The 136,544-nt window shown below is 56.2% G+C and overlaps 6 protein-coding genes across 12 annotated transcripts in view; 3 read left to right on the top strand and 3 right to left on the bottom strand.

Moving 5' to 3' along the window:
• The window catches only part of B3GAT1 (beta-1,3-glucuronyltransferase 1), a 61,117-nt gene extending 21,303 nt beyond the window's left edge, over nucleotides 1-39,814 (top strand). Inside the window, exons 2-7 of one of the 4 annotated variants that reach the window (XM_054176097.1) lie at nucleotides 19,739-19,857; nucleotides 20,029-20,175; nucleotides 25,481-25,953; nucleotides 29,624-29,920; nucleotides 38,086-38,203; nucleotides 39,782-39,814. In XM_054176097.1, the coding sequence (XP_054032072.1) occupies nucleotides 19,854-19,857; nucleotides 20,029-20,175; nucleotides 25,481-25,953; nucleotides 29,624-29,920; nucleotides 38,086-38,172 (1,008 nt within the window). In that variant the 5' untranslated portion in view covers nucleotides 19,739-19,853 and the 3' untranslated portion in view covers nucleotides 38,173-38,203; nucleotides 39,782-39,814. The other 3 variants (XM_054176096.1, XM_054176098.1, XM_054176099.1) reach the window with 3 other exon arrangements.
• A 5,936-nt stretch (nucleotides 39,815-45,750) lies between these two features.
• Nucleotides 45,751-89,575, bottom strand: LOC104304038 (beta-galactosidase-1-like protein 2). Of its 3 annotated transcripts, XM_054176161.1 has the most exons (20): nucleotides 89,481-89,575; nucleotides 84,486-84,545; nucleotides 82,178-82,375; nucleotides 81,342-81,410; nucleotides 80,503-80,598; nucleotides 78,877-78,985; nucleotides 77,942-78,034; nucleotides 71,320-71,401; nucleotides 66,420-66,484; nucleotides 62,638-62,722; nucleotides 60,760-60,897; nucleotides 59,353-59,433; nucleotides 59,021-59,127; nucleotides 57,221-57,367; nucleotides 55,823-55,894; nucleotides 54,682-54,760; nucleotides 53,074-53,161; nucleotides 49,076-49,190; nucleotides 47,335-47,451; nucleotides 45,751-46,005 (listed from the first exon to the last, which is right to left on the bottom strand). In XM_054176161.1, the coding sequence occupies exons 1-20, from the start codon at nucleotides 89,561-89,563 to the stop codon at nucleotides 45,919-45,921; spliced, it is 1,971 nt and encodes a 656-aa protein (XP_054032136.1). In that variant the 5' UTR covers nucleotides 89,564-89,575; the 3' UTR covers nucleotides 45,751-45,918. The 3 variants fall into 3 exon arrangements, with proteins under 3 accessions (XP_054032136.1, XP_054032137.1, XP_054032138.1); XM_054176162.1 differs by lacking the exon at nucleotides 84,486-84,545; XM_054176163.1 differs by lacking the exon at nucleotides 49,076-49,190 and having other exon boundaries at nucleotides 45,902-46,005.
• A 1,515-nt stretch (nucleotides 89,576-91,090) lies between these two features.
• On the bottom strand, nucleotides 91,091-102,471 carry ACAD8 (acyl-CoA dehydrogenase family member 8). The gene is made up of 11 exons (XM_054176140.1): nucleotides 102,365-102,471; nucleotides 101,504-101,604; nucleotides 100,857-101,026; nucleotides 98,685-98,794; nucleotides 98,365-98,441; nucleotides 97,964-98,101; nucleotides 95,786-95,921; nucleotides 95,599-95,696; nucleotides 95,328-95,480; nucleotides 92,660-92,762; nucleotides 91,091-91,731 (listed from the first exon to the last, which is right to left on the bottom strand). Exons 1-11 carry the CDS (start codon nucleotides 102,444-102,446, stop codon nucleotides 91,679-91,681), a joined length of 1,221 nt encoding a protein of 406 aa, XP_054032115.1. The 5' UTR covers nucleotides 102,447-102,471; the 3' UTR covers nucleotides 91,091-91,678.
• A 9-nt stretch (nucleotides 102,472-102,480) lies between these two features.
• Nucleotides 102,481-111,465, top strand: THYN1 (thymocyte nuclear protein 1). Its single transcript, XM_054176141.1, has 8 exons — nucleotides 102,481-102,709; nucleotides 103,322-103,405; nucleotides 104,682-104,923; nucleotides 105,999-106,067; nucleotides 107,302-107,394; nucleotides 108,313-108,408; nucleotides 109,904-110,054; nucleotides 111,258-111,465. Exons 2-8 carry the CDS (start codon nucleotides 103,363-103,365, stop codon nucleotides 111,302-111,304), a joined length of 741 nt encoding a protein of 246 aa, XP_054032116.1. The 5' UTR covers nucleotides 102,481-102,709; nucleotides 103,322-103,362; the 3' UTR covers nucleotides 111,305-111,465.
• A 3,763-nt stretch (nucleotides 111,466-115,228) lies between these two features.
• VPS26B (VPS26 retromer complex component B) lies at nucleotides 115,229-130,445 on the bottom strand. 2 transcript variants are annotated; one of them, XM_054176089.1, is made up of 7 exons: nucleotides 129,431-129,513; nucleotides 125,933-126,012; nucleotides 125,638-125,794; nucleotides 120,240-120,404; nucleotides 119,328-119,503; nucleotides 117,355-117,497; nucleotides 115,229-115,829 (listed from the first exon to the last, which is right to left on the bottom strand). In XM_054176089.1, the coding sequence occupies exons 1-7, from the start codon at nucleotides 129,496-129,498 to the stop codon at nucleotides 115,683-115,685; spliced, it is 936 nt and encodes a 311-aa protein (XP_054032064.1). In that variant the 5' UTR covers nucleotides 129,499-129,513; the 3' UTR covers nucleotides 115,229-115,682. The 2 variants fall into 2 exon arrangements, with proteins under 2 accessions (XP_054032064.1, XP_054032063.1); XM_054176088.1 differs by lacking the exons at nucleotides 125,933-126,012; nucleotides 129,431-129,513 and adding an exon at nucleotides 129,957-130,445.
• A 1,745-nt stretch (nucleotides 130,446-132,190) lies between these two features.
• The window catches only part of NCAPD3 (non-SMC condensin II complex subunit D3), a 50,188-nt gene continuing 45,834 nt past the window's right edge, over nucleotides 132,191-136,544 (top strand). Inside the window, exons 1-6 of the mRNA XM_054176167.1 lie at nucleotides 132,191-132,234; nucleotides 133,517-133,678; nucleotides 134,240-134,253; nucleotides 134,734-134,907; nucleotides 135,668-135,729; nucleotides 135,987-136,074. Of these exons, the coding sequence (XP_054032142.1) occupies nucleotides 133,549-133,678; nucleotides 134,240-134,253; nucleotides 134,734-134,907; nucleotides 135,668-135,729; nucleotides 135,987-136,074 (468 nt within the window). The 5' untranslated portion in view covers nucleotides 132,191-132,234; nucleotides 133,517-133,548. The remainder of the gene's footprint in view (nucleotides 132,235-133,516; nucleotides 133,679-134,239; nucleotides 134,254-134,733; nucleotides 134,908-135,667; nucleotides 135,730-135,986; nucleotides 136,075-136,544) is intronic.

Genomic DNA, 136,544 nt, shown 5'->3' with positions numbered 1-136,544 from the left:
GCCAAAGCCAGAGCCTAAGGCCACCTGCTGGGGATAGATCCAGAGCTGGAATAGGTCTGGGCTTATGGGATTGGCACATGGGGCTTTATGCCTCTAGATGCAGGCTGGATGTTAGGATGAAGTTCTTCTTAGAAAGATAAATTGCCCATGGGAATGTGCTGCCCAGGGAGGTGGTGGAGGCCCCATCCCTGGAGACATTCAAGATCAGACCTGCTGGGGCCCTAGACAGCCTGACCTGGTTGGAGGTGTCCCTGCTGACTGCAGTGGGGGTGCACAAGATGTTCTATGATTCTTTGATATGATATCTATGACATTCAGTCTGGAGAAGAGAAGGCTTCAAGGAGACCTTCTTGTGGCCTTTCAATGTCTTAAGGGGGCTACAAGAAAGCTGGGGAGGGACTTTTGAGGGTGTCAGGGAGGGATAGGGGGGATGGAAAAAAACCCTAGAAATGTGTAGATTGAGATTGGCTGTGAGGAAGAAGTTGTTGCCCAGGAGGGTGGTGAGAGCCTGGCACAGGCTGCCCAGGGAGGTGGTGGCAGCCTCCTGGCTGGAGGTGTTTGCAGCCAGGCTGGAGGTGGCTGTGAGCAACCTGCTGTGGTGTGAGGTGTCCCTGCCCATGGCAGGGGGTTGGGGCTGGCTGAGCCTTGAGGTCCCTTCCAGCCCTGACAATTCCATGATTCTGTGACCTTTGAGGTTCCCTTCCCACCCAGTGCCATCTGTGCCTCTGTGAGGAAGGAGGTGCAGGGAAGGAGCCGGAGCGCCACGGGGCGCCCTGGGCCGCTCCTGTCTGCAGGCAAGGCAGGGCTTAGGAGACCACACTTCAGCTTTGGCAGGGAGCAGGGATCGAAGGGAGCCACTCTGGAAACGACCTTCCTGTTTCCAAGGAGAAGGCTGAGCAGGTTTGTGGCTGCACTAATGGACTGCAGGGCTGCAAGCGGCGATTGATCGTGTGGAAGCTGCTGGATTACAGCTGGGTGTTTGCTTTATCATCCCAGACACCCTTCCCCCCCCCTGCCCCTTTCCACTCCATAGCATGAAAGGATCAATGTGAATCCTTCAGCCCCATTAGTGATTTCTGCAGAGGTCACAGGCTTTGTGGGGGGGTTCTCTCTGCCCTGTTTGCCTACTGAGCAGCACTGAGGGTTTCAGCCTCCTCTCTGTAAAGGAGCCGTGGAACGGGGATGGGAGCTGCCAGCTTTCTCTCTAGGTTGCTGTAGTGGTTTGGGTCCTGATGGTTTTCTGACCAACAGCTAAGCAGAGAGCTCTGAGAGCTGTGCTGTATCTCTGCTAGGTCTGTCCAGCAAGGCCATGGGAGAGGAAAGCAGTCAGAGATGCCTCTGTGACTCAGCTCCGTGTCCCTGGCCCTCCAAGAGCTGCTGCTGCTGCCATGTAAATCCGTTTCTGCAGCACTGGGCTGTGCTGGGATGCTGGAGGGTTTGTTGCTCAGGCAGCAGCTAACAAGGACTCTTGAACAGGCTGCTTGAATAGGGTACAGGGAGGCCTGGCACTGCTGCAGGCATGTCTGCAGTGAAAAGCACAGAATCACAGACTGGGATTGGAAGGGACCTCTGGAGATCCTCCAGTCCAAACCCCCTGCCAGAGCAGGGGCACCCAGGGCAGGGCACACAGGAACACAGCCAGGTGGGGCTGGGAAGTCTCCAGAGAAGGAGACTCCACAACCTCTCTGGGCAGCCTGCTCCAGGGCTCCAACACCCTCACAGCAAAGCTGTTTCTGATCATGTTGAGGAGATGCCCTGAGCGTGGGGAAGATGCCATGAGAGTGGGGGAGATGCCATGGGAGTGGGGGAGATGCCATGGGAGTGGGGGAGATGCCATGGGCATGGAGGAGATGCCATGGGAGTGGGGGAGATGCCATGAGTGTGGGGAAGATGCCCTGAGCATGGGGGAGATGCCATGAGAGTGGGGGAGATGCCATGGGAGTGGGGGAGATGCCATGAGTGTGGGGAAGATGCCCTGAGCATGGAGGAGATGCCATGGGAGTGGGGGAGATGCCATGAGTGTGGGGAAGATGCCCTGAGCATGGGGGAGATGCCATGAATGGATTTACAGCATGCTGGGAGCACTCTGCCTCCCCTCAGCAGCATCTTGTGGATGCTCTTCTCTGCCTGTCCAGGGCATCTCTCACCCTGGGCCTGTCTATCAATCATCTCTGCCAACAGCTCCTGCAGAGCTGAGGCATCTCCACCTCCAGCTTTTCTTTGGAATCATAGACTCACAGAACTGTCAGGCTTGGAAGGGACCTCAAGGCTCAGCCAGCCCCAAGCCCCCTGGCCATGGCCAGGGACACCTCACACTACAGCAGGTTGCTCACAGCCACCTCCAGCCTGGCTGCAAACACCTCCAGGCAGGAGGCTGCCACCACCTCCCTGGGCAACCTGTGCCAGGCTCTCACCACCCTTATGGGGAACAACTTCTTCCTCACACCCAATCTCACCTCACACTAGATCAGGCTGACTCAGAAGCCACTTCAGTGGCATCTTCAGGGACTTTGTGCTCACAGCAGCTGCTGTTTCCAAAGGCAATGGAGATTTTGGATGCCTCTTGGCTTTTTTTCCCCACCCCCCACCTCAGCCTTCCAAAAGAACCACCCCAAACACCCCAGAAGCTATTTGATGTTTGCTGTTGGAGCACCAAATGAAAGAGGGACAATAAGTGATGCTTTTGGAAGGCAAATCCCTTTGCTGGGGTGCTGGGGGTGCCCAGTGCTGGCTGGCTGCAGTGGGAGGGGGATGCTTTGCTCAGTAGCTCAGCAGGGCTGCTTCTTTCCCCCTTTTTGGAGGCACTGGAATCAGGTTATTAATAACTCTTTTTTTTTACACAGAGCAGGATTTGTGTTGCTTTTATTCAGGGGCAGGGAAGGAGTCAGCAATGAAAAGGAAGTGCTGATGGCTCCAAAGCCACCAGGTCGCAGGCACAGAGCCTGGGAGCTGCTTTCCAGCTGCTGCTGAGAGGTGTGTGCCAGGTGCTGTGTGCCCTGCCCCACTGCTGAGCAGGGTGGAGGGGCTCTGCCCTGCTCCCCCACCATGCCAGGAGGCAACAGAGTGGGGGAGGGGAGCAATCTGACCTCCAGGCCTGGCACTGGGAACATACTGCAGAGCCAGCTGGGAGGTAAAATTAGGGCTCGTGGCTTGCTGGGCAAGCAGCACCAGAACAAGAGGACACAGTCTCAAGCTGTGCCAGGGGAGGTTCAGCTGAGTGTTAGGAAGGAATTCTTCAGAGAGAGAGTGATTGGCCATTGGGATGTGCTGCCCAGGGAGGTGGTGGAGTCACCATCCCTGGAGGTGTTTAGGAGGAGACTGGATGGGGTGCTTGGTGCCATGGGGTAGTTGATTAGATGGTGCTGGGTGATAGGTTGGGCTGGATGATCTCAAAGGTCTCTTCCAACCTGGTTAATTCTATTCTATTCTATTCTATTCTATTCTATTCTATTCTATTCTATTCTATTCTATTCTATGCTGTGCTACCCTATCCTATCCTATCCTATCCTATCCTATCCTATCTTATCCTACCCTATCCTACCCTATCCTATCCTATCCTATCCTATCCTATCCTATCCTATCCTATCCTATCCTATCCTATCCTAACCTAACCTATCCTATCTTATCCTACCCTATCCTATCCTATCCTGTCCTATCCTATCCTATCCTATCCTACCCTATCCTATCCTACCCTATCCTATGCTACTCTCTTTTAGCAGGTCTAGGGAGGTTCTCTGTTCTGGCTTGGTGAGACCACACCTCCTATACTGAGTCCAGCTGTGGGCTCCTTAGCTCAAGAGAGACAGGGAGCTGCTGGAGAGAGTCCAATGGGGGCTGAACTGACTGGAACATCTCTCTTATGAAGGGAGACTGAGAGGCCCTGGGGCTGTTCAGCCTGGAGAAGAGAAGGCTGAGAGGGGATCTGATCAATGCCTATAAATATCCGAGGGGTGGGTGCCAAGCAGCAGGGGCCAGGCTCTTGTCAGTGGTGTCCTGTGACAGGACAAGGAGCAGTGGACACAAACTGGAACCCAGGGAGCTCCACCTCAACAGGAGGAGAAACTTCTTTGGTGGGAGGGTGCTGGAGCTCTGGAGCAGGCTGCCCAGAGAGGCTGTGGAGTCTTCTCTGGAGACATTCCAACCCCACCTGGTTGTGTTCCTGTGTGCCCTGCCCTGGGTGATGCTGCTCTGGCAGGGGGGGCTGGACTGGATGATCTCCAGAGGTCCCTTCCAAGCCCTCCCATGCTGTGGTTCTGTGTGTTCCTTACCACAGCCAGCCCTGCTCTTTCATCTCCCAGCCCTGCTATGTCAAACTTGTTAGTTCTCCTTGGGAGGAAGGAGAAAGGCAAGTCCAGAGGGAGCCTGGTGTTAGCTTGATGTCTCTGGCTGAGTGATTCCATCTTGCAGATGATTTAACAGTGACCTTTGCTGGCTTGGAAAGGTGAGGCTTGGTCATTATGGTCTGTCACCAGGCTTACAGGAGGCATCACGTGGAAGCCCATCTTCAAACCCTTTGGGACAAAGCATCTGCAAAGCCTATTATGGAGCTGGGGATTGGGAGTGCAATCATGTTCAAATTGGGTCATCCTTTGTCAGTGGCACTCTCCAAACTCCACAGAAGTCAGCAGTGCACAAAACATTCAGTGCAAGGCAGACCACAGAGGGGGAAAGGAAAGAGTCTGGGGATGTGTCTGTCTCTGCCTCTGGTGGCATTGCCTCAGAGGAGCAAAGGGCTGACTCCAGGTGTGGTTGTGGCACCGCTTTGAGAGGACTTGCTGGAGGAACCCTTAAATGAGCTCATTGTTGGAGCACTGTGTCCAGTCCTGGGGCCCTCAACTTCAGAAGGACATTGAGACACTTGAACATGGACCACAACTTATGTCCCAAAGTAGTCTGCTGGCAGGATGGAGCTTGGCCAAGCAGCTGAAGCTTTGGCAAGTGTTGAAGATGGCATCCGGCCTGCATCAGGGAGAGTGTGGCCAGCAGGAGCAGGGAAGTCCTTGTGCCCTGTGCTCAGCACTGCTGAGGCCAACCCTGGAGTCCTGTGTCCAGCTCTGGGCTCCTCAGGTCAAGAAGGACATTGAGAGACTTGAAGGTGTCCAGAGAAGGGCAAGGAGGCTGGGGAGGGGTCTGGAGCACAGCCCTGGGAGGAGAGGCTGAGGGAGCTGGGGTTGCTTAGCCTGCAGAAGAGGAGGCTCAGGGGAGACCTTCTTGCTCTCTGCAACTCCCTGCAGGGAGGTTGGAGCCAGGTGGGGGTTGGGCTCTTCTGCCAGGCAGCCAGCAGCAGAACAAGAGGACACAGTCTCCAGCTGTGCCAGGGGAAGTTTAGGCTGGAGGTGAGGAGAAAGTTCTTCCCAGCAAGAGGAATTGGTCATTGGGATGTGCTGCCCAGGGAGGTGGTGGAGTCCCCATCCCTGGAGGTGCTCAAGAGGGGCTTGGATGTGGCACTTGGAGCCATGGTTTAGTTGATTAGATGGTGCTGGGTGCTAGGTTGGGCTGGATGATCTCTGAGGTCTTTTCCAACCTTACTGATTCTATGATTCACTCTGGAGAACCCAGCACACTGTGGGGATGCCAATGGCATCCTGGGCAGCATCAAAAGCAGTGTGGCCAGCAGGTCCAGAGGGCTGACTCTGCCACTTTGCTCTGCTCAGACCTCACCTGCAGTCCTGGAGTCCCCCTCCCTGGGGGTGTTCAAGAGGGGACTGGATGTGGCACTTGGAGCCATGGTTTAGTTAGCCATCACACCTCCTGTCCTGTGCCTAGCTCTGGCCACCTCTACCAGAGGTGGAGCAGAGTGGGGGAGAAGCTGGATCCAGGGCAGGGCAAGTTTGTGCTGCCTGCTCAAACTTGGCTGAAGCTCTGAAACTGAAGGGTTTAGATGTTCCCCAAAGTGGTGCTTGGGCTTCTTCTAATTCTGGCTGTGCAGTGTATTCACACAACACAACTAATCCCTTTTGGAATCCTGTTAAGTTCTTGTTCTTCTTAGTATCCTGTGGCAAGAAGTTACAGAAGCTAATTGTGCCTGTGCTGAGCTCCCTTGATCCACTTGGCTCATGCTTGCTTTCAATGTTGAGTGTTCTGTGGAGCTTGGTTAGCAGCATTGTTCCTTTCCCCCCTCCCTTGTGCTCTTGGTCCCATTGGTTGCAACAGGGCTCAGGGGCTCAGGCCTGGAAGGGGAGAGCAGGTCAGGCTCAGCTGTTGCAAGGCTGGGGGAATTCTGCAGTGGCTGTGCCTCAGCTGCCCCAACAGCTTGGAACACACAAGGAGTGGCCCCCGTGGGGGCAGTGGCAGGACTGGGGGCTGTGCAGGGGGCTGGACAGAGCTCTTGAGTGCAGGGGCAGCCTCCTACAAACAGCCTCTCCTTGCCAGGCTCCTCCTATGCTGCTGAATGTGTAGCTTTGAAATGAAAAAGGAAGGGAGGAGGGGGAAGGGAGAAGGGGGAAGGGAGAAGGGAGAAGGGGGAGGGGAGAAGGGGGGAAGGGGGGAGAGGGAAGGGGAGGGGAGAAGAGGAGAAGAGACTAAAGGAGACTCGAGGAGAGGAGACTCAAGGAGAGGAGAGGAGACTCAAGGAGAGGAGAGGAGACTCGAGGAGAGGAGAGGAGAGGACACTCGAGGAGAGGAGAGGAGACTCGAGGAGAGGAGAGGAGACTCGAGGAGACTCGAGGAGAGGAGAGGAGAGGAGAGGAGAGGAGAGGAGAGGAGAGGAGAGGAGAGGAGAGGAGAGGAGAGGAGAGGAGAGGAGAGGAGAGGAGAGGAGAGGAGAGGAGAGGAGAGGAGAGGAGAGGAGCACACCCCCCCATCCCCACACCCCCACATGATTCCTTTACTTCTGGCCACAGGCAGTATCTGTCTGCAGGCAGGCAGCAGATGCTGGCTGAAGGGAGGATGCAGACCCTCAGCCTCCACCACAGACTCACTCCGCACTGGCTGAATGCTTTTGATGGCCATGGAGGAATCTGGTTCTCCTCTGCTGGCAGTGGAGTCTGAAGCACTTCTGGCCCATTCCCACTGCCATTCCTGAGTGGCAATTCCAGCCTCACCTTGCAGGGTTCAGCTCCAGCTGAAGGGTGCTGCATTGCCCTTCGTTTCTGGGCTGCACAGCCTCTGCCCCTGTGTGCTGCCTGCCAGGAGCATCTGAGGTTGAGGTTAGCAGCCCTGATTAAATCCTCGAAGGACAAGGAAGGCTGCAGGCTCATTGCTCAGTTCTGGCTATGTTCTGCTTAATAACTAAACAGTAATTAGCTCCACAGCTTTGCTACTATGCTTATAATAGCCCCCATTAAAGTTATGGGGTTTGGAGGCAGTAATGGCTTCCAGGGTAATTAACGAGCAGGAGGCTTTTATTACTACCTTTATTTTTAGCCTCTGCCTTGCAAACCTCCTCTGCCAGACACCAAAATCTTAGAGAGAGGCTTCTTGAGTCCATCACAGAACCACCAAGGATGGAAGAGACCTCAAAGATCACCAAGTCCAAGCTGGCACCACAGAGCTCATGACTAAACCATGGCTCCAAGTGCCACATCCAATCCCCTCTGGAACACCTCCAGGGATGGGGACTCCACCACCTCCCTGGGTAGCACATCCCAAGGGCCAATTCCTCTTGCTGGGAAGAACTTTCTCCTCACCTCCAGCCTGAACCTCCCCTGGCACAGCTTGAGACTGTGTCCTCTTGTTCTGCTGCTGGGTGCCTGGGAGAAGAGACCAACCCCCACCTGGCTCCAACCTCCCTTCAGGCAGTTGCAGAGAGCAAGAAGGTCTCCCCTGAGCCTCCTCTTCTGCAGGCTAAGCAACCCCAGCTCCCTCAGCCTCTCCTCCCAGGGCTGTGCTCCAGACCCCTCCCCAGCCTCCTTGCCCTTCTCTGGACACCTTCAAGTCTCTCAATGTCCTTCTTGAGCTGAGCAGCCCAGAGCTGGACACAGGACTCCAGGGGTGGCCTCAGCAGTGCTGAGCACAGGGCACAAGGACTTCCCTGCTCCTGCTGGCCACACTCTGCCTGCTGCAGGCCAGGATGCCCTTGGCCTTCTTGCCCTCCTGGGCACACTGCTGGCTCATGTTCAACTGCTGTCCACCAGCACCCCCAGGTCCCTTTCTGCCTGGCTGCTCTCAGCCACTCTGACCCCAGCCTGCAGCACTGCCAGGTGGGGGTTGGGCTCTTCTCCCAGGCAAGCAGCACCAGAACAAGAGGGCACAGTCTCAAGATGTGCCAGGGGAAGTTCAGGCTGGAGGTGAGGAGAAAGTTCTTCCCAGCAAGAGGAATTGGCCATTGGGATGTGCTGCCCAGGGAGGTGGTGGAGTCCCCATCCCTGGAGGTGTTCAAGAGGGGCTTGGATGTGGCACTTGGAGCCATGGTTAGTAGTCAGGAACTCTTGGGTGTCAGTTTGGACTTGATGATCTTTGAGGTCTTCTCCAAGCTCATTGATTCTCTGATTCTCTGATTCTATGAGAGGATGAGGGAGCTGGGGCTGTTCAGCCTGGAGAAGAGAAGCTCTGGGGGGGGCTCAATAGCAGCCTTCCAGTACCTGAAGGGGGCTACAAGAAGGCTGCACAGGGACTGTTTGCAAAGGTCTGCAGTGACAGGACAAGGGGCAGTGGTTTGAAAGGAGAGAAGAGCAGACTTGGGTTGGATGTGAGGAACAAGTTCTGCACCATGAGGGTGCTGGAACACTGGTACAGGTCTGCAGTTCAGGGTTAGAGTTAGGGTGGTAGGCATCATAGAATCATTGAATCAGTCAGGGTTGGAAGGGACCACAAGGATCAGCTAGTCCCAACCCCCCTGCCATGGGCAGGGACACCCCACACTAGGTCAGCCTGGCCAGAGCCTCATCCAGCCTGGGCTTAAACACCTCCAGGGCTGGGGCCCCAACCACCTCCCTGCACAACCCATCCCAGGGCTTCACCACTCTCATGGGGAAGAACTTCCTCCTCCCCTCCAGCCTGAATCTCCCCACCTCCAGCTTCATTCCATTCCCCCCAGTCCTATCACTGCCTGAGATCCTGAGCAGTCCCTCCCCAGCCTGCTTGGAGCCCCCTGCAGATCCTGGAAGGCCACAATGAGGTCACCTGGGAGCCTTCTCTTCTCCAGACTGAACAGCCCCAACTCCTTCAGTCTGTGCTCACAGCAGAGGTGCTGCAGCCCTCTGCTCATCCTCCTGGCCCTGCTCTGGACACCTTCCAGCACCTCCAGATCCCTCTTGCAATAGGGGCTCCAGAGCTGGAGGCAGTACTCCAGGTGGGGTCTCACCAGAGCTGAGCAGAGGGGGAGAATCCCCTCCCTGGCCCTGCTGGCCACACTTCTCTTGCTGCAGCCCAGGCTCTGCTTGGCTCTCTGGGCTGCAAGTGCACACTGAGAGCTCCTGCTGAGCTTCTCCTCCACCAAGGTGAGGCTGGGAAAGGCTCAGAACAACCTGGAGGATGTCCCTGCTGCCTGCAGGGCAGCTGAACTGGATGACCTCTGGAGGGTCCCTTCCAGCCCAATCCATTCTATGGCTCTGTGCTTCAGAGGCTCCTTTGCCCTGAGGGGGGGTGGGGAAAGCTGGGAGTGAGAATCCACTTTGTAGCCTGAAAGTGAGAGTGTTTATGCTCTTTGCAAAGCCTTTGCTGGAGGATTTGGCTCTGTGTGTGTTTGTTATTGCCTGGCTGGTGTGTAGCAGCAGTAAGTGGTTGCTGTGTTTGTTTGGGGCTTTGCTTTTGCATGTTTTCCTTAACGTCTAGACAGCATTTTTACTCCAGTGGCTTCTGTTTGTACACAAACTCCACTCCAGCGATGCTCTGGGGGAGGAAGCCGAGGGGAGGTTTGGACTGGAGATGAGGAAGCAAATCTGTACAGGCAGGGGGCTACAGGAGACCCTTAGAGCTCCCCAGGACCACTCACACCAGCCCCTGCCATATCCAGGAGCATCTTCATGGAATCATAGAGTCAGTGAGGTTGGAAAAGACCTCAGAGATCATCAAGTCCAAGCTGCCAGCCAGCACCTCCTGACAGCTAAACCATGGCTCCAAGTGCCACATCCAAGCCCCTCTTGAACACCTCCAGGGATGGGGACTCCACCACCTCCCTGGGCAGCACATCCCAATGGCCAACAACTCTCTCTGGGAAGAACTTTCTCCTCACATCCAGACTAAACCTCCCCTGGCACAGCTTGGGACTGTGTCCTCTTGTTCTGGTGCTGGGAGAAGAGACCAACCCCCAGCTGGCTCCAACCTCCCTTCAGGCAGTTGCAGAGAGCAAGAAGGTCTCCCCTGAGCCTCCTCTTCTGCAGGCTAAGCAACCCCAGCTCCCTCAGCCTCTCCTCCCAGGGCTGTGCTCCAGACCCCTCCCCAGCTTTGTTGGCCTTCTCTGGACACCTTCAAGTCTCTCAATGTCCTTCTTGACCTGAGGAGCCCAGAGATGGACACAGGACTCCAGGGGTGGCCTCAGCAGTGCTGAGCACAGGGCACAAGGACTTCCCTGCTCCTGCTGGCCACACTCTGCCTGCTGCAGGCCAGGATGCCATCTTCAACGCTTGCAAAGGCTTCACCTCCTTGCCAGCAGACTACCTGGGACATAAGTTGTGGTCCACAGAGTGTCTCAGGACCTGCAGCACTGCCTCCAGTTCTGCTGCCCCCAGCACAAGGAGGGCACAGAACTGTTGGAGGTCTCCTGAGGAGGCTATGAAGATGATCAGAGGGCTGGAGAACCTTTGGGGACAGGCTGGGAGAGTTGGGGCTGTTCAGCCTGGAGATGAGAAGGCTCCAGGGAGACCTTGGAGCAGCCTTCCAATATCTGAAGAAGCTCCAGGAGAGCTGGGAAGGGACTTTGGAGAAGGGCTGGGAGTGCCAGGATGAGGAATAATGGCTTTGAGGTAGAAGAGAGGATACTGAGACTGGAGAGGAGGAAGAAATTCTTTCCAGTGAGGCTGGGCAGACACTAGAACAGGTTGCCCAGGGAGGCTGTGGCTGTCCCCTGCCTGGAGGTGTTCAAGGCCAGGCTGGATGAGGCCCTGAGCAAGCTGAGCTGGTGGGAGGTGTCCCTGCCCATGGCAGGGGGTTGGAGCTGGCTGAGCTTTAAGGCCTTTGCCAAACTCTTCTATGAATTCCATGCTTTAAATCACTTCTGTTGAATGTGAGAAACCCAAGGGAGTGATGAGGCTGGCTCTGCTCAGCCCCAGAGGAAGGAGGTGGTGAAAGTGCCTGTAAACCAGATCAGATCAGTGTTTCCTGTGGTAAGTGTCAGTGCTGATGCCAATTAACTTGATTTTTCAATGAAAGGAGAGGAAAGAACCTTCAGCATTTATTAATGCAGCACATTCCTGACACATGGCTGCAGGATTTACCGGAGCCCTGCGATCAGCTGAGTGTCCTTTCAAGAGCATCACGCCTTGACTCCATTGCCCTCTGCCGGAGGATGCTGGGGCTCTGGCACCACCTGCCACAGCCCTGCTGCTTCCAGCCACTCACAGCAGCACAGGATAGACTAGGCTGGGATGGGATGGGGTAGGAGAGGATAGGATAGGAGAGGATAGGATAGGATAGGATAGGATAGGGTAGGGTAGGGTAGGGTAGGATAAGGTAGATAGGATAGGGTAGGGTAGGGTAGGGTAGGGTAGGGTAGGGTAGGATAAGGTAGATAGGATAGGGTAGGGTAGGGTAGGGTAGGGTAGGGTAGGGTAGGATAAGGTAGATAGGATAGGGTAGGGTAGGGTAGGGTAGGGTAGGGTAGGGTAGGATAAGGTAGGATAGGATAGGATAGGATAGGGTAGGGTAGGGTAGGGTAGGATAAGGTAGATAGGATAGGATAGGGTAGGGTAGGGTAGGGTAGGGTAGGGTAGGGTAGGATAAGGTAGGATAGGATAGGATAGGATAGGGTAGGGTAGGGTAGGGTAGGATAAGGTAGATAGGATAGGGTAGGGTAGGGTAGGGTAGGGTAGGGTAGGGTAGGATAAGGTAGGATAGGGTAGGGTAGGGTAGGATAAGGTAGGATAGGATAGGATAGGATAGGATAGGATAGGATAGGATAGGATAGGATAGGATAGGATAGGATAGGATAGGATAGGGTAGGGTAGGGTAGGATAAGGTAGATAGGATAGGGTAGGGTAGGGTAGGGTAGGGTAGGGTAGGGTAGGATAAGGTAGATAGGATAGGGTAGGGTAGGGTAGGGTAGGGTAGGGTAGGGTAGGGTAGGATAAGGTAGATAGGATAGGATAGGGTAGGGTAGGGTAGGGTAGGGTAGGGTAGGGTAGGATAAGGTAGATAGGATAGGATAGGGTAGGGTAGGGTAGGGTAGGGTAGGATAAGGTAGATAGGATAGGATAGGGTAGGGTAGGGTAGGGTAGGGTAGGGTAGGGTAGGGTAGGGTAGGATAAGGTAGATAGGATAGGGTAGGGTAGGGTAGGGTAGGATAAGGTAGGATAGGATAGGGTAGGGTAAGGTAGGGTAGGATAAGGTAGATAGGATAGGATAGGGTAGGATAGGATAGGATAGGATAGGATAGGATAGGATAGGATAGGATAGGATAGGATAGGATAGGATAGGATAGGGTAGGATAGGATAGGGTAGGGTAGGATAAGGTAGATAGGATAGGGTAGGATAGGATAGGATCACACAGAATCACAGAATCACCAAGGTTGGAAGAGACCTCAAAGATCATCAAGTCCAACCTGTCACAGACCTCATGACTAAACCATGGCACCAAGTGCCACATCCAATCCCCTCTTGAACACCTCCAGGGATGGGGACTCCACCACCTCCCTGTGCAGCACATTCCAATGGCCAACAACTCTCTCTGGGAAGAACTTTCTCCTCCCCTCCAGCCTAAAGTTCCCCTGGCACAGCTTGAGACTGTGTCCTCTTGTTCTGCTGCTGGGTGCCTGGGAGAAGAGACCAACCCCCAGCTGGCTCCAACCTCCCTTCAGGGAGTTGGAGAGAGCAAGAAGGTCTCCCCTGAGCCTCCTCTTCTGCAGGCTAAGCAACCCCAGCTCCCTCAGCCTCCCCTCACAGGGCTTGGATAGGATAGGATAGGATAGAATAGAATAGAATAGAATAGAACTAACCAGGTTGGAAAAGACCTTTGAGATCATTGAGTCCAATCTATCACCCAGCACCATCTGATCAACTAAACCTTGGCACCCAGTGCCTCATCCAGGCTCTTCCTAAGCTCCCTAAAGAAAACCTTTCCAGCCTCTGCCAGACAAAGCATTTTAACCCCCAAACTGCTGGCATTTGAGTGTGATGGTTTGGGTATTTTGAGTTGGTAAAACTGGAAGGGGAAAGGAAGAGTCCTGACTGTGGTGGGGAAGGGAGTTTGCTCTGCATGTTGGAGTGGAGATTGGGAAGAGATTCTTTCCAGTGCCAGCAGACTACTTGGGACATAAGTTGTGGCCCACAGAGTGTCTCAGCACCTGCAGCACTGCCTCCAGTTCCGCTGCCCCCAGCACAAGGAGGGCACAGGCTGTGGGAGGGGTCCTGAGGAGGCCACAAAGCTGAACAGAGGGCTGAAGAACCTATGGGGATAGGCTGGGAGAGTTGGGGCTGTTCAGGCTGGAGAAGAGAAGGCTCCAGGGAGACCTCAGAGCAGCCTTCCAGGACCTGAAGGGGCTCCAGGAGAGCTGGGGAGGGACTTTGGACAAGGGCTGGGAGTGCCAGGAGGAGGAACAATGGCTTTGAGCTGGGAGAGAGGGGATTGAGACTGGAGATGAGGAAGAGATTGTTGAGAGTGAGGCTGGGGAGACCCTGCACAGGTTGCCCAGGGAGGCTGTGGCTGTCCCCTGCCTGGAGGTGTTCAAGGCCAGGCTGGATGAGGCTTTGAGCAAGCTGTGCTGGTGGGAGGTGTCCCTGCCCATGGCAGGGGGGACAAGAACTGAATCATCTTCAAGGCCCCTTCCAGCTCAACCCATTCTGTGAATCTATGATTGCTTCAAATACCTCCAGGGGTGGTGACTCCAGCACCTCCCTGGGTGGCTGTCAGTGGGAAAGGGAGAGTGGTGCTGTGGCAGGGCAGGGCTAGAGTGAATGCTTTGAAGAGAAGCATCATTCCCTAGGCTCCTTTTTGGCCATGCACAGCACCAAAGCCCATCCCCCAGCTTTGGCAGCAGGTGATGGTTTGGAGGCAGGGCAAGCCCAATGTCTTGGGCTGTGAAGCTGCCTCTCTCCAGCAGTGTGAACTTCTCTGTCAACTTCTCTCACCAGCAGTGTAAAATCACAGTGACTGTGTGCTCCCAGCTGCTGTTGTTGGCAGGAGGAAATGGATTTCACCTCTGGCAGCTTTTAACATGTGAGGATTGCATCCAGCTCTGGGCTCCCCAGCTCAGGAGGGACAGGGAGCTGCTGGAGGGAGTCTAAGGGAGGGCTCCAAGGATGCTGAAGGGACTGCAGCACTGCCTGGGGAGGAGAGGCTGAGAGCCCTGGGGCTGTTCAGTCTGGAGAGGAGAAGGCTGAGAGGGATCTGATCAATGTCTCTCAAGAGCTGAGGGCTGGGGGTCAGGAGGGAGGGCACAGGGCCAGGCTCTGCTCACTGTGCCCTGGGATAGGATAAGGAGCAAGGGATGAAAACTGCAGCCCAGGAGGTTGTAGCTCAGCAGGAGGAAGAACTTCCTCACTGGGAGGCTCCCAGAGGCCTGGAGCAGGCTGCCCAGAGAGGTTGTGGAGTCTCCTTCCCTGGAGCCTTCCCAGCCCTGCCTGGATGTGTTCTGTGTGACCTGGGCTGGATTCTGTGCTCCTGCTCTGGCAGGGGGGTTGGACTGGATGATCTTTGGAGGTCTCTTCCAACCCCTGCCATCCTGTGAGCCTGTGATGCTGTGCTGGTGAGGTGGGAGAGTGGCTTTGTCCCCCTGGGAGCTGGTGCCAGCCTGCACTGAGGCCCTCAGCTGCATTAGCACGTTGCGAGGGAGCACGCTTGAAATGCTTCATCTAGAGCTGGGTTTCACTGTGCTCACAGCAGCCCCTGGTGAATTCTTCAGCTGTCCTTCAGTCAAGCTTCTCAGGGTCATCAATAAAAAGCAGATGGCTCCAGGAATTAACAGCCAGCCAAGGTCTTTGCTGCAGAGCAGAGTACATGGCCCACCCTGGGTGCTGCCAGGCAGCTCGGGGTCAGCAGCTGGGGCTCAGGCTGTGCTCTGTGGCTCCACTGCCTGCCCCAGCAACCCATCACCATCTGTGCCACGGATCCATACTGGGGTCATGTCCCTTTGGGCCAGAGGAGCAGGCTGGAAGGGTGAGGGAACATCAATTGCAGCCACTGCACGCAGGGTATGGGATCCACATCTGCTGCCCAGGGTGCCAAAGGAGCTCAGCACTCAGCCAGCCCCAGGAGGGCACGGGGAGGAAGCTTCCCATGGGGAGAGCTCCGTCCAGTCCCTGGCTGCTCTCTGCTGTCAGAGCAGCAAAGCCAAGCTGACAGCTCTCTCTGCTGGGGCAGCAGAGGGCTGTGCTGGCCCTCAGCAGCTGGAGCACCACAGTGACAGACGAGTGGCCTGGGAGCTGCTGGATGCTCTGCAGCCAATTAAAAGGAATCGATGCTGAAGAGACCAATGCACAAATCATTGGAGCCTGCTCAGTGGCCCCAGTGCTGAGGGGATGGGGAGCAGAGCAGCACCCAGCCCCAGGGTGCCCATTCTCCATCAGAGGAAGCCCAGGGTCAGCCTGTGCTTGTGGGAGGATGCTGAGAGTTGGAGGCTGGATGGGCAGGAGGCAGGGACAAGGCTTCTTTAAGGTAAGAGCCCTGGGTTTGGAGGAAGCTGCCCTTGACAAATGGGGCATTTGATGCTTGCCAGCCCACTGTGGCAGCTTGCCAGATGCTGTGAATTGACTCCCAGTGGCTCTTTTAGCCTCTCATTTCCTTCCACCCCCCAGCTCCAGTGGCAGAGTCCCTCCCTTGGTACACTGGCAGGGAGGGCACTTGACCAGGCAAGGTGTTCAGCCTCTTCAGAGCTGTCCCCTCACAGCTCTGCCCTCCAGGGATGCTCAAGAGACTTGTTCAGGCTTTGTTAGAGGAATCAGAGGGTGCCAGTGCCCAGTGTCCTCTATTCAGGCAGTGACAGCAACTGCAGGGACAGCAAGGATGAGGCCAGATGCTCTTTCCTGAGGGCACTGTGTGTGTTTTGGCAGTGCTGGGCCAGCAGGATTTCTCTGGCTCTCAGAGCTGGGCAGGGATGCAGCAGAAGGCTGATGCTTGCTGGAATAATTCCTCCTCCTCCTCCTCCTCCTCCTCCCTGATTTATTTTGTCTGGCTGAGGCTGCTTTCTCCAGTCCTGAAAATCACAGGGACAGATCCACCTTGCTGGGAGATGCTTCCTGGGGGGGGTCTGCAGTGTGTCCAGCTGCACAGAGCACATCCTGGGGATGTGACAAACTTTTATCCTGGTGGCTGCCCAAAGTTGGCTGCAGGAAGCTCTGCTTTCCACAGAACCAGAAGGCTTTGGTGGCCAGTTTGGAGGTTTGTTGTTTCCCCTGGAGGCCTTTCCAGAAGCTGAGCTCCCTCTCAACACCCTCACTAGCTGCAGCTTGCCCTGATCCACCACAGCCTCCTTCTGTGCTTTTGGGGGTCCTAAATCTGCTGGTTGCATCCTCTGAGGAGGATCTTCACCTTGGCTTGGTGCATGGTGCTGGAGAAGGCTGGGTGCACCTGGGGAGGATGGGTCTCAGCTCCATAGGTGCTGGCACCCCATGACCTCTGGCACAGGCTTCTGTGTGGGAGGTGCCAGATTCAGAGATTGATAGAATGGGTTGGAAGGGACCTTAAAGATGATATAGATCCAACCCCCCTGCCATGGGCAGGGACACCTCCCACCAGCTCAGCTTGCTCAGGGCCTCATCCAGCCTGGCCTTGAACACCTCCAGGGAGGGGACAGCCACAGCCTCCCTGGGCAACCTGTGCCAGTGTCTGCCCAGCCTCACTGGAAAGAATTTCTTCCTCATCTCCAGTCTCAATCTCCCCTCTCCCAGCTCAAAGCCTTCACCCTTCATCCTGACACTACAACACCAGGACAAGAGGACACAGTCTCAAGCTGTGCCAGGGGAGGTTCAGGCTGGATGTTAGGAAGAAATTCTTCATAGAAATAGAGACTGGCCATTGGGATGTGCTGCCCAGGGAGGTGGTGGAGTCCCCACCACTGGAGGTGTTGGATGAGGCACTTGGTGCCATGGTTGAGTTGAGCAGATGGTGTTGGGTGAGAGGTTGGACTTGATGATCTTGAAGGTCTACTCCAACCTGGTCTATTCTGTGTTTTCCCTACCCCTACTTTCCCTGGCCAATGAATCCCTCTGTGCTTGAACTGCCAGCTTGGAAGAAGCAGGCTCTGCCCAGCAGCTTGAGGGGGTTGCACTTAGAAAGGACAACCCAGCTGGTTCCTGAAGCTTCAGGTCTTCACTGGGCTTTGTGCCCAGTGGGCAAGGCATGGCCAAGGGAAATTCAGATAATTCAAACTGGGCTAATCAGGGATTTAGAATAGAATTAACCAGGTTGGAAAAGACCTTTGAGATCATCAAGTCCAACCTCTCACCCAGCACCATCTGAGCAACTAAACCATGGCACCAAGTGCCTCATCCAGGCTCTTCCTAAACACCTCCAGGGATGGGGACTCCACCACCTCCCTGGGCAGCACATCCCAGTGGCCAATCTCTCTTGCTGGGAAGAACTTCTTCCTAACATCCAGCCTGAACCTCCCTTTGAACTTGGATCTCCCTTTGAACTTGGATCTCCCTTTGAACTTGGATCTCTCCAAGACTGCCCCATGGAGTCATGGAGTCTCTGAAGGGAGACTCATAGAATTGTCAGGGTTGGAAGGGACCTCAAGGATCACCTAGTTCCAACTCCCCTGCCGTGGGCCAGGACACCTCACACTAGATCAGGTTGCTCAGAGCCCTCATTGCCCTCCACAACTCCCTGACAGGAGTTGGTCTCTTCTCTCAGGACAAGAGGAAACAGCCTCAAGTTGTGCCAGGGGAGGGTCAGGTTGGGTATCAGGACAACTTTCTTCCCAACAAGGGTTCCCAGACATGGGAACAGGCTGCCCAGGGAGGTGGTGGAATCCCCATCCCTGGGAACAGGCTGGCCAGGGAGGTGGTGGAATCCCCATCCCTGGGAACAGGATGCCCAGGGAGGTGGTGGAATCCCCATCCCTGGGAACAGGCTGCCCAGGGAGGTGGTGGAATCCCCATCCCTGGGAACAGGATGCCCAGGGAGGTGGTGGAGTCCCCATCCCTGGGAACAGGCTGCCCAGGGAGGTGGTGGAGTCCCCATCCCTGGGAACAGGCTGCCCAGGGAGGTGGTGGAATCCCCATCCCTGGGAACAGGCTGCCCAGGGAGGTGGTGGAATCCCCATCCCTGGGAACAGGCTGCCCAGGGAGGTGGTGGAATCCCCATCCCTGGAGGTGTTTGAGGATGCCAGGACATGATGCTGAGGGATGTGGTTTAGTGGCAGTGGCTTAGCAGCAGTGGTGAGGTGGTGAGCTCTGGGTGAGTGGCTGGGCTTGATGACCTCAAAGGCCTCTTCCAACCCCAATTCTATGGTTCTAGGACTCCACTGTTTTGTGATTTTGTGATGCTAGGATTCTATGCAACCAAGAAAAAAACCCCAACAAACTCCAGGGGTCTTGGGGAAAACATTTGCAAGGTAGCATCACATCAAGAGGCCAGGCTTGAGAAGCTCCCCTCTGCTTTCAGGAGGGGAATCTGACAGCTCCAGGGCACTGCAGTGGCACTGCCTGACCAGCCAGGGGCTGTGCAGGGTGTGTGTGGGGTCAGGTCAGTGCTTTTCCCTGCCTTCTGCTGCAGCACTCCCTGGGCTCTCCCTTGCCTGCAATGCAGCCCTTTTAGCAGCAGGTAACACATCCCCCACAGGGGAGCAGTGGCACTAAACTGCTGCTCGTGTTTGCAAACTGCCCAGCCTGCCTGGCCCTGCTAAGTGATGTACTTTGCTTGCCAAGAGACTGGGATAAAATACAGCCTGCTTAAATCTTGTATGTGCTCACACAGAAGCAAAACTAAGCCATTGTGGCAGCTTAATAGGCTCCAGCTGCAGCACCTCTGAGACAGGGGAAAGGAACCTGGCCAGGAGCTTGGGTTCACAGAACCACAGGAGGTCAGGGGTTGGAAGGGACCTCCAAAGATCATCCAGCCCAAACCCCCTGCAGGACCATACAATCTAGCTCAGGTCACTCAGGAACACATCCAGACAGGCCTTGAAAGTCTCCAGAGAGGGAGACTCCACAACCTCTCTGGCAGCCTGCTCCAGGGCTCTGGGACCTTTACAGTGCAGAAGTTCCTCCTTGTGTTGAGGTGGAACCTCCTGGGCTGCAGTTTCCATCCATTGCTCCTCGTCCTATCCCAGGGTGCAGCTGAGCAGAGCCTGTCCCTGACCCCTCCCTCCTGACCCCCAGCCCTCAGCTATTGATAGACAATTATTAAATGCCCTCTAAGTCTTCTCTCTAGCCTGAGCAGCCCCAGGTCCCTCAGCCTCTCCTCCCCAGGCAGTGCTGCAGTCCCTTCAGCATCCTCACAGCCCTCTGCTGGACCCTCCCCAGCAGATCCCTGTCCCTCCTGAACTGGGGAGCCCAGAACTGAACACAGTCCTCAAGATGAGGTCTCAGCAGGGCAGAGCAGAGGGGGAGGAGAACCTCTCTGGATCTGCTGCACTCACTCTTCTTAAGGCACCCCAGGATCCCGCTGGCCTCCTTGGCCGCCAGGGCACCCTGCTGCGAACCTCAGGCAGCTCCTCCCTCGTACTGCTCTGTGCCTATTCACCTTTGCTCTGTGTTGCAGGTTTCCTTCCAAACGAGTCCCTGAGGCTCCTGCTGGCAGCCCCAGCAGTGTCCTGTAGAAGTGCCCTCCTGCTCCTGGTCTCAGCAGCCGAGGCCCCTGCAAACCTGCTTCTGCAATGGGTGGGTTGTAAGCCCTGGTAAGACCCACGAGTCGTGTCGCCTTCGCTGCTCTCTGCGCCTCTCGCGTGCCCTCTCTCTCTCTCTCTCTCTCTCTGTCCTTGCTCCTTCTTGCCCATTTATTTCTGTTCTCCATGTGCTCTGCTGTTCTGTCTCTGGGGTTCTCACTGTCAGGTAATGAGGAGCTGTGGGTCCAGTCAGTCTTGGAGATGCCGAAGAGACGAGACATCCTGGCTATCGTGCTGATAGTTCTGCCCTGGACGCTGCTAATCACCGTCTGGCACCAGAGCACCATTGCTCCGCTGCTTGCAGTGCACAAGGGTGAGAGAAATCAAACCAGCCCATGCCAAGTCTCTGCATCCCCCACTCCTCCACCTCCCCCTCGCCCTCATCTCCTCTCTCATTTCATTCCTCCACGGCAGCCATGCTCATCTCAGCCCCCAGCCCGGCAGTAGCCTTCCCGCTTCGGCTGCAGGAGCAGCTCTTCAGAGACGCCAAACTCCAAGCCCTGGGATGTGCTTCCTGCACTTGGAGAGCTCTTTATGGCCTAGATCCAGCACACTGACGTTTGCCTTTGTCCCCTGATGATCCAGGGGAGAGGGAGTTCCTTCCTGCCGGCCCTCGCAGCGTTCTGCACACAAGCCCGGCCGACCTGAATTGAGGGCAGATGAAACAAAGCTGCCCCTTGAGACAGCTTCTCTGGGAGACAGGAGGCAGAGAGCAGGTTTTAAGTGCCCTCAAGAGAGCAGCAAACTGGGGCTCTTGTACTCTGAGGGGAAGGCAAGAGCCAGCATCTCACCTGATTGTTTGGTGGAGCCACACCAAACACTTCATGGAGCCCTGGCCCAGGTCAGAGGGATGCAGGAAGTTCTGAGGGATCATCCCTGGCCAGAAGGCTCCTCAGTTTTATCCTGCTCTTGGCACAGCAGTGCCATCCAAGGGCTGTGAGGGCTCTTGAGGGCTGGAAGAAGCCACACTGCCTGCTTCTGCCTTTGTTCCTGGTCCTACCCTTCTGCTGAGCATCGGGGCAGCTAGGGAGGCTTGTCTGTGGAAAGAGGTCAACTCATTTCCCCTCCTCTGGGAGAGTCTCTCTCCTTGAGTCCTGTGTCCTTGAGTCCTGTGTCCAGTGCTGGGCCCCTCAGGTTAGGAAAGATGTTGAGTTGCTGGAAGGTGTCCAGAGAAGGGCAACAAAGCTGGGGAGGGGTCTGGAGCACAGCCCTGTGAGGAGAGGCTGAGGGAGCTGGGGTTGCTTAGCCTGCAGAAGAGGAGGCTCAGGGGAGACCTCATTGCTCTCTGCAACTCCCTGAAGGGAGGTTGTAGCCAGGTGGGGGTTGGTCTCTTCTCCCAGGCACCCAGCAGCAGAACAAGAGGACACAGTCTCCAGCTGTGCCAGGGGAGGTTCAGGATGGATGTTAGGAAGAAATTCTTCCCACAGAGAGATTGGCCATTGGAATGTGCTGCCCAGGGAGGTGGTGGAGTCACCATCCCTGGAGGTGTTTAGAAGGAGACTGGATGGGGTGCTTGGTGCCATGGTTTAGTTGATCAGATGGTGCTGGGTGAGAGGTTGGACTTGATGCTCTTGAAGGTCTCCTCCAACCTGGTTTATTCTGTTCTATTCTGTACTGTTCATTTCAGTGCTCACACAAGTGCTTATCCTTTTGCTGAACAATCTGATCTGCACTTTGAGTTGCCCAAAGCTCAGAGTCTGCCCCAAGCAGCTCTACCTTTCCCCATGACAGTGACTGCTGTGGGCAGTTCTGAAGGGCAGAGTGGCTGTGACCCCCTCTGGCAGCTGGGCAGCAGCTTGGAGGCTGAGTGCTCTACTGGGCTGGGAAACAGGGCTTGAAAGCCTGCTAGGAACACACTCTGCACCAGTTTGACTCACTGCCCTCACAACTGGGAGCTCTTCTTTGGGAATGGCCACAGACACTGAAGTCAAGCACAGAGAGTGCTCTGCTCTGACTGGGTCCTGAACTTACTGATGACCTTGCTAAGACAATTCCTCTGCCTCTGCTTCTGTAAGTCCCAGTGGAAAATGAGTGGTGATAGAGCCCAGCCTGAGAGCTCTTGGGAGAAACTGAATCTCAAAGTGCATCAGGTTGGAGGGACCCTCAAAGGTCATCTTGTCCAACCCCCCTGCAGTCAGCAGGGACATTTCTGACTAGGGCAAGTTGCTCAGGTCCACATCAAGCCTGACCTGGAGCAGCCCCAGGAATGAAGCCTCCACCACCTCTCTGGCACAGCCTGTCTCACCAGCCTCATTGTGAAGAGCTTCACATGGATGGCATTTGAGATGCCACTGGGTTCCTTCCTGGCTTCCAGTAGCTGCTCCCAAAGGCCACAGGACTTGCCTCATGGAATGGAATGGAATGGAATGGAATGGAATGGGAATAGAATAGAATAGAATAGAATAGAATAGAATAGAATAGAATAGAATAGAATAGAATAGAATAGAATAGAATAGGAATAGAATAGAATAGAATAGAATAGAATAGAATAGAATAGAATAGACCAGACCAGACCAGACCAGGCCAGACCAGGTTGGAAGAGACCTTTGAGATCATCAAGTCCAACCTATCACCCAGCACCATCTAATCAACTAAACCATGCAACCAAGCACCCCATCAAGCCTCCTCCTAAACACCTCCAATGATGGTGTTCTATATATTGCATCTTACAGCCCAGAAGACACAGAATCATAGAGCTGTTGAGGTTGGAGGAGACCTTTGAGACCATGAAGCCAAACCACTCCCCCAGAGCTCCCAACCCCAGCTCTGCTGCTAAGCCACTGCCACTGAACCACAACCCTCAGCGCCACCATGGCCATTAAACCATGTCCCAGAGTCCTACATTGCCATGGCCACAGGGTTTCTTGAACACCTCCAGGCATGGGGACTCCACCACCTCCCTGGGCAGCCTGTGCCAATCTCTGACCACTCTTGCAGCAAAGAAGTTGTTCCTCATCTCCAATCTAAACCCTCCCCTGGCACAATTTCAGGCCATTTCCTCTCCTTCTATCACCTCACACTAGTGAGAAGAGCCCAGTGCCCACCTGGCTCCATCCTCCTTGCAGGGAGCTGCAGAGAGCAAGGAGGTCTCCCTCAGCCTCCTCTTCTCCACACTAAACACCCCCAGTTCCCTCAGCTGCTCTTCAGAGGTGCTGGGGACTCCACCACCTCCCTGGGCAGCCTGTTCCAGTGCCTGAGAACCCTTGCTGGGAAGAAATTCTTCCTGATATTTGGTTCTTGCCTTTCTGAGCTGCTTTGGGAGGAGGTGCTGAAGAGGAGGTGTGCATCCCCACACCAGTGGGCACGGAGCAGCAGCCCTGGCATGTGCCAGGCTTCACAGCTGAGGGGCCAGCCTGCAGGGCTCTGCAAACTGTCTTGAGCCCCATCCTGGCTAATGATATTTGTCTCTGTGTCCAGTGCAGTTTGCAGATTTATTTCTGAGTTCATTCCAGGGTCCTCTGCTCACAGAGAGCTCTGTGTGGTGCTGCTCTGCTGTGGCAAGGAAGCTGGGGAAGGGTCTGGAGAAGAGGGCTGGGGAGGAGCAGCTGAGGGAGCTGGGGGGGTTCAGCCTGGAGAAGAGGAGGCTGAGGGAGACCTCATTGCTCTCTGCAGCTCCCTGAGAGGATGTTGCAGTGAGGTGGGAGTTGGGCTGTTCTCCTTAGTATCAGGTGATAGGAGAGGTTGGAAGGGAGCCTCAAAGGTCATCTTGTCCAACCCCCCAGTAGTCAGCAGGGACACCTCCAAGCAGACAGGTTACTCAGTGACCCCATCAAGTCTGAACTCCATCAAAGGATGGAGCCTCAACCATCTCTCTGGACAACCTCTTCCAGTGTTTCACCACCCTCATTGTGCAGAACTTCCTCCTGATGTCCAACCTCAATCTCCTCTGCCCCAGTTTCAAACCATTGCCTCTTGTCCTATCACCCCAAGCCCTTCTAAACAGTGCCCCTCCAGCCTTCCTGTAGGTCCCCTTCAGCTCCTGATATCCTGCTGTAAGATTTTCCCAGAGCCTTCTCTTCTCCAGGCTGAACAGCCCAAACTCATTGGCAGAGAGGAGGTTCTCCAGCCCTCTGATCATCCTCACAGCCTCCTCTGGACCCATTGACAGCTCATCGATCCCTGTTGCTATTCTCTTTGTCTAGATCTAACTGCTGGCCCAGCCTGTCTCTTCTGGGTGCTTTCTGAAGCACTCAGCTGCAGCCATTGCCCTGGGCTCTCAGGCCAGGCTTGGAGCTGGATTTCTAGCAGCAGCAACTTCTCTTCTCACCTGTGTTTGTCCCTGATTCCTTTAATTTACTTCTGTACTTACTTGTGAAAGCCTCCACCCAAATTTGATTCCTTTCCTCTGAACCCAGGAGGGTGAGCTGCTCTTGGCCAGCAGCCTGCTGGCTCACTCTGGGCAGGGGGAGGGAGGGGAGGATGCTGGAGGACCAATTCCACCCCAGCTTCTTGTTCTCCCTCACGCCCTTGCTCAGCTGATGGTGGAGACTCTGAACCCAGGAGGCTGACCTGGTGGAGACTCTGAACCCAGGAGGGTGACCTGCTCTTAGCCAGCAACCTGCTGGCTCACTTTGGTATGGGGGTTTGGGGGCAAAGTGCCAGAGGATTGAGTCCACCCAAGTTTGTTCTTCTCTCTCATGCCCTTGCCTAGATGATGGTCGTGACTCTGAATCCAGGAGGGTGACCTGCTCTTAGCCAGCAGCCTGCTGGTTCACTCTGGGCAGGGGGAGGGAGGGGAGGACTGAGTCTGCCCAAGCTTCTTGTTCTCTCTCATGCCCTTGCCCACCAGATGGTGGAGACTCTGAACCCAGGAGGGTGACCTGCTGTTAGCCAGCAGCCTGCTGGCTCGCTCTGGGGGCGGGGGGAAGTGCCGGAGGACCGAGTCCACCCAAGCTTGTTCTCTCTCATGCTCTTGCCCAGCTGATGCTGATGACTCTGAACCCAGGAGAGTGACCTGGTGGAGACTCTGAACCCAGGAGGGTGACCTGGTGGAGACTGAATCCAGGAGGGTGACCTGCTCTTAGCCAGCAGCCTGCTGGCTCACTCTGGGCAGGGGGAGGGAGGGGAGGACTGAGTCTGCCCAAGCTTCTTGTTCTCTCTCATGCCCTTGCCCACCAGATGGTGGAGACTCTGAATCCAGGAGGGTGACCTGCTGTTAGCCAGCAGCCTGCTGGCTCGCTCTGAGCAGGGGGAGGGAGGGGAGGACTGAGTCTGCCCAAGCTTCTTCTTCTCTCTCACGCCCTTGCCCAGCTGATGGTGGAGACTCTGAACCCAGGAGGGTGACCTGGTGCAGACTGAATCCAGGAGGGTGACCTGCTCTTAGCCAGCAGCCTGCTGGCTCACTCTGGGCAGGGGGAGGGAGGGGAGGACTGAGTCTGCCCAAGCTTCTTGTTCTCTCTCACGCACTTGCCCAGCTGATGGTGGAGACTCTGAACCCAGGAGGGTGACCTGGTGCAGACTCTGAACCCAGGAGGGTGACCTGCTGTTAGCCAGCAGCCTGCTGGCTCGCTCTGGGGGCGGGGGGAAGTGCCGGAGGACCGAGTCCACCCAAGCTTGTTCTTCTCTCTCATGCCCCTGCCCAGATGATGGTGGTGACTCCCGGCGTGATCTCGCTGCAGGCTTGGACTCCAAGGAGTACTGCTTGTCGGAGAGGGACATTGTGGAGGTGGTGAGGACAGAGTACGTTTACACCCGGCCGCCGCCCTGGTCGGACACCCTGCCCACCATCCACGTGGTGACCCCCACCTACAGCCGGCCGGTGCAGAAGGCGGAGCTGACCCGGCTGGCCAACACCCTGCTGCATGTGCCCAACCTGCACTGGATCCTGGTGGAGGACTCGCAGCGCCGCACGCCGCTCATCACCCGCCTGCTGCGGGACACCGGCCTCAACTACACGCACCTCAACGTGGAGACCCCCCGCAACTACAAGCTGAGGGGGGACATGAGGGATCCCCGCATCCCCCGGGGCACCATGCAGAGGAACCTGGCCCTGAGGTGGCTGAGAGAGACCTTTAACAAGAACAACAGCCAGCCTGGCATCGTTTACTTTGCTGACGATGATAACACCTACAGCCTGGAGCTCTTCGAGGAGGTAAGAGCCTGCTGGGAGCAGGGGGAAGGGGAGGAAGGAGGGGGCTGCCCAGCTGGCAGATCAACACTGGGGTTGTTGAAAAGGTGCTGTGTGGTGAGAGCATAGAATCCCACAACTGTCAGGGCTGGAAGGGAGCTCAAGGCTCAGCCAGCTCCAACCCCCTGCCATGGGCAGGGACACCTCACACCGCAGCAGGTTGCTCACAGCCACCTCCAGCCTGGCTGCAAACACCTCCAGGCAGGAGGCTTCCACCACCTCCCTGGGCAGCCTGTGCCAGGCTCTCACCACCCTCCTGGGGAAGGGCTTCCTCCTGACATCTAGTTTGAATGTCCCCATTTCTATGCTGTGTGTGTCCTCTCCTGACCTTTCCATCAGTCTTGCCCTGCTGCAGCTGGGCTTTGATTTTCTCTGGGGCTTGGCTGCTGCTCTGCATTTCCCAGAGCCAGGGGCAACCTGAGCTGGGTGCTGGGAGTCCCACTTGATCCTGTGACCAGAGGCAGAGAGTTTTACTGTGAAGGAGGCTAATGAGGAGCTGCCTTGTCCTGTGGGCAGCCTTCTTCACGTTGGAACATCACCTGCTGTCTGCCATGCCCAGCAAAAAGAAACCTTGGCCATCCTCTTTCCATGCCCCACCTTGGAGGAGACTTCTGGCTGGTTCCTGCTCCACCTTTCTTCTCCACCACCCCTCTGTGCTGCACTTGTCTGTTCATTCCTGTTCTTGTCTGAGGAGCCCCTGGGGTTTCTCTTCCATCCTTGCTGGTTTTATTTGTTGGCTCCCTACCCCAGAGTGTCCACTGCTTACATTCTGTAGCTGCCCAGAGCCTGGCACCTGCTCTGCTCGGATCCCCAGCTGGGGTGGCAGCGTGCTTTCAGAGGCAGGACTGGATGGTGTCAGCACAGTGCCTACAGGACGCTCAGAGAGGCTCTGTGCAGCTGTCTCTGGCTTGCTGCACACCCAAGGAGGGTGATTTTGTCAGGGCTTGCTTCTCCTCCCAGCAGCAGGGGAGCCCCCAGTGCAGTGCTCCAGGGGGGCTGTCTCTCTGCCAGCAGCCCTGTGCAGCACTCCCCTCCAGAGCTCCTCCTCTTGCAGCACCAGGGCTGGGATGGCCTCTCAGGCTGTTGGGGCTGGAAGTTTGTGGCTCCAGGAGCTGTGGTGGCAGGTGGAATTTCAGCCTGTCCTGGCAGTCTTGAACAGGGGATGGTTCCCATGTGCTTCCCTACCTTGCCTGTTTCTTCCACTCCTCCTGGGGCTCTAAACAAAGTCCTGATTCCCCTCCCTGTCTGCAGGTTTGCAATGGTCTTAGTGCCAGGCACACTGTGCCTCTCCTGGCTCCCACCTCAGACATCTCTTGCTCCCTTGCTCTCCTGAGGCTGGGCCCTTGCAGCAAGGGATAAAGCAGGAGGATTATTCCTTCCCCACTCTTCCTACCAGGGCTTTTCTGTGCCCCCTTTCCCTTCACTGATGGCTCTCACTTGAGCTTGGATAGCCGCGGGAACAGAGGAGCTTTTGAAGCTGCAAGCAACTGCAGACTGAGTGCTTTCCACAGCCCCCTCCCAGCCCGGCTCTGGCAGCATCTTGAGACAGACACTGCACATGAATAAAGCAGGAAGGCTTCCTTCCTTCACTCGTGTGCTTTGCTCACAGAGGCCTCTCCTCTCCGAGCCGCAGCTGCAGTTAAGGTCAGACGGAGCCACTGAGCTGTGCTGTGCGATGCAGGAGGCGGTCGCTATGGCTCCCCGTGGACAGGGGCTGCCGTTAGCCTCCGGATGATGCAGAAGGGCATCTGCCAGAGCTCTTCTGCTCTCGTTTGCAGTAATTAGCAGTGATGAGATTAGCTCTGGGAGATCCCTGATCTGAGAGACTGGGCTGAGAGCAGAACGCGAGGCTGAGGCTGCCAGCAGAGCAGGGCAGGGCGCTGGGGGCGGAGCGGCGCTCGGAGCATCTCTCTGCTTCGCCGAGTGTGGGCATCTCAAGTGTCCCCTGGTGCCTCCTGTCCGTTGCTGTCGACTCTGCGAGGAGCAGAAGCATCCAGTGTGGTTCTGCTGAGCAGCAGGAGCAGCTCCAGAGCTCTGTCCTGCCTGCTGGGAGCTCCTGGAGAGGCTGCACCTCGGATGTCCCTGAGGCTGTGAGCTGCCTCCCTCTGTGGATGCTTTGAGCCTTCCTGTGCCTGAGGCAGCAGCTCACACTCCCTGGCTTGCAGGAAAAAAGCTTTCTAGGGAGGTAGTGGAGTCATCATCCCTGGAGGTGTTCAGGAAACGTGTGGCCATGGCACTTTGGGACATGGTTTAATGGTTTGGGACATGATGGTTGGACTCAATGATCTTAGAGGGCTTTTCCAACCCAAGGAAAGCACCTGGAGATGCCATTCCAGCGTTTCTGGGTGGCTTTGGACAAGGTTCACCCTTGTACAGGTGAGTTATGAGCTCTGCAGTTTGGCCCAAGCCTGGGAAGCTGCTCCAGGATCTTAGCTGTAAGTTTTGTTCTTGAGCTCAGGGGCACTGTAGAATCAGAATCGCCCAGGTTGGAAGGGAGCTCTAAAGGTCACCTGGGCCAATGCCCCTGCAGTAAGCAGGGACACCCTGAAGCAGATCAGGACCTCCTCCACTGCATCAGGACACCCTCAGCTAGATCAGGACACCTTCCATGAGATCAAGACACCCTCAGCTAGAAAAGGACATCCTCTGCTGGATCAGGGCACCCTCAGCCGGACCAGGGCACCCTCAGCCGGACCAGGGCACCCTCAGCCAGACCAGGGCACCCTCAGCCAGACCAGGACTCCCTCATCCAGACCAGGGCACCCTCAGCCGGACCAGGGCACCCTCAGCCGGACCAGGGCACCCTCAGCCGGACCAGGACTCCCTCAGCCGGACCAGGGCACCCTCAGCCGGACCAGGACTCCCTCAGCCAGACCAGGGCACCCTCAGCCGGACCAGGACTCCCTCAGCCAGACCAGGGCACCCTCAGCCGGACCAGGACTCCCTCAGCCGGACCAGGGCACCCTCAGCCGGACCAGGACTCCCTCATCCAGACCAGGGCACCCTCAGCCAGACCAGGGCACCCTCATCCAGACCGGGGCACCCTCATCCAGACCAGGGCACCCTCATCCAGACCGGGGCACCCTCAGCCAGACCAGGACTCCCTCAGCCAGACCAGGGCACCCTCAGCCAGACCAGGGCACCCTCAGCCGGACCAGGACTCCCTCAGCCGGACCAGGACTCCCTCAGCCAGACCAGGGCACCCTCAGCCAGACCAGGACTCCCTCAGCCGGACCGGGGCACCCTCAGCCAGACCGGGGCACCCTCAGCCAGATCAGGGCACCCTCAGCCGGACCGGGGCACCCTCAGCTAGACCAGGACTCCCTCAGCCAGATCCGGGCACCCTCAGCCAGATCCGGGCACCCTCAGCCAGACCAGGACTCCCTCAGCCAGATCCGGGCACCCTCAGCCAGATCCGGGCACCCTCAGCCAGACCAGGACTCCCTCAGCCAGACCGGGGCACCCTCAGCCAGACCGGGGCACCCTCAGCTCGGTCAGGACACCCTCAGCCGGATGATCTCCTGCAGGGCAGCGAGCCAGGCGCCGTTCTGCCGGGGGGCGCTGGGCCGGAAGCCCCCCGCAGCCCATCCCTCTGCGTCCCCCCCAGCATCCCCTCCTCTCCCCCCGCCCGCAGATGCGCAGCACCAGGAAGGTGTCGGTGTGGCCGGTGGCCTTCGTCGGGGGCCTGCGCTACGAGTCGCCCAAGGTGAACGCGGCCGGGAAGGTCTACGGCTGGAAGACCGTGTTCGACCCGCACCGCCCCTTCGCCATCGACATGGCAGGCTTCGCCGTCAACCTCAGGCTCATCCTCCAGCGCTCCCAGGCCTACTTCAAGCTGCGGGGAGTCAAGGGAGGCTACCAGGAGAGCAGCCTGCTGCGGGAGCTCGTCACCCTCAACGACCTCGAGCCGAAGGCTGCCAACTGCACTAAGGTATGGACCCTGCAGCCGGCCGGGCTAAGGTGTGGACCCTGCAGCCAGCTGCACTCAGGTGTGGTCCCTGCAGCCAGCGGGGCTAAGGTGTGGACCCTGCAGCCGGCCGGGCTAAGGTGTGGACCCTGCAGCCAGCGGGGCTAAGGTATGGACCCTGCAGCCAGCGGGGCTAAGGTGTGGACCCTGCAGCCAGCCGGGCTAAGGTGTGGTCCCTGCAGCCGGCCGGGCTAAGGTGTGGACCTGCAGCCAGCGGGGCTAAGGTGTGGACCCTGCAGCCAGCGGGGCTAAGGTGTGGTCCCTGCAGCCGGCCGGGCTAAGGTGTGGTCCCTGCAGCCAGCTGGGCTAAGGTGTGGACCTGCAGCCAGCGGGGCTAAGGTGTGGTCCCTGCAGCCAGCGGGGCTACGGTGTGGTCCCTGCAGCCGGCCGGGCTAAGGTATGGACCCTGCAGCCAGCTGCACTCAGGTGTGGTCCCTGCAGCCAGCCGGGCTACGGTGTGGTCCCTGCAGCCGGCCGGGCTAAGGTGTGGTCCCTGCAGCCAGCTGGGCTAAGGTGTGGTCCCTGCAGCCAGCGGGGCTAAGGTGTGGTCCCTGCAGCCAGCTGGGCTACGGTGTGGTCCCTGCAGCCAGCTGGGCTAAGGTATGGACCCTGCAGCCAGCGGGGCTACGGTGTGGTCCCTGCAGCCAGCTGGGCTAAGGTGTGGTCCCTGCAGCCAGCGGGGCTACGGTGTGGTCCCTGCAGCCGGCCGGGCTAAGGTATGGACCCTGCAGCCAGCTGGGCTAGGGTGTGGTCCCTGCAGCCAGCTGGGCTAAGGTGTGGTCCCTGCAGCCAGCTGGGCTAAGGTGTGGTCCCTGCAGCCGGCCGGGCTACGGTGTGGTCCCTGCAGCCGGCTGGGCTAAGGTGTGGACCCTGCAGCCAGCTGCACTCAGGTGTGGTCCCTGCAGCCAGCTGGGCTACGGTGTGGTCCCTGCAGCCAGCTGGGCTACGGTGTGGTCCCTGCATCCATCTCTGCTAAACTATGGTCCCTTCATCCAGCTGTGCTAAGCTATGGTCCCTTCATCCAGCTCTGCTAAACTATGGTCCCTTCATCCAGCTGTGCTAAGGTATGGTCCCTTCATCCAGCTCTGCTAAACTATGGTCCCTTCATCCAGCTGGGCTACGGTATGGTCCCTTCATCCAGCTCTGCTAAACTATGGTCCCTTCATCCAGCTGTGCTAAGCTATGGTCCCTGCATCCAGCTCTGCTAAGCTATGGTCCCTGCATCCAGCTCTGCTAAGCTATGGTCCCTTCATCCAGCTGTGCTAAGGTATGGTCCCTTCATCCAGCTGTGCTAAACTATGGTCCCTTCATCCAGCTGTGCTAAACTATGGTCCCTGCATCCAGCTCTGCTAAACTATGGTCCCTTCATCCAGCTGTGCTAAGGTATGGTCCCTGCAGCCAGCTGTGCTAAACTATGGTCCCTGCATCCAGCTCTGCTAAGCTATCATCCCTTCATCCAGCTGTGCTAAGGTATGGTCCCTGCAGCCAGCTCTGCTAAACTATGGTCCCTGCAGCCAGCTGTGCTAAACTGTGGTCCCTTCATCCAGCTGTGCTAAACTATGGTCCCTGCAGCCAGCTGCACCAAGGTGTGGTCCTCTCATCCAGCTGCACCAAGCTGAGGGGTGCTGCCTCCATGTCCCCTTTTGCAACCTCTGCTGTGCTGTCCCTGCTGGAAGCAGCCCTTGGAAGCAATCTGTGCTGACGTGCTGGGGAGGGGAAATGATGGCTGGGGAGGAACACACGGAGGAAGGAGAGGAAGGGAAAGGTTGTTTGCAGGCAGGAGGTGAAAAATGGTGGTGCCAGCCAGGCTGCTGTGTCAGTGCTGCCACACAAGAGCTGCAGGTCAGAGCTGGAGGGGAAGCAGGACTTGCTGGCCAGGATCTGAAGCAGACTCTGTGTCTTTTTTTTGGCTGGGCTGCAGGGATCTCTCTCACAAGGGTCCTTGTTGTGCACTGAATGCTGTCTGCTCCTGGCAAACTCTGAGTGCAGCTTTGCAGGTTCAGCTTTGCCTTTCTGCTTTTCACTGGTGCCAGCAGCCTCCATTTCCCAGTTGCTGTTTTGCTCATCAATTTGAGGAGGAGGAGGAGGAGGAGAAGGAGGAGGAGGAGGAGTGTCCAGCCAGGCTAAAAGTAGGCTGTGGTCTGGGGGTGCTCTTGCCCCAGATCTCCTCTCTCTCTGTGCTCCCAGCAGCCCTCATGCTTTGCTGCTGTTCACCAGGGTGAGGTTTGCATTGGCAGTGATGATGTGCTCAGATGCAGACACAAGGAGGGATCAGAGCAGGGTGCAAGATAAGCACAGACATCTGCTCACTGGAAATGCTGCCTTGCATCTGGGTGAGGCTGGGAGCTGGGGGATGTTTATCAGCCCTCAGCCCACAAATGCACACTCCTGCAAAGAAAGCAAGCTGGAAAGCACACATAAAGCCTAGTACTCATTTTTCTTTCCTGGCCCAAACAGGGCTGGGGGCCTGGCTCTCCAACAAACTGGATCTGCTGCCAGTAGCAACCAAAACCAAGGGAATAATCCTCTTGGGATAGATAAGCAAGAAAGAGTCCACAAATCAGACTGCCTGGAGAAGAGGAGGCTCAGGGGAGACCTCATTGCTCTCTACATCTACCTGAAGGGAGGTTGTAGCCAGGTGGGGGTTGGTCTCTTCTCCCAGGCAACCTGTGACAGGAGAGGACACAGACTCAAGCTGCACCAGGGGAGGTTTGGGCTGGATGTGAGGACAAAATTCCTCCCAGAAAGAGAGATTGGCCACTGGAATGTGCTGCCCAGGGAGGTGGTGGAGTCACCATCACTGGAGGGGTTTAAGAAGAGCTTGGATGAGGCACTTGGTGCCATGGTTGAGTTGATTAGATGCTGTTGGGTGATAGGTTGGACTCAATGACCTCAAAGGTCTCTTCCAACCTGGTTAATTCTGGATTCTGTGATTCTGTGTGCCTGCTACAGAGTGCTACAGAGACACAGAAGCACAGAATGCTTTGGGCTGGAGGGGACCTTTTCATGTTGTGTAGAGGAGCAATGGATGTAAGCTGCAGCCCAGGAGGTTCCACCTCAACATGAGGAGGAACTTCTGCACTGTAAGGGTCCCAGAGCCCTGGGGCAGGCTGCCCAGAGAGGTTGTGGAGTCTCCTTCCCTGGAGACTTTCCAACCCCATGTGGGTGTGTTCCTGTGTGTCCTGAGCTGGATTCTCTGCTCCTGCTCTGGCAGGGGGTTGGACTGGATGATCTCTTTGGGTCCCTTCCAACCCCTCACATCCTGTGAGCCTGTGACTTTGTCATGTTGTGTAGGCTCCACCTCCAGTAACAGTTATTGACATCCTCCACAGGGGAGCTGTGTGCTTGAAATCCTGACACCCCCTCCAGCTGCAGCTCAGCTTGCCTGCTTGCTTTCTGATTTCCTATTAGTAGACAATGAAGAAGTCTGCTGTGGAGATTCATAGAATGGGTTGGGTTGGAAGGGACCTTGAAGATGATTCAGTTCCAGCCCCCCTGCCATGGGCAGGGACACCTCCCACCAGCCCAGCTTGCTCAAGGCCTCATCCAGCCTGGCCTTCAACACCTCCAGGGAGGGCACAGCCACAGCCTTCCTGGGCAACCTGTGCCAGTGTCTTCCCACCCTCACTGGAAAGCATTTCTTCCTCATCTCCAGTCTCAGTCTCCTCTCTCCCAGCTCAAAGCCATTGTCCCTCCTCCTGTCAATCCCAGCCCTTGGCAAAAGTCCCTCCCCAGCTCTCCTGGAGCTCCTTCAGGTACTGGAAGGCTGCTCTCAGGTCCCCCCAGTCCTATCCCTCCCTGACATCCTCAAAAGTCCCTCCCCAGCTTTCTTGTAGCCCCCTTCAGATACTGGAAGGCCACAATTAGGTCTCCTGGGAGCCTTCTCTTCTCCAGGCTGAATAGCCCCAACTCACCCAGCCTGTCCCCATAGGAGAGGTTTTCCAGTGCTTTGATCCTCTTGATAGCTCTCATCTGGACCAGCTCCAGCAGTGCCTTTCTTGTGCTGAGGGTACCAGAGCTGGTGATATAACCTCTTGGATCCTGTGATTCTGCACAGCAGGGCTGGAAATGGTTGGAAATGTTCTCCAGAGATTTTTAAAGGTGACCTGTTTGAAAGCACTGCTCTGGATATTCCCAGGTGCTGGGGTGGCATTTAACAAGTCCAAGTGCCAGGGGCTGCACTGTGGCCACAACAACCCCAGGCAGAGCTACAGGCTGGGGGCAGAGTGGCTGAGAGCAGCCAAACAGAGAGGGACCTGGGGGTGCTGATTGACAGCTGCCTAAACATGAGCCAGCAGTGTGCCCAGGTGGCCAAGAAGGCCAAGGGCATCCTGGCCTGCAGCAGGCACAGTGTGGCCAGCAGGAGCAGGGAAGTCATTGTGCCCTGTACTCCACATTGGTTAGGCCACCCCTTGAGTCCTGTGTCCAGTTCTGGGCTGCTCAGCTCAAGAAGGACATTGAGAGACTTGAAGGTGTCCAGAGAAGGGCAAGGAGGCTGGGGAGGGGTCTGGAGCACAGCCCTGGGAGGAGAGGCTGAGGGAGCTGGGGTTGCTTAGCCTGCAGAAGAGGAGGCTCAGGGGTGACCTCATTTGCCCTCTCCAGCTCCCTGCAGGGAGGCTGTAACCAGCTGGGGGTTGGTCTCTTCTCCCAGGCACCCAGCACCAGAACAAGAGGACACAGTCTGAAGCTGTGCCAGGGAAGGTTTATGCTGGAGGTGAGGAGAAAGTTCTTCACTGAGAGAGTTGTTAGCCATTGGGATGTGCTGCCCAGGGAGGTAGTGGAGTCCCCATCCCTGGAGGTGTTCCAGAGGGGATTGGATGTGGCACTTGGTGCCATGGTTCAGTCATGAGGTCTGTGGTGAGAGGTTGGACTCAATGATCCTCGAGGTCTCTTCCAACCTCAGTGATACTGTGGATGAGCCAGATCCTTGCTCCACCTCAGCTGTTACTCCCTTGCTTACTTCTCAGGGAGGTGGTGGAGTCCCCATCCCTGGAGGTGCTCAAGAAACCTGGGGCCATGGCCCTTGGGGCCATGGTTGAGTGGCCATGGTGGGGGGTGGGTTGCTGGTTGGGCTGGATGCCCTTGGAGGCCCTTTCCAACCCAAACACTTCCACGATTCCATGACTCTGAGCTGTACTTTTTGCATGAGCCAAAGCTTCCCTGAGGCATAAACCAAAGATGCTGCTTGTGGAGGGTGGGGGGAAACCCACCACAAACCCAGGAGTTGGCTGAGAGGCAGAGCAGGTGTTGCTGTGCTAAATGGTGATCTCCCTCCCACATTAAAGAACCCAGCATGAAAAGAGGCAGAAGCTGCTGGATCAGGCTGCAGACTCTGCAAATGAGGCCATTGCAGTTAATTGAATGTAACTGCCTCTGCTGGCAGCCTGCTTCCACGGTGCTGAAGTGGGGTCTGCTTCACAGCAAAGCTGCTGCTGCCGAGCTGTGGGCTTTGTTCCTGGGGAAGCTGGGTAAGAGGAGGCTCAGGGGAGACCTCATTGCTCTCTACAGCTGCCTGAAAGGAGGTTGACATTGAGAGACTTGAAGGTGTCCAGAGAAGGGCAACAAAGGTGGGGAGGGGTCTGGAGCACAGCCCTGGGAGGAGAGGCTGAGGGAGCTGGGGTTGCTTAGCCTGCAGAAGAGGAGGCTCAGGGGAGACCTTCTTGCTCTCTGCAACTCCCTGAAGGGAGGTTGGAGCCAGCTGGGGGTTGGGCTCTTCTCCCAGGCACCTGGCATCAGAACAAGAAGACACAGTCTCAAGCTGTGCCAGGGGAGGTTCAGGCTGGAGGTGAGGAGAAAGTTCTTCCCAGCAAGAGGAATTGGCCACTGGGATGTGCTGCCCAGGGAGGTGGTGGAGTCCCCATCCCTTTTGGTGTTCGAGAGGGGCTTGGATGTGGCACTTGGAGCCATGGTTTGGTTGTCAGGAGGTGTTGGGGGACAGTTTGGACTTGATCTCTGAGGTCTTTTCCAACCTTATTGATTCTCTGATTCCATGAATCTACTGCTAGGGGGAAATGGTCTCTGCTAAATGAGGAGGTGGGGGTTGGTCTCTTCTCCCTAGGATCAGGTGACAGAAGGAGAGGAAATGGCCTGATCTTGTCCCAGGGGAGGCTTAGGTTGGAGATCAGGAACAATTTCTTTAGTGCAATGTCTCATTGACACAAACCCATGTGGGGGCAGACAGGGAATGGAGAAGGGAAGGGCTTGTGGGGAAGATGTGAGCTGTGGCTGTGGCACTTGGAGCCATGGTTTAGTTGTCAGGAGGTGTTGGGTGCTAGGTTGGACTTGATGATCTCTGAGGTCTTTTCCAACCTGCTTGATTCTGTGACTGTAAGTGTGAGCCCCATCCCTGGCAGAGAGAGCAGCCCTAGGCTGGCAGCAGGTTGAGTGTTTGTGTGTCAGGGAAGGAGAAAGAGAGCTCTTACCTGCTCCTGCTGGAGAGGAGGCTTGGCTCCAAGACTCTCCTAGCACCTGGACTGCATTAAGGTTGATTAAGGATTCAGTCTGGTGGATGAGGAGCCCATAACTGCTGCTTGCACAGCCCTGAGAGCCACTTGTGGAGGGCAGTTTGGGTTTGCTCTTGCAGAGGCAGGTGAGGCAGCAATTGCAGCAGCAGCATGGCTGCAGTGGGTGAGCAGGGCTCTAATGAAGGCTAACTTTGATCAGCAGGCTCTGAAGTGCTTGTGGGGGAGCCACAAAATGGTTCTTTGGACCCACTCCAGGCAGCAGTTGGTCTCTGCTGCCTCAGTGTTAACAGGAGAGGTTTAAAGCCCTGCACAGGAGGTGACTGCTCACATCAGAGACCAATTTGGTCCAACAGCTTCTTGGGAAGCTGGGGGAGCTCCTGGTTGAGGAGAAGGGTTTGGAAAGGGCTTTGTCCTCCCTCTAGCAAGGCCCTGGTTTGTCGGAAAGGCAGGGACTGGGTATGGAGGGTTTGCAGCTCCCTGGCTGGAATGTGCTGAGCATTGTCATAGCAACGAGAGGGAAACCCCTGCCAGGTAGGAAATGTCAGCACCAACAGGTGAGGGGAAGCAGCAAGCTGTAGCTCTGAAAGGATAAAGCTGCTCCCAGCAATTCAGGCTCCAGGAGCAAAGCAATAAATGTAATTGAGTCTAGTGAGGAGAGAGGGTTTGGAACAGCTTCCAGAGCTGGGGCTGCCAGCAGCACAGCACAGCTAGGAGAAGCTGTTTACCTGTGATGTTAACAGCTCTGTCAGCAATGGGGCAGTGAGACCCAGTGTGGGCACATGACACCAAGCTCTGGGGCCCAGCTGAGAGGCTGGAAGGGAAAGATCCATCCAAAGGGACTGGGGCTTCGGAGGTGGGTCCAAGCTCAGCCTCAGGAAGTCCAACAAAGCTAAGTGCAAGGTCCTGCAGCTGGCTCAGGGCAATACAAGCACAAAATCCAGGCTGGGCAAGGAGTGGTGGCTCTGGAGCAGCCTGGAGGAGAAGGTCTTGGGGGTGTCAGTTGGTGACAAAGACCCCAGGAGCCAGCAGTGGTCCCTGGCAGCCCAGAGCCAGCTGAGTGCTGAGCTGCAGGGAGAGCAGCAGCACAGGGAGGGGATTCTGCCCCTCTGCTCTGCTCACCTGCAGCACTGTTGTGGGAAAGCCAGATCCTTGCTGCACCTCCCCTGTTACTCCCTGGCTTCCTTCTCAGGGAGGTGGTGGAGTCCCCATCCCTGGAGGTGTTCCAGAAACCTGTGGCCATGGCCCTGGGGGATGTGGTTTAGTGGCCATGGTGGCGTGGGGTTGGGCTGGATGCTCTCTGAGGGCTTTTCCAACCCCAGCCAGCTCTGTGACTCTCTGCTCCTGCAGTTATGAGGGAAGTGCCTTCCATCACTGGGGGAAGCTGATGAGCCTTTCAAGGAAGATGGTTGATAACTACATGGAAGGAGCAGGTTAATGTCCCAAGACAGCACACTGTGAATTGGGTAATTTCTGGGCACTGTGCAGGGTGGGTAGCCCCAGCCCCTGCCTAAATGAAGCTTTATGCAAACCTCCTCTCAGCTCTGAATGCACCATTAGGCTCCAGGCTAGCTGGAGCTGCTTAAATTGGGCTGTTGGTTTAATGTGCAAGAGTATTTGTTAGTGCAGTGAAGGGGGGCAGCTAACGACTCCTCTTGGCTTCCTCAGATCCTAGTCTGGCACACAAGGACAGAAAAGCCTGTGCTGGTGAACGAGGGGAAGAAAGGATTCACAGATCCCAACGTGGAAATCTGACTGGGCATGGCTGAGTGGAGACCAACAGCAGGTAAGGGCTCGGGGGACTGCACAGCAGCGGCAAGCAACAGGCCAGAAGGAACAGACTGGAGGGCGAGAGGGGAAAGGAAAGAGCTTTGTGAAGCTGCTTTTTAGCTCCAGTTGTCACAGCTCTGGCCCTCCCTGACTTCTTGACTCATTTTCCCTTCCTCTCTCCCTCCTCTTCCTCCCTCAGTCTCTCCTCTCCTCCCTCAGTCTCTCCTCTCCTCCCTCAGTCTCTCCTCTCCTCCCTCAGTCTCTCCTCCCCTCCCCTCCCTGCCTCAGCCTCTCCTCTCCTCCCCTCCCCTCCCTGCCTCAGCCTCTCCTCTCCTCCCCTCCCCTCCCTGCCTCAGCCTCTCCTCTCCTCCCCTCCCCTCCCTGCCTCAGCCTCTCCTCTCCTCCCCTCCCCTCCCTGCCTCAGCCTCTCCTCTCCTCCCCTCCCCTCCCTGCCTCAGCCTCTCCTCTCCTCCCCTCCCCTCCCTGCCTCAGCCTCTCCTCTCCTCCCCTCCCCTCCCTGCCTCAGCCTCTCCTCCCCTCCTCTCCTCTCTCCCTCAGCCTCTCCTCTCCTCTCTCCCTCAGCCTTTCCTCTCCTCTCTCCCTCAGCCTCTCCTCTCCTCTCTCCCTCAGCCTCTCCTCTCCTCCCCTTTAAGTGAAGCTGCTAAAGGGCAAGCACCTGGTGAGAGGCTGGGGAGCAGAAGAGACCCCCAGGGAATGAGAGTTCAGCCAAAGGTGCATCATGAGCCAGCAAGGCTCTGCCTAAACAAGGAGGCTGCCCCCCTGACTGCACCAAGGCAGCACCAGGGGCAGGGATGTGGATCCATCCCCCTGCAAAGTCTGAAGCAGTAGCAGTGGGAGCAGTTCTCAGTGGGGGAGAGGCTGTCACCCAGGGAAGAGCTTAGTTTGCATCCCCCTCAAAGCCACACAAAGGCGGTGGCAGGGAAGGGAAGGTGTGGATTAGACCCCACCTTGCCTTAGGGGAAGGAGGAAAGACCAGGCAGAGGGCTGGCTGGCTCCCTGCCCTGGCTGCTCACCCTCCACCACCCTGCTGCACTTCCTCTTCTCCCTTTCCAGAGTGCACTCTTGCAGGGTGGTTTGCTGGAGTGCAGGAGGGGCTGCTTGCCTCTAGCTGCCCCCAGACTCTGCTGCTGTGCTTCCTTGTTACGGGGATCCAAAGAAGCGCTCAGCTCCCTTCCACTGGCGTGCAGAACCAGGCCTGGAGGTGGGGGGCAGAAGGTCTCTGCTGCTTCTCTTGCGCTCTCCCAGCAGGCGCAGCCAAGGCAGGGGGCTGCTTGGCTGAGCAGCGGTGTGCTGTGGGCAGGGCTGAGCTCCCTCCGAGCGCACTCGCTCAGGCGAAGCGGCTGGAGCCCTGGCTGCTGCGGCGGGCAGCCCCCGGCCGGCCGGCCGGCGGAGCGCTGCCGGCAGCAGCTTCGCGGGCAGCCCGCAGCTCTGCGGCGCTCCGCTCGGTTGCCTAGCAGCCGGCCTCAACGGACCCGCAATCCCAGCTGGAGGGGGGGTTTGGGACGGCTCCGAGGGGTGGGCAGCTAGCCGCAGCAGGGGGATGCTGCACACGCCGCTGCTGTCTCTGTTGCAGAAGACTTCTCCGTGCAGAGCCCGCAGGGCTGCTCTCGGCGGCGCCCCGCCAGCCCGACCCGCGCCGGCCAGGACCTCTGCTGCCCTCCCAGCGTTTTAGTGTACTGAAAACGAGCGACAGCCGCATCCGTGAACTCCCTGGATCCACCCCCCCCGCCACCACCACCACCACCAACTCCTTGCCCTTCCTCCTGGACTCTGAGCAGAAGCTCTGGAGGTGGGGAAAAAGCACAGCAAAGCCGGGCCCGACGCCAGCTGCAGCACGGAGCCAGCCGCCCGGCGCGGCGGGAGGGCACCCGGGGCGCTGGAGCTGCGGCCCGGCGGCGCTGCAGGGCAGTCTGGACTCGGGCAGGACCTGGAAGCAAGGCTGGGAATGCCCACAGGAGCATGTTGGCCCCTGCTGACTTGTCCCCCCTGAGCCAGGGGGACCTGGTGGCCTAAGCAGCTCTCCGGTGAGGGGAGGGGACAGCTGCCTTCTGAGATGGCAACCTCAGCCCTCAACCTTAGCCCTTAATCCTAACCCTCCTTTAATCAGTGTTGGTGATGCTGCACAAGACAGGAAGGGGTGGGGGTGGGGGTGAGAAGCCAGGCAGGTTAGACCAAATCCATTGAGTTTCTCTCTCTGCATTCTCTTCACTGGCTTCATGGGTTGGAGAGCACTCTGACAGACCTCTGGGAGCAGAGGGGCATGGGATGGGACCTCCAAAGTTCATCTAGTCTAACCCTCCTGCAGGCAGCAGGGACAGCTCTAGCTAGAGCAGGTTGCTCAGAGCCCCATCCTAGCTGACCTGGAGTGTTTTTAGGCATGGGGCATCTCCCACCTCCCTGGACAACCTGGGCCAGGCTCTCACCCCCCTCAGTGTAAAAACAAAGCCTCCCCTCCAGTCTGAATCCCTCTCTTTCAGTTTAATTCCATCCCCCCTTGCCCTGCCCCTGCTCAAAACTCTGTCCCCAGCTTTCTTCAAGCACTGAAAGGCCACCAGGAGGTGTCCCTGGAACCTTCTCCTCTGCAGGCTGCCCAAGGCCAACTCTCTCAGCCTGGCTCCCAGCAGACGGCTTCCAGCCCTGCCAGCACTGCTGTGGCCTCCTCTGGCCCTGCTCCCCCAGCTCCCTGCCTGTGCTGAGGGCTCCAGAGCTGCCCCAGCCCTGCAGGGGGGGAGAGCAGAGCACAGCAGAGGGGCAGCATCCCCTCCCTGCCCTGCTGCCCACACTGCTGGGGCTCAGCCCAGGCCAGGCTGGGGCTGGCAGCGCTCAGTGCCAGCTCCTGTCCAGCTTTGCACCCCCAGCACCCCCAAATCCTTCTCCACAGGGCTGCTCCCCAGCCCTTCATCCCCAGCTTGTGTTGATCCTGAGGGTTGCCCTGACCCAGGTGCAGGACCTTGCTCTTGGCCTTGTTGAGCACCACACAGAGCCACTTCTCAAGCTTGGCCAGGTCCATCTGGCTGGATCCCATCCCTCAGGGGGGCCACCCACACCCCTCAGCTTGCTGTCACCTGCAAACTTGCAGAGGGTGTGCTCAGTGCCCTTGGGTCACTGAGGAAGATACTGACACACACAAAGCCCTGAGGGACACCACTTGGCACCTGCCTCCCTCTGGACAGCAGCTGTTGACCACTACCAGCTGACCACTGCTCCTGGCTGGAGCTGTGTTTGCAGCAGGGAGCTCTCTGCCCACCCCTGCCACAATCCTGGCAAGTGGCTTGGAATGAGCTTCTTGTGGCCACACAGCAGAACCCTTCATCCAGGCTCAGCTCTTGGTTCTGCCTGGCTCTGATTTGGTTCAGGTGAGGCTCCCTGAAGGGTGGCTCCCACCCTGAAGCCAAATCTTCACTCTGAGAAACAACAAGAAAGGATGAAATTGCTTAGCAGGAGAGCCTGGCTTTTAAAAGCTGATGCTGGTGCATTTACCATGCTACTGCAATGCACCCTTCAGCCCCAGCCCCCTTCTCAGGGCCAGGCCATGCTGCTTGCAGAGCTCCTGCTGGGAAGAGCCACACTGGGGCAGCTGGGGATGGATGGAGAGCAGCAGCCTTGCAAAAGGGATCCTGTGCTCAGCGCTCTGCTTCTTCAGCACCTGGCTGGAGGCAGGCTGAACAGCTCTCTAAGCAGACCAGCAGTCACCTCCTGCCTCTTCTGTAACAGCAGAGCCCCTGAGGGAGCACTGAGGGAAGGTCTCTCTGCTGGAACTGTGTTTTGCTTCTCAGTGAGACACAGAAGGAGCAGCACCTGGCTGCTACCACCCACCTTGGCTGGCTGTCTCTGGGCTTGACAAACTTGCTGGAGAAGAAACTGAGGGGCACCCAAACCCCTTCTCCCCAACCCCCAGCCCCTTTACACAGCCTCCCTCCAGCCCTGAACTTCCCCTCTCACAGCTGGTGTCCAACCTTCCATCAGCTCCCACTGCCCCCAGGTCTTTCCAAAAGGTCTGAAGCACAATTTTAACCTCTGAAGAAAGCCTGGAGAAACAGAGGTGGTTCTTTGTTTTTCTTCTAGCCCTAACACCTAGAACTATTAAAATGCTCTAGATCTGACTGCTAGCTTTGACTGACTCCTTCCCAGGGCAGGAGTCTCCCTCTGGCCTCATTGTCTGTGCCCTAAGAGCTGGGGGAGGGGGAAAGGAAAAGATTCATGGTTATATTTTCCCCCTAAGGAATCAGAGAACTGGCAGGGTTGGAAGGGACCTCAAGGCTCAGCCAGCTCCAAGCCCCCTGCCATGGGCAGGGACACCTCACACCACAGCAGGTTGCTCACAGCCACCTCCAGCCTGGCTGCAAACACCTCCAGGCAGGAGGCTGCCACCACCTCCCTGGGCAACCTGTGCCAGGCTCTCACCACCCTCCTGGGGAACAACTTCTTCCTCACAGCCAATCTCAATCTCCCCACTTCTACTTCTGCTCCATCCCCCCCAGCCCTATCCCTCCCTGACACCCTCAGAAGAGTTCCCTTTCTCCCACTGTGCATGAAAACCATCAGGGGGAAGGTTGCACTCTTCAGTTCCCAGCCTTGCTAGGGTGCAGCCTTCACCAAAAGGTTCCTTGGGATGCACTGGGAGAGAAAAGGATTTGCTGCTGCTGCTCTCTGGGAGCAGCTTCTTCTTCTCTTGTATTAAAAGAGCTCTCTGCACCCAGGTTTCCTCTGCTCTCTGTTCAGGTGCTCAAGAGGGGGCTGGATGTGGCCCTTGGAGCCATGGTTTAGTTGTCAGGAGGTGTTGGGTGACAGCTTGGGCTTGATGATCTCTGAGGCCTTTTCCAACCTGATTGATTCTATGATTCCTCTTAGCCTTCCAAGCTGACTTCAGCCTGCAAACCCTAGGGTGGAAAGAGACCTTGGTAAAGGACTGCAAACATTTCAGAGCCTTCCAGGAGTTTCCAGCTGAGGTCAGCTCCTGGCTGCATGCTTTCCCAGGACAGGCAAAGAAAATGGCTGTGGTGGCTTCCAAATGGCTTGAAGGAGGCTACTAGAGACTCATTGGAATGGATGAGGTTGGAAGGAACCTTTAAAGCTCATCTAGTCCAACCCTCCTGCAGTCAGCAAGGACATCCAGGCAGAAAGGGACCTGGGGGTGCTGGTGGACAGCAGCTGAACACGAGCCAGCAGTGTGCCCAGGGGGCCAAGAAGGCCAAGGGCATCTTGGCCTGCATCAGGCAGAGTGTGGCCAGCAGGAGCAGGGAAGTCCTTGTGCCCTGTGCTCAGCACTGCTGAGGCCACCCCTGGAGTCCTGTGTTGAGTTCTGGGCTCCTCAGCTCAAGAAGGACATTGAGAGACTTGAAGGTGTCCAGAGAAGGGCAAGGAGGCTGGGGAGGGGTCTGGGGCACAGCCCTGGGAGGAGAGGCTGAGGGAGCTGGGGTTGCTTAGCCTGCAGAAGAGGAGGCTCAGGGGAGACCTTCTTGCTCTCTGCAACTGCCTGAAGGGAGGTTGGAGCCAGCTGGGGGTTGGGCTCTTCTTCCAGGCACCCAGAAACAGAACAAGAGAACACAGTCTCAAGCTGTGCCAGGGGAGGTTCAGGCTGGAGGTGAGGAGAAAGTTCTTCCCAGCAAGAGGAATTGGCCATTGGGTTGTGCTGCCCAGGGAGGTGGTAGAGTCCCCATCCCTGGCACCTGGAGCCATGGTTTAGTTGTCAGGAGGTGTTGGGTGCTAGGTTGGCCTTGATGAACTCTGAGGTCTTTTCCAACCTTATTGATTCTATGATCCATAGCCAGATCAAGCTGCTCAGAGCCCCATCCAACCTGATGTGGAATGCTTGCAGGGATGGGGCATCTCCCAGCTCTCTGGGCAACCTGGGCCAGGCTCTCACCCCCTTCCCTGCAAAAATGGCCTCAGGTTGCCCCAGAGGAGCTTTAGGTTGGCCACGAGGAACAATTTCTTCTCCTTGAGGGTTGTCAAGGCCTGGCCCAGGCTGCCCAGGGCAGTGGTGGAGTCCCCACAGCTGGAGGGGTTTGAGAGCAGTGTAGAAGTGGTGCTGAGGGCCTTGGTTTGGTGGTGAGCTGGCAGTGCTGGGGGGAAGGGCTGGACTTGGTGACCTTGGAGGCCTCTTCCAACCAGAATGATGCTATGGTCCTCTGATTCTTTGGATGACCTTGGAGGCCTCTTCCAACCAGAATGATGCTATAGTCCTCTGATTCTTTGGATGACCTTGGAGGCCTCTTCCAACCAGAATGATGCTATGATCCTCTGATTCTTTCCTGATCTTCATTCCAGTCCCTGCTGGGTTGCTACCTTCCCTGCCTGGGAGGAAGCAGCTTGCAGAAGCCTGCAAGGGATGGAGTCCTGCTCTGAGCTGGCCCCTTCCAGCTTGCAGAGAGGCTGCTGTGGTCCTGGGGAAGCAGAGAGCTGCTGAGAGAGAGCAGCTCTGGCCAGCAGGGAGGGGGTTCCAGCTGCACTGTCTGTTCTCAGTTTTAACCAAACTGTACTGAAATTTGTTAAATAAAAGGATGGTTTCTAAGAGCCCAGCATCCCCTGCAACTCCCTGCCCAGGGCCAGGGGCACACCTCTGGCCTTTCTCTCACAGCCTGCACCCTCTGGAACAGAAAAGCAGAGGCTGAGCAGCTTCTGGGAGATTCCCAGCAGGATCACAGCTTGGATCTGGTCTCCTCCTCTCCCCAAAGAGATGGCAGCTCCTCAGTGACTGCAGAGCTGGTGAGTTCAGGAAGCATCTCTTCCCTTCCTAACCCCTTGGGTTCCTGTCTGGAGGGACAAAATAAAGCACAAAGAAAGCAGAACCCCCAGCTCCCAAGCTTTCCCAGCAGGTTTAAGCAGGAAGCAGGGATGTGCTCTCCCTTAGGGATCCAACCCTTCCACTTCCCACCCAAAAACCCCCTCCTCCCTGCCCACTTTGCAAGGGGGAACTTCCACCTCTGGAAGTGTTTCACAGGGAGAGCAGGGCTGGAGGGGGGACTGGGAGCCCAACCTGCCCTTCTCTCCTCCTTGGGAGCTCTCCTTCCTGCCTGAGCAGAGCTGTTTGAGAGAGGACAAAAGACATTGCACTTGTTAAAACCATGTTTTTCTTTGCCTTCTGAGAGAGAGACACAACCTCCAGAGTAAAACTGGGTGGGAGGGAAAGAGAACCAACCCCAAAAAGCTTGAATTCAAGTCCTTTTGCCAAGCAGCTTGGCTTCCAACAAGTGAACAAGTAGTGGCCTCTCTGCAGTGAGTAGCTGCTGCTGCCTGGAAGCACAACCAAGTGGCTCTCCACAGCTGGTTGCTCACAGGTTCACCAACTCTCTTCTCCCTACCTAATGGTGAGAAAAACCAAGGAGGCCAGGAATAAACAGCTTTAAAGTCACTGGGGAGCTGAGCTCAGCTGCCAGCTCAGATGGCTTCAGGGCTTGCTTTCCTCTCTCCTGCCTCCAGCACCTTTTCACTCTTCCCCCATTCACCCAAGGTCCACAACACCAGGCACAGCCCAGCCCAGGGAGATCAGCTTCCACACCCACCTATGAAACAAGGAGCTTGGGGGGGGGAAGTGGGGGAGTTCCTCCAGGGCCCTTTGCCTCTTCTGAACTTCCAGCCAGAGAGCAAATCCTTGAGCTGGGTCTAGTGGAAATCAACATGCCCCAAGTGCCTGAGCCATCCATCGTGCCCCCAGACATGCAACCAGCAATGTTCCAGGTGAACCAAACGTGGGGAAAGAAGCTGTCCTCAGTCCACATACTGGCTCCTGCCCAAGGAAGGGATGTCCACAGACTGGATGATCCTTCCTGCAGTGTGCTCCTCAAAAATGACAATCTGCAGAGGAGAGAGGGACACAGAAAGTTCCTTTGTGCAAAGGCTGAGCCTGCTTTAAATATTTATAGGAGGGAAAGGCATCTGATCACAGCAGGGGAAGGAAGCAGCATTTCAGGAGATCAATCAATACCAGCCTCAACAGTGACTGAAATTCCCCTTCAGCACCACATGATGCAGAAAAATCAACCAGCAGCAGAGGAGGTTTGGGCTTGATTTTGAATGTGATGCAGCGCTCTGAAGCTTAGCTGCCAGCCTCCTCATATCCCCTTGGCTGTCAGAGCCACATTCAGCTTCAGGGCAGCCCCTTCCCTGGCTTCCACAACCCTCAGCTTCAGAGCAGCCCCTTCCCTGGCTTCCACAACCCTCAGCTTCAGAGCAGCCCCTTCCCTGGCTTCCACAACCCTCAGCTTCAGAGCAGCCTCTTCCCTGGCTTCCACAACCCTCAGCTTCAGAGCAGCCCCTTCCCTGGCTTCCACAGAGGCCAGGAGATAAAAGTCTTCTTCCTCTCTGCTGGGCTGGCTGCACTTGGGGCACACCAAGCCCATGAGCACTCCAGGCTGGGGGCAGAGTGGCTGGAAACTGCCTGGCACAAAAGGGCCTTGGGGTGTTGGGTGACAGCTGGCTGAAGATGAGCCAGGGGGTGCCCAGGTGGCCAAGAAGGCCACCAGCAGCCTGGCCTGGATCAGCAATGGTGTGGCCAGCAGGGGCAAGGGAAGTGATGGTGTCCCTGGACTGGGCATTGGTGAGGCCATACCTTGAATCCTGGGTTCAGATTTGGGCCTACACTCCAAGAAGGACATTGAGAGGCTGGAGCAGGTCCAGAGAAGGGCAACAGAGCTGGGGAAGGGTCTGGAGAACAGGGCTGGGGAGGAGCAGCTGAGGGAGCTGGGGGTGTTTAGTCTGGTGAAATAGAGGCTGAAAGGAGACCTCATTGCTCTCTGAGAGCAGGCTGCAGGAGGGTGGGGGTTTGGCTCTGCTCCCTAGTCTCAGGTGATAGGAGAGGAAATGACCTGAAATTGTGCCTGGGGAGAGGGTTAGGTTGGAGATTAGGAACCATTTCTGTGCTGCAAGAGTGGTCAGGGGTTGGCACAGGCTGCCCAGGGAGGTGGTGGAGTCCCCATCCCTGGAGCTGTTCCAGAAAGGTGTTGGCCATGGCACCTGGGGCTGTGGTTTGGTGGCCATGGTGGGGTTGGGCTGAAAGATCTCAGAGGGCTTTTCCAACCCAAACAGGTCCTAGGTACCTAATCCATCTCCTTGGGATGTGTCCCAGAGCAGGATCTTTCATAACACAGCCAAGCCCAGAGAACCACCCCCCCCAAAGCCTCTTACCTCATTGCTCCCTTTCCTCAACCAGGGGCCAGGCAGGTAGAGAGTCTCCTGAGGTCCAATCTTCCAGTAGCGGCCCAGGTTCCGGCCATTGGCAAACACAACTCCTTTTTCCCAGCCCTAGAAGCAAGGCAGGGCACAGAGGCACTGAGCACAGAATCATCACAGAATGGTCTGGGTTGGAAGGGACCTCCAGGGGTCATCCAGTCCAACCCCCTCTGCAGTCAGCAGGGACATCCTCCACTAGAGCAGCTTGCCCAGAGCCCTGTAGAGCCTCACCTTGAATATCTCCAGGGATGGAGCCTCAACCATCTCCCTGGGCAACCTGTTTCGGTGTTCCAACCCCCTCATGGTGAAGAACTTCTTCCTAACACCCAGCTGGACTGCCTGGTTAGCACCCCCACAGGAAACCAAGCCTGCTGCCACACTTGCATTCTGTCAGGCCACTTTCTGCTTGCTTTCTGTGGAGCCTTATGGAGCCTATAGAGCCTTACGGAGTGCTGTAGAGCCCTATAGAGCCCTACGGAGCCCTATGGAGTCTGTAGAGCCTTATAGAGCCCTACGGAGCCCTATGGAGTCTGTAGAGCCTTATAGAGCCCTACGGAGCCCTATGGAGTCCTGTAGAGCCTTATAGAGCCCTATGGAGCCTTACAGAGCCTGAAGAGCCCTATGGAGCCTAGAGAGCCCTGTGGAGCCTATAGAGCCCTATGGAGCCTTATAGAGCCCTACGGCACCTATAGAGCCCTATGGAGTCCTGTAGAGCCTTATAGAGCCCTATGGAGCCTTACAGAGCCCTGCAGAGCCCTGTGGAGCCTATAGAGCCCTATGGAGCCTACAGAGCCCTATGGAGCCTTATAGAGCCCTATGGAGCCCTACAGAGCCTTATAGAGCCCTATGAATCCTATAGAGCCCTACGGAGCCTACAGAGCCCTACAGAGCCTTATAGAGCCCTATGGAGCCTTATAGAGCTCTATGAATCCTATAGAGCCTTATAGAGCCCTATGAATCCTATAGAGCCCTATGGAGCCTATGGAGCCCTATGGAGCCCTATGGAAACTATATAGCCATATGGAGCCTATAGAGCCCTCTGGAGCCCTCTGGAGTCTATAAAGCCCTATGGAATCTTCTAGAGCAATATGGAGCCCTGTGGAGCCTATAGAGCCCTATGGAACCTTCTAGAGCAATATGGAGCCCTGTGGAGCCTATAGAGCCCTATGGAGCCCTATGGAAACTATATAGCCATATGGAGCCTATTGAGCCCTATGGAGCCCATAGAGCCCTATGGAGCCCTATGTGCCTGAATCCAGGAACGCTGAAGTGAGCCCTGCTGAAGAGGAGTTACCCTTCATGTGCTAATTAAAAGGAGAAGGCTTTCACTTCCTGACTGGTGCTTGTGGAGAAGCTTGATCCTTTGGCTCAGAGATGCCTTCAGCGCTCCCCAAGCACAGGACTCTCTCCCCTCCCCTATTTCCCAGGGGCCAGGGATCCTCTCTTGCTGCTGCTGCTGCTGCTGCCTGGCACGATCTACAACGCAGCACAGATGTGGAAGTGAGCAGCAGGGTAATGGTTGGCATGAGCCTGGCCTTGGAGGGAGTGGAATCAGAGGAGGAAGTTTCAATACTAATATCCCATCTTAAGGCCTGTGCACCAGCAGCACTCTGCCACAGCAGGGAGGTGTGAGCAGCAGCTCTCGTGGCACATCCACAAAGCAGGAGCAGGAGGGGGGATGACAAATGAGACTTGCCTGGAGCTTCAAGAAAGTGTCCTGTGGCTGATGCTCTATCCACAGCCTCCCACGGAAGAAAGCTGGACCCACAAAGTAGTCTGGGACTGAACTCCATCCAGCAGCGTGCTTCAGGCTGCAAGACAAGGACCAGACACAGCAGGGAAGCACCAGGCAGCACTGACATGAGGGAGAAGAGGCCAACCCCCAGCTCACTGCAACCTCCTTGCAGGGAGCCCTAGAGAGCAAGCAGGCCTCCTTTCAGCCTCCTCCACACTAAACACCCCCAGCTCCCTCAGCTGCTCCTCCCCAGCCCTCTTCTCCAAACCCTTCCCCAGCTTTGTTGCCCTTCTCTGGAGCTGCTCCAGCCTCTTAATGTCCTTCTTGGAGAGAGAAGCCCAAAGCTGAACTCAAGATTCAAAGTGTGGCCTCACCAGTGCCCAGGGGCACATGGGATGGGATGGGATGGGATGGGATGGGATAGAATGGAATGGAATTAACCAGGTTGGAAAAGATCTTTGAGATCCTCAAGTCCAACCTATCACCCAGCACCATCTGATCAACTAAACCATGGCACCAAGTGCCACATCCAGGCTCTTCCTAAACACCTCCAGGGATGGGGACTCCACCACCTCCCTGGGCAGCACATCCCAATGGCCAATTCCTCTTGCAGGGAAGAATTTCTTCCTAACCTCCATCCTAAACCTCCCCTGGCACAGCTTGAGACTGTGTCCTCTTGTTCTGCTGCTGGGTGCCTGGGAGAAGAGCCCAACCCCCACCTGGCTATAACCTCCCTGCAGGGAGCTGGAGAGAGCAAGAAGGTCTCCCCTGAGCCTCCTCTTCTGCAGGCTAAGCAACCCCAGCTCCCTCAGCCTCTCCTCCCAGGGCTGTGCTCCAGACCCCTCCCCAGCCTCCTTGCCCTTCTCTGGACACCTTCAGGTCTCTCAATGTCCTTCTTGACCTGAGAAGCCCAGAACTGGACACAGGACTCCAGGTGTGGTCTAAGCAGTGCTGAGCACAGGGCACAAGGACTTCCCTGCTCCTGCTGGCCACACTCTGCCTGATGCAGGCCAGGATGCCCTTGGCCTTCTTGGCCAGCTGGCCTTGCCCAGGCTAAGGGAAAACCTGCACAACTGGGAGGATTCCCTTCCTGCCCATGTGCTTATCAAGGTCCATGAACACATCCTTGCAATTAGGAGCAACCTGGCTTTATTTCTTCCCTGTGCCACACTCTGGGAGCAGGGGCCAAACCTAAGAGAAAATAAGGAGTGTGGAAGTGCCACTGAAGCCTTGAGCTTCTGTCAGCACAAGCTCCTCCCAGCCCTTCCAAACAGCAGCTCTTGGATTCAGCTGAGTTATTGATCCAGTGCAGCCTGGCTGCTGCTGAATTATTCAGCTAAAATCCTTCCACAGTGGCAGGCTCCATCCTCCCACACAGGGGCTGGAAGCTGATTGTGCTCCCTTGCTCCTGGTCAGTTGCCAACCTTGCCTCTGTTTGCCCATGGCACTGCCCTTGCCTCCCTGGGAACATGCTTCTAAACCCCTGCAGCCTGAGGTTAGCCCCCATCAAGAAGAATCCTTCAGGTGGCCCCCACCCTGACCCAGCAACTGTGAAGATTGTCCTGAGCAATTTCAGAGGCACAGAATCACAGAATGGTTTAGGTTGGGAGGGAACTCAGAGATCATTTACTTCAACCTCCCCACTATGGGCAGGGTCACCTCTCAACGAGGCTTGGTTGGCTCAAGGCCTCATCCAGCCTGGCCTGGAATGTGCCCAGGGAGGAAGCATCCACAACCTCCTTGGGCAACCTGTTCCAGAGTCTCACCTCTCACATACTGAAGAACTTCTTCCTCAGCTCCAGTCTAACCCTGCTCTCCCTCAGCTTCAAGCCATTCCTCCTTGTCCTGTCTCTAGACACCCTCAGGAAAAGTCTGCAGCCTTCCTGCAGGATCTCTTCAGGTACTGGAAGGCAGCTCTAAGGTCCCCCTGGAGCCTCCTCTGCAGGCTGAACACCCCCAGCTCCCTCAGCCCATCCTCCCAGCAGAGCTGCTACCAGCCCTTGGATCCTCTTTGCAGCCTCTCCTGGACCTGCTCCAACAGTTCCATGCCCTCCTTATGGTGGGGGCAGCAGAACTGGAGGGGGAGGTCTCACAGCAGCGGAGGGAAGGGGCCAAATCACCTCTCTGGAGTGCAGACTTTCCCCCTGTGAGAGCTATTTCAGTTGAACATGGCCTCCCTCTCCTTCCCACACAACATGCAGGAGCTGTGATATCTTGGGGGACTGCACATGTGGTACCTTCTGGTGTTAAACAACAGAACTGCAAACACTCTCTCTGGAGCCTGGCCAGAGTCCAGAGGGCATCTGTTGCCTCCAAAGTTTGCTGAGGTTTTCTCTAGCCTGCCAGAGGCTTCCTTGCCTCACCCCTGCTGCATTTCTTTTTAAGCCTCCCTTAAATTCAAGCAAAACATCTTAAAAGAGAGGAAGCCATCTGGGCTTGTTAATGTACTATTAGTAGCTCCCCAGAATTAATCTGTCCCTGGTGAGTTTGCCTGACTAAAGATATCAGCCAGCTTGCTAATTTCAAGAGAGACACCGACTCCTCCAAGCTGTGGGGGTGTTGGGACCCACCCCTTTGGCTTAAGTCATCCTTTCACCTGAGCTGATCCTGTGGTACAGGCTGGGAGGAAGGCTTCAGATCCTCTACGGCAGGAATGCGCTTCGTGGAATGGGTTGGGTTGGAAGGGACCCCAGAGATCAGCTCCTCTGACCCCCCCCCTGCCATGGGCAGGGACAGCTCCCACCAGCCCAGCTTGCTCAAGGCCTCATCCAAGCTGGCCTTGAGCATCCCCAGGGAGGGGACATCCACAACCTCCCTGGGCAGCCTGTGCCAGAATCTCACCCCCTTGAACTATCACAGTATCACAGTAACTGAAGAACTTCTTCCTAAGATCCGGTCTCAACCTGCTCTCCCTCAGCTTCAAATCATTTCTCCTTGTCCTGTTCATGGATTCATAGGATGGGTTGGGTTGGAAGGGACCTTAAAGGTCATCCAGTTTCAACCCCCCTGCCATGGGCAGGGACACCTCCCACCAGCACAGCTTGCTCAAGGCCTCATCCAGCCTGGCCTTGAACAGCTCCAGGGAGGGGACATCCACAACCTTCCTGGGCAGCCTGTGCCAGTGCCTCACCATTGCTAGACACCCTCATGAAGAGTCCCCCTCCAGCCTTCCTGCAGGACGCTTTCAGGCACTGGAAGGCAATTCTAAGGTCCCCCTGGAGTCCTCTCTTCTCTAAGCTGAACAATCCCAGCCCCCTCAGCCCATCCTCAGAGCAGAGGTGCTCCAGCCCTTGGATCACTCTTGTGACCCTAAATAATCACAGTATCACCAAGGTTGGAAGAGACCTCAAAGATCCTCAAGTCCAAGCTGTCACCACAGACCTCATGACTAGACCATGGCACCAAGTGCTACATCCAATCCCCTCTCGAACACCTCCAGGGATGGGGACTCCACCACCTCCCTGGGCAGCACATCCCAATGGCCAATTCCTCTCTCTGAGAAGAACTTTCTCCTCACCTCCAGCCTGAACCTCCCCTGGCACAGCTTGAGACTGTGTCCTCTTGTTCTGGTGCTGCTTGCCTGGCAGAAGAGACCAACCCCCACCTGGCTCCAACCTCCCTTCAGGGAGTTGCAGAGAGCAAGAAGGTCTCCCCTGAGCCTCCTCTTCTCTAAGCTAAGCAATCCCAGCTCCCTCAGCCTCTCCCTGTAGGGCTTGTGCCCAGGGCCTCTCCCCAGCCTTGTTGCCCCTCTCTGGCAGGGATAAGAGGGCAGCCCTACTGTGCACTGCTTCAGGCAAAAGCTATCAGCAGGGAACTGGGCAGTTCAGACCCCACCTCCCTGCTTTGACCTTGGTCTTGCCTTTCTGCTGCATCTAAAAGCTACCTGCCAGGTTTGGCACTGCTGCTCCAAGCAGTTTGGTTTGGTGTGAGGGAGCAAAAAGAGTGGAACTGCCACAAACCTTTCCATGAAGCTGGGTTTCATCTCCAGGCTGTAAATCTTGAAGTTCCTCAAGGGGGTTTTGTTCAAGAAGACATCACCAACTAAGCCTGCAAGAGCAATGGGGGTAATGAAGAGTTGCAAAACAGCTGAAGCTGAGAGATTTTTTCCTATCTGGAGGAGAGGAACAGCAGGAGATGGAAAGCAGCCACGTTCTGCAATGGCATTAGAGTCCATATGGTCCCATTGCTCATCCAGATTGAGTGGGGAACATTGCTCTGCATTTGGCCTCCCCACACTCTCTGCTTTGCTTCAACTCACCAAGCAGAAAACACTGTTGGCACAGGCAGCAGAGGAGGTTGGGTTGTCACTGGTGGGTTTTTAGTTAGCTGTCCATGTGTGGAGGTTTTTAAAGCAGTAGATCAGTTCCTTCCCTCCCAGGCACAGCAGAGCAGAGCATGGGGAAAGTGCTGCCCCTGCCTACTGGATGACCTTTGGAGGTCCCTTCCCACCCAGACCATTCTGTGGTTCTGTTGTCCAGTGCTGACCCAGGGCTTTGTATCCAAGGACCTCAAGATAACCTTCAGAGGTAATTTACCTTCAGCATTCTCCTGTCCAAGATATTCTCCACGTAGCAAGCAAAGCCCAGGTCCTGATCCAGCCTCCTAATTACAGCACTGCAGCTGAGGCTGCCTAAGCAGCACAGAGGCTTTATGAACCTCTTCTGCAGTGAAATCAAATCAGTCCAGGCATGTGCTGAACTCCAAGAGTTGGGTTTGGACAGCTGCTGCAGACAGGTCCCCACTAAAACAGAGTCCTGGGGTTCTGACCTCTTCCAGCTCCACCACTTGAATACATTACTGAGTTCTGCTCAACACAGGCCAGGTCACTGCTCCTGATGCTGTGTGAGCTGGGCCCAGAGGAGACCAGAGAGGTGATCAGAGGGCTGGAGCACCTGCCCTGTGGGGACAGGCTGAGGGAGTTGGGGTTGTTCAGCCCCAAGAGAAGAGAATGCTACAGGGAGACATTAGAGCTGCCTTTCAGCTCCTGAAGGGGCTACAGGAGGGCTGGGGAGGGACTTTTGACACGGGCTGGGAGTGATAGGATGAGGGACAATGGCTTTGAGCTGGGAGAGGGGAGACAGACTGGAGATGAGGAAGAAATTCCTTCCATTGAGGGTGGGGAGAGACTGGCACAGGTTGCCCAGGGAGGCTGTGGCTGTCCCCTCCCTAGAGGTGTTGAAGGCCAGGCTGGATGAGCAAGCTGGGCTGGTGGGAGGGATCCCTGCCCATGGCAGGGGGGTTGGAACTGGATGGCCTTTAAGGTCCCTTTCAACCCAACCCATTGCTATGAATCTGTGAAAACCAGAAGCCTTAATGCAAGCCAGCAAGCAGCCACTGCCTTCCACCTGCCATCCCTGCAGCCTGGGGCTGAGGAACTGTGGATTTAACACATTCCCTCTGCCACACCATTCCCCACCCACCCCCAGCCAGCAGGCCTGGCTAGCGCTGTGACAGCTGGACTGAGCCTTCAGTTGGGCTCTGTGTAAAGCAGAGCAGAGAGGCAGCTCCCCAGTGCTGCAGCTCTGAGAGCACCCCAGGCCAGTGGGGGCACAGAGAACTTGACTGACCTTTCCTCTGCTCGTTCAGTGCCAGCCCATAATTGACACGACCACGGTTCTCTACCAGCAGCCTCAGCTGCCTGAAGCCCTGTGGGAAAGCAGAAGGAAGAGCATCAGCTGGAGCAGAGAGAGGCATCTGCTGTGTCAGCCACAATGCTGAGGGCAGTGGAGGTGCTCAGGAGGGGAGGTGGCACCAACACCCCTGGCAGCTGCACTCTACCTGTTTAAAGCCTGGACAAGAGAAGGCTCAGAGGAGGCTTTACTCCCTGAAGGGAGGTTGTAGCCAGCTGGGGGTTGGGCTCTTCTCCCAGCCAACCAGCAGCAGAACAAGAGGACACAGTCTCAAGCTGTGCCAGGGGAGGTTCAGGCTGGAGGTGAGGAAGACATTCTTCCCAGCAAGAGAGATTGGCCCTTGGGATGTGCTGCCCAGGGAGGTGGTGGAGTCCCCATCCCTGGAGGTGTTTAGGAAGAGCCTGGCTGAGGCCCTTGGTGCCATGGTTGAGTTGATCAGATGGTGCTGGGTGAGAGGTTGGACTGGATGATCTCAAAGGTCTTTTCCAACCTGGTTAATTCTGTCCTATTCTAAAGCTCTGCATTACCTGACATTACCAGAGAGCTCTGCACTGAGCAGCCTTCAGCCTTTCCAGAACACTTTTCTTGCTTTCCTCCCTCTTGAAGCTTTAAATTCCATTTGGAGATCGCCCACAGAGCCAGAAATGGAGTTTGACAGAGCACAGGCTTATGTCATACAGCTCTCCCACAACCCAGAACAACAACTGAGGGTATCCACCCCCTCAGCTGCTCCCCAGAGCCATGCTCAGCTCTGCTGACTTGCATGCAATCACAGACTGGCCTGGCTGGAGCTGCTCAAGAGACCTGTGGCCATGGCTCTTTGGGACATGGTTTGATGGCCATGGTGGGGTTGGGTTGCTGCTTGCACTCAGTGGCCTTAGAAGGCTTTTCCAAGCCAAACAACTCTATGATACCATTAATTTCCCCAGTGAAATGCTGTCCAACCAGGGTCTCACAACTGCTCCCTGTGCCAGCAGCACAGGGATTGGGTGGGAGGTGCTCTTGAGGGCTGTGCTTCTTCAGAGGTCTCATTCTGCTCCCCACACATCATTGCTGTGAGCAATCTCCACTTAGTTACCTGTCCTTCAGGAAGGGTGAGCTCCACTTTGTTGTAGTCCAGCTCACCAACATACATAGTGTTAACAAAGACCTGCAGAGGGGAGCACAAGAGAGGAGAGCAACTTCTCAGCAATTCTGCTATCAGCTTCTCTTGCACAGGTTCCTGTTAGTTCAGGAGAGATGTTGAGAGAAAGGCAACAAAGCTGGGGAGGGGTCTGGAGCACAGCCCTGGGAGGAGAGGCTGAGGGAGCTGGGGTTGCTTAGCCTGCAGAAGAGGAGGCTCAGGGGAGACCTTCTTGCTCTCTGCAGCTCCCTGAAGGGAGGTTGGAGCCAGCTGGGGGTTGGTCTCTTCTCCCAGGCACCCAGCAGCAGAACAAGAGGACACAGTCTCAAGCTGTGCCAGGGGAGGTTCAGGCTGGAGGTGAGGAAGAAATTCTACACAGAGAGAGTTGTTAGCCACTGGAATGTGCTGCCCAGGGAGGTGGTGGAGTCCCCATCACTGGAGGTGTTTAAGAAGGGACTGGATGAGGCACTTGGTGCCATGGTTGAGTTGATTAGATGGTGTTGGATGATAGGTTGGACTTGATGATCTCAAAGGTCTTTTCCAACCTGCTTAATTCTATTCTATTTTATTCTATTCTATTCTATTCTATTCTATTCTATTCTATTCTATCCTAATTCTGAAGTATTCAGGGAGGAAACTGCCTCTGAAACCAGAACTCAGCCCCTGCAGCTGTGTCACTGACTCAGGCTAGGTGGGGAAAACCAAACTCCCAACCTTTCTCAAATCCCTCAGTACTCTGATGTCTGAAAGCTGCAGCACCTCCCCTGTGGGGACAGGCTGGGACAGTTGAGGCTGCTCAGCCTGGAGAAGAGAAGGCTCCAGGGAGTCATTAGAGCAGCCTTCCAGTACCTGAATGGAGCTCCAGGAGAGCTGGAGAGGGACTTTTCATAAAGGCTTGGAGTGCCAGGATGAGGGACAATGGCTTTGAGCTGGAAGAAGGGAGATTGAGACTGGAGATGAGGAAGAAATTCCTTCCAGTGAGGGTGGGAAGACACTGGCACAGGCTGCCCAGGGAGGTTGTGGATGCTCCCTCCCTGGTGGTGTTGAAGGCCAGGCTGGATGAGGCCTTGAGCAAGCTGAGCTGGTGGGAGGTGTCCCTGCCCATGGCAGGGGGGTTGGAACTGGCTGAGCTTTGAGGTCCCTTCCAACCCAACCCATTCCGTCCTTCTATCCACCAATGACTTTTAGCAGCCTGGGACCTCAGGCTGGTTTCCAAAGGATGAGGCTTGGGGCCAGTAAGCAGGGAACCAGCCTTCTAATCTAACCTGTTTTCAAGGCATTTCACATCCAGCTGCCCAGCCCCAGGCAGTTCCAGCTGCCTGAGGCCAGTGCCAGGTGCTCCCTGCTCCCCACCTGCGCTCGGTCGCGGACGTGGTGGTGCGAGTGCAGCTGGCCCCCGCCGAAGATGATGGTCTCATAGAGCACATAGCCATAGGACTGCCCTCTGCTCCTGTTCAGGGGCAGGTTCTCCATGTTCATGGGGAGCTCTGACTTGATGGGCTGCAAAGGAGAAGCAAAGTTAGCAGCACAAGTGGCCTCTCAGCACTGCCAGGCCAACCTGGAGGTGTTCAAGGCCAGGCTGGATGAGGCCTTGAGCAAGCTGGGCTGGTGGGAGGTGTCCCTGCCCATGGCAGGGGGGTGGAACTGGATGAGCTTCAAGGTCCCTTCCAACCCAACCCATCCTATGAATCAAGGCATGGGCTTCACTTCAAAAGATGGAAGTGATATCTGCCCAGGGAGGTGGTGGAGTCCCTGTCCCTGAAAGTGTTCAAAAAGGGCTTGGATGTGGCACTTGAAGCCATGGCTTAGTTAGCCAGGAGGTGTTGGGTGCTAGGTTGGACTTGATGATCTCTGAGGTGTTTTCCAACCTTACTGATTCTATGATCTTCACCCAGAACCAGCACACAGACCCTCCCCTCACCAGCAGCCTTTGATACCAGAGCTCTCTGTCCCACATACTCTAGATCCAGGTCCCTTCCAACCCAAACCATTCTATCAATCCCTGAATCCATTCAAGACAGGGGTTCCACTCTGCCACAGGTTGCACCTTTATGCTGTAAGCCTCCAGAGCTCTGTTCCAACCTGAATTACCCTTATGGCTCTGTGAAAGCTACAGCAATGAAGACAAGGTACCAGAGAAGGGGTTCAAGACAGGGGTTCCACTCTGCCACAGGTTGCACCTTTATGCTGTAAGCCTCCAGAGCTCTGTTCCAACCTGAATTACCCTTATGGCTCTGTGAAAGCTACAGCAATGAAGACAAGGTACCAGAGAAAGGGTTCAAGACAGGGGTTCCACTCTGCCACAGGCTGCACCTTTATGCTGTAAGCCTCCAGAGGTCTGTTCCAACCTGAATTACCCTTATGGCTCTGTGAAAGCTACAGCAATGAAGACAAGGTACCAGAGAAGGGGTTCAAGACAGGGGTTCCACTCTGCCACAGGCTGCACCTTTATGCTGTAAGCCTCCAGAGCTCTGTTCCAACCTGAATTGCCCTTATGGCTCTGTGAAAGCTACAGCAATGAAGACAAGGTACCAGAGAAGGGAGCCAAGGATGTGCCAAACTGGCATCCCAAGAGAACAGAAGTAAAAGAGCTAAGATTGACACTGGCCTTCTCTGCACATCCTTCACACAACATTTCCCAGCCTCATCCTTGTGAGCTGTCAACCCAGAGCACTAATCACCTTTTCCAGCTAAGAGGTGATGCCTTTTAGTGCTGAGATGCATGACAGTGGGGGCAGGCTGAGGGAGCTGAGGCTGATCAGCCTGGAGAAGAGAAGGCTCCAAGGAGACCTTAGAGAGCAGCTTTCCAGTACCTGAAGGGGGCTACAGGAGAGGTGGGGAGGGACTTTGGACAGGGGGTTGTAGTGCCAGACTGAGGGACAATGGCTTTGAGCTGGGAGAGGGGAGATTGAGACTGGAGATGAGGAAGAAATTGTTGAGAGTGAGGGTGGGGAGACTCTGGAACAGTTTGCCCAGAGAGGTTGTGGATGTCCCCTCCCTGGAGGTGTTCAATGCCAGGCTGGAAGAGGCCTTGAGCAAGCTGGGCTGGTGGGAGGTGTCCCTGCCCATGGCAGGGGGGGTTGGAGCTGGCTGAGCTTTAAGGTCCCATCCAACCCAAACCATTCTATGAATCTATGAACCTGGTGGTACTACCTGCAGAAGAGCTGGTAACACATCCCAGAGGGAGATGTACTGATGCATCAGGATTGCACCATAGGATGCCTTGCTCTCAATCATGGGAGGCAGAGGAAGAGGCTGGTCTGTGATGCAAAAAGAAGAAGAAGAAAGATGGCACAACTTCAGGCACAAACAGCCAGCCCAGATTTAAGGCCCCCACCCTGCACACCTCCCTTGGTTATCCCTCCCATCTCTTGGAGAAAGCCCCAAGCAGAGCCAGAGAGCAGCAGCAGAAGGGGCAGTTAAAGCAGGACTCAGCCTCAGGGCTGTGGGTGGCAGAGTGCTGTGGGTCTTGGGTGGCTGGTTACCAATGATGGTGCTGAAGAGCTGTCGCAGCTTGAAGAATTTGGAGGTGTAGTCCCCAGCCTCCGTCAGCACGGCGTCGTAGTCTGGAAGAGAAGCACAGGTGTTTGGAAGCTGGCAGCAGCACTGGGACAGCCTTCAGGGAGAAGGAAAAGCCCAAGGCACAGTGTCCTTGGCACTGTCTGCGTTGTGGACACCTGTGCACTTTCAGCAGGCTGAAGGTAGCCAGGGGCTGGAAAGAGGAAGCACCAAGGTAAGCCTCTGGCCAGGCAGCTTCGTCAGAGCTGTGTGCAGAGTGCCCTGCAATGGGGAACCTGGAGGTGGAGCTTCCAAGTTCAGAGATTCATAGAATCACAGAATGGGTTGGGTTGGAAGGGACCTCAAAGCTCAGCCAGTTCCAACCCCCCTGCCATGGGCAGGGACACCTCCCACCAGCACAGCTTGCCCAAGGCCTCATCCAGCCTGGCCTTGAGCAACTCCAGACAGGGGACATCCACAGCCTCCCTGGGCAGCCTGTGCCAGAGTCTCCCCAGCCTCACTCTAAAGAATTTCTTCCTCATCTCCAGTCTCAATCTCCTCTCCTCAAGCTTCCATTCATTCCCTCTCATCCCATCACTCCAAGCCCTTGTACAAAGTCCCCTCCCAGCTTTCTTGTAGCCCCCTTCAGGTATTGCGAGGCTGCTCTAAGGTCTCCTTGGAACCTTCTTTTTCTTCAGGCTCCACAACCCCAACTCTCCCAGCCTGTCCCCACAGGGAAGGTGCTGCAGCCTCTGACCATCTTCATGGACTCACAGATTCAGAGATTGCATTGGGTTGGAAGGAACTCTCTCAAAGGTCATCTTGTCCAACCCCCTGCACTGAGCAGGGACACCTCCAACTAGATCAGGATGCCCAGGGCCACATCCAGGCTGACCCTGAATGCCTCCAAGGATGGGGCCTGAACCACATCTCTGGGCAGCCTGGGAGAAATTAGAGTGGAGTAGAGTGGAGTAGAGTGGAGTAGAGTAGAGTAGAGTGGAGTAGAGTGGAGTAGAGTGGAATGGAATAAACCAGTTTGGAAGAGACCTTTGAGATCATCATGACCAATCTATCACCCAACACCATCTAATCAACTAAACCATGGCACCAAGCACCCCATCCAGTCTCCTCCTAAACACCTCCAGGGATGGGGACTCCACCACCTCCCTGGGCAGCACATCCCAAGGGCAAATCTCTCTTGCTGGGAAGAATTTCTTCCTCACCTCCAGCCTGAACCTCCCCTGGCACAGCTTGAGACTGTGTCCTCTTGTTCTGGTGCTGGGTGCCTGGGAGAAGAGACCAACCCCCACCTGGCTACATCCACCCTTCAGGGAGTTGGAGAGAGCTGCACCCTCACCCCCAGTGCATGGAGAAGGCCTCAGAAGCAAACTCACCATAACTTGTGACATCTGCTTTGTATTCATCAGTCTGCAAAGCACCATTCATGAAGCCAAAGTTGGTGCCCCCATGAAACATGTAGAGATTGATGGATGCTCCTAGTTTGAGGATGCTTGCAACAGTATTCACCATTTCTGTGAAGGAAGAAGGGCAGTGCCAGGAAGGTCACAGAGCAGGAACCATCGAATCAGGGAATCAAGAAGGTTGGAAAAGACCTCAGAGATCATCAAGCCCAACCCAGCACCTCCTGACAACTAAACCATGGCTCCAAGTGCCACATCCAAACCTTTTTTGAACACCTCCAGGGATGGGGACTCCACCACCTCCCTGGGCAGCACATCCCAATGGCCAATTCCTCTTGCTGGGAAGAACTTTCTCCTTGCCTCCAGCCTGAACCTCCCCTGGCACAGCTTGAGACTGTGTCCTCTTGTTCTGTTGGTGGTTGCCTGGGAGAAAAGCCCAACCCCCACCTGGCTATAACCTCCCTTTAGGGAGTTGCAGAGAGCAAGAAGGTCTCCCCTGAGCCTCCTCTTCTGCAGGCTAAGCAACCCCAGCTCCCTCAGCCTCTCCTCCCAGGGCTGTGCTCCAGACCCCTCCCCAGCCTCCTTGCCCTTCTCTGGACACCTTCAAGTCTCTCAATGTCCTTCTTGAGCTGAGGAGCCCAGAGCTGGACACAGGACTCCAGGGGTGGCCTCAGCAGTGCTGAGCACAGGGCACAAGGACTTCCCTGCTCCTGCTGGCCACACTCTGCCTGATGCAGACCAGGATGCCCTTGGCCTTCTTGGCCCCCTGGGCTAATACCCTTGCAAGAATTCCAAGCAGGCACAAAAATTCATAGACTCATACAACTGTTTGGCTTAGAAAAGCCCTCTAAGAGCATTGAGCCCAAGCATCAACCCAGCAGCACCATGGCCATTAAACCATGGCCCAAAGTGCCATGGCCACAGGTTTCTTGAGCACCCCCCAGGGATGGGGAATCTACCACCTCATGTGTGGCTCTCTGTACACCCCAGGGAGTTCCTCTTTGAGGAATAAAGAGAAAAATGCTCATTTATTCTTGCAAAGAGCTGTTGTTTACTAGCACTGCTAAAGAATCACAGAATGGCTTGGCTTGGAAGGAGCCTCAGAGGTCCTCTACTCCAACCTCCCCACTGTGGGCAGAGACACCTCTCACCAGCCCAGGTTGCTCAAGGCCTCATCCAACCTGGCTTTAAATACCCTCAGGGAGAAGGCATCCACAACCTCCCTGGGCAGCCTGTGCCAGAGTCTCACCACCCTCACATTTCTTCCTCAGCTCCAGTCTAACCCTGCTCTCCCTCAGCTTCAATCCATTCCTCCTTGTCCTGTCTCTAGACACCCTCAGGAGAAGTCCCTCTGCAGCCTTCCTGTAGGATCTCTTCAGGCAGCTCTAAGGTCCCCATGGAGCCTTCTCTTCTCCAGGCTGAACACCCCCAGCTCTCTCAGCCTGTCCTCACAGCAGAGCTGCTACCAGCCCTTGGATTATCTTTGTGACCTCCTCTGGACCTGCTCCAACAGTTCCATGCCCTCCTTATGGTGGGGGCAGCAGAACTGGAGGGGGAGGTCTCACAGCAGCAGAGTGAAGAGGCCAAATCACCTCCCTTGAGTGCAGACTTTTCCCCATGGCCTCCCTCTCCTTCCTGCACAGGCTGAACACCCCCAGCTCCCTCAGCCTGGCCTCAGAGCAGAGGTGGTGCAGAAAAGCCAAGGCACAGGACCTGACCCTCAGCCACTCACAGAGACTGGCACACAGCAGGGGTGAGAGCAGGACAGCAGCTGGGTTGTATCTCATTTTGCCCTGACTGTTTGCCAAGCAATGCAGCCCAGTGTCCACCAGAGCAGGAGATGGTGCTCACCATCTGCATCAAAGACGTAGTGGGGTCCTCCCCAGCTATCAAACCATCCAGTCCAATACTCCATCACCATCTTGGGCTGATTTTTCTGCATCAAAGCAAAAGCAGAGAGTTAAAATGGAGACAAGGCAGCCCTAGAGCTCAGCCCTGCTTTCCAGGGAGGCATTGTCCAAGTGCAGCTTGGAGGCAGGTTTTACAAGAGCTTTTTCTTCTCAACTTGGCATAAGAAGAAGTGGCTAAGGAGGAAGAAAGGAGCAAGGTGCTGCAAACCAACAATGCCCACAACAGGCTAGCAAAGCAGAGAATGACTGTGTCCAGGTCAAGAGAGACACAGACCTGCTGGAGAAAGTCCAACAGAGAGCCAGAAGGATGCTCAGGGGACTTGAGCATCTCCCCTGTGGAGAGAGGCTGAGAGCCCTGGGGCTGTTCAGTCTGCAGAGGAGAAGGACGAGAGGGATCTGATCAATGTCTATCAATAGCTGAGGGGTGGGGGGCAAGGGGAGGGGGCCAAGCTCTTTTGGGTGGTGCTCAATAATAAGCCAAGGAACAACAGGTTCAGGCTCGAACAGAGAAGGTTCCAGCTCAACATGAGGAGGAACTTCTTTGGTGTGAGGGTGACAGAGCCCTGGAGCAGGCTGCCCAGAGAGGTTGTGGAGTCTCCTTCTCTGCAGCCTTTCCAGCCCCATCTGGATGTGCTCCTGTGTGACCTGTGCTGGCTTCTATGCTCCTGCTCTGGCAGGGGGCTTGGACTGGAGGATCTCTGGAGGTCCTTCCCTGACCTCTACCATCCTGTGATCCTGTGACGCTCTGCTAGGCACAGAGCCGCAGCCAGGTGACAGCACACAGTTGTGGGTGCTGCTGTGTGGCAGAGCTGTAGCAGAGAGACAAACCAACTGTCAGTGTTTAGCTTCTGCTAGGCACAGCCATTTGTAAATGTCTGCTTAGCAGCCAGGCCGCTGCCAGCTGAGCTCTTGCAGGTGCAGCGCAGCCACTGCCTGCCAAGGTAGGAACAGCAGACCTTAGCAGCTTAATGCCTTTTTAATGCTGCATATGGTGCTGGCAGGAAGGAATTAGCCTTTGCAGGAATTAGGTCTTCATTAAAGAGGCTCTGCACACAGAGCAATTGCTTCCCATTTGTCACCACGTGCCAGCTCCCTCGGCTCCTGCAGAGCTGCTCCCGGCCCCACGGCACCCCATGGGACAAGGTGTGCTCAGCCTGCCTGGCACTGGCTCCTCCTGCCTCAAGGCAGTGGTGCCCTCTGTTTGGTTCAGGGCTTTACCTGATGCCACAGGAACTGGCCAAGGTGAGGGGCATTAAAGGAAGTCCTGTTTCATTAGGGCAGAAGGACTGCAGGTGCCTGTAAGAACCTGATGGTTCCAGGTGGACACCAGCTGCTGGGTGCCATGGTTCAGTCATGGGGTCTGTGGTGACAGGTTGGACTGGATGCTCTTTGAGGTCTCTTCCAACCTTGGTGATTCTGTGTAGGGGTTGGGAGAGACCTCCAGAGATCATCCAGTCCAACCTCCCTGCCAGAGCAGGATCAGCTGGAACAAGTCACACAGGAACACATTGGGATTGTTTAGCCTGGAGAAGAGGAGGCTCAGGGGAGACCTTCTTGTTCTCTACAACTACCTGAAAGGAGGTTGTAGCCAGGAAGGGGTTGGTCTCTTCTCTCTAGCACCCAGCACCAGAACAAGAGGACACAGTCTCAAGCTGTGCCAGGGGAGGTTTAGACTCAAGGTGAGGAGAAAGTTCTTCCCAGAGAGAGTTGTTGGCTACTGGAATGTGCTGCCCAGGGAGGTGGTGGAGTCCCCATCCCTGGAGGTGTTCAAGAGGGGATTGGATGTGGCACTTGGAACCATGGTTTAGTCATGAGGTCTGTGGTGACAGGTTGGACTTGATGATCTTTGAGGTCTCTTCCAACCTTGGTGATTCTGTGATACATCCAGCTGGGTCTTGAAAGTCTCCAGAGCTGGAGACTCCACAGCCTCTCTGGGCAGGCTGCTCCAGGCCTCCAGCACCCTCACACCAGAGAAGTTTCTCCTCACTTCCTGGGTTCCAGCCCTTGCACCCTGGGCACCACTGAAAAGAGCCTGGCACCTTCACCTTTACATCCATCCCTCAGATATTTATGGGCATTGATCAGATCCCCTCTCAGCCTTCTCTTCTCCAGACTAAACAGCCCCAGGCCTCTCAGTGTTTCTTCACAAGAGAGATGCTCCAGTCCCCTCATCATCCTCATAGCCTCTATTGGACTCTCTCCAGTAGCTCCCTGTCTCTCTTGAGCTGAGAAGTCCGTGACTGGACACAGTATTCCAGGTGTGGTCTCACCAGGGCAGAGCAGAGGAGGAGGAGAACCTCCCTAGCCCTGCTGGCCACACTCTTCCTGACACACTCCAGGTTGCCACTTGCCCTCTTGGCCACCAGGGCACACTGCAGCCCCATGGAGAACTTGCTGCCCACCAGCACTCCCAAGGCCTTTCTCCATGGGGATATATTTCATCAATCCATCTCCCAGCCAAAGAAAGAGCTTGATCACCCTCTGGAATAGAAGCCCCTAAGAAGGAAGAGCTAATCTTTGATAATCCTTGCAGGCATGACTGCCAGCTTCCTGTCTTGTAATCAGGAGGCAAAGGAGGAGCTGCTTCTCTACAGCCATGGTGCATTTGTGTTCAGCTGGGGGGGAGGGGAGGTGCCTCCTTCTGCTCATTTGCAGGCTTTGGGGGAACTTTGTAAGGCAAAAGCACAGGCAGCAGAGCCTCTTTAGCCTGTAGAGGGAAAGGAAAGAGCAGTGGGATTCGACATGCAGCATGCCAGCAGCCAGAGCTCCTTTCACACAGGCCAGGGGAGGAGATCAGACAAGAATCGATCACAGCCTGGAGCATCTGCTGGATGTTCACACTCCTCCAGGCTAGCATTTGGAGCAGGCAGAGCAACAGGGAGAGAAAAGGCCAAGGGATGCACAGAGAGAGAGGGAACTTGTCACTAGAAAGCACAACTTGTTACTGCCTCACTGCTCCCTCACCACACGACCCAGGTGCTTTTCACATCCAGTGTTCATTAGGCAGCTCCCTTGCCCTGATTCACATCTCTGACAGCACAGGGGGTTCAAGGCACTGAAGTGCCACACTGGATCAATGCCTTTCTGCAGGCAGCGCTGCTGAGTGCCAGGGGGAAGGCAGGAAGAGCCTGGCACTGCTGTGGGGAAGGTGGTTTATGGCCTGTCTGAAATCAAAGCGCTCCCCTGCTCGCTTCTGCTGCAGGTCCTGGCAGAAACAGGACCAGATGCTCAGTGCAGTCACCACACAGCACACCATGAATGCAGCTTTACTTCTCCACACTGAATATCAGGCAGTGGAGGTGACTGAAGCACCCTCTGTACCCTGAGAGAAGGTCAGAAGATCAGCACCCAGCACGCTCCTGATGGCCTCCACAGCACCAGGGGGACAGAGTTTGGGGACAAGATTGAGCTTCAAGAGAGAGCTCTGATGGTTGCAGAGTGGGATGATACTGGGCATCAACACTTGAAAGGGAGAAGGAATCTACCACCTAGCAGCTGAACACAGGCCAGAGGGCACTGCTGAATGGAAAGCCTTTAAGAAGGCTCTGGGGAACAGCACACTTCAGACCTCCTTCACTCTGCAGAGGAATCCTCCTGGGGAGGCTCACTGCTTGCAGGAGGATTTGGGCCAAATCATCACACAAAACCAGATCAGACCATCAGAGCTTCATTCCCAATGCTGTCCTGGGAAATCCTGATGAACAAAGCTTTTCTGCATCTTACCTGTAGTGTGTCCAGGTATTTCAGCAGCTCAGGGTTCAGCTTCTGGAAGTTAATAGTGGCCAATGCTAGTGGGAAAGAAAAGGGGGAGGTTAGACACACACAAAATGCCTAAGGGACCATCTCCACCTCCTTAGCTATCAGACCTGCACCAGCTCAGAGGGAACTGCAGCATGGAATCATTGAATGGGCTGGGTTGGAAGGGACCTCAAAGATCAGCCAGTTCCAGCCCCCCTGGCCATGGGCAGGGACACCTCCCACCAGCACAGCTTGCTCAAGGCCTCATCCAGCCTGGCCTTGAACACCTACAGGCAGGGGACATCCACAGCCTCCCTGGGCAACCTGTGCCAGAGTCTCCCCACTCTCACTGCCAAGAATTTCTTCCTCATCTCCAGTCTCAGTCTCCCCTCTCCCAGCTCAAAGCCATTGTCCCTCATCCTGTCCCTCCCAGTCACAGAATCACCAAGGTTGGAAGAGGCCTCAAAGATCATCAAGTCCAACCTGGCACCACAGACCTCATGTCCAAAGTCCCTCCCCAGCTCTCCTGGAGCCCTTAAGGTACTGGAAGGCTGCTCTGAGGTCTCCCTGGAGCATTCTCCAGGCTGCACAGCCCCAACTCCCCCAGCCTGTCCCCACAGGGGAGGTTCTCAGCCCTCTGATCATCTTCATGGCCTCCTGTGGACCCTCTCCAACAGTTCCACATCCTGCTTGTGCTGTGGGCACCAGAACTGGAGGCAGTGCTGCACCTCAAAGCAGAACAAAGCTGGAAGGAAGAAGCTCCCCTTCCACTCAGCACAGAGGAGCAGCAGGTTCCTCCTTCCCAGCCTCAGCATTCCCCTCAGCACTAAGCCCTACTGTCATCAGAAACCCACCCCTGCAAGAGGAGGCATCCTGGAGGATGGAGGCACTGCATCCCTGCATGCAGAGCAAGCCCAGCACTGAACATGTCTGTGCAGGCAGGACTGGGCACAGCCAGCAGCTGCTGCCTTTGGCTGCCCCAGCTGAACACAGCACCATCCCCAGACCTGGACACTGCACTGAACCACCAACACAGCCTCCTCAGGAAGCTCCCAGCAAAGCCTCCACTTAGCATGCAGAGCCTCACAGGATCACAGCACATGGAGGAACCCTTGCAGGCCATCCCTGCAGCTCTAACATTCAGAGAGAGTAGAAAGAGAGAGCATCAGAGCAGCTCGTGGGGTGGCAGAGGCTTTAATTAGAGGCTCTAAAGCACTTGGAGAGCCTCAGATAAAAGGAACCACAGCAAGGCAAATGTATTATTAGAAAGTCCTGTCTGGATGCCATGCTGATCTCCCAGGCTTTAGCTGCAGGAAGCACTACCCAGGCAATATCTTCCAGCTTGTCATGTCTGTGGGGGTGGGCAGAGAAACCCCAGCAGAAGGGAAGAAGAGAGAAACTGTTAATTGGAAGCTTATTGTGCCTCTGCCCTGTGCAGCCCAGGGGAACCAGCAGCTGCTCTGTGTGTGTGCTGCAGGGGAAGATCACAGCATCACCAAGGGTTGGAAGAGACCTCAAAGATCATCAGGTCCAACCTGGCACCACAGACCTCATGACTGAGCCATGGCACCAAGTGCCACATTCAATCCCCTCTCGAACACCTCCAGGGATGGGGACTCCACCACCTCCCTGGGCAGCACATTCCAGTGGCTAACAACTCTCTCTGGGAAGAACTTTCTCCTCACCTCCAGCCTAAACTTCCCCTGGCACAGCATGAGATTGTGTCCTCTTGTTCTGGTGCTGGGTGCCTGGGAGAAGAGCCCAACCCCCACCTGGCTCCAACCTCCCTTCAGGCAGTTGCAGAGAGCAAGAAGGTCTCCCCTGAGCCTCCTCTTCTGCAGGAAAACTCTGCATTCCCTCCTGGCCCTGGCTGAAGCACCATGGTGGAAAGCTGTCTGTGTGCAGACATCCCCACTGTGGAAAGGATAAATGAGGGTTTGGGACCTGCTTCTTCACACCTTTACAGCACTGTCAGTGGTGAGCTGTTAATCTGCATGGAGAGCAGAGCTGGGCATGTTTGCCTTCAGGATTGCCAGCTCACCTATCCCATCCAGGCTAAATCCCTGGTTTCCTTTGTCCTCCCACCCTGTTTGCCTGTGCCAAGCTCCTCAGCTCAGCACTCTGCATGGTTCATCCTGTTCCAATCAAGGTATAAACAGTGAGAAGTGAGCTTTTGCTTCTGTGCATGTTCTGTTTGAAGTGCTCTGGCTGACACAACTGGGGCTGCATTTGATACCAGCTCTCTGGGAAGAAGTCACTTTTGGGTACAGAAGCCTGTCACTGCTCCTGCAATTTCAGAGTTGCTTGGAGAAACATAGAATCCCTAGGGTTGGAAAAGACCTCAGAGATAATCAAGTCCAAGCTGTCACCCAACACCTCCTGACAACTAAACCATGGCTCCAAGTGCCACATCCAATCCCCTCTTGAACACCTCCAGGGATTGGGACTCCACCACCGCCCTGGGCAGCACATCCCAATGGCCAATTCCTCTTGCTGGGAAGAACTTTCTCCTCACCTCCAGCCTGAACCTCCCCTGGCACAGCTTGAGACTGTGTCCTCTTGTTCTGGTGCTGCTTGCCTGGCAGAAGAGCCCAACCCCCACCTGGCTCCAACCTCCCTGCAGGCAGTTGCAGAGAGCAAGAAGGTCTCCCCCGAGCCTCCTCTTCTGCAGGCTAAGCAACCCCAGCTCCCTCAGCCTCTCCTCCCAGGGCTGTGCTCCAGACCCCTCCCCAGCCTCCTTGCCCTTCTCTGGACACCTTCAAGTCTCTCAATGTCCTTCTTGAGCTGAGGAGCCCAGAACTGGACACAGGACTCCAGGGGTGGCCTCAGCAGTGCTGAGCACAGGGCACAAGGACTTCCCTGCTCCTGCTGGCCACACTCTGCCTGCTGCAGGCCAGGATGCCCTTGGCCTTCTTGGCCCCCTGGGCACACTGCTGGCTCATGTTCAGCTGCTGTCCACCACTACCATAGTATCAGTCAGGGTTGGAAGGGACCACAAGGGTCATCTATTTCCAACCCCCCTGCCATGTGCACCACACACTAGATGGCCAAGAAGGCCAATGGCATCCTGGCCTGCATAAGGAGTAGTGTGGCCAGCAGGAGCAGGGAAGTCATTCTGAGGTCAGACTGGAGCCAGTTCCCTGGTGGGGGCTTCTTAGTGACAGTACCTGGGAAGGGAGAAGGACTGCAGGGGCTGCACAGGTACTCTGGGACTGCCCAAGGTGTTCTCCCTACAGCATGGGGCACCCCACTGTACCTGCCAGCATGAGGGGGCCCACACCAACAAAGGCTTCCCCCTCCCTTCCTGAAAATGTGCTGGAACCACTGAATAAGAGCTACAGCACTGCAGTCTCATTGAGTCATGGAATGGGTTGGGTTGGAAGAGACCTTAGAGATCATCCAGCTCCAAACCCCTGCCATGGGCAGGGACACCTCCCACCAGCCCAGGTTGCTCAGGGCCTCATCCTGCCTGGCCTTCAACACCTCCAGGCTGGGGACATCCACAGCCTCCTTGGGCAACCTGTGCCAGAGTCTCCCCAGCCTCACTGCAAAGAATTCCTTCTTCATCTCCACTCTCAATCTCCCCTGTCCCAGCTCAAAGCCCCTGCCCCTCATCCTCTCACTCCCAGCCCTTGTCCAAAGTCCCTGCCCAGCCTTCCTGTAGCCCCCTTCAGGTACTGGCAAGCTGCTCTGAGGTCTCCCTGGAGCCTCCTCTTCTCCAGGCTGAACAACCCCAACTCTCTCAGCCTGTCCCTAGAGGGAAGGTGCTCCAGCCTCTGATCAGCTCCTTCTACAGCAGCTTTTTCTGCAGAGCACCACACCAACTGCTCCTGGGCATTCCCAGGCCCCTACAAAAGCTTCCTGGGCTGAAGTTGGGGCAGCACTGATGAACAGAACCACAGAATCACTGCATTAGCTTTGCACTTTGGGATGGAACCTTCTGTTGCCTCACCTCATTTCTCCAGTGGATTTTGGTTCCCCCCTCCTTGAGTGCTTTCCCAACCACCTTGCTGCTAGAGCATTTTGAGCCCTAGTTCTTCCACCCATCTGATTACTTGACATGTTGACTCTAATGAGCAGATTGTTATGACATCTAAGAGGCAAATGGGTATCAAAGAGCTCTCAGCCTGCAACATGCTTGGGAAAAGACAACTGCAAACAGCAACGAGCTCTGAGGCAGTAAACATGCCCAGGGAGGATGGTGAGGGCTAGGCAAGGCAGTTCCACACCAGCCCTTCTGCTGGCAGCGTGCTGGCAAGGCAGAGAGTGACTCTCTGTGGCCAAGGCTGGGAACTGCTGCAAAAGCAGCACCAGGCAAAGGCAGCTGAGAGGATCACAGCATCACCAAGGCTGGAAGAGACCTCAAAGACCATCAAGTCCAACCTGTCACCACAGACCTCATGGTCAGACTGGGGAAAGCCTGTGGAGCTCACAGTTGGTCAGCCTGGCCCTCTCCTACCGCCATATGGAAAGAAGAAGAAGAGGGGTGGGGGGAAAGGAGGGAACAACCTTTGCCTTCAATCATTTCTACCTCCAAAGCTGAGGTTAGAAAATGATCAGCATTTCTGCAGCAGGGGAGGCTTAGGCTGGAGGTGAGGAGAAAGTTCTTCCCCACCAGGAGGAACTGGCCATTGGGATGTGCTGCCCAGGGAGGTGGTGGAGTCCCCAGGCCTGGAGGTGTTCAAAAAGGGACTGGATGTGGCACTTGGAGCCATGGTTTAGTTGTCAGGAGGTGATAGGCTGGACTGGATGATCTCTGAGGTCTTTTCCACCCTGCTTGATTCATTGATTCTATGACTGAGCATTTCTGGCTCTTAGGGAGTCTGTCATCAAGTGACATCCCCAAAAGTCCTTCTCCTTACCTTGCCCTCCCACAAGCACTTACCTCCTTTCACCAAGCCAAGAGACAGCCCATTCTTGTTGTCTGAGGTCATCAACAGCTCCACAATCCCTCTCTTTAGCAGAGCCTAAATGAAAGAGAGCAAAACCACACACTGTTAGCAGCCTGAGCTTAGTACCTGTGGGATATTGAAGCATTCAAGTACCTTACCACCCTCTCTGGGGATAGCCAGAGCAGTAGCTTGGCATCAAACCATTATTCCTCTGCCATCTCCCATTCCTCCTGAAGCTTCCCTGCCTCCTTCCTCCAGCTTCAGAGGCAACTGCAAGATCTGATTTTGATTTGGAGAGCTGGATTAGCTTCTTGCTGATGCATCAGACTTCAGGAGCTGATCACCTGCTGCTGAGATCAGGTCAATAGATAGCTTCAGCAAAAGACAGCTCCAGGTGGAAGGAGACAAAGCAAAGCAGCTTCCCCTTCCTGGCTGGCTGGCTGGCAATGGGAGCTGAAAGGAGGAAGGAGCTGCACAGCACAGCTCAAGTACCTGTGGTCCTGTGAATGAGTTTCCTGGTTCTTCAACAGCACAGCAGCAAGGTGCTTAAAAAGCACACACAAGGCTCACCCCAGCAGGGCTGCCCTCACCCAGATGCTTTCTGGAGGAGAGGGGCTGATGTTTGGAGGAGAGAATAGGAGCTCCTAGCTGCAAATCAACTCCTCCTCTCCCTGTGCTGCCCTGGCAGTCACTCCTTCAGCTTCAAGGGGCTTTGGAAGCAGGACTTGAGTCTCTGCATTCCAAACTACCAATTGAAATGGTGATGAGCACACATGGGGAGGTCACCTGTGTCACATGCAGCCAGCACTTAGGGGCTGCTGTGTGTTTGAAGAAACCTCTGCCTGCCCAGCCTGCACAAGGGGCAGGCTTCAGCACTGCACACAGCCTGCCCCTGAGGAGCTTCACAGTGTGCAAAGACAAAGCCAGGAGGTGGGCAGACGTGGCACTTCAGGCCAGGGTTTGGTGGGCAGGGTGGTGTTGGGGTGATGGTTGCACTTGATGATCTCTGAGAGCCTTTCCAGCCTTAATGATTCTCTGAGTCTATTCTAATTCAGAGTTTAGGCAGCCTGGTGAGTTTATCAACCTCCCAGCCCTCAGCTGATAGCTGACATTAGACAGGAAGGTGGGGGGGGGGAATGGGTTGAGTACAGCATGATGGCATTCAACAAGTCCAAGGGCCAGGGGCTGCACTGTGGTCACAACAACCCCAGGCAGTGCTACAGGCTGAGGTCAGGGTGGCTGAAAGCAGCCACAGAAAGGGACCTGGGGGTACTGGGTGACAGCAGCTGAACAGGAGCCTGCAGTGTGCCCAGCTGGGCAAAACGGCCAAGGGCATCCTGGCCTGCAGCAGGCAGAGTGTGGCCAGCAGGAGCAGGGAAGTCCTTGTGCCCTGTGCTCAGCACTGCTGAGGCCACCCCTGGAGTCCTGTGTCCAGCTCTGGGCTCCTCAGCTCAAGAAGGACATTGAGAGACTTGAAGGTGTCCAGAGAAGGGCAAGGAGGCTGGGGAGGGGTCTGGAGCACAGCCCTGGGAGGAGAGGCTGAGGGAGCTGGGGTTGCTTAGCCTGCAGAAGAGGAGGCTCAGGGGAGACCTTCTTGCTCTCTGCAACTCCCTGAAGGGAGGTTGGAGCCAGGAGGGGGTTGGTCTCTTCTGCCAGGCACCCAGCACCAGAACAAGAGGACACAGTCTCAAGCTGTGCCCAGGGGAAGTTTAGGCTGGAGGTGAGGAGAAAGTTCTTCCCAGCAAGAGGAATTGGCCATTGGGATGTGCTGCCCAGGGAGGTGGTGGAGTCCCCACCCCTGGAGGTGTTCAAAAAGGGCTTGGATGTGGCACTTGGAGCCATGGTTTAGTTGTCAGGAGGTGCTGGGTGCCAGCTTGGACTTGATGATCTCTGAGGTCTTTTCCAACCTTATTGATTCTATGATGTCCTTTAAGGTCCCTTCCAACCCAAACCATTCAATGATTCTGTGATTTCCAGCCTCAGTGCTTTTGACTGCACCCTGTGGAGCTCTGCTCTGTCCAGCCAGGGATGATTCCATGGCACCTGAGCTGACAACAGTCAGCTGCTGGGGGAAGTGGAACTTGTGACAAGTTTCATGAAGGTGTTTTTGGAGCACAGCAGCATCACCACATTCCTTCCCAGCCAGCTGCCACACACACATTGAAATGCACTACAGGATTTCAGGGTGCAGCAGAGGAGCCAGGAATAGAAACAGTGTCTGAAGCAGCTGCAGGTGTGTGCTCAGCTAATCCCAGCTCATCTCCTCTGTGGGCAGGGAGGTGCCAACACACCCCTTCGTGGCCTTCACCTCTGGGGAGGCAAAGGCTCTGTGCTCCAAAGAGAGAGATAAAGAGAGGGGAATCTTCCCCCTCACTCCGCTCTTGTGAGACCCCAGCTGCAATACCACCTCCAGCTCTGGAGTCTCCAGCAGGAGGAGGACACAGAGCTGCTGGAAGGAATCATAGAATCAGTAAGGTTGGAAAAGACCTCAGAGATCAGCAAGTCCAAGCTGTCACCCAACACCTCCTGACAACTAAACCATGGCTCCAAGTGCCACATCCAATCCCCTCTTGAACACCTCCAGGGATGGGGACTCCACCACCTCCCTGGGCAGCACATCCCAATGGCCAACAACTCTCTCTGGGAAGAACTTTCTCCTCACCTTCCAGCCTAAACCTCCCCTGGCACAGCTTGAGACTGCGTCCTCTTGTTCTGCTGCTGGTTGCCTAGCAGAAGAGCCCAACCCCCAGCTGGCTCCAACCTCCCTTCAGTGAGTTGCAGAGAGCAAGAAGGTCTCCCCTGAGCCTCCTCTTCTGCAGGCTAAGCAACCCCAGCTCCCTCAGCCTCTCCTCCCAGGGCTGTGCTCCAGACCCCTCCCCAGCCTCCTTGTCCAGAGGAGGCCACAAAGATGCTCCCAGGGCTGGAGCAGCTCTGCTGTGAGCACAGGCTGAGGGAGCTGGGGCTGTGCAGCCTGCAGAGGAGAAGACTCTGGAGGAAACTTGGAGCTGCCTTCCAGTACCTGAAGGGATCCTGCAGGAAGGCTGCAGAGGGACTTTTCATGAGGGTGTCTGGAGACAGGACAAGGGGGAATGGTTTGAAGCTGAGGGAGAAGTGGATCTAAGGAAGAAGTTGTGCAGTACCAGGGTGCTGAGACTGTGGAACAGGTTGCCCAGGGAGGTTGTGGATGTCCCCTCCTTGGAGGTATTCAAGGCCAGGTTGGATGAGGCCTTGAGCAGCCTGGGCCAGTGGGAGGTATCCCTGCCCATGGCAGGGGGGTTGGAGTACCTCTAAGGCCCCTTCCAACCTAAGCCACTCCATGATTCCATGAGGGTGAGGATTCCATGCTTTGTGTGAGTTGTGAGGGGATTTTAATGAGTGTATTAATTCCAGGGAGATTGCAACATTGTCAGCCAGATGAGATGTGGATTCATCACTTGGCCACACTCAGAGCTTGAGGCCCAACCCAGAACAAAGCCCAGCAGCTCCACCTCACATTAGATCCCACTCCAAGCCAAAAGGGAGCCCTGCAAATCCTGCTTTCCCACATTTTCATCCTTAACCACTCCAAGACAGCTCCTCAGATGGCAGCTGCACACAGCAGCAGAACGTGATGAAAACAGCACTGCAGAAGTGCAGCCACAGGCCTGGCATGGGAACCTGTCCTGACAGGTCTGGGAACCATCACAAGCTCTCTCATCACTGAGGTGGGGAACAGCAAGCAGCACCCAGGGAACACTTGGCTCAGACACAGCAGCCTCCCTCTGCCCCAGCCACTTAGGGCTCTGAAAGCTACCTGCTCAGGGGCTTGCCACTGGTGGGACACAGGGAGGAAGCAGCCAGGTTTGACGTTGTCAGTTCAGGTGGGCAATCAGTTCTTTAGCTTCCCACTGAGGGTGAAGTACTGCAAGCTGTTGCCCAGAGAGGTGGTTGAGGCCCCATCCCTGGAGACATCCAAGGTCAGACTTGTTGGGGCCCTGAGCAACCTGATTGAGTTGGAGATGTGTCCTGTTCTGGGCTGCTCAGTTCAAGAAGGACATTGAGAGACTTGAAGGTGTCCAGAGAAGGGCAAGGAGGCTGGGGAGGGGTCTGGAGCACAGCCCTGGGAGGAGAGGCTGAGGGAGCTGGGGTTGCTTAGCCTGCAGAGAGGAGGCTCAAGGGAGACCTTCTTGCTCTCTGCAACTCCCTGAAGGGAGGCTGTAGCCAGGAGGTGGGTGTTCTCTTCTCCCAGGCAAGAGCAGCACCAGAACAAGAGGACACAGTCTCAAGCTGTGCCAGGGGAGGTTTAGGCTGAAGGTGAGGAGAAAGTTCTTCCCAGAGAGAGTTGTTAGCCATTGGAATGTGCTGCCCAGGGAGGTGGTGGAGTCCCCATCCCTGGAGGTGTTAAGAGGGGCTTGGATGTGGCACTTGGAGCCATGGTCTAGTAGTCAGGAGGTGTTGGGTGACAGCTTGGACTTGATGATCTCTGAGGTCTCTTCCAACCTTGTTGATTCTATGATTCTATATCCCTGCTGACTGCAGGGGGCTGGCACAAGATGACCTCTGAGGGCCCCTTCCAGCCCAGTGCATTCTGTGACCTCATTCCTCTGCACACTTCACATTGAACCTTCCAAGCAACGTTAAATCACTCCATGAGATGGAGGCAGTGCAGGAGCAGGCAGCACTCTAAGCAGATCAGGACTCCTGCCATGCCATTATTTGGTTAAAGACCTTCTGTATAGCTTGAGCCAGAGCACAACCTGAGCCAGAGCTAACCTCAGGGTGCTCAGGGCAAAGCTGGAGTACACAAAGGGTTTCAGAAGATCAGGGAATCACAGAAGTGTTTTGGTTGGAAAAGACCTCTAAGATCATCAAGTCCAAGCACCAACCCAGCACCACCATGGTCATTAGAAGAGCAGGGACTGTCCTCTGGACAGGCTGAGGGAGCTGGGGCTGTTCAGCCTGGAGAAGAGGAAGCTCCAGGGAGACCTAATAGCAGCTTGCCAGTGCCTGAAGGGGGCTACAGGAAGGCTGGAGAGAGACTGTTGGCAAAGGCCTGCAGGGACAGAACCAGGGGCAATGGCTTCAAGCCAGAGAAGGGCAGATTTAGACTGGATATCAGGAACAAGCTCTTCACTATGAGGGTGGTGGAACACTGCAACAGGCTGCCCAGGGAGGTGGTTGAGGCTCCATCCCTGGTGATACACAAGGTGAGGCTCAAGGAGGCCCTGGGCAGCCTGATCTAGTTGGGGATGTCCCTGCTGACTGCAGGGGGGTCAGACTGGAGGAGCTTTGCAGGTCCCTTCCAGCCTGGACCATTCTATGATTCTTCCAGCACCTACTCACACACCCCTGGATGGGTAACCTCTCTCACCTGCTACCAGAGGGAGAGCATTCAGTGAGGAGAAATGAAGCCATGAACCTTGGGAGCCACACTGCAGACCTTGTCAGCTGGCTGCCCTGCAGCTGTTATCAGGGACAAAGGAACAGGTCAGCCTGGTGGCAGATCCAGCAGGAGAACCTGGCCTCCTTGGGCACTGGCCAACTCCTTCATGAATTCAGTTCAGAGGCAGGAGCCAGGGCACAGCCCAGTCTCTGTCTGGCAGGGGTTAGGGAGGCACTAGGCAAATGAAGCAAGATTAGGAGCGTGCTGGTGGCTTGATTACAGGAAACTTCCTCCTAGCACAGCCAGCAAGGACAAAGAGAAACCTTTCTCCAGTGTCATCCAAGAGAAGCAAAACAGGACCAGCAGGAAAGAGCCACAGATCACCTCTCCTCCTCCTGCATTCCCCTATCACCCTCTTGTCTGGAAGAGGTAAGAACACAGACTTCTCAGTGATGAGAAGGTCACAGGCCACCTCTGCCACTGCAGGATGAACAGAATCACAGAATCACCAAGGTTGGAAGAGACCTCAAAGATCACCAAGTCCAACCTGGCACCACAGACCTCATGACTAAACCATGGCTCCAAGTGCCACATCCAAGCCCCTCTTGAACACCTCCAGGGATGGGGACTCCACCACCGCCCTGGGCAGCACATCCCAATGGCTAACAGCTCTCTCTGGGAAGAACTTTCTCCTCACCTCCAGCCTGAACCTCCCCTGGCACAGCTTGAGACTGTGTCCTCTTGTTCTGCTGCTGGGTGCCTGGGAGAAGAGACCAACCCCCAGCTGGCTCCAACCTCCCTTCAGGGAGTTGGAGAGAGCAAGAAGGTCTCCCCTGAGCCTCCTCTTCTGCAGGCTAAGCAACCCCAGCTCCCTCAGCCTCTCCTCATAGGGATAGGATAGGATAGGGTAGGACAGGATAGGACAGGACAGGATGGAACAGGACAGGACAGAATTAACCAGGTTGGAAAAGACCTTTGAGATCTTCAAGCCCAACCTCTCACCCAACACCATCTGATCAACTCAACCTTGGCACCAAGTGTCTCATCCAGGCTCTTCCTAAACTCCCTAAAGAAAACCTTTCCAGCCTCTGTAAAACAAAGCATTTTAACCCCCAAGAACCACCCAGGGAAATGCCTCTGGATGATGCACCTCCACTTTCAAGGGTCAGAAGCTCCTCAGGAGAGAGCAAATGGTGTCAGGAGATGTGGTGTGGGAGAGGGACTTCCCCCCCAGCTCCAAGTGCCAACATTACCCTCTTGACGTAGGCCATGTAGTTGGGGTCCCTGGCGTAGGAACCATACTCATTCTCCACTTGCACTGCAATGATGGGGCCTCCTCTCTTGTACTGGTGGGAACAAAAGGCATAAGCTGGTCAGCATGCTTTGCTGACCTCCCAGTGGCACTGCCTGGCAGGGAAGATGCAGGAGTCTCACACAGGCAAAGCTCCCACCCTCTCATCCTCCCAAGGGCCCAGTGTGGTTCTGCCGCTTTGCTCTGCCCAGACCTCACCTGGAGTACTGTGTACAGGTCTGGAGCCCTCAGTGTAGGAAGGACCTGGACCTGATGGAGAGGGTCCAGAGGAAGGCCATGAAAATGATCAAGGGGTTGAAGCAGCTCTGCTATGAGGACAGGCTGAGGGAGTTGGGAGAAGCCTGGAGAAGAGGAGGCTCCTGGGAGACCTCAGAGCAGCCTTCCAGTACCTCAAGGGGGACACAGGAGAGCTGGGGAGGGACTCTGGACAAGGGCTGGGAGTGGCAGGATGAGGGACAATGGCTTTGAGCTGGAAGAGAGGAGACTCAAACTGGAGATAAGGAAGAAATTCTTTACCATGAGGGTGGTGGAACACTGGAACAGGTTGCCCAGGGAGGTGGTGGAAGCTCCATCCCTGGAGATATTCAAGGTAAGACTTAACAAGACCACCACAACCACCACACCTGGGCAACCTGATGTAGTTGGGGATGTCCCTGCTGACTGTGGGGAGGTCAGACTGGATGACCTTCCAGCCTGGACCATCCTATGCATAACCAAAGGGTCAGCACTGGAGAGCTGACACAGACAGCTACAGCCCAGACTGGTTCCCAAAGGGAAGCTTTTATCTTTGTAACTGCTTCAGCCTGCTGCTAGCTCCCAGCCATCTGTGGGGACAGTCCCCACCTGTGGGCAGAGAGGGTGATGGATTGTACTTGCCTGAAGAGGGGCAACAATGGGCATCAGATGATCAAAATAGGCATCCACAGCTTCTGTGAAGCCCTTGTAGGTCGTCCTCAGGTGCATCTCTGGGTCCTGCAGCAGCCAACTAGGAGAGAATCAGCAAACAGCATCTATCACCCTGCCCACTCAAGGCTGCCAGAGGTAGCACCAAGCATCAAGTCACATTTGGGTGCAGGTATGGACAACATCCTGAGGCAGTGAGTGACACCATGTGGGGCTACCTACCACTCACACCTGCAAGGGAGTCCAGGCTGCAGCTGCCAAACTGTTCTCCTCTTTTCCACTCTGTATTCAGTACAATCTGAAGAGCTGAACTTACCACTCTAAAGGTGCCTCTGGAATTCCCTGCATCCCCAAGGGCACTCTGCAGCCAAGTGCTCCCTCCTAAAGCCCCAATCACCATTCAGAAGATTCCAGGAATTGTTCCCATAGTTTCTGCTCCTCATTCACCAGAGTTACCTCTCTGCTTTGGGGTTCACAAAGGCAGAGGCAGCTTGTTTAAACAGCAGAGTAGTGCTGGGAGAGTTTTAGCAGGGGCAGCTTGTACCTTCCTTGTCCCTGCAAAGGGAGGCACTAACCAACAGTGCTTCCAGAAAGACTCAGCTCCTGTGTGCCACAGCTCAGCTGGGCTTCCAAAAACATCTCCTCTCTACCTGCAGAATGTTCACAGAATGGCTTGGGTTGGAAGGGACCTCCAAAGGTCATCAAGTCCAAGCACCCTGCCCTGAGCAGGGACATCCTCCACTAGATCAGGCTGCCCCAGGGCCTCGTCGAGCCTCACCTGGAATATCTCCAGGGATGGGGACTCAACAACCACCCTGGGCAGCCTGTGCCAGTGTTCCACCTCCCTCGTGGTACAGAACTTGCTCCTCACATCCAAGCTAAAGCTGCTCTGCCCTCATTTCAAACCATTGCTCCTCATCCTATCACTGCAGGCCTCTGTAAACAGTCTCTCTGCAGCCTTCTTGTAGCCCTCTTCAAGGACTGGAAGGCCACTGTTGGGTCCCCCCCAGAGCTTCTCTTCTCCAGGAGGAACAACCCCAGCTCCCTCAGCCTGTCCTTATAGGAAGGGGGCTCCAGCCCTGTGATCACCTTTGTGGCCTCCTCTGGACCCACTCCCTCAGGTCCACGTGCTCCCTCTGCTGAGGGCTCCAGAGCTGGAGGTGGACTTGATGATCATAGAATAGAATCAATACAGGTTGGAAAAGACCTCAAAGATCATCAAATCCAACCTGTCACCCAACACCTCATAACTAACTGAACCATGGCACCAAGTGCCACATCCAATCCCCTCCTGAACACCTCCAGGGATGGGGACTCCACCACCTCCCTGGGCAGCACATCCCAATGGCTAACAACTCTCTCTGGGAAGAACTTTCTCCTCACCTCCAGCCTGAACTTCCCCTGGCACAGCTTGAGACTGTGTCCTCTTGCTCTGGTGCTGCTTAGAGGCCTTTTCCAACCAAAACAACTCCATGCTCCTATGACCTAAGAGCCAGCTATTCTAAATCTTTATTAGGGGCTCAACTGTGTGATCAGAGGTTTGGCTTCTCTTGCCACACTCCCAAGCACTTGCCTGGAGTGAACTCTCTACACACTTACCTGGGCAGCCCACCAAGGTCCCATTCAGAGCAGATATAAGGTCCAGGACGCAGAATCACCCAGAGTCCATTTTTAGCTGCCAGTGAAAGGAAGGCCCTGGGGATTGCAGACAGTGTAATTATTGTCTGACCACAGGATCCCTGCTCCAGGCACTCCCAATACACCCATCACCATCAGATCTAGGTACCAGAACCAGAAGTGGATTGCCTGATGAAGAAGCTGTACTGGATTGGCACCAAACCTCTGTGTCTCCAGGACTCCAGAAAGCAGGGCAAGGGATTAAGAGTCTCCACTGGCTGATCAAGGTGAGGGCTGGAGCACCTCCATTGTGGCAATATGAAAGAGTTGGGGCTGTTTAGCCTGGAGAAAAGAAGGCTCCAGGGAGACCTTAGAGCAGCCTTCCAGGACCTGAAGGGCTCCAGGAGAGCTGGGGAGGGACTTTGGACAAGGGCTGGGAGTGACAGGACAAGGGACAACGGCTTTGAGCTGGGAGAGGGGAGATTGAGACTGGAGATGAGGAAGCAATTTTTCACACTGAGGGTGAGGAGACTCTGGCACAGGTTGCCCAGGGAGGTTGTGGATGTCCCCTCCTTGGAGGTGTTGAAGGCCAGGTTGGATGAGGCTGGTGGGAGGGCTGGTGGGAGGTGTCCCTGCCCATGGCAGGGGGTTGGAACTGGCTGATCTTTAGGGTCCCTTCCAACCCAAACCATTCTATGAATGTACAAACCAAGGCATGGGCTTCACTTCAGAAGATGGAAGAGACATCTGCACCCAGAACCAGCACACAGACCCTCCCCTCAACAGCAGCCTTGGATACCAGAGCTCTCTGTGCCACATACTCTAGATCCAGGTTTCGACTGAAGTCAAACTTCCCTCTCTCTGGTTCATGGAGGTTCCATGGCACGTACCTGAAACACAGGAGTTAGGGCAGGGGAGGTGAGGGCTCTGCACTGCTGAAGCACAGTCACACCAACTGCTATGAATGAGAGGTTGCCCAGGGAGGTGGTGGAGGCCCCAGCCCTGGAGATATTCAAGGTCAGACTTGGTGTGGCCCTGAGCAGCCTGATCTAGTTGGAGATGTCCCTGGGTTGCACAAGAGGAGTGTGTCCAGCAGATCCAGGGAGGTTCTCTTCCCCCTCTGCTCTGCCCTGCTGAGACCTCACTTGGAATATTGCATCCAGCTCTGGGCTCCCCAATTCAGGAGGGACAGGGATCTGCTGGAGAGAGGCCAAGGGAGAGCTACAAGGCTGCTGAAGGGACTGCAGCACTGCCTGGGGGGGAGAGGCTGAGAGCCCTGGGGCTGTTCAGTCTGGAGAGGAGGAGGCTGAGAGGGATCTGATCAATGTCTCTCAAGAGCTGAGGGCTGGGGGTCAAGGGGCAGGGGACAGGCTCTGCTCAGTTACACCCTGAGATAGGACAAGGGGCAGTGGATGGAAACTCCAGCACAGGAGGTTCCACCTCAACATGCACTGGGAGGCTCCCAGAGCCCTGGAGCAGGCTGCCCAGAGAGGTGGTGGAGCCTCCTTCTCTGGAGCCTTTCCAGGCCCATCTGGATGTGTTCTGTGTGCTCTGTGCCGGCTTCTAGGGTGCAGCTCTGGACGAGCCCCTGGGGCCCCTAAGACCCCGCGGGAGGCGGCGCGGGGCGGCGAGGCGGGCAGGGGGCGAGGACGCTCACGTGGTGAGGGTGTTCAAGCCACAGGCCTTCATCTTCAGCATCCTGTCCTCCCAGTACTCCCGGGGCACTCGGAAGTAGTGCACGGAGCCCCCGAAGATGCGGAAGGGCATCCCCTCCAGCAGGAAGCGCGAGCGCCCCGTCTGCAGGCCCAGCGCCCGACCCCGCAGCCGCACCGGGACCAGCTCGCTCCAGTTGAACCTGCGAGAGAAGGAGGAGGCAGGTTTAGGCTGTGCCCTGAAACATCTTCACAGGGAGGGTAAGATAGGAGGGGATAGGATGGGGCAGGGCAGGGCAGGGCAGGGCAGGGCAGGGCAGGGCAGGGAAGGGAAGGGCAGGGCAGGGCAGGGCAGGGCAGGGCAGGGCAGGGCAGGGCAGGGCAGGGCAGGGCAGGGCAGGGCAGGGCAGGGAAGGGAAGGGAAGGGAAGGGAAGGGAAGGGAAGGGAAGGGAAGGGAAGGGAAGGGAAGGGAAGGGAAGGGAAGGGAAGGGAAGGGAAGGGAAGGGAAGGGAAGGGAAGGGAAGGGAAGGGAAGGGAAGGGAAGGGAAGGGAAGGGAAGGGAAGGGAAGGGAAGGGAAGGGAAGGGAAGGGAAGGGAAGGGAAGGGAAGGGAAGGGAAGGGAAGGGAAGGGAAGGGAAGGGAAGGGAAGGGAAGGGAAGGGAAGGGAAGGGAAGGGAAGGGAAGGGAAGGGAAGGGAAGACCAGGTTGGAAAAGACCTCTGAGATCATCAAGTCCAACCTCTCACCCAACACCATCTGATCAACTCAACCATGGCACCAACTGCCTCATCCAGGCTCTTCCTAAACACCTCCAGTGATGGGGACTCCACCACCTCCCTGGGCAGCACATCCCAATGGCATATTCCTCTTGCTGGGAAGAACTTTCTCCTCACCTCCAGCCTAAACCTCCCCTGGCACAGCTTGAGACTGTGTCCTCTTGTTCTGGTGCTGGGCACCTGGGAGAAGAGCCCAACCCCCACCTGGCTCCAACCTCCCTTCAGGGAGTTGGAGAGAGCAAGAAGGTCTCCCCTGAGCCTCCTCTTCTGCAGGCTAAGCAACCCCAGCTCCCTCAGCCTCTCCTCCCAGGGCTGTGCCCCAGACCCCTCCCCAGCCTTTGCTGCCCTTTCAGAAACTTGTGAAATGCCAGAATCATCTTGCTGTGCAGCAGGGTGACACAGGCCGGCTGGTTTCCAGCTCCTCACTCCAGCAGCAGCTGCGTGGATCACTGCCTTGGGATGAGAGAACCTCCTCCTTCATTTAAAGAAAGCCCCTGGATTATATCCACCTCTCAGGGAAGACCAAGTCAGCTGTCACCACGAACTTACCTCTGCCCACATCACTCTGGGCATGGTGTCTGCCCAGGGAGCTGGAGCAAGGCAAAACCAGGTTCCACAGCACTTACCAGCTGGAGCACTCCTGCTATCCCAGCTCCCTCTGGGTCGGTTCCTGCATGCAAGAAACTACCTCCTACTGCCTGACATGGCTGCCCAGCTCGTTCTGCCTGAACCAAGAAGTCCTGTTAGCAGCTAGCCCAGACCCAAAGCAGTCACAGCTCCACAGCTCTGAATAGACAAAAGAGTCAGACGACAGCAGCTTGTTGCTCTGGGAGGGTTGCACAGCCACACGCCAGCGGTGAATTCCCATCTCAGGAAAGCAAAAGCTTTCACAGTATCACCAAGGTTGGAAGAGACCTCAAAGATCACCAAGTCCAACCTGTCACCACAGACCTCATGACTAGACCATGGCACCAAGTGCCACATCCAATCCCCTCAGGGACGGTGACTCCACCACCTCCCTGGGCAGCACATTCCGACGGCGAACGACTCGCTCGGTGAAGAACTTTCTCCTCACCCCCAGCCTAAACCTCCCCTGGCACAGCTGGAGTCTGTGTCCTCTTGTTCTGGTGCTGGTTGCTAGAGAGAAGAGACCAACCCCTTCCTGGATACAACCACCCTTCAGGTAGTTGCAGAGAGCAAGAAGGTCTCCCCTGAGCCTCCTCCTCTCCAGGCTAAACAATGCCAGCTCCTTCAGCCTCCCCTCATAGGGCTGTGCTCAAGGCCTCTCACCAGCCTTGGTGCCTTTCATTCTACATTAGGAGAGAGGGGAGCAATACCTCAGCCTCTGGCTGTTTTCTAGACTACAGCAGGAATTAGCAAAGGGTGAAGGCTTCTCAGAACTCAGGGCTTACAGGGATTGCTCAGCAGGAGCCTGCAGCAACTACCTGCCCTCCGACACCAGGCAAGGGGACTACAAAGGGACTACATCTAAGAGCTGCAGGACACTGCACAGGCTGGCTGACAAGCACAGACATACCTGTGTAGCACAGCACTCTCACAGGGCTCTGAGAGAACAGGCAGCTGGCATGGGTAATACCTGGAAGAGGAAGCCTGGATTAGAGAGTCTCTGCCTTCAGTCAACAAGCTTCACGTGCATTTATGGCCAAACCGCTGGGGGAAAGCGGTGCCGGGCGAGGAGATGGCAACACACCCTGCTCAGAAGGTGGTGCAGGAACAGCAGAGCTCTCATCGAGGTGGCACAGCTCTGAGTAGGAGAAATAAGCAAAAAAATACCTAACTGCCATACTTCAGAGCCATAGAATGGGTTGGGTTGGAAGGGACCTCAAAGATCATCCAGCTCCGAACCTCCAGGGACACCTGGGACACCTCCAACCAGCACAGGTTGCCCAAGGCCTCATCCAGCTTGGCCTTGAACACCTCCAGGGAGGAGACATCCATAACCTCCTTGGGCAACCTGTTCTAGTGCCTCTCCACCCTCTGACAAGAGTTTCTTCCTCCTCTTCAGTCTCAATCTCCCCTCTCCCAGCTCAAAGCCACTGCCCCTTGTCCTTGTCTCTCCCCAGCTCTCCTGTAGCCCCCTTCAGGTACTGGAAAGGCTGCTCCAAGGTCTCCCTGGAGCCTTCTCTTCTCCAGGCTGAACAGCCTCAGCCTGTCCCCATCAGGGAGGTTCTCCAGACCTCTGATCACCATTTAAGAGGTAGCTGCCTGAGCAGGAACGGGATTTGTTCTGCAGAAGAAGGTGAGCACAGCCAGAGAATGATGAGATGAGCTAGGGAATGGCAGCATTGCTGCCAAGGAGCTGCTATCAATGTTAGCAGCAGGGAAGGTCCATCCCCATCCAGCATATCCTATGGGTACTTGCCCCTCAGCTACCCTATGGGTACCTGCCCCTCAGCTATCCCAGAACCACATCTTGCACAGACTGCATTGTTTGCACATCACATCCCAAACCAGCAGCCCCATCCACTTCTGTCGGCCAGCTCGAGACAGACAGCTCTAAGGGGGCTGCAGACACAAAGCTTCCATTTAAAGCTCAAGGTGGGGAAATCCTAAGCTTCCAAGCTCTTCCCAAGCCAGGTAAAGCCCCACATTACCCCTGCACGGTGCTAACTGCCAGTGGTGCCTGAATGCAGGCTGTGCTCGGGAAGTGCAGAGAGCCAGACCTCCAGAGCTCATCCAGTCCAAACCCCTTGCCAGAGCAGCATCACCCAGGGGAGTCTGCACAGGAATGCATCCAGATGGGTCTGGAAAGCCTCCAGAGAAGGAGGCTCCACAACCTCTCTGGGCAGCCTGCTCCAGGCCTCTGGGACCCTCACTGTGAAGAAGTTGAGGTGAAACCTTCTATGCTTCAGCTTGTACCTGTTGTTCCTTGTCTTATTATTGTGCACCACCAGAAAGAGCTTGGCCCCCTCCACTTGCCCCCCACCCCTTAGATATTGATAGACATTGATCAGATCCCCTCTCTCAGCCTTCTCTTCTCTAGCCTACACAGCCCCAGGGCTCTCAGCCTCTCTTCATAGGGGAGATAAAATAAATGGATCACTTAAACTCATCTTCTTAATCCTGCACAAAACTTGCTTGGCAAATTTCCCACCTTAAAAACTCTCCAGTTCCAGTGGTTTCTCACCTAGGACAACTGGTAGGAGGCTCTCAGGCTCCCATTATTTCCTCCTGACTATCCTGGATAGCCTGAATTCCACCTCTCTCACTGGGATGTGTTCAAGTGACTCCTGAAACAAACCCACAAACCTCTTCCATGATTCAGCAGAGCTTCATCCTGCTACCCTCAGCCAGATTTCCACAGCTCAAAGTCCACCTGGGCTCTGGGCTTCCTCTTGAGAGCAACACACAGCTCCCAGCAGATTATCTTCCTCACTTCTGTAACAGCAGCACAGGCTGCTGTGAAGCTTCTTTTTGCTGTTGCTAGAGGTTACTGGTCTGCTTGCCTCTCTCTGTAGCCATCTCCCCCCTGCTTTGGGGGAAGTTTTTGTCTTCTTTTTGTCTACCTCCCCCAAACAGGATTAGATTATAAAGTTATAGAAGCATTAAGGTTGGAAATGACCTTTGAGATCATCAAGTCCAACCATTAACCCAACACTACCATGCCAAATAGATCATGTCCCAGAGTGCCCTAGCTACACACAGAAGCATAGAGTCAGCCAGGTTGGAAAAGACAGAATAGAATAGAATCAAGCAGGTTGGAAGAGACCTTTGAGTCCAACTTATTATCCACCACCTCCCTGGGCAGCACATTCCAATGGCCAATCTCTCTTTCTATGAAGAACTTCTTCCTAACATCCAGCCTGAACCTGTTCAGCTGCTGCTTGCCTGGGAGAAGAGACCAACCCCCACCTGGCTACAACCTCCCTGCAGGGAGCTGGAGAGAGCAAGAAGGTCTCCCCTGAGCCTCCTCCTCTCCAGGCTAAGCAACCCCAGCTCCCTCAGCCTCTCCTCCCAGGGCTGTGCTCCAGACCCCTCCCCAGCTTTGTTGCCCTTCTCTGGACACCTTCCAGCATCTCAACATCTTTCCTACATAGAGGAGCCCAGAACTGGACAGAGGACTCAAGGTGTGACCTAACCAGTGCTGCGTACAGGGCAGAATGAATTCCCTGCTCCTGCTGGCCACACTGTTCTTGATCCAGGCCAGGATGCCCTTGGCCTTCATGGCCCCCTGGGCACACTGCTGGCTCATGTTCAGCTGCTGTCCACCAGCACCCCCAGGTCCCTTTCTGCCTGGCTGCTTTCCAGCCACTCTGCCCCCAGCCTGTAGCACTGCCTGGGGTTGTTGTGGCCAATGTGTAGAAGCCAGCACTTAGATGTGTTCTCAAAGATCAAGTCCAACATGTCACCCAACACCTCCTGACTAACTAAACCATGGCTTCAAGTGCCATATCCAGTCCTTTTTTGAACACCTCCAGGGATGGTGACTCCACCATCTCAGGCCAGGATGATGTTCCCCTGGAGGAGAAGCTTTTGGGTTGGACAAGTTAGTTCTTAATACACAGGTCTGCCTTTTTAAGAGGTAATTTGAAGTGCAAGACACTGCAAGTGGAAGACTGTGCCAGTTAGCAGATGTACCAGACACAATCCTACACCAAGTCCTCTCTGCATGAGACAAGAGATTTACTTTGGTATCGGTCTGTGGTGGACCAAAACCAGTTGGGTGAAGAACCAAATGGAAAAGACAAAGCAAGACAAACCAGAGCAAAAAGCATGGAGGACATGAGCTTGCTTTGCCAGCACTAAAGGACATGCTTCAGAGGACGTAAGACTTTGCAGTTAATCCCTAAACCCTACTTAGACCTCCCCCAGAGGGCTTTGCTGGTTATTCTGAGCTTCCCCTGGCCAGGGGAAAGTGAAAGCTTTGAGTTGCCTTCGCTCACAACTCGTTGCCCCGCAGCAATGGGGTCCTGTGCCAGTCAGGCAAGCCCTGGGAGCACATTTGAGGTGGCTGGGACAACGATTGCTGCACAGTTCACTCTCAGTTGACCTGGGCCATGGAGAAAAACCCAGGGTAGGAAGGGACCCAGCGTGTTCTACATGCACTGGCACCGGAGCTGGGCTCCTACACGTCACCAGGTATCGCTCTGCAATAATCCTCCGAGCACAGACGTGGCACAAACCCAACACCAGCTGAAAAAGAACTCGGCCTCCAGTCCTGCAAGGATTTGTCAAGGCTTCTCCAGAGCTCTGAGAATCCGGTAATGTCCTACTGTGAATTCAGAAGCACAGAATGCATCAGGTTGGAAGGGAGCCTCGAGGGTCATCTGTGGTCAGCAGGGATATCTCCAATGAGATCAGCTTGTTCAGGGCCACATCAAGTTTGACCTTGAATGTCTCCAGGGATGGAGCTTTTGCCACCTCTCTGGGCAACCTCTTCCACCTCACTGTGAGGAACTTCTTCCCAACATCCAACCTAAATCTACCTTGGTCTAGTTTCAAACCACTGCCCCTTTTCCTATCCCCACAGGCCCTTCTAAACAGCCCCTTCCCAGCCTTCTTGTAGGTCCCCTTCAGATATCAAAGTGCTGCTCTAAGGTCTCCCCAAAGCCTTCTCCAGGCTGAACAGCTCCAACACTCCCAGCCTGTCCCCACAGGGAAGGTGTTCCAGCCTCCTCTGGAGCTGATAGAAGGCTGGAGCACCTGTCCTGTAGGAGATCTACAAGAAAACACTCAAGTTCTGAACAGATCTGAGCAGTTCTGAATCACCACATCTTCCCTGGGGGGAACACAGAGCAGAGAGAGCTGGACCCGGAGCAGTCTGGAGCAAGAGGGAAACAAGGCTGTGGTGTGAGCATGCTGGGGACAGCAGTGGCAGCTTCAGAGGTGAGTTAGACGTGAGGGAGTGATTGATTCGTGACCGTCCATCACTCACCAGAGCCACGGTGACAGAACCGAGGTCGTCTGGGGTGGCCTTAGCCCCAGGTATGGGCTGAGTGACAGCGCAGGCAGTGGCTCTTCCCCCAGCCAGGGCTTCTCGTGACGGAGAAGTTGCGCGGCTGGCGGTGATTGAACTGATTTCAGGCTGGAAGCTGACTGCGGCTGACGCTGATTGAACTGATTTGAGGCTCGGAATTGACTGACACCAATTAAGGGCTTGCGGATGACCCTGCCGGGGGCAGCTCCGCTCGCCCCGCCGCTCCCGGCGCTGACAGCTGCGGAGCGCTCGCTCTCCCCGTGCGTTCCCAGACGGGAAGGAGCTTGGAATTCCCTGGGAAGCAGCTTGGATCGCAGCGAGCCCGGCTCGCCGCGCACTAATCCTGCCGCGGCGCGGGGGAAGCCCAGCGGTAACCATCGCACCCCCCGTCAAAGGAGCCTCCGAACCCCCTTCGAGCTCCGGTCGCGGCGGCAGGCCTGCGCTGGGAAGCGTGCGGACCCGCTGCCCTCCCTGTCCCTGCCCCTGCGGGGATCCGCATGCCGCCGCGCCACCTGTGTGCTCCCCATCCCCCCCGCCGCCATCCCTACCGGGGTACGACCCCCGGAGGAGCGGCGGGGCCGGCACGGCTCTCACCTGCGCAGCAGCAGCCACAGCATGAAGATGAGCAACGCGAAGCCCCCGAGGCGGCGCTGCCGCCACCCGCCGCACGGCCACATGGCGGCCACCGGCCACGGTCCCGCGGCCCCGGCCCCGGCCCCTGCCCGCCGGTATCGCCGCCGCGCCCCCCCCGCCCCGCCCGCGCCTTGGGCCGCTCCGCCCGCCGCTCGCTCGCCATTGGCTGTAGATCTCGCTGCGCCCCGCCCACTAACCCCTCCAGCGGCTCCCATTGGCCAACGCTCACCCGCTCGCAGGGTGAGGCGGCGGGGCCGGGGGGACTCCCCTAGCGGCAGGGCGGGTCGGGGCGGGACCCCGGGCCCCTTGAGGGCCACAGCGGCGCCTCCCGGGCACCCCCCGGGGCCGTGGGGAAGTGGGGAACCTCTTCTGGCCGCGGGCAGCCTGGGACGGCGGCGAGCTTCGGGGAGAGGCCTGAGCGCTTTAAACTACCCTGCGAGAGAAATTGCCTGCGCAGGGCGTGCGGGGAGCCGGGGGAGCAGCCTCAAGGGCCTGCTGCCATAGCACAGAGCCAAGCCCGGAGCGCACCTGCGCCTGCCGGTAACGCCCGGGGATGGCCCTTCCCTGCCCTGAGCTGCGGGAGAAGAGGAGCCGGCGCCTTTGAAGGGGTTAGCAGAGCCACTGGAACCCATATCATAGAATCAAGCATGTTGGAAAAGACCTCAGATCATCAAGTCCAACCTGTCACCCAGCACCTCCTGACAGCTAAACCATGGCTTCAAGTGCCACATCCAAGCCTTTTCTGAACACCTTCAGGCATGGTGACTCCACCACCTCCCTGGGCAGCACATTCCAGTGGCCAATTCCTCCCCTGGCACAGCTTGAAACTGTGTCCTCTTGTTCTGGTGCTGCTTGCCTGGCAGAAGAGACCAACCCCCACCTGGCTCCAACCTCCCTTCAGGCAGTTGGAGAGAGCAAGAAGGTCTCCCCTGAGCCTCCTCTTCTCCAAGCTAAACAACCCCAGCTCCCTCAGCCTCTCCTCCCAGGGCTGTGCTCCAGACCCCTCCCCAGCCTCCTTGCCCTTCTCTGGACACCTTCAAGTCTCTCAATGTCCTTCTTGAGCTGAGGAGCCCAGAGCTGGACACAGGACTCCAGGGGTGGCCTCGGCAGTGCTGAGCACAGGGCACAAGGACTTCCCTGCTCCTGCTGGCCATGCTATTCTTGATACAGGCCAGGATGCCATTGGCCTTCTTGGCCACCTGGGCACACTGCTGGCTCATGTACTGGACACAGTAACCTCACAATGTAACCTCAACAGATGAGTTTTGCAACCCCACTACCTCCAAGAGCTCCTGAAATCCCACAGAAGAGAACAAACACTCCCTCTGCCACTCAGGACTGAGTTACCACCATTGCTTTATTGATTTAAAATCATTGTGCTTTAAAAAAGTAATTTAATACAGCACTGTTTTTACTCCTTCCCTGTACACAGCAGGAAGGAGTGATTGGAGGCAACAGAGTTAAATGCTTCTGTGCAGAACCTCAGCTCCTCATGTGTGCTTCTGGACTGCAAAGGCTTCTTCAAGGTGAAGCACCAGTGTGTGGTGGGAAGGGGGAGAACAAGAAGCCGTGGGTGCCTGAAGGGAGGTGTGCTGGGGAAAAGAGTGCTCCCAGATCCCCAAGAGGCAGCCAGCTCCTCAGTCACAAAGCCACTGCGCTCTGCAGGTGATTAGAGCTGCAGTTCTGGTGGCTACCTTGTCCCCAGAGGTGCAATCAGCACACAGGAGAGCAGGTTTCTAAGCACAGCAATGAGTTCCCTCGACCAAAAGATTTCACTGATGGAGAAGAGGCCTACGGCGATAGGCTGCACCTCGGCCCGGAGCTCGTGTTTCAGTCCTGATTCAGCAGAGATGACCAGCAGGCCTAGTGTTTCCCTTCCCAAGCAGCCCATGATCAAGATTTGGAGACAGAGGCTCGTATTCATGACTCTGCTTTGTAGCTCCAGGCTGCACAATACGAGCCTAGGAACAGCAGCTCTGCCAGGCACAGCGTGCAGCTGTGGCAGCCTGTGCTCGGCATCCAGCTGTGATCCCAGTCAATGTAAGGCAGAAAGCCTCTGTCCACTGGGCTATCCCTGCCTCCACTCCCTGGGGAGAGGAGGGAAACAGACCAGGCTGTAGCAGAGGAAGGAATTGGAGGTTGGAAACTAGCTCCTGGCTTCAGACCTGTAGCAGGTTCCTGGCCACTATCATCCGCATCACCTCATTGGTACCTGCAGCAGAATGAGAGAGTGAAAGACAGGTAAGAGATGGTTCAATTCTACCCCTAATAAAGGCAAAAGGAATCCTACCCCTGATCAGCACAGCAAACCTCTTCCCACCACTTGAGAGAGCAAAAGACAGGCAAGAGATGGTCCAATTCTAACCCTAATAAAAGCAAACAGAATCCTACCCCTGCTTAGCACAGAAAACCTCTTCCCACCACTTGAAAGAGAAACACAGGCAAGAGAGAGTCCAATTCTACCCCTAGTAAAAGCAAACAGAATCCTACCCCTGATCAGCACAGCAAACCTCTTCCCACCAGTTGAGGTAGCATTTCAGAGGTGTTGGGCCAAAATACAGCTGCCCAAGTGGAAGCACATTGCTCAGGAGAGGCTTCAGGGAGGTAGATGCTGGTGCTTTTTATTGGGCCATTGAGAAGGTGCAGGCACCAGGAGTCAAGCAGAACTGGACACAGACCAACACCTGAGTGCTCTGCTTTAGTATTTAACACATGCACAACACAGAGGCAGAAAGGCTGCAGAGCCACTTGGTATGGGAAAGTGTTTCTCCCTTCTCAGGTACCTTGGTTGTAGGTAGGTGAAGGGATTTCAAAGGAGGGAAAACAAATGGCTAGGAGACTGAACTGAGACCAATAAAGGGCAGACAGTGTGAGATGAAACTGGACAGAGGCACCACTAACATGGCAACTGGAGATCTGCCCCTGCTGTATGGCTCTTAAAATGCAGTCACTGCTGCCACACACTGAGAGCTCTGAGCCAGGGGATTCACACACAGCACCCAGGGACACCCTGTGCTCAGAGCAAAACAGGATTCTGACACCCTAGAGTCAGAGTTATGTGGGGAGGTGGTGGCCTCTGGAGGGCCTGTTCTGTCTCCTGGCCTCTGTGCCAAGTCACTGGCAGTGAGAGTGTCTTTTACCTTCCAGGATCTGGTGCACTCTGATGTCTCTCACAAACTGCTGCACAGCATAATCCTTCAGGTAGCCATAGCCCCCATGCATCTGTAGAGCCTGGTTACAGATCTGAGGAGACAACATCAGTGGTGAAGGGACTTGCATGGTGGCAAGGACAAGTCAGTGACAGCAGCTTGGTAAGAACCTGGGAACCTGGGCTCTGGGTTCTTTTCCTGGGCAGCCCAATCTCCATGCAGCAGTACAGGTTAGGGGGTGAGCTGCTGGAAAGCAACTCCAAGGAGAAGGACATTCTGGTCCTGGTGCACAGTAAGTTCTCCATGAGACAGCAATGTGCCCTTGTGGCCAAGAAGGCCAATGGTCTCCTGGGGGACATGAAGAAGGGTGTGGCCAGTGGGTCAAGTGAGGGTCTCCTCCCTTCTGCTCTGCCCTGGTGAGACCACATCTGGAGTATTGTGTCCAGTCCTGGGCTCCCCAGTTCAAGAGGGACAGGAATATGCTGGAGAGGGCCCAAGAGAGGCTATGAGGATGCTGAAGGGACTGGAACCTGTCTGATGAGGAAAGGCTGAGAGACCTGGGGTTGTTTAGCCTGGAGAAGAGAAGGCTGAGAGGAGATCTTATTAGTGCCTATAAATGCCTGAAGGGTGGGGGGCAACATGGGGCCAGGCTGTTTTTGGTGATATCCTGTGATAGGACAAGGAGCAATGGACACAAACAGGAACCCAGGGAGTCCCTCCTTAACAGGAGGAGAAACTTCTTTACTGTGAGGGTGCTGGAGCCCTGGAGCAGGCTGCCCAGAGAGGTTGTGGAGTCTCCTACTCTGGAGACTTTCAAGAGCCATCTGGATGTGTCCCTGTGTGACCTGCCCTGGGTGATTCTGCTTTGGCAAGGGGGGTTGGACTGGATGATCTCTGGAGGTCTCTTCCAACCTCTACCATTCTGTGGTTCATCTCTTAGCAAAGCATGGGGTGAGAGCAGGGTGCCCTCAGTGCCCATCAGCCCTGCTCTCGGTGCTCTCACATTGCCCAAGGGCTGTTTCACATTGCTGCTGCATTGATGTGAACACAAGCAGGTGGAAGCACCCAGGAAACACTCTGCTCCACCAAAGCAAGTTTTGCCGCTGAGATGATAAAACCACACCATCAGATCACCATCTAGTGGTCAGAACGGCTGGGATCCTGCTCAGGGATCTGGTTTGTGCTGAAAGAGGACTTCATGTGCCCACCATCTGTCAGCTTGGGACATAAAAACAGCAGCAGCAGCAGCAGAAATGCAGAGTGCTGAGAAAACACAGCAGCTTCTTCCCCATGAGGGTGGTGAGAGCCTGGCACAGGTTGCCCAGGGAGGTGGTGGAAGCCTCCTGCCTGGAGGTGTTTGCAGCCAGGCTGGAGGTGGCTGTGAGCAACCTGCTGTGGTGTGAGGTGTCCCTGCCCATGGCAGGGGGGTTGGGGCTGGCTGAGCCTTGAGGTCCCTTCCAACCCTAACAATTCTATGATTCTAAGTGGCACTGATCTAGGAAGTGTCAAGGTGGAGTTTTCCCTTTCCTTTCTTCCCCCCCCTCTTGCTTTGCCTTTCCAGGGGCATTTTATGGTGATCTGTTTCTCAGTGGTCTAGGGAAGTCCCCATCTGCTCCTTAGGAGTGATCAGCCTGTAACTTGCATATTATCCTTGGGAAACAAAAATGCTCTGCTCCCTCTCCTCTCCTGTCCTGCCCTGTCTCCTTGCATGGTCCCCTAGACAGCAGTGGAGAAAGCACTGAGGCCTGAGCTGTGGAGGGGCTGATCCTGCAGCCTCTAGAGAGTGCAGAATGGTATTGTGAAACAGAGGTCCTGAAGTGAGGGTTCTGAGTCTGGGCTGCCACAAGGTCAAACCTCTTTCTGACATCCTGGGTAGCAAGAGAGGTTTCCAGGCTGAGTTTTGAGGAACCTGTGACCAGCAGGAGCAGGGGGAGGTGATTCTGCCCCTCTATTCTGCTCTTCTGAGACCCAACCTGCAGTACTGCATCCAGTTCTGCTGCCCCCAGCACAAGGACACAGAACTGTTGGAGAGGGTCCAGAGGAAGCCACAAAGATGATCAGAGGGCTGGAAAAACTTTCCTATGGGGACAGGCTGGGAGAGTTGGGGCTGTTCAGCCTGGAGAAGGGAAGGCTCCAGGGAGACCTTAGAGCAGCCTTCCAGTACCTGAAGGGCTCCAGGAGAGCTGGGAAGGGACTTTTGACAAGGACTGGGAGGGACAGGCTGAGGAACAATGGCTTTGAGCTGGAAAAGGGGAGATTGAGACTGGAGATGAGGATGAATTCTTTCCAGTGAGGCTGGGAAGACACTGGAACAGGTTGCTCAGGGAGGCTGTGGATGTCCCCAACCTGGAGGTGTTCAAGGCCAGGCTGGACGAGACCTTGAGCAAGCTGGGCTGGTGGGAGGTGTCCCTGCCCATGGCAGGGGGTTGGAACTGGATGATCTTTAAGGTCCCTCCCAACTCATCCCATTCTATGACTCCATGAATCAAGGCATGGGCTTCACTTCAGAAGATGGAAGTGACATCCACACCCGGAACCACCACGCAGACCCTCCCCTCGACAGCAGCCTTTGATACCAGAGCTCTCCATCCCCCATACTCTAGATCCAGGTCCCTTCCAACCCAAACCCCTCTGTGAATCCAGGAGTCTCTGAACCTACCCCAAAGCACTCATCAGTAGCAAAGAGCTTGGCCATGGAGCAGAGCACAGCTGCGTCCTCCCTGCCCTCCTGCAGCGCCCTCGCCGCGTGCCGCACCAGCAGCCGCGCCGCCACCAGCCGCGTCGCCATCTCCGCCAGCCTGAACTGCAGGTACTGCCAGCAGGCAGCACGGGGGGGGAAAGGTGAGGTGAGCATCCTGGGAAAGCCTGGAGCACAGCCCCACCACCCTGATCAGCCAGCATCAGGAGCAGCAGAGCCCTGGAGAGGTTACCTGATTGTTAGCGAGGGGTTCTCCAAACTGCTTGCGCACAGTGAGGTGCTCCTGAGCCAGCAGAACGCAGGCGTGAGCGGCCCCCAGGGAACAGGAAGCTGGTGGGAGAAGCCAAGGACACAGCACATGAAGCTAATGCAGATGGGGGACAAGATGATCCTGCTCTCCTCCCCTGGCCCTGCCTTACCAATGTTGATCCTGCCTCCGTTCAGTCCCTTCATGGCAATGTTGAAGCCCTGCCCTTCAGCTCCCAGCCGGTTGGCAACAGGAACAGCGCAGTCCTCAAAGATCACAGCCCGAGTTGGCTGGGAATTCCAGCCCACCTGGGGAGAAAGAGCACCTGCCAGAGAGCCTGAGGGGCAGCACACCTCCAGCTCAGTGAGCACCTGCCAGAGAGCCTGAGGGGCAGCACACCTCCAGCTCAGTGAGCACCTGCCAGAGAGCCTGAGGAGCAGCACACCTCCAGCTCAGTGAGCTCCTTCCAGAGGGCCTGAGGAGCAGCACACCTCCAGCTCAGTGAGCTCCTTCCAGAGAGGCTGAGGGGCAGCACACCTCCAGCTCAGTGAGCACCTGCCAGAGAGCCTGAGGAGCAGCACACCTCCAGCTCAGTGAGCACCTGCCAGAGAGCCTGAGGAGCAGCACACCTCCAGCTCAGTGAGCTCCTTCCAGAGGGCCTGAGGAGCAGCACACCTCCAGCTCAGTGAGCTCCTTCCAGAGGGCCTGAGGGGCAGCACACCTCCAGCTCAGTGAGCACCTGCCAGAGAGCCTGAGGAGCAGCACACCTCCAGCTCAGTGAGCACCTGCCAGAGAGCCTGAGGAGCAGCACACCTCCAGCTCAGTGAGCACCTTCCAGTGAGCCTGAGGAGCAGCACACCTCCAGCTCAGTGAGCACCTGCCAGAGAGCCTGAGGAGCAGCACACCTCCAGCTCAGTGAGCTCCTTCCAGAGAGGCTGAGGGGCAGCACACCTCCAGCTCAGTGAGCACCTGCCAGAGAGCCTGAGGAGCAGCACACCTCCAGCTCAGTGAGCACCTGCCAGAGAGCCTGAGGAGCAGCACACCTCCAGCTCAGTGAGCTCCTTCCAGAGGGCCTGAGGAGCAGCACACCTCCAGCTCAGTGAGCTCCTTCCAGAGGGCCTGAGGGGCAGCACACCTCCAGCTCAGTGAGCACCTGCCAGAGAGCCTGAGGAGCAGCACACCTCCAGCTCAGTGAGCACCTTCCAGTGAGCCTGAGGGGCAGCACACCTCCAGCTCAGTGAGCTCCTTCCAGAGGGCCTGAGGAGCAGCACACCTCCAGCTCAGTGAGCACCTGCCAGAGAGCCTGAGGAGCAGCACACCTCCAGCTCAGTGAGCTCCTTCCAGAGGGCCTGAGGAGCAGCACACCTCCAGCTCAGTGAGCTCCTTCCAGAGGGCCTGAGGAGCAGCACACCTCCAGCTCAGTAAGCACCTTCCAGAGAGCCTGAGGAGCAGCACACCTCCAGCTCAGTGAGCTCCTTCCAGAGAGCCTGAGGAGCAGCACACCTCCAGCTCAGTGAGCTCCTGCCAGAGAGCCTGAGGAGCAGCACACCTCCAGCTCAGTGAGCACCTTCCAGAGAGCCTGAGGAGCAGCACACCTCCAGCTCAGTGAGCACCTGCCAGAGAGCCTGAGGAGCAGCACACCTCCAGCTCAGTGAGCACCTGCCAGAGAGCCTGAGGAGCAGCACACCTCCAGCTCAGTGAGCACCTGCCAGAGAGCCTGAGGAGCAGCACACCTCCAGCTCAGTGAGCACCTTCCAGTGAGCCTGAGGAGCAGCACACCTCCAGCTCAGTGAGCACCTGCCAGAGAGCCTGAGGAGCAGCACACCTCCAGCTCAATGAGCACCTTCCAGAGAGCCTGAGGAGCAGCACACCTCCAGCTCAGTGAGCACCTGCCAGAGAGCCTGAGGGGCAGCACACCTCCAGCTCAGTGAGCTCCTTCCAGAGGGCCTGAAGGGCAGCACACCTCCAGCTCAGTGAGCACCTTCCAGTGAGCCTGAGGAGTAGCATACTGCCAGCCCCTAGCAGAGAACTGCCCAGGCTGCTCTCAGCCCCTCAAGCTCATGGCCAAGCTGCCCCAGAGCATCTGTAGTTAACGTGGTTTGGCCTGAGTGTGCTGAGCTGGAAACTACAATGAATGTATTTGGGAAGAAGAATCCAGCAAACCCTTCCTGAGGTGAAAACCATTCTGTTACCAAAGAGATGGATATTGATCACACTTCACCAAAGCTGGACTTGGCTTGGACAAAACCCACCAGATTGGGACTCTGGGGCCATCAAGGAGACACAGATGAGCCCATCTCTGCCCTGTACTTCCCTCAGGCACACACAAAGTGAAAACCAACCCTCATACCTTCTTCTCTTTCTTGCCAAAGCTGAGCCCTGGTGTCCCCTTCTCCAGCACCAGGCAGGAGATGCCCTTGGGGCCTGGGCCTCCCGTGCGACACATGACCACGTACACATCAGTGTCACCTCCTCCACTGATGAAGGCCTGCAGAAGGACATGAGAAGGCTTTGGTTTGCTAACCCTGAGCCTGCAGCAGCAGCTGGGGTACAAAGATGGAGGAGCAAAGACCCCCCCAGCCAGAAAATATTGAGGGACCCAACTGTACTAAGCTCTGGTGAATGCTCCGAGGTCCTGCCTTGGGAGAATGCAGAGATAAGGAGACAGCAGGAAATGGAAAGGGTGGTGAGACCCAGACCCCCTTGTGCAGGCAGTGCCATGCAGCAGCTTTAAGATGAGCAAAGAGGTACCTTGGAGCCATTCAGGATGTAGGTGTCCCCTTTCCTCTCAGCTGAGGTCAGCAGGGAAGCTGCATCACTCCCACTTCCTGTAGGAAGTTAAAGAAGCAGCCAGTGAAGCAGCAGCTCCAGAGCCTGCAGACTCTCCCAGGGATCACACCCAAGGCTCAAGCATCCCAGCAACCTTTATCTTCCTGTCCCCACATCCTGCTGATTGCCCAAATGAAGATGGGAAGGAACTTTCCACCTCCAACTCTGTGCACTGCTCCTGCCCAGTTAAGCCAGGCTAGGACTGAGGGGAAGGAGAAGGTTTCTTGGTGGAGGATGCTCACCTGGCTCAGTCAGGCAGTAAGAAGCAAATTTTTCCATGCTACAGAGCGATGGGCAGAACTTGTGCCTCTGTTCCTCATTGCCAAAGGTGTCTATCATCCAAACACACATGCTGGAGCAGGAGAGAAGGAGCAGCAGTGTGAACACAGCCCTGGGAGGGAGCTGGGTCATACAAGAACATCCATGGCTCAGCAGAACGAAGCTCTGTGGGGTTCAGTCACAAGCACTGAGGCTTGCAATCACTGAATCATTGAATGGTTTGGGTTGGAAGGGACCTCAAAGATCATCTTGTTCCAAGCCATGGGCAGGGACAGCTTTCACTAGACCATGTTACTCAAGGCCTTGTCCAACCTGACCTTGAACACCTCCAGGCAGGAGGCATCCACAGCCTCCCTGGGCAACCTGTGCCAGAGTCTCCCCAGCCTCACTCTCAACAATTTCTTCCTCATCTCCAGTCTCAGTCTCCCCTCTTCCAGCTCAAAGCCATTGTGCCTCATCCTGTCACTCCCAGCCCTTGTCAAAAGTCCCCCCCCTGCTCTCCTGGAGCCCCCTTCAGGCACTGGAAGGCTGCTCTAAGGCCTTCTTGGAGCCTTCTCTTCTCCAGGCTGCACAGCCCCAACTCTCTCAGCCTGTCCCCATAGGAGAGGTTCTCAGCTCTCTGATCATCTTTGTGGCCTCCCCTGTGCCCAGTTCCATGTCCTTCTTGTGCTGTGGGCACCAGAACTGGAGGCAGTGCTGCACCTCAAAACAGAACAAAGCTGGAAGGAAGAAGCTCCCCTTGCACTCAGCACAGAGGAGCAGCAGGTTCCTCCTTCCCAGCCTCAGCATTCCCCTCAGCACTAAGCCCTACTGTCATCAGAAACCCACCCCTGCAAGAGGAGGCATCCTGGAGGATGGAGGCACTGCATCCCTGCATGCAGAGCAAGCCCAGCACTGAACATGTCTGTGCAGGCAGGACTGGGCACAGCCAGCAGCTGCTGCCTTTGGCTGCCCCAGCATGACCAAAGCACAAAGGCCTTCCCAGCATGTTGCTATTTATAGCCACCTTACATGGCAGAACAGGGGACACAACCCAGAGCTTAATCCTACCATGCATGCCACAAAGCTGAAGTTACTTCTTGGTGGCACTTTAGGTTTTGTAGCCTGTCTGCTTACTGCCATCCCAGGGATGTGTCTGCTCAGAGACCCAAAAGTGACCAAGATCAGCACCAGGAGAGCTGCCTCCAGATAGATTTAGAGCCCTCAGACCATCCCTGCTTCTCAGCCAGGCTGTCACATCGAATCATAGAATTGTCAGGGGTGGAAGGGACCTCAAGGATCATCCAGTTCCAGCAGCCTGCCATGGGCAGGGACACCTCACACCACAGCAGGTTGCTCACAGCCACATCCAGCCTGGCTGCGAAGACCTCCAGGCAGGAGGCTTCCACCACCTCCCTGGGCAACCTGTGCCAGGCTCTCACCACCCTCCTGGGCAACAACTTCTTCCTAACAGCCAATCTCAATCCACCCATTTCTATTTTGTTTCCATCCCCCCGAGTCCTACCACTCCCTGACACTAAGTCCCTCCCCAGCTTTCTTGTAGCCCCCTTCAGATCCTGGAAGGCCATAATTAGGTCTCCTCAGAGCCTTCTCCTCTCCAGACTGCACAACCCCAAGTCTCTCAGTCTATCCTCATAGCAGAGCAGCTCCAGCCCTCTGCTCATCTTTGTGGCCCTTCTCTGGACATGCTCCAGCACCTCCAGATCCTTCCTGTTACAGAGGCTCCAGACCTGGAGGCAGTACTCCAGGTGGGGTCTCACCAGAGCAGAGCAGAGGGGGAGAATCCCCTCCCTGGCCCTGCTGGCTCTGCTCCTCTTGCTGCAGCCCAGGATGTGATTGGCTTTCTGGGCTGCAAGCGCTCACTGCTGGCTCATGTTGAGTTTCTCATCCACCAGCACCCTCAAGTCCTTTTCTGGCTCTCAAGCCAGTCCCTGCCCAGCCTATATCAGTGCTTGGGATTGCCCTGCCCCAGCTGCAGGACCTTGCACTCGGTCTTGTTGAACCTCCTGAGGTCGCCATGGGCCCAGCCCTGCAGCCTGTCCAGCTCCCTCTGGCTGGACCCCTTCCCTCCAGCGTGTCTGCTGCAGCACCCAGCTTGGTGCTCCACACATCCAGTGCTCCACAGCCACACTCACTTGTGGATGCTCATGTAAGCAGTGGTGCTGGTGCAGCCTGTTGATAAAGCTTCAAAGATGACAGAGGTGTCGAGTCGTGACAGTCCCGAGCCACCGACGTCTGGTTTCACGTAGATGCCACCGAAGCCCAGCTGGGCTGCCCTCCTCATGGTCTCCACAGGGAATATTTCCTATGGGGACAAGGAACACTCAGGATGAATTCAGTCCTGGCGTTCAAACTCTCCTCTCTGGTATAGCTGGGCCACCAAGTCCAGTCCCAAACACCCGAGAGCTGAAGCCAACTGGGTGGCTTAAAGAGGTGACGGCTACCTAGACCAAGGTTCCTACCACCTTCAGGAGTAAACTCAGGGTGTCAGAGCGAACAGCCTGGCTTGGGAAGCTGCAAGGGATTGCTGATGGTTCCCACCCAAAGCACAGCAGCAGAATCACAGAATGTTAGGGGCTGGAAGGGACCTAGAAAGATTATCTAGTCCAACCCCCACTGCCAGAGCAGGATCACCTATACCATATCACACAGGGGAGCAGCTTCCAAGACAGACTCCACAGATGCCATCACAGCACCAAGAAGCTATTGCAGGAACCCCTCTGATGAGACCCAAGGCCCTTCACACCCTAAGGGCAGTGTCACCCTTCTGAGGCTGCCATACCTTCTGGTCCCACTCAGCCATGTGAGGAGCCATCTCCTTGGCAGCAAAATCAAAGGCAACCTTTTGGAACTCCTTCTGCTCCTCAGTCAGGCCAGTGGATGCTGGAAAAGCAGCAAGAGATCTTAATGCACGCCTGGCGTGGCAAAGCAAGAGCTGCCACATCTGCTGTACCCCAAACCGCTGCTGAGAGGGGTTGGAAGTGACCTCTGGAGATCATCCAGTCCAACCCCCATGCCAAGGCAGGGTCCCCAAGAGAAGGTCCCACAGGAACACGTCCAGGCAGGTTTTGAAAGCCTCCAGAGCTGGGACGTCCTTTAACTCACACAAGCAGCTCAGAGAGCACTTCCCTGTTCCCTGGGGCCATCGTGAACCGTGCTGCCAGAGGGTGGTGGGCTCTGGGGGGGGGCTCTCTTGAGACCAAACCAACCCAAGGTCCCAGCTGCCTCTGCTCAACGCTCAGGACCGGGCGAAGGTCAGCACAGCCCCTGGCAGCCGTCCGTAGCAGAGTGCTGCAGACACAGGACACAGCGCTGGGGCGTCCGGGCGCTGCCATCTCCTTGGGACATACTCCGTGCCTCAGCCTCAGGCTTGCCGAGCCCCGGCGCTCCGGCAGAGCTCTCGGAAGGCGCTTCCCGTGCGGGTGGCACGGTGGGCACCGCCGGGGCCTGCCGCCCTGCTTGGAGCAAGGAGCAGGGACACCCCCCCGCTGCGGCCCGCGCTCACCGACTTGCCCTCAGCCTACCCCCGGCGCCGCCGCCTCCCCACCCCGGGCAGCGCCGGCGGCGGCTCCCCGCGGCCGGCCGGGCCGGCGGAGGGGCCGAGGCTCGCCGCCCCGTTCTCCCGGCGGCCGCGGAGCCTTACGGTCGATGCAGGAGGCGATGCCCCGCCGCGGCGGCGACAGCAGCAGCCGGGCCGCGACGCGGGGAGCCGCTCGCCAGGCCATGGCGGGGCCGGGCGGCAGCGGCGGGCAGCGGCGGGCGGCGGGCTGCGGCGGGGCAGGCTGGGAGCTGTAGTCCTGCCCGGCGCGGTGGCTGCGGGGAAGGCGGCGAGGGCTGAGCCTCGGCTTTGCATAACGGGCACCGCTTCCGAGCGGGCGGGACGGCGGCGCCGCGCTTCCTCCTGCCGCTGCCCGGCCCCGGCACAGGCGGCAGCAGCATCCCGCGGCACGGCCCCGCTCCCGCTCCCGCTCCGCTGCGGCCACAGCCGGTGAGGGGGAGCCGGGGCTGGCTGGGAGGGAGGGAGGGAGGGGAGATGCGCGGTACGGGAGCTGGAAAAGTTGATGCCAGCCGCCCCGGCCGGAGGAGGCCAGCTCCGAACCAAAGAACTTGCGGAGGGCTGCCGGCTGAAGGGGGCAGGGGCAGGGCCGGCATCTGGCTGCCCTTCCCGAAGGGGCTCCGCACGCCCCAGCCCTGCCGGCAGCAGGCTGAGCCGGAGCCCGCGGTGCCAGGCTGGGCTGGGCTGCGAGGCAAGCGGTGCCCTCTCCTTCGAAGGCACGGCTGCCCTCGCACGGCAGAGAGAGGCCAGGCTTCGGCCGGGCACCGTCGGGACCCTTCCTTCCCCAGCAGCCGCAGGGCTGCGGAGCAGAGCAGCCCTCGGTGGTGTCCAGCAGCGCGGGTGTGGAGGGCCCTGCTGCCTCCAGCTCACCACGGGTGTGGTCCTCAGCCGGTGCCAGCGTTCGCACTGATAGAGGAAATGGCTGAGCTGAAGGAAGGACACCGATTTACTCTCCACTTAGCTGTACAGCTTTCACTGCTCCTCACTTTCATCACCTCTCCTGAACGAGCAGCACTTCTCTCTTTTTCTCCTCTCGTTCCACAGGTGCTCCTCGGGGAGGAGAAGATCATTCAAAGAGCCCAGAGATGCCTTGGCCGAGCAGGAAGAGAGACAAAGGAGCAGCAGCAGGTCTGTGCTGACATCCTGACTCATTTAGCATCGCTCACGGGAGGATCCAAGCTCTAGTGAAAGTACAGACAGTCAACTGTCTGCCTCTCCAAGCCACATGTCTAACAGGCAGCATTTCCTCTGTCTAACAGCCTGGGCAGCCATGTGTGGCCCAGACAAGGCTGCCAGCTGTACCACAGGGGCAGTGAGGTATTCTCAGCACAAGGTGGTTAAGAACTACAACTCATGAAGAGCTTTCACATCCTGTCTGGTAGAGGTGGCCAGCCAAAGGACACCCAGGGTAGTGGCAGGAAGCTGATGGGAGACCATCTGTAAAGAAACCCCAAAAGACCCCCTGCTCTGGCAGGGGGGTTGGACTAGATGATCTTTCCAGGTCCCTTCCAGCCCCTCAAAGTCTGTGGTTCTGTGGACAAAAAGCCTTGCACTTGAGGCAGCATTACATGGGGTTCAAGGTGTGAGGTGAATATCAAGTCCAGAGGAGGGTCACAAAGATGATCCAAGGGCTGGAGCACCTCTGCTATGAGGATAAGCTGAGGGAGCTGGGAGTGTTCAGCCTGGAGAAGAGAAGGCTCCTGGGAGACCTTACAGCAGCCTTCCAGAACCTGAGGGGATCCTATGGCAAGGCTTCAGAGGGACTTCTCAGAAGGGTGTCCAGCAATAGGACAAGGGGGAATGGTTTGAAGCTGAGGGAGAGCAGGGTTAGGCTGGATCTTCAGTACAAGGGTGGTAAGACTCTGGAATGGGCTGACCAGGGAGGCTGTGGATGCCTCCTCCCTGAGGGTGTTCAAGGGCAGGCTGGATGAAACCTCAAGCAGCTGAGTCTAGCTGAGAGGTGTCCCCCATGGCAGGGGGGTTGGAGTAGATGATCTCTGAGGCCCATTCCAACCCAAGCCATTCTAGGATTCTGTGATTCTGTGTCTGTGCCACTCATCTGCTTAACTGACTGCAGCAAATCACCACCTCCTTGCCCTTTAATCACTTTTTATTAACTCTTGAGGGCTTTTTTTGCTGTCTTGAGTGTTGCACAAATGGGGATCTAAACCCCTCCCTGAAGAGGAAGCACAGTGGAGGCTTCATCCAAGCCCTCCAGCTACTGCAGTGGTTTAAATATCTTCCTTTGCTGATGAGTTTTCCTCTTGCTCACTGGATTCCCCTCCAGCAGTCAAACACCCATGTGTGGAACCAGCCTGGACAAGTGTTTCAGCAGCAGTTCTTGGCAGGCTCAAAGTGGGGTCCAGCTGAGTATGGTTGGGGTGTTTTAATTGTTTCTTTTAAGATAAAAAAGAGCCTGCTGCTAAAGTGGCCAAAACTGAGGAGGAGGAGGAGGAGGAGGCTTCGGAGAAGGAGGAAGAAGAGAAGTCCACAAAACCTCCAGCTGGGGGTTCCAAGTCAGGATGGAAGAACTGGAAGAAGACAAAGGAGTCTGACTCTGGTGGGGAGGAAAGCAAGATAACATATTGCCACTGGCTGCTGAAGTCAGAACCAGAGAGCAGGCTGGAGAAGGGAGTGGATGTGAAAGTAAGCACCAAAACCTTCCTCACTCAGAGCACAGCAGCAGCTTCTCTAGGGGCCAGGGCATGAGTGCCTGAGTTACAGGGTCAGACAGTTCAGACTGTGTGCAATAGTAACACACTTGTGGTTTTACGTCTCAAAGCCCATCTTTTGAGTAGTAAACCTGCCCTTGTGGCCAGGAAGGCCAATGGCATCCTGGGGGGGATTAGAAGGGGTATGGTGAGTAGGTATAAAGAGGTTCTGCTCCCATTCTGCCCTGTTGAGGCTGCATCTGGAATAGTGTGTCCAGTTCTGGGCCCCTCAGTTCAAGAAGGGCCTCAGGGATCTGCTTGAGAGAGTCCAGCACAGCCACCAAGCTGCTGCAGGCAGTGGAACATCTCTCTGTGAGGACAGCTGAGGGAGCTGGGGCTTGGAGCAGAGGAGCCTGAGGGCTGCCCTCATTGCTGGGGATAAAGATGTGCAGGGCAGTGTGGGGAGGATGGAGCCAGGCTCTGCCCAGGGGTGTCCAAGGACAGGCCAAGGGGCACTGGGGGCAAGCTGGAGCAGGGAAGGTGCCAGGGGAACAGGAGGGAAAACTTTGTCACTGTGAGGGTGCTGGAGCCCTGGAGCAGGCTGCTCAGAGAGGTTGTGGAGTCTCCTCTGGAGACTTTCCAACCCCACCTGGATGTGTTCCTGTGTGAGCTGCCCTGGGTGACCCTGCTCTGGCAGGGGGGTTGGAGTGGGTGATCTCTGGAGGTCCCTTCCATCCTGTGATCCTGTGAAGGAGAAAGCCATTATGTTGTTCTCTTCCAGGGTGACAGGCATGGGGTTTGATACTTGAGTAAGAGGGGGAGTCAGGTGCTGAGGATGCTCAGCTGTTGACAGCAGGGGCAGCATCTATTTCAGACTGTGCCTTTACACTGCTGCACTGCTCCTCCTTTGTGAAGGCTTTTCTCTAGCCCCTGTGGGAGCAAAAGGAAGATGGTGTCAAGTTTGTACTAGAATCAAAGGAGCTCCTGGGAACAAATGCTTAGGCAAAATACAGACAATACAGGCCAGACCACCCCCTGAACTTCACCTGCCTTTCCATTCCATTTGGCAGTTCAGCATTGATGACTTGAAAGCACAGCCCAATCAGACAACCTTTTGGGATGGAGTAAGGAACTATCAGGTAAGGAGCACGTGTCAAAGATGGGAGATGCTGAACTAGCAATGGAGAAGGAGGTGGCTGGCCCCACAGGTAACTCCTTCCCTTTGCCTGGAGGATCTCCTTCTGCCTGGTTTTACAGTTGCATTTGGATGGGAGTCAGAGCACCAGGCCAGGCTGGATGTGGCTCTGGGGAACCTGAGCTAGTGGGAGGTGTCCCTTCCCATGGCAGGGGGTTGGAACTGGATCACCCTTGAGGTCCCTTCCAACCCTGACAAGTCTGTGATTCAGTGAGACTAAATTCCTGCTTAATTGTGTCTAGGTCAAGTTAGGTTGAGGCTGGGTAATGTTCTGTCAAGTCACCCAGGTGTTCTTTAGCTGCCACCAGCCTGTATTTCCCTTGGCACCTTTTAGCAAGTCTGTACTTACCCAGGCACTGAGCCCTGTCAGTCTACAGCTTTCCATTCCAGGCTCCCAATCCACACTGGCTTCCCTCCCATGTGTGATCTCCTCTGTTGCCTGGCTGCTGACAGCTAAGTGAAGTCTTCTGCTGTCTCTGAAGGAGTGAGGTGAAGCTGTTGAATTCACACACATCTTAGCATCATAAAATTGTTAGGGTTGGAAGAGACCTCAAGGCTCAGCCAGTTCCAACCCCCCTGCCATGGGCAGGGACACCTCACACCACAGCAGGTTGCTCACAGCCACCTCCAGCCTGTCTGCAAACACCTCCAGGCAGGAGGCTTCCACCACCTCCCTGGGCAGCCTGTGCCAGGCTCTCACCACCCTCCTGGGGAACAACTTCTTCCTAACATCCAATCTCAGTCTCCCCACTGCTAGTTTTGCTTCATCCCCCTAAGTCCTATCCCTCCCTGACACCCTCAAAAGTCCCTCCCCAGCTTTCTTGGAGCCCCCTTCAGATCCTGGAAGGCCACAATGAGGTCTCCTTGGAGCCTTCTCCTCTCCAGACTGAACAACCCCAAATCCCTCTCTCTGTCTACATAGCAGAGCAGCTCCAGGCCTCTGCTCATCCTCATGGCCTTTCTCTGGACACCTTCCAGCACCTTCTAACCCAACAGGGTCTTGCTCCTTACCCTTAATTTGTGTCATTGGAGCAGGAAACATCTGTATGACAGCTGTAGGAAACCTTACCTGAGTAGCTCTAAGCACTTTGCTTGTTAGTTCTTGTTCCTAGCTGCTGGTAGTGAAACCCCAAGAGCTTGATACAAAGAGCTCAGAGTCTCCTTTTTACACCTGGCAGGCAAGGAATTTCCTGAGAGCCATGAAGCTTGGGCAGCAGGCCTTCTTCTACCACAGCAACTGTAAAGAGCCTGGCATTGTTGGCATTGTCAAGGTGAGTGCCTTCATCTCCTCCTGTGTGTGATAATTAATGCCTTACCCAATTGCTCCTTAGCCCTACTCCTGTCTCAGCACCAAAGGAGTGCAAGAGTTGCTCAGTCAGAGCAGCAAATGAGCCTGGGCTCATTGGTGCCTATCACAGCAGGGCTGACTCAGGTGCCACAGAGACTGACAGCACTGGGACAGGCTGCCCAGGGAGGGAGGTGGTGGAGTCCCCATCCCTGGAGGGGTTCAGGAGTCATAGAATCAATAAGGTTGGAAGAAACCTCAAAGATCATCAAGTCCAGCCTGTCACCCAACACCAACTAAACCATGGCTCCAAATGCCACATCCAAGCCCCTCTTGAACACCTCCAGGGACGGGGACTCCACCACCTCCCTGGGCAGCACATTCCAAGGGCTAACAACTCTCTCTGGGAAGAACTTTCTCCTCACCTTGAGTCTAAACTTCCCCTGGCACAGCTTGAGACTGTGTTCTCTTGTTCTGGTGCTGCTTGCCTGGGAGAAGAGACCAACCCCCTCCTGGCTACTGTGGCCATGGCACTTGGGGCCATGGTTTAGTGGCCATGGGCTGCTGGTTGGACTGGATGGTCTTAGAGGCCCTCTCCAACCTAAACAATTCTGTGCTTCTGCTTAGTTTGCAGTGCTGCCTGTGCTCCTTCACACTGCCTCCAAGAAGGTGATGCTGCTTCTTCAGCAGCCATGCTGCTCTGCAGTGCTTGGACCCATACACATACAGGAAGGGAATCAATCTCTCACCATCAGAGTGGAGTTCAGGGAAAGCCAGGCTGGGAGGGGTTTGCAGCAGGATTGTTCCTTGTGTCCACTCACAGCTTGCTGAAGGATGTTTCATGCCCTTGGCTGGCTGTGGTTTCCAGCTGATTGTCTCCCATTCTTCCCCCCTTCTGCTTCAGGTTGTAAAGGAGGCATACCCTGACCACACCCAGTTTGATGAGAAGGATCCTCACTATGATGCCACCAGCAGAAAAGAGAACCCCAAATGGTCCATGGTAATGTAGTGAACCAAACACCACTGGTTCAAGCTCTGGCTGCAAGCCCAGTGAAGCTAGAAGCCTCTTTCCATCTTACTTCACATCATAAGCTTCTGGCCTGGCCTGCCTACCTTTTTCTCTTTCAAGCAGGTGTTCACATAAGGCTTGGATGTGGCACTTGGAGCCATGGTTTAGTTGTCAGGAGGTGTTAGGTCTTAGGTAACAGGTTGGACTTGATGATCTCTGAGGTCTTTTCCAACCTGCTTGATTCTGTGATTCCAAGGGAATTATCCAAGCCTGAGAGTTCTGCCTTTCCCCCCCTGTTTCTTCCAGAAGCCTGCCAAAATGTACCTCCCCTAACTTTCCACATCTTACTTGGATGCAGAGCTGCCCTCCATGCATGGCAGAATTGCAGGTTAGGAAAGAGAAGAAACATCTCTTGAGTACCACTCATGGGTGTGCAGCTTGGGTTGCAGTTGTTCTGAGGCACAGCAAATTACAGGGGAGTGACTCTTCAGAGGCTGGCTACATCCCACAGCTTGATCCTGCACTGTCAGTGCCAAGAGGAATGTCTGTTGCTAGTGCACAGGGCAGGGAGTCATGTAAACAAATCACCTGCCAGCATAGCTGGGAGTTCTTTTAGCCTGGAGCAAGCTAAAGCTTCCAAACCATTCTGAGGCAGAGCAAGGCTGCAGCTGCAGTTTGTAGGATCATAGAATTGTTAGGATTGGAAGGGACCTCAAGAAGCCCTATGAGGAGAGGCTGAGGGAGCTGGGGTTGCTTAGCCTGCAGAAGAGGAGGCTCAGGGGAGACCTTCTTGCTCTCTGCAACTGCCTGAAGGGAGGTTGTAGCCAGGTGGGGGTTGGTCTCTTCTCCCAGGCAAGCAGCAGCAGAACAAGAGGACATAGTCTCAAGCTGTGCCAGGGGAGGTTCAGGCTGGAGGTGAGGAGAAATTCTTCCCAGAAAGAGAGATTGGCCACTGGGATGTGCTGCCCAGGGAGGTGGTGGAGTCACCATCCCTGGAGGTGTTCAAAAATGGATTGGATGGATAGGATGGGATAGGATGGGGTGGGATGGGATAGGATAGGATAGGATAGGATAGGATAGGATAGGATGGGGTAGGATAGGATAGGATAGGATAGGATAGGATAGGATAGACCTTTGAGATCATCCAGTCCAACCTATCACCCTAAACCATCTAATCAACTAAACCATGGCACCAAGCACCCCATCCAGTCTCTTCCTAAACACCTCCAGTGATGGGGACTCCACCATGCCACTTGGTGCCATGGTTTAGTTGTCAGGAGGTGTTGGGTGCCAGGTTGGACTGCGATGATCTCTGAGGTCTTTTCCAACCTCACTGATGCTATGATCATCCAGTTCCCCTGCCGTGGGCAGGGACACCTCACACTAGATCAGGTTGCTGTGTTCTCTATCCTCACACACACAAACCAGCCTTCTGGAGGCCATCTCCTTCTCCAGCCATGCTCCCTGGCTCCCCATCCCTTCCCAGGTGGATGTGCAGTTCGTGCGGATGACGAAACGTTTCCTGCCCCTGGCGGAGCTGAAGGCTCACCACCTGGCACACAGGGCAGGGGGAGGGCCCCTCAAGGACATGATGCTCTTCACCAGGCAACGGCTCTCCATCCAGCCACTCACTCCAGGTGAGAACCTCCTTCCTCTGCACTGCTTAGGCCACACCTTGAGTCCTCTGTCCAGTTCTGGGCCCCTCAGTTTAGCAAGGAGGTTGACTTGCTGGAGCGTGTCCAGAGAAGGGCAAGGAGGCTGGGGAGGGGTCTGGAGCACAGCCCTGGGAGGAGAGGCTGAGGGAGCTGGGGTTGCTTAGCCTGCAGAAGAGGAGGCTCAGGGGAGACCTTCTTGCTCTCTGCAACTCCCTGAAGGGAGGTTGGAGCCAAGTCGGGGTTGGTCTCCCAGGCAAGCAGCACCAGAACAAGAGGACACAGTCTCAAGCTGCACCAGGGGAGGTTTAGACTGGAGGTGAGGAAGAAATTCTTCCCAGAAAGAGAGATTGGCCATTGGGATGTGCTGCCCAGGGAGGTGGGGGAGTCCCTGTGCCTGGAGGTGTTCAGGAGGAGACTGGATGAGGCACTTGGTGCCGTGGTTTAGTTGATTAGATGGTGTTGGGTGATAGGTTGGACTTGATGATCTTGAAGGTCTCTTCCAACCTGGTCTGGTCTATTCTATTCTATTCTACCCTACCCTACCCTACCCTACCCTACATCATACCCTTGCTGCCCTTCCCCCTGAGAGGCAGCCCTCACATGCAGAGCTTGCCCCACCAGCAGCACTGTGTCCAGTTCTGGACCCCCCAGCCCAAAAGGGACAGGGACCTGGTGGAGAGGTCCAGAGGAGGCCACAAAGATGATCAGAGGGATGGAAAACCTCCCCTGTGGGGACAGGCTGGGAGAGTTGGGGCTGTTCAGCCTGGAGAAGGCTCCAGGGAGACCTCAGAGCAACCTTCCAGTATCTGAAGGGCTCCAGGAGAGCTGGGGAAGGACTTTTCACAAGGTTTGGGAGTGCCAGGCTGAGGAACAATGGCTTTGAGCTGGGAGAGAGGAGACTGAGACTGGAGATGAGGAAGGAATTGTTGAGGGTGAGGCTGGGGAGACACTGGAATAGGTTGCCCAGGGAGGCTGTGGCTGTCCCCTGCCTGGGTATGTTCAAGGCCAGGCTGGATGAGGCCTTGAGCACCCTGTGCTGGTGGGAGGTGTCCCTGCCCATGGCAGGGGGGCTGCAACTGGCTGAGCTTTAAGGTCCCTTCCAACCCAGCCCATTCCATGATTCTATGAATCTCTGAACTTGGAAGTTCCACTTAGAGCTTTTTCTTCCTTCCCTTCCCAATGCAGAGGAATTTGATTTTGTATTGAGCCTGGAAGAGGAAAAGCCACAATAGGAAACTGAGAGCAGCACAGCTTCTGCCCAGCCTGCTGATGCCACCTGCCTAGCCCAGCTGTAACCCTCAAGTCCCCTGGCTGAATCACAGCAACCAGACCCTGCCTGCACACAGCCTGGAGCCCTTCTCCTGACACACTCTTAGTTCTGCTGGTTTTTCAATAAAGCCTTTTGGAATCACTTACAGCCTTCAGTCCTTCCCAGTGGGGAGGTCTGCATCTGACCTCTTCCTGAAGAGCCAAACAGCTTCATTCTCCTTGAGGATGCTTTACTGCAGGATCCAGGGGCTGCAGAGGGATGGTTTTGTGCAGGAAGGTGTCACTAAGCAAGGAAATGGAGAACTAGACACTGGCACAGGCTGCCAGGGAGGCTCTGGATGTCCCCTCCCTGGAGGTGTTCAGGTTGGGTGAGGCCTTGAGCAATCTGGGCTGGTGGGAGGTGTCCATCCCCATGGCAGGGGGTTGGAACTGGATGGCCTTTAAGGTCCCTTCCAACCTACAGCACTCTCTGCAGCCTGAGCAACCTGGGCTGGTGGGAGGTGTCCATCCCCATGGCAGGGGGTTGGAACTGGATGGCCTCTAAGGTCCCTTCCAACCTACAGCACTCCCTGCAGCCTGAGCAACCTGGGCTGGTGGGAGGTGTCCATCCCCATGGCAGAGGGGTGGGAACTGGATGGCCTCTAAGGTCCCTTCCAACCTTCAGCACTCCCTGAAGCTATCCATTCCCTGCACACACCCTGCAAAGCAGCTCCCAGTTAACTTCCTGCAGGTGCACCACTTCCCATCAGGGAAATGGGGGGGAAAAATCAAGCTGAGTTTTGAGCTCTGTGGGGGACCTCCACCTTCTGAGCAGCGCCAGAACTCATTAAGACCAAAAAGAGAACAAAAGACCCAACTCAAGGAGCACGTTTGGAGGGCTGCACTGAACAAAAAGGGGGGGGAGGGGAAAGAAAACCCCAACCAACCGACCCCAAAGCAACACAACCAGACCCAGGCCAGGCAACAGAAACCATACCAGACAAACTCATGCACAGCATTTGACAGCCAGGGCTGGCTCTTTTTAATTGAAGAGACAAACTCCCCCCCCTCCACCCCCCAGACACCCCCCCTCCCCCTCCCCGAGTTTTAAAATACAGCCATTGAAAAGACAACGAATTAAGAAACATGTAAACACAGCAGAGGCTTAATTACAGGTTGCACTGCTTGGTTTAGTTACTTGCACACTCCCCCTCCCTCCCCCGACCCTCTCTCCCCCCGCGGCTGACTCTGCCTGGGAGAGAGGCTGAGATCCAAGTAGTGAAGAGAAAGCCACCCAGCTGGGGGCCAGGGCTGCTGGAGGGCTGTCTGCCCCTCGCCGTGCTCATGGAATGCTCTCCTGAAGTACCTCGCCCTGGAGTGACCTCAGGCTTCGGCTGCTCTCTGCGGCCAGCCAGGGAGGGCCCTGCCGGCTGGCAGGGGGAGTGCTCCGGGGAGGGGAAGTGGGAATGGAGGCTTCCCTCCCGAAGTCTGGGTTCCCGAGGAGGGCACAAATGAGGTGACCTTACTCTGGCCTTCCAGGATCTGAAGTGGGGCTCCAAGCAGGCTGGGGAGGGACTGCTCAGGATCTCAGGGAGTGATAGGACTAGGGGGAATGGAATGAAGCTGGAGGTGGGGAGATTCAGGCTGGAGGGGAGGAGGAAGTTCTTCCCCATGAGAGTGGTGAAGCCCTGGAATGGGTTGTGCAGGGAGGTGGCTGAGGCCCCAGCCCTGGAGGTGATTAAGGCCAGGCTGGATGAGGCTCTGGCCAGGCTGATCTAGTGTGAGGTGTCCCTGCCCATGGCAGGGGGGTTGGAACTGGCTGATCCTTGTGGTCCCTTCCAACCCTGACTGATACTATGATATAGGGGAAAGCAAACCAGACCCCACCCCAGGCTCATGCACCTGGTAACCCCTCCAGGTGTTTGATGATCTTACACTGCCTTGCCAGACAATTGTGCTTACACCCAGGACTGCTCCTGTTGGGCCACTAAAGCAAACACTCCTGGAAGGCAAAGACATCTTCATCCATGGGGTTTCTTCAACACCACATGGCCTCCAGTCCAGGGGAACAGCCCCAAGGAGTAGGTGGGATGGGAGGGGAGGGAAGGCTAGAGGAGGGTTTAGGGCTGCTGCTGTGCTCAGCTTAGCTACGTGTCACGGGGTGAGTCGACATCCTGATGGATGCCTGCTGGCCCCAGAGGCTCCCACAGGAGGATTGTGTGCTGCCACAGCACAGGTGGCTCCCCCTGGGCAGAGGGAGAGTTGAGTGAGTGTCAAAAGCAACATCCACGTTCCTTTGCCACCCGAGACCTGCAGCAGGCCACCAGCCCTCGCCCTGGCCTAACAAGGTGGCTGTCCAGAGCAAGCTTTTGCTTCAGCCTGAGGCAGACAGGGCTGCAGCCCATGGCACCGACTCCTCAGGCAAGGAGAAGCCACAGCTGCACTGTCAGAGAGCAGAAACATGGTGTGACACAAGCATTCAGCAAGAGATGAGATCATTAGTGTCCTCTGCAACAGAGACTGGCCAGCTCTACTAACAACCACAACCTTACACATGGTGAGTAAAAGATAACTGACTTTGGCAAGCAGAAACACACATTTATCACTGAAATACAGTAGCTGTCTTAGTACAGAAAAAGCTTCCCTTCCCCACCCAGGCCCCACTCCCTCCACCAGCACAAAGCAGAAGAGACTTCCATTTCCCAGCTGCAAGACAAGGATTCTACATTCAGCTGTAGGACAGAGGCAGAGGACATTCATTCCAGAGCCCAAAGGAAGCTGGGCAAAACCCCAGCGAGCCACAAACTCCCAGGGAATGTCCAGAGCGATCCCACTTGGACAGAGCTCATATCCCAGCACTCAGTGCAGGCTTGGCTCTCCACCTGGCAGGAGGACTGACCACCTGCTTCCCTGAAGGACACCTACACAGGATGGATGCTCTCCAGACTCGGTCAGCCTGGTCTGCAAAAGCCACATCTAATTTTTTCATGGAGGAGTGACTCCTGTCTGGCAATGTTCTCATCATTCTACCTAGCTGAAGACTGAAAGAAGCTTATTTTAGGAAAGGAAAAACAACCACCTGCTGTCCAGGTTCTCAGTTCAAGGCATCCCCTCAGCTCTCAGTGGTGACTTCAGCTCAGGCCTCAGGAACGTGTCTCTGCAGCCAGAGCGCTCTAGCGTCCTTCCCGCCGCTTCTTGGCTTCATCTAGCAGCACACACAAGGCCATGAGCTTCTCAGACCAACTGCATCCACCCTCTGTCCCTGCTGACCCTCACCCCACGGGCACAAGTGTCACACTCCACCACACACGAGTTTGGGCTGCTGTCTGTCCCCACTCCAAGGCCTGCTGTGTCACAAGGACGCAGACAGGAGCAGGGCAGCGTGTGCGGCGTAAGCCCGCTCCCCAGCCAGCCTCCCTTTCGCTTCTCACCTCCCCAGACTCTCCTCCAGACACCTCCCTGCTGGTCTGCCCCTGCTCTGCAGCAGCAGCTGGCACCTGCAGGAGTGCTGCAGTCAGAGTCTGGACCTCAGGGGCGCTCAGGCAGCTGCCAGGACAAGACGAGGAAGGCACTGCTCTCGGTCAGGAGCCTTCCTGCCCCTGTTCCTTGCCCACCCAGCAGCGCTGGGACCTTCACTGCTCTGCCCTACCTGTGCCACCTCCTCCTCCACTCACATGCAGCCACAGCAGGGCAGGCAGAGGCTCCACAGCCAAGGGCACAACCATGCCTGCTGCCCGCAGCACTCCACGGCTGCCCGGCGGTCCCGGGGCTGAGCCAACGCTGCTACCTAACTGCTTGTGACAAGGAATCCAACAGCAGCATGAGGAGGAAGGGCAGGCAGCCAGGGGCTAACACTGAGCCACTTCAAGCAGGCCACACCTCAGTCTGCCTGCCTGCTCTACCTTCCAGCCATCGCTCTGCCATTCTCAGAGAGGCAAGGAGAAAACCCCGAAGTCTCCACCCTAGAGAGCCCCCAGGCAGCCTCCCCAGCGCTGGCAAAGAAGCAGCAGATTTGGCCTTCACTTGCTCTCTCCCTCCCCAACGCCAGGCTGAAAGGCTCCCGGGGCAAGGAGGAGATCAGGCAGCTCCACAGCCTCCAGCCCCCAGCCCAGAGGCAGGCGGTGGCTCGGGAAGCGCCGAGGAGCCCTCAGCCGGGCAGCTGGCCCCGGCCCTCCCGACCCCTTCCCACCCTGCGAGTCCTCTGAAGAAAGGAATTAAGTCAAAAACGGGTATTTATTGTCACCAAGTCTCTGAAGTGTGGGGGGTTCTGTGTTTGTTTTTCTTCTCTTCTTTTCCTCTTCTCTCTTCCTCCTCGCTGCTGTCCCCCACCGGCTCCCCAGCAGCCTTCCTCTGCGTGGCCCCTCACTGCCGGCCGTTGTTCTCTGGGGGCTGGCTGGGGGTCTTGGCCTCGGGGTGCGAGGACGTCCCCTCGAAGCGCTGCGCGGCGATGGCTGCTTGGTGGGACATGCTCTTCCGCACTATGTCTCCTTTCCTCCAGAGCACCACCTCCTGCAGCGACACAGCCGGGCGCGGGGGGGCGCTCGTCAGGGCTGGGGAGGCCTCCTCCCGGCCCCTGCCAGCCGCCGAGGCTGCGGCAGGCGGCCAGGGCAGCAGCCCCAGCCCGGCCAGCAGCCCCAGCCCGGCCAGCTCGGCCCAGGCCGGCCAGCAGCCCCAGCCCGGCCAGCTCGGCCCAGGCCGGCCAGCAGCCCCAGCCCGGCCAGCTCGGCCCAGGCCGGCCAGCAGCCCCAGCCCGGCCAGCTCGGCCCAGGCCGGCGGGTTCCACCTGCAGCCCTGCACGCCAGCCCACTCGCGGTGGCCAGCAGGGGCCTTGCAGCGCAGCCGGCCTGAAAACCGGGGCACAGCCCAAATTCTGGGCAGATCCATGGGAGCTGGGGCAGGGTTAGGCTCTTGCAAAAGTGGGGTAGAATAGAATTAACCAGGTTGCAAAAGACCTTTGAGATCGTTGAGTCCAAGCTCTCACCCAGCACCATCTGATCAGCTAAACCATGGCACCAAGTGCCTCATCCAGGCTCCTCTTAAACACCTCCAGGGATGGGGACTCCACTACCTCCCTGGGCAGCACATTCCAATGGCCAATTCCTCTTTCTAGGAAGAACTTCTTCCTAACATCCAGCCTGAACCTCCCCTGGCACAGCTTGAGACTGTGTCCTCTTGTTCTGGTGCTGCTTGCCTGGCAGAAGAGCCCAACCCCCACCTGGCTCCAACCTCCCTTCAGGGAGTTGCAGAGAGCAAGAAGGTCTCCCCTGAGCCTCCTCTTCTGCAGGCTAAGCAACCCCAGCACCCTCAGCCTCTCCTCCCAGGGCTGTGCTCCAGACCTCTCACCAGCTCTCTCCTCTCTCTCTTTTCCCTTGTCTGGGGTGGGACAGCAGCTGGGAGCCCCTGGTTTTGTCCAGGGGGAGGTTCTTGTGTTGTTTATCAATATATGTAAATATTTTGTCTCTTGTATGTATCCCTTGCATTTCATACTTCTAGGTTGTAGTTTTGCTTGTAAACAGAGCTCCATTTGCTTCCATTTCAGCTGGTCTGGCAATGTTTATGTGGGAGGGGGGAGCAATTTCAACCCACCACACAGAGGCAACCCCCTGGAGCTCCAGGGCAGCTCTGTCCTCTTGCTGCTGGCTACCACACTGGAACTGATACTGTGGTTGAGGCCCCATCCCTGAAGACATTCAAGATCACTTGGCACGGCCCTGAGCAGTCTGATCTAGTTGGAGGTGTCCCTGCTGCCTGCAGGGGGGTTGGACAAGATGACCTTTGAGGGTCCCTTCCCACCTGAAGCAATCTGTGGAGCACAGAAGCTCCACCCCTGGGCAGCAGAGCAAAAAGGAAGCCTCAGGCGGGCAGCTCCACACGCATCCCCAGCACCGCCTGCACCTGACCTGCAGGGAGCAGGCCACCTCTGCCCACTCTACAACCTGTTTAATCCTTAGAGCCAGTCAGAAACACGATTCTCCCCCCCAGGGAAGCCCAGCTTCCCAGGAGATCCCAAGAAGAAGGGGCAGCTGCCTCTCACCTGCTGTTTAAAGTAGCGTCTCTCTTCCTCATCGATCAGCACCAGGTTGAGGTAATAACGCACCGAGAACTTCTTGTTGATGTCCCTCATCGTTGGAGTCAGCTCATAGCCAGCCAGAAAGAGCCTGATGGGAATGGACTCCCCTGCAAGGTGCAGAGGAACATCAGCACAGGCACAAATGGGGAGAGCAGCAGCAACAATCTCGCTGGGCCACAAACGTTGTGACCGTTTCCACGAGCGGAGTACGAGGAAGACCTCAGCAGGCATGGTCCATACCCAGGGGGCCAAGAAGGCCAAGGGCATCCTGGCCTGCATCAGGAACAGTGTGGCCAGCAGGAGCAGGGAAATCATTGTGCCCTGCACTCAGCACTGCTTAGGCCACATCTTGAGTCCTGTGTCCAGTTCTGGGCCCCTCAGGTCAAGAAGGGCATTGAGAGACTTGAAGGTGTCCAGAGAAGGGCAACAAAGCTGGGGAGGGGTCTGGAGCACAGCCCTGGGAGGAGAGGCTGAGGGAGCTGGGGTTGCTTAGCCTGCAGAAGAGGAGGCTCAGGGGAGACCTTCTTGCTCTCTCCAACTCCCTGAAGGGAGGTTGGAGCCAGCTAGGGGTTGGTCTCTTCTCCCAGGCAAGCAGCACCAGCACAAGAGGACACAGTCTCAGGCTGTGCCAGGGTAAGTTTAAGCTGGAGGTGAGGAGAAAGTTCTTCCCAGCAAGACGAATTGGCCATTGGGATGTGCTGCCCAGGGAGGTGGCGGAGTCCCTGTCCCTAGAGTTGTTCAAGAAAGGCTTGGATGTGGCACTTGGAGCCATGGTTTAGTTGTCAGGAGGTGCTGGGTGATAGGTTGGACTTGATAATCTCTGAGGTCTCTTCCAACCTTATTGAGTCTATGATTCTATGATCCTGCTCTTGCTGACAGCTGTTCCATCTCCACTTACTCATAGATTCATAGAATGGTTTAGGCTAGGAAAGACCCTGAAGATCATCCAGTTCCAACAGCCTTCTATCAGCCCAGGTCGCTCAAGGCCTCATCCAGCCTGGCCTTGAACACCTCCAGGGAGGGGGCATCCACAACCACCCTGGGCAACCTGTTCCAGTGTCTCACCCATCACCTATCAGCACAGGACTCATTTGTGACCTGCATCAAGACATCACTGCAGGGGAAAAAAAGCCCAAGTAAGGTGACATTTTCTCTGGCAGGTGACTCTGCTGGGCAGCAGAACTGCAGAACAAGTGGCACAGGGGATTGGCACAGAGCTAGAACACCATCTTTCTGCTCCAAGTTGCTGCAATGCCAGCTGGTGGCCCATGCCAACTGGGAATTTAGATCTATTCCTGGTTCTGCCACTGCTTCATCAAAGGAATTAAATCACTGCAACTCATTATGCCTCGATCCCCCCCCTCAGCAGACCAGAGAAGGGGACTGCATTTAATCACTTAAGAGAAACTGCTGTGTGCTGCTCCTGAGCACACAAAGCACAGTCACAGAATGGGAGGGCTTGGAAGGGACCTCTGAAGATCATCCAGTCCAACCCCACCCCTGCCAGAGCAGGGTCACCTAGGGCAGGTCATACAGGAACATGGCGAGATGGGGTTTGAAAGCCTCCAGAGAAGACTCCACAGCCTCTCTGGGCAGCCTGCTCCAGGGCTTCAGCACCCTCACATCAAAGTGGTTTTTCCTCATGCTGAGGTGGAACTTCCTGGCTTCCAGTTTGTGTCCCTTGCCCCTTGTCCTATGACAGGACAGCACTGAAAAGAGCCTGGCCACCTGCTTCTTAACACCCACCTCTCAGACACTTACAGTTAACAAGATCCCCTCTCAGCCTTCTCTCCTCCAGACTAAACACCCCCAGGTCTCTCAGCCCTTTTCCACAGGAGAGATGTTCAAGCATCAGGCTGAAGATGCTGCAGGGCTCATATTCCCACCCCCAAAATACATCAGAAGAGGAACTCTGAAGGGTTCCTCTGCCTCCTCACCTCTCACAGGTGCCCCATCCATGATCTCATATTTAGCTATTGTGTCGTTCTCATGGTAGACGTTGGGCCCAGTCCCCGTTGTTTCTCTCTTGATGATGTCTATCTCCATGTGTTTGATCTTGATCCTCACCAGCAGGAAGTAGATCTTCCCAACAATCACATCTTTCAAGTGGTACCTAGCAAGGAGAAGAAGAAAGCAGCACAATCAAACCCTGCACAGCAGCCCGGCACTCAAGACTTTGGTTTCTTCTCTTTTTCAGGCACTTGGCTTTCATCTGCAGCCTCAGCTGGAAATTTCAGGTGGCAACCACCTCCAGCAAGGCTGCTGGAAACAGCACCTCCTCTGTCATCCTCTGGCCTCCTGGAAATCAACAGGGGCAGGCAGGAGGATCAAGATGAAACCAGCATTTCCAGGCTGAGTTACCTGCAAGAAACCCCTGCGACAGCAAAGCCTCCAAACCCCCTTTTTTTTTAGGCCAATTAAAACTAACCCAGATGTTACACTGCAGGGAGAGATTTGCCAGCATCAGCATTAAAAGCATTCCAAAAGAGTTGTTCCCAGCTTCTGAACCTGAATTAAGGTCAGCCTTGAGCTGTGCTGTCTTGGAAAGAGCATATGTTCTACTGTGAGGACCCCTGGCAATAGCTGAGGGCAGAGGGAATGTGCACTTAGTGCAACAGCCTCCCACAGTAAGCCACAGCTGTTGCTTCCCACTCTTTGGGCCAGAGAGCACATCAAAGGGGCGAGGAGGGGAACTCCCAGATCCTCAGCCAGGATCTGACCTGTCTGCCAGCCTTGCTGGAGCACAGCAAGCAGGAATCCCCTGGAGGACCGCAGGCAGGCTTTCAAACCACGCTGGCCCCTGTAGTGGACGACTCCCCACAGCCACTGGCTGCTCTTGAGGCACTTACTTGGACTTGTTATACTCAAACTCGATGTGCAGGCAGTCCTCAATGCCCACCTCCATCTTGATGGAGGAGTTGAGCTCAGGGTAGGTGCTCAGGGTGTGCACGACGATGTCCATCTCCTTCACCACATCGTTCAGGCGGCGGCTGACCGTCGCTCGCAGGAAATACCTGCAAGGAGAGGCCTCTCTTAGGGCTGCACAGGCACCAGCTGGCACTGAGCAGGGAGGGACAAGGGGCTGAGAGCATGGCACTGGGCTGCCCAAGCCCTCTCACTGCTCCAGGCAACTACTGGAGAGAGTTTGACACAGGACTGCGAATGGATGATGAAGGGCCTGGAGCTCAGGAGGAAAGGCTGAGAGCCCAGGGGCTCTTTAGCCTCCAGAAGAGAGGGCTGGGAAGGAACCTTGTCCATGTCTACAGATCTCTGAAGGGTGGCTGTCAGGAGGATGGAGCCAGGCTCCTTTCAGTGATACCCAGTGACAGGATGAGGGGCAATGGACAGAAACTCAATCCCAGGAAGTTCCAACTCCACACAAGAGAAAACTTCTTTGGTGTGAGGCTGCTGGAGCCCTGGAGCAGGCTCGCCAGAGAGGCTGTGGAGCCTCCTTCTCTGGAGAGCTTCAAAACCTGCCTGGACATGTTCCTGTGTGACCTGCCCTGGGTGATCCTGCTCTGCAGGGTAAGGGTTGGACTGGATGATCTCTGGAGGTCCCTTCCTACCACCCTGTGATTCTATGATACTGGTAGCACAGCTTCTGGAGCAGCCAACCCCCCATGCTGGCAAAGTCAGAGGGGCATTTTCAAAGGGAAAAGCAGACTGAGAGACTTCCCTGAGCTCTCAAGCATTTGTGAGCCTGAGTTACCTCAGCACCATTTTGGGGCTCTGAGTAACAGCCTGCACATGTTCAAACCACTGCCCTTCTGCAGGCGATTAGCTCAGCCTCACAGACACACCTCTTGCTGCAGCCCTCAGCACTCCCCACCCCCCACCCCCCTTCCCAGGCCACTGACTGCATTTCAAGTCAGCTGCAGCACCTAGATGTGAGACAGAGCCTCCAACAGAGGAACAAGAGCCAAGCTGGGCATCTCCTCGCATCCAGAGCACGATCACAGTTGTCAAGGCTAATTACACAGCATCCAACACGTCCCTGCTGCAGACTACAGCAAACAACTTTGTTTGGCTTGTGAATTCCCACAGCAATTAGAGAGAATAGAATAGAATAGAATAGAATAGAGTAGAATAGAGTAGAATAGAGTAGAATAGAGTAGGAGTAGAATAGAATAGGAGTAGAGTAGAATAGGAGTAGAGTAGAGTAGAATAGGAGTAGAGTAGAATAGGGGTAGAGTAGAGTAGAATAGGAGTAGAGTAGAATAGAATAGAATAGAAATGAAATAGAATAGGATTAACCAGGTTGAAAAAGACCTTTGAGATCATCAAGTCCAACCTCTCACCCAGCACCATCTGATCAACTAAACCATGGCACCAAGCACCCCATCCAGTCTCTTCCTAAACACCTCCAGGGATGGGGACTCCACCACCTCCCTGGGCAGCACATTCCAGTGGCCAATTCCTCCTTCTGAGAAGAACTTTCTCCTCACCTCCAGCCTAAACCTCCCCTGGCACAGCTTGAGACTGTGTCCTCTTGTTCTGCTGCTGGGTGCCTGGGAGAAGAGCCCAACCCCCACCTGGCTACAGCCTCCCTTCAGGGAGTTGCAGAGAGCAAGAAGGTCTCCCCTGAGCCTCCTCTTCTGCAGGCTAAGCAACCCCAGCTCCCTCAGCCTCTCCTCCCAGGGCTGTGCTCCAGACCCCTCCCCAGCTTTGTTGCCCTTCTCTGGACACCTTCCAGCAACTCAACATCTTTCCTAACCTGAGGAGCCCAGAACTGGACACACACACAACCAAACACACAAAGGGTTCGGTTGATACAGAAGGGGCTGGTTTCTCTTGCCACTTTGATGGGGCAAAGCAAGCTCCACAAAGCCTGATGCATGCTTGTGAAAGCAAGAACCTTCAAAGACAAGACGCTGACAGCTCAGCTCACCAAAATCCATTTGGAGTTCCAAGAGAAGGGCAACAAAGCTGGGGAAGGGTCTGGAGAAGAGGGCTGGGGAGGAGCAGCTGAGGGAGCTGGGGGTGTTTAATGTGGAGGAGGCTGAGGGGAGACCTCATTGCTCCCTACAGCTCCCTGCAAGGAGGTTGCAGTGAGGTGGGAATTGGTCTCGTCTCCCTAGTATCAGGGAACAGGAGGAGAGGAAATGGCCTGAAATTGTGTCAGGGGAGGCTTAGGTTGGAGATGAGGAACAATTTCTTTGCTGTGAGAGTGGTCAGGGACTGGCATAGGCTGCCCAGGGAGGTGGTGGGGTCCTCATGCCTGGAGGTGTTCAAGACACCTGTGGCCATGGCACCTGGGGCCATGGTTTAGTGGCCATGGTGGGGTTGGGCTAATGGTTGGCCTGGATGAGCTCAGAGTACCGCCACGCTGGGGCTCAGCACTGGCACACCGCACTGCAGTACTGCCACACTGGGGCTCAGCACTGGCACACCGCACCGCAGTACCGCCACGCTGGGGCTCAGCACTGGCACACTGCACTGCAGTACCGCCACGCTGGGGCTCAGCACTGGCACACCGCACTGCAGTACCGCCACGCTGGGGCTCAGCACTGGCACACCGCACTGCAGTACCGCCACGCTGGAGCTCAGCACTGGCACACTGCACTGCAGTACTGCCACGCTGGGGCTCAGCACTGGCACACCGCACTGCAGTACCGCCACGCTGGGGCTCAGCACTGGCACACCGCACTGCAGTACCGCCACGCTGGGGCTCAGCACTGGCACACTGCACTGCAGTACTGCCACACTGGGGCTCAGCACTGGCACACCGCACTGCAGTACCGCCACGCTGGGGCTCAGCACTGGCACACCGCACTGCAGTACCGCCACGCTGGGGCTCAGCACTGGCACACCGCACTGCAGTACCGCCACGCTGGGGCTCAGCACTGGCACACCGCACTGCAGTACTGCCACGCTGGGGCTCAGCACTGGCACACTGCACCGCAGTACCGCCACGCTGGGGCTCAGCACTGGCACACTGCACCGCAGTACCGCCACGCTGGGGCTCAGCACTGGCACACCGCACTGCAGTACCGCCACGCTGGGGCTCAGCACTGGCACACCGCACTGCAGTACCGCCACGCTGGGGCTCAGCACTGGCACACCGCACTGCAGTACCGCCACGCTGGGGCTCAGCACTGGCACACCGCACTGCAGTACCGCCACGCTGGGGCTCAGCACTGGCACACCGCACTGCAGTACCGCCACGCTGGGGCTCAGCACTGGCACACCGCACTGCAGTACCGCCACGCTGGGGCTCAGCACTGGCACACCGCACTGCAGTACCGCCACGCTGGAGCTCAGCACTGGCACACCGCACTGCAGTACCGCCACGCTGGGGCTCAGCACTGGCACACCGCACTGCAGTACCGCCACGCTGGGGCTCAGCACTGGCACACCGCACCGCAGTACCGCCACGCTGGGGCTCAGCACTGGCACACCGCACCGCAGTACCGCCACGCTGGGGCTCAGCACTGGCACACCGCACCGCAGTACCGCCACGCTGGGGCTCAGCACTGGCACACCGCACCGCAGTACCGCCACGCTGGGGCTCAGCACTGGCACACTGCACCGCAGTACCGCCACGCTGGGGCTCAGCACTGGCACACCGCACCGCAGTACCGCCACGCTGGGGCTCAGCACTGGCACACTGCACCGCAGTACTGCCACGCTGGGGCTCAGCACTGGCACACCGCACTGCAGTACCGCCACGCTGGGGCTCAGCACTGGCACACCGCACTGCAGTACCGCCACGCTGGGGCTCAGCACTGGCACACCGCGCTGCAGTACCACCACGCTGGGGCTCAGCACTGGCACACCGCGCTGCAGTACCGCCACGCTGGGGCTCAGCACTGGCACACCACACCGCAGTACCGCCATGCTGGGGCTCAGCACTGGCACACTGCACTGCAGTACCGCCACGCTGGGGCTCAGCACTGGCACACCGCACTGCAGTACCGCCACGCTGGGGCTCAGCACTGGCACACCGCACTGCAGTACCGCCACGCTGGGGCTCAGCACTGGCACACTGCACCGCAGTACTGCCACGCTGGGGCTCAGCACTGGCACACCGCACTGCAGTACCGCCACGCTGGGGCTCAGCACTGGCACACCGCACTACAGTACCGCCACGCTGGGGCTCAGCACTGGCACACCGCACTGCAGTACCGCCACGCTGGGGCTCAGCACTGGCACACCGCACCGCAGTACCGCCACGCTGGGGCTCAGCACTGGCACACCGCACTGCAGTACCGCCACGCTGGGGCTCAGCACTGGCACACTGCACCGCAGTACCGCCACGCTGGGGCTCAGCACTGGCACACCGCACTGCAGTACCGCCACGCTGGGGCTCAGCACTGGCACACCGCACTGCAGTACCGCCACGCTGGGGCTCAGCACTGGCACACCGCGCTGCAGTACCACCACGCTGGGGCTCAGCACTGGCACACCGCGCTGCAGTACCGCCACGCTGGGGCTCAGCACTGGCACACCACACCGCAGTACCGCCATGCTGGGGCTCAGCACTGGCACACTGCACTGCAGTACCGCCACGCTGGGGCTCAGCACTGGCACACCGCACTGCAGTACCGACACGCTGGGGCTCAGCACTGGCACACCGCACTGCAGTACCGCCACGCTGGGGCTCAGCACTGGCACACTGCACCGCAGTACTGCCACGCTGGGGCTCAGCACTGGCACACCGCACTGCAGTACCGCCACGCTGGGGCTCAGCACTGGCACACCGCACTGCAGTACCGCCACGCTGGGGCTCAGCACTGGCACACCGCGCTGCAGTACCACCACGCTGGGGCTCAGCACTGGCACACCGCGCTGCAGTACCGCCACGCTGGGGCTCAGCACTGGCACACCACACCGCAGTACCGCCATGCTGGGGCTCAGCACTGGCACACTGCACTGCAGTACCGCCACGCTGGGGCTCAGCACTGGCACACCGCACTGCAGTACCGCCACGCTGGGGCTCAGCACTGGCACACCGCACCGCAGTACCGCCACGCTGGGGCTCAGCACTGGCACACCGCACTGCAGTACCGCCACGCTGGGGCTCAGCACTGGCACACCGCACTGCAGTACCGCCACGCTGGGGCTCAGCACTGGCACACCGCACTGCAGTACCGCCACGCTGGGGCTCAGCACTGGCACACCGCACTGCAGTACCGCCACGCTGGGGCTCAGCACTGGCACACTGCACTGCAGTACCGCCACGCTGGAGCTCAGCACTGGCACACTGCACAGAGCCCAGGGCTGGGTGAGCACGGGGAGGGGACTCACCTTAGCTTCACGTTCTGCCCCGTGTAGGACTCGTAAGGTTTCTCCACGTGCGTGAACTCAAAGTCAAAGGTCTGTGACTGAGTGAACTCCCCAGGCCTGGCCAGGTCCTTCACCAGGGACACGAACTCGTGGTGGTTTCCTCGGTCATAGTAGAGTTCTAGGAAGACAGAAGCCCAGGGTAAGCAGAGATGTTCAGTCCCACAGGACACAGTGAGGAAAGGCAGGAGGATTCGCAGCTATGAGCAACTCTCTTGTCCAGATCACTGCTTCCTTCACCACTGTTCTGAGAACCTACCAGGGGAGCCTGTGGCTGCAGCACACTGCACTTGGTCACTGCTCTCCATCGGAGCCAGGTGCAGGCCAGGTCTTTCCTGCCTGGAACAGGAATTACAACAAATCATGAGCTGGGCTTGCCTCAGAGTGGACATAGGTCACCCATCATCAATGTTAGTTATGGTCAGGCTGTCTGGGGAGAGGAGCCAGCAGCTCATGCAACCCCTTCTAATGCCTTTCTACACAACATTCCAGGCATGGACCATTCTGTGAATGCCACTGCAAAGAGAGGAAAACACCTCAGTGCTCTCTGGAACAGAAAGTAGAGAGCACTATAACAAGGGCCTAAGAACCTTCTTCCTCTTCCTGCTCATCCTTTGACAACAGAGTTGCAGTGGTCTTGACTGGCACCAGGGAAAAAGCAGCAGTGGAGACCCTCAGTGTTTGCTGGAGCAGGACCAGAGAAAAGCAACAAAGCTGGAGAAGGGTCTGGAGAACAGGGCTGGGGAGGAGCAGCTGAGGGAACTGGGGGTGTTTAGTGTGGAGAAGAGGAGGCTGAGGGGAGACCTCACTGCTCTCTACAGCTCCTGGAAAGGAGGCTGAAGCCAGGTGGAGGTTGGTCTCTTCCCCCTAGAATCAGATGATAGGAGTGCAAATGGACTGAAATTGTGCCAGGGGAGATTTAGGCTGGAGATGAGGAACAATTTCTTTGCTTCAAGAGCGGTCAGGGATTGGAACAAGCTGCCCAGGAAGGTGGTGGAGTCCCCATCCCTGGAGGTATTCAAGAAACCTGTGGCCATGGCATTTGGCACATGGTTTAGAGGCCAATGGTGGGGTTGGGTTGAAGCTTGGACTCAGTGATCTTTGAGGCCTTTTCCAACCAAACCAGTTCAGTGATTCTAACTCTGCACAACGTCAGTGCTCAGCGCACGACTGCCCGGTGTGTGGGGAGCCAGCTGAGTCAGCTGTTCCACCAGCTCCTCCCCAGCCACGTGAACACCATGAGGGAAGAGCATTCACCTCTGGAAGCACTCTTCAAGCCAGCTCAGGTAACCAACATGGTCATGTTGCTTCAGCTTTCCCCACAAGCTCCTTGCATCAGCAGGAAATGACTGCAGGTTTCCTCCCTCCACGGCAGCAATCCTCTCTGCGCTCCCAGAGAGTTTTCTCCCCCCCAAGTCAAAGCAACAGAAGCTTAAAACTCCTCAATCTGCATTTAACAGCTCAGTGTTAGACACAACCATCAATGAAACCTGCCCTTCCCAACCCTGTGTGACTACAGGACACCCACACAGCCCTGCTCAGAGGCAAAGCCTTAGCCAATCTGATCTGGTTAGATGAGGCAACAAGCCCTGAAGTCATAAGGCAATCACCTCCACACCGCCTCGGTGTCAGCACTAAACCGTGCACAGGAGGCTTCTGAGAGGGTTTAGCAAGAGCTGGGAGGAAGGCCCAGTCCTCTGCTCCTTGAGATGCAAGATGAGGCTTCAGCTTTTAAGTGATGGCTGCTCCTCACCCCGCCTCTGCTCACCTTATCTCTCTAATGGAAGTCCTGGCAGCAGCGCTCCCCTGGCTTACGCACGACGGCCCAGGGCCATCCAGCCCTTCAGGCTGGGCAGGCAGGTGACAGAAATAAACCCACTCTGCACTGAATCTGTGGCCACTGAGAGGAAAGTGACAGGGAGAAGCCATGTGCCACAGAAAAAAAGGGCAACAGATCATCTTGCCACACCATGCAAGCAAGGGGAGGCAAATGTCACTGTGCTGCCTGGGAAGGGCACAGGTTGGAGCTCTGCAGCCTTTAGAGGAGGAAGGATTGATGGTTCCCACACTCTGGAGTGTCAGTTCTAAGCTGTGAATTCAGGGTTTCAGGTGAAGAAGGGAAATTGCTCAGGATACAGCAACCACAGGCAGACTGCAGCCTGACAATGGTTCTGTGCTCACTGGGAGCCCTGCAGGCTCACAGCCTGGACTCAGCTCCCCAGTCTGGAACAGCCACTGGGAGGGAAGTCATGGGAGGGTGAGAGACATTGGCACAGGTTGCTCAGGGAGATTGTGGATGCCCTCTCCCTGAAGGTGTTCAAGGCCAGGTTGGATGAGGCCTTGAGCAACCTGGGCTGGTGGAAGATGGCCCTGACTGTGGTAGGGGGGGATGGAACTGGATGATCTTTAAGGTCCCTTCCAACCCACAAATCTATGATGGACAAAAGGAAAGGCTAATGTGTGGGCAGAGCAGCTCCTAACACACCCTGCTTGGGCAATACTGTGAATTCAAAGCAGTTGTTCTAAGCATGCATGGCACAAAAGTCTTCCAAAATGGGTTTGAGAAGCAGGTGAGGCAGCAGAGAGGAGACAGAATGGAGCAGGAAGCAAGGTTTGTGCTTAATTTCCCCCTGACAAGCATAACCAAAAAGCAGAAGGTCACAAGCTAGCTCCTGAAGAACAGGCTCACTTCTGCTCCATGGTGGACAGGCTCTGCTGTCCTCCCCTTACTACCCAAAAGCAGAGTCACACACAAGTCAGGCCAGCAAAGCCATTACACAGCAGCATGGGGGCCATGTGGGACAAACCTGGAGATCCCTTCCCTGCAGCACAAGGTTTGCAATGCAAGGGCTGGGGGCCCACAGCTCAGGCAGCGACTCTGAGGGTGAAACCTGAGCACAGAGGACTCCAGACGTGAGGCATCTCACGTGCTGAGCTCAGCCACACCACTGGGAACATCCTGAATTGGCTGGGTTTGTGGGAGTCAGGCATGTCCATGAAGCATGGACATCTCCTCTCAGGTGGAGGAGTGGGTGTGCAGCTACCCTCCCTCTAAGAAGCAGGAAACATTAAATCTCAATTGGCTGCATGCAGAGATGGGCATGAGAAAACCTCTCTGCTCTCCACAGCTACCTGAAAGGAGGTTGGAGTGAGGCTGGTGTTGGCCTCTTCTCCCAAATAACTAATGACAGAAGAGGAAAAGGCCTCAAGCTGCACCAGGAGAGGTTTAAGTTGGAAATCATGAACAATTTCTTTGCTGCAAGAGTGGTCAGGCACTGGAAGAGGCTGCCCAGAGAGGTGGTGGAGTCCTCATCCCTGGAGGTGTTCAAGAAACCTGTGGCCATGGCACTTGGGGACATGGTTTAATGGCCATGGTGGTGTTGGGTTGGACTTAATCTCAGAGGTCTTTTCCAACCTTAATGGCTTTCTGATTCAGTGCTAGGTTCTACACAACTTGAACTCACCCAACTAACTGTTCAGGGATGTGTGGGCACTCAGAGAAGAGGAGAATAAAAGGTGGAATCAGCCCAGCTGAGCACCTAGGCCTCAAGAAAGCCAATTTTTGTGTTGGGGGACAGGGGCTGGGGAGGTGCAGCTGCTGATTTGAGATGTAGGGGCAACCCCCACCGTCCTCAGCAGAGCCACTGCTGCCCTAACTGGAGGATCTTTAATGTTCCTTCCAACCCCAACCACTCTATGAACCCACAGGCACACCAGCAACGCACACAGCTGTGAATGGACAGCTTGGGAACCTCACCTGGGAGCTGGTGCTGCTGGAATATCCAGGCTCAGACCTGCAGGTGCAAGATGGGAACCCAGTTTCATCCCACCTGCCTCCGAGCCTGTGTGTTGCAGGGCTGAAATTGGTGGCCGAGAAGAAGCCAAGAAATAGGGCGAGAGAAGAGTGACCTGGAAAAGGGCTGGAGGTCCCTTCCTCCTGCCAGGGCTGGAGCCTGAAAGGGTTGCCCAGAGGGGCTGCCAGCTCGGACGGAGGGCGGGCAACCGGGCGTTCTCCGTGCCGCTCGGGAGCGAGCGTAACCTACTTGGCAGCAGCGCTGCTTCCCGTGCCGCCGGGCGCGGCGATGCTGCCCGGTTCTCAGCGCCCTGCGTGCGAACCACCAGCGCTGCGAGGCCGAGAGGGATCCGCCAGCCCCCGCGCAACGCGACCGAGCCGGGGCGGCAGCCGGGCCGGGATGTCACGCACCGGCGCGCCACTCCCAAGCCCGGGCCACCCCCGGGACCGGGCCACCCCGCAGCAGGCCGGCTCCCCGCGCCCCTCTCACCGATCTGCCCGATGAACTCCACTTTGATGCCCTGGTGCTCCAGCCGCCTGTGGGGGTTCTTGAGGGTGAGCACCACCCGCCCGGAGACGGTCTCTCCGTCGTAGAAGAGGAAATATTTCTCCTTCTTGCCTTCCTCCGTCTTGTGCTCCACACGCCGCCGGCTTTCGGCGTCGCTGAGCACCAGCTCCAGCTCCGGGGTCTGCCCGAACCCGAAGAAACTCATGGCACCGGGAGAGCAGGGCCCCCGCGGCCCCGCTGGCAGATCGGCGGATCCCGGCCTGCCCGCAGGCACCACGGACAGAGCTCTACGGCGACGGGCGGCGGATCAGCCTCGGCCCCCTTGGAGACGGGGCTGCCGCGCAGGGCGGCGAACAGCACGGCGGTGACAGCAGCCCCGCGGCCGGCTCTCAGGGCAGGGCCAGGGCGGCACGGAGAGAGTTGGGGGGCCGCAATGCGGCAGGGACGCCGGGGCCGGGGAGGCAGCGGCGGCGGCGGCGGCGGGTCCCTTGCGGCCCGGCTGCCGCTGGAGGGAGCCCGGAGCGGGCGCGGCCCCGCAGCCCTGCGAACGCTGCCTCCCCGTCTCGCCGCGCCGAACGCTGCCGCCGTCCCGGGCCGCGGAGCCGCGCACCGCGCATGCGCCGCCGGGCCGGACACCGGGGCCGCGGTCGCGCAGGCGCCGCCCGCCCCTGGCCCCGTCCCGCCTTGCGGCATGCGCGCATGCGCGGCGCTGGGACCGGAAGAGGGGGCGGGAGCAGGGGTGGGCAGAGTCAATGGCGGCAGCCGCCCCGGCTGCTTCCGGGAGCGGGGCGGGCTGCGCGCGGTGATTGGCTGCGAGCGGCGGACGCGCGCGGTGATTGGCTGCGGGCGGCGGACGCGCGCGGTGATTGGCTGCGGGCGGCGGACGCGCGCAATTGGCCGGTTCAAAGCGCTCGGCGGAGGCAGGATGGCGGTGGATCGGTTGTTGTCTGCTCTGGGACGGTGGCGGATGCAGGATGTCAGCGCATGTACGGGAGCCAGCGATGAGGGGGGCAGGGGCGAGGGAAGCCGGAGCGGAGCCCCGCACCGGGGCGGTAACGACGGCTAGCGTCGCGCTTGGGACTGTTCGCTACTGTCCCCGGGCCTGGGGTCCTGCTTCCTGGTCGGGCTGTTCCGTGTGTGCTCGGAGGTGTTGTTTAGGAGACTTGGTCTCTTCCCCTCAGCTTGGGTGAGCACCGTCTGGGATCGGGATTTTACCGCGGTGGATCCCCTGGATTCCCTGATAGTGGAGAGGATCGTGGGAGATGGCCTGGATGCTTTCACCTGCCTTTACCAGGCCCTGGCACCCTTTATAGTCCCGGACGGCAACCGCATAGAGGTAAGGTCAGCACACGGAGTTGCGAACTGCTTAACGTAGGCCCTGAGCTCCTCTGTTGTTTGTGCCCGTCCTGCTCTGACACAAAGCATTTCAGGGCTGCCCAGCATGGTTCTTGTCATGTGTGCTGCAATGCTTCTGAGGAAGGCTTTTCCCAAGGATAATTCATCTGTTTATGACTCAATATAATGAGCATGGTACTCATAGAATTATGGAAGAGTCTTGCTTGGAAGAGACCTTCCAGGTCATCGAGTCTGGCCATTAACCCAGCACTAAACCCTGTCCCTCAGCACCACATCTGCATGGCTTTGAAACCTGCCCAGGGATGTGGACTCTACCACTGCCTTGGACAACTTATTTTGTCCCTTTGGGAGAACAAATCGTTCTTCATCTCCAACCTAAACCTCCTCTGGGGCAGCTTGAGGCTGTTTTCCCTTGTTCTGTCCCTTCTTACATGGGAGAAGAGACCAAGCCCCATGTGGCTCCAACCTCCTTTCAGAGAGTTGTGGAGAGCCAGAAGGTCTCACTTAAGCCTTCTCCAGGCTAAATAACCTTAGTTTCCTCAGCTGTTCCTCACCAGCCTTGTTCTACAGACCCTTCACCAGCTTGGTTGCCTTCTCTGGCTGCTCTCCAGCCTCTCAGTGCCAAGTCTTGAAACACATTGGTGGGTGGTCGCAGTAGCCACGGTTAAGAAAGGCACAGAAGCTACTTGTAGAGAGCTGTGTTCTCACAGGATTTCTTGCTCTTTGTGTCTTTTCCTTCAGAATGTCTGGACTGTGTTTTCTAAGCACAGCTTCAGCCCTAAGACCTTCATGGCTGTGCTGTGCCACTTTGTCCAAGCCGGCCAGCAACGAGCAGCTAATGCGGAGCAGAGGCTCCAGGCGCTGCACGCGGCTGGGTTGTACTTCTTGCTGCTGGAGATCCCAGGTGAGCAAAGGGGCTGTGCCTCCCCACTGCTGGGTCAAACACTCCTCTGGCAGAAACAGCCTGCCTGCCTTCCTAAGAATTCCAGGTGGAGCAAGTGATGGTGTTTGAACTGTCCACTTGATGTCCCTGCAGTCCCTGGGGACCAGGCTCGGGCAGGCTGCTGAGCGGTGAACAGCTGCTGCGCTCTGAGAGCAGCTTGGTTCTCCTGTCAGAGAGTGGCTTGATGGTCTCAGCCAGGGTCTGTGTTGAAGTTTGTCTTCTCAGGAGCTCTGACAAGGTCGCCAGAGGAGTCAGCAAGGCACACAGAGCTCAAACTCTCTGCTTTGACAGTAATTCTCAGTGAAGGCAGAGCTGATTCCTGCTTTGTAACTAGACAGCATTTCACCGTGCATTGCTTTTAGACTCATGGAATTATTTCAGCTGGTAAAGCCCTCTAAGGCCATTGAGTCCATCCATCAACCCAGCACCACCATGGCCATTAAAACCATGTCCCCAAGTGTCATGTCCACAGTGTATCTTGAACACCTCCAGGGATGGTGACTCCACCACCTCCCTGGGCAGCCTGTGCCAATCCCTGACCACTCTTGCAGTGTAGAAATTGTTCCTGATTTCCAACCTAAACCTCCCCTGGCACCATTTCCTCTCCATCACCTGATAGTAGGGAGAAGAGACCAACCCCCACCTCACTCCAACCTCCTTGCAGGGAGCTGTAGAGAACAATGAGGTCTCCCCTCAGCCTCCTTTTCTCCAGGCTGAACGCCCTCAGTTCTCTCAGCTGCTCTTCCCCAGCCTGGTTCTCCAGACCCTTCCCCGGCTTTGTTGCCCTTCTCTGAACCTGCTCCAGCCTTTGGTGTCCTTGGAGTGAGGAGCCCAAAGCTGCCCCCCACTGTTGAAGGTGTGGCCTCACCAGTGCTGAGCAGAGGGGCACCATCACTCCCCTGGTCAGGCTGAGCTGTGAAAACTGAAGCATTGTTGCAAATAACACACTGCTGGAGTTCTCTCAGGGACATGCACAGCAATATCCTTTGACATTCAAAGTTCTAGTTCTGCTGCTGTGGGTTGTGTGGCACATCACCAGCTGGAAGGAGTCAAAGTGGTGCTGCTACTGGGGAATGCCATTGCTGATGCAGTTGGGCTTGGTTCAAGCAATTCTTTCTTGTCTTGCCCCAAGCTCCCAGGACAGTGCCTTTGTCCTGGCTGTCTCCTTGGCTGGAGCAATGGCCAGATGATTTAATGAGTGTCTCTTGTCTGGGAGGTGTCTGATGTTGTCTTTTCTGGGCAGGCAGCATAGTTAACCAGCTCTTCCATCAAGTGATGTTTGATAAGTGCCTTTACACCCTGACAAAATGTTGGCCTCGAGACTCGGACGTGATGAGGAAGAGGAAGAAGAACCACGCTCAGAGCACCATGGGGAGGAACACAAAGAGAGGAAGAGTCTGCAGGAGTGGCAATGTAAGATGTTTGTGTGTGCTCTCTGTGCAGAGAAACCTCTGTTCATACACAAATTGTTGGCAGGCTGGTTCACTTCTAGGTCAGTGTTACACTTCTCTTCCCCTACCTACCCCCCCCCAACTATTTCAATTCTCCACCTTTTATTCATCTGTGCTCTTGATCCTTTACCTATTACTAGGAATTTCAAAGGTGTGATGATTCAACACTAGGAGCAGGTTCTTGGCTGCTGACTAATCTAAAAAATGCAGCTTATTTCCCTCTGCCTTACTGTTAGAGAGCTCAGTAGCAAAGGGGGGAAACTAATTTGTATCAGCTGCTTCGAGTGAGTATGTGACCTGCTTGCAAATGGTATTTGTGTTTCTCTGCCAGCTGACTGATGGGGAGTTAAGACCTGAATGCTGTGCTGAGCTGCACTCAGCTGCTCCTGACATTTACATGCTGTTATTCCCAGGGACCTGAGGATTTCACATCAGAAATCCTGAGAGAACATCAGTGCTGCAGGGTCATGGCAAGCAAGGGAAGAAGGTTGTAGGCATGATGGGAATTGGTTGAGAGGACTCTCCAAGTGTCAGATGAGAATGCAGATAACTGTCTGCTGCTCTGATGGACTTTCTCACAGAATCATAGGATGGGAGGGGTTGGAAGGGGCCTCTAGAGATCATCAAGTTCAACCCCATTGCCAAAGAAGGATCACCCAGGGCAGGTCACACAGGGACACATCCAGATGGCTCCTGAAAGTCTCCAGAGTAAGAGACTCCACAACCTCTCTGGGCAGCCTGCTCCAGGGCTCCAGCACCCTCACAGCAAAGAAGTTTCTCCTCCTGTTGAGGTGGAGCTTCCTGTGTTCAATCTTCAAGTTTCATCTTTCTGTCTGGTTTGGTTTTTTTCCCCTCCTGTTAAGTGCATTAACTAATCTGAAAGCAAAGATTTAGATGTCTGGATGTGAAATCCTCCAGGCCCTAGCCTGAGAACTGTGTGAAATGTGCAAAAGAGATTAGCCAGGGCTGTGAGACAGGGCCATGCTGTCTCTCTTTTCTGCCAATGCAGAGGGAAGAGGCCTTGGAAGAGGAGGAGGAAGAGGACTGTGAAAATGTTTACTTCTCAGCGGATGATCTCCTGCAAGTTCGCAACTCGACCTTCTTCCTCCTGAAAAGCTTCTTGAGGCTTCTGCCTAAGTTCTCCCTAAAAGACAATCCTCAGTCTGTACAGAACTGCCTGCAGGTAAGGAATGCATAGATTCATTGAATGGCTTGGGATGGAAAGGACCTTAAAGATCATCTAGTTGCAACTCTCAGCCACCAGCCCAGGTTGCTCAAGGCCTCATCCAGCCTGGCCTTGAACACCTTCAGGGAGGGAGAATCCACAGCCTCCCAGGGCAACCTGTTCCAGTGCCTCAACACCTTCATTGTAAGGAATTTCTTCCTCATCTCCAGTTTCAATCTCCTCTGTTCCAGCTTCAATGCATTGTCCCTCATCCTGTCACTCCAAGCCCTTGCAAAAAGTCCCTCCTCAGCTTTCTTGTAAGCCTTTTCAAGGTACTGGAAGGCTGCTCTAAGGTATTCCTGGAGCCTTCTCTTCTCCAGGTCGAACAGCCCCAGCTCTCTCAACCTGTCTCCATAGGAGAGCTTCCTCAGCTGCTCTAAGGTCTTCCTGGAGCCGTCTCTTTTCCAGCCTGAATAGCCCCTACTCTCAACCTGTCTCCATAGGAGAGCTTCCTCAGCCCTTAGATCATCTTCATGGCCTCCTCTGGACCTGCTCCAGCAGTTCTGTGTCCTCATGATTAACCCTCACTGCCCCAGGGGGAAGATGCTTGCTGAGCCTCTGGGTTTTGTGGTTTCCTTCTGTTGTGCTTCGGGGTGGGGGGACACACACCGTGGTTTGAAAGTTCATCTTAAGTTCTCTGTGCCCAAGCAGCCCTCACACCTTGCCCTTGTGTGGATTAGCTAATCTTAGCCTTTTTTTTCCCCACCTCCCCTTGCAGGTCTTTGTTGAAATGGCAAGCTTTGAGCCAGCTGTGCAGGAGTTCAAGGTGTCAGCAGCAATGTAAGCAGAGAGTTGTTGATGTTTGTGTGGTGATTTGGAGCCCGCTGCTTGTGTTGCTATTATCCTGTTTGTGTGGAGATGAAAGCAGTGATTTCTTTCACTAAAGATAATTAGAACCTGTTCCACCTAGCTCACAGTAAACAGCATTTAGTGAATATTGAATATTTTCCAGTCAGTGGGCACGCTGGGTTGTGATAGTTGTAGTAAAGGTTCCTCTGATGAGAGATGAAGACATCCCTTTGCCTTCTTTTGCTTAGGGATGTGGATGAAGCCAAGTCCATTCCTGAGCTGGCCTATTATGGACTGAGATTGCTGTGTTCCCCTCTGCATGGTTCAGAAGATAAGGTAAAAGTTGGACCAAACCTTTCAAACCAGAGGCAAGCTGTATTTTGTCCATCCCAGTCCTTATTTCCCTTGCCTGCTATGATGATGCATTTCAAGGTCATTGAATTCTCTGCTCTAGTGACTCCTGTGGCAGATGAAGCAAAACCAGAGGACAGGACAGCTACAGTGATAATAGATCTCTGCACCTTACAAAAGGAGGGATTCTAGGCTTGCTGTGCTTGCCTGGAATTTTCTTCTTCCCTGCTAGATGGAGCTCCAGCACTGCTTGGCAGCCTGCTGTGGCCTTGGGTTGTGCAGCAGTGGAGCATGCTGGGGAAGTGTTCTGTGCAGATGATGGGAAGCAGGGCTGATTCTCATTCAGAGAGCACTCAGTCCTCATGGGACATCCAGCTCTACCAGAAATGTGCCTGTAGCTTCACATTTACTTTGTTCAAGCACCCTCTGTCATCTCCCACTTCCCTGTGTGCTGC

Source organism: Dryobates pubescens, chromosome 34, assembly GCF_014839835.1.
Source record: "Dryobates pubescens isolate bDryPub1 chromosome 34, bDryPub1.pri, whole genome shotgun sequence".
Classification (NCBI taxonomy): domain Eukaryota; kingdom Metazoa; phylum Chordata; class Aves; order Piciformes; family Picidae; genus Dryobates; species Dryobates pubescens.
The sequence above is the reverse complement of the archived record's forward strand: the minus strand, read 5'-3'. Positions and strand labels throughout refer to the sequence as shown.

Coding starts and splice junctions, on each gene's coding strand:
- ACAD8 (XM_054176140.1), bottom strand. CDS start 102,446: ATGGCCTGGCGAGCGGCTCCCCGCGTCGCGGCCCGGCTGCTGCTGTCG. Junction 101,027..101,503: donor TGGCTGAGTGGGACCAGAAG/GTATGGCAGCCT, acceptor TTGTCCCCATAG/GAAATATTCCCTGTGGAGAC. Junction 95,922..97,963: donor TTGGCAAGAAAGAGAAGAAG/GTATGAGGGTTG, acceptor CTTTCTCCCCAG/GTGGGCTGGAATTCCCAGCC.
- THYN1 (XM_054176141.1), top strand. CDS start 103,363: ATGCCTTGGCCGAGCAGGAAGAGAGACAAAGGAGCAGCAGCAG. Junction 104,924..105,998: donor AGAAGGGAGTGGATGTGAAA/GTAAGCACCAAA, acceptor TCCATTTGGCAG/TTCAGCATTGATGACTTGAA. Junction 107,395..108,312: donor GCATTGTTGGCATTGTCAAG/GTGAGTGCCTTC, acceptor CTTCTGCTTCAG/GTTGTAAAGGAGGCATACCC.
- VPS26B (XM_054176088.1), bottom strand. CDS start 130,179: ATGAGTTTCTTCGGGTTCGGGCAGACCCCGGAGCTGGAGCTGGTGCTC. Junction 120,405..125,637: donor GGGCAGAACGTGAAGCTAAG/GTGAGTCCCCTC, acceptor CTCTCCTTGCAG/GTATTTCCTGCGAGCGACGG. Junction 115,830..117,354: donor GACGCTACTTTAAACAGCAG/GTGAGAGGCAGC, acceptor GTGTCGCTGCAG/GAGGTGGTGCTCTGGAGGAA.
- LOC104304038 (XM_054176161.1), bottom strand. CDS start 89,563: ATGTGGCCGTGCGGCGGGTGGCGGCAGCGCCGCCTCGGGGGCTTCGCG. Junction 54,761..55,822: donor TCACCCTTCCTGAAGGACAG/GTAACTAAGTGG, acceptor GCTTTCCCACAG/GGCTTCAGGCAGCTGAGGCT. Junction 53,162..54,681: donor ACTGAACGAGCAGAGGAAAG/GTCAGTCAAGTT, acceptor TTGCTCTTGCAG/GCTTAGTTGGTGATGTCTTC.